The sequence below is a fragment of the Tetrao urogallus genome (genome assembly GCF_951394365.1).
Source record: "Tetrao urogallus genome assembly, chromosome: 2".
Lineage (NCBI taxonomy): Eukaryota > Metazoa > Chordata > Aves > Galliformes > Phasianidae > Tetrao > Tetrao urogallus.
Genome location: NC_136814.1, coordinates 67,035,607 through 67,179,785, shown reverse-complemented (window position 1 = coordinate 67,179,785; position 144,179 = coordinate 67,035,607). Strand labels below are relative to the sequence as shown.

At 39.5% G+C, this 144,179-nt stretch overlaps 3 protein-coding genes across 3 annotated transcripts; 2 read left to right on the top strand and 1 right to left on the bottom strand.

Moving 5' to 3' along the window:
* Nucleotides 1-22,755: 22,755 nt before the first annotated feature.
* On the top strand, nucleotides 22,756-85,385 carry CRYBG1 (crystallin beta-gamma domain containing 1; the record flags this gene model as incomplete). Its single annotated transcript, XM_079550194.1, has 23 exons — nucleotides 22,756-22,791; nucleotides 44,242-45,731; nucleotides 50,461-50,511; nucleotides 50,921-52,379; nucleotides 52,466-52,642; nucleotides 55,087-55,134; nucleotides 55,228-55,340; nucleotides 56,670-56,826; nucleotides 57,823-57,962; nucleotides 60,844-60,970; nucleotides 61,256-61,291; nucleotides 62,148-62,290; nucleotides 62,979-63,105; nucleotides 63,201-63,346; nucleotides 70,225-70,351; nucleotides 70,542-70,574; nucleotides 72,304-72,413; nucleotides 72,703-72,832; nucleotides 76,521-76,660; nucleotides 77,938-78,061; nucleotides 79,215-79,373; nucleotides 82,165-82,327; nucleotides 85,297-85,385. The coding sequence occupies 23 exons, from the start codon at nucleotides 22,756-22,758 to the stop codon at nucleotides 85,383-85,385; spliced, it is 5,325 nt and encodes a 1,774-aa protein (XP_079406320.1).
* Nucleotides 85,386-87,662: 2,277 nt separating this feature from the next.
* On the bottom strand, nucleotides 87,663-107,445 carry RTN4IP1 (reticulon 4 interacting protein 1; the record flags this gene model as incomplete). The annotated part of the gene is made up of 8 exons (XM_079532849.1): nucleotides 107,305-107,445; nucleotides 106,855-106,923; nucleotides 106,488-106,612; nucleotides 101,785-101,833; nucleotides 100,006-100,142; nucleotides 97,767-97,950; nucleotides 96,341-96,433; nucleotides 87,663-87,779 (listed from the first exon to the last, which is right to left on the bottom strand). The coding sequence occupies exons 1-8, from the start codon at nucleotides 107,428-107,430 to the stop codon at nucleotides 87,663-87,665; spliced, it is 900 nt and encodes a 299-aa protein (XP_079388975.1). The 5' UTR covers nucleotides 107,431-107,445.
* Nucleotides 107,446-108,443: 998 nt separating this feature from the next.
* QRSL1 (glutaminyl-tRNA amidotransferase subunit QRSL1) lies at nucleotides 108,444-119,772 on the top strand (the record flags this gene model as incomplete). Its single annotated transcript, XM_079550121.1, has 11 exons — nucleotides 108,444-108,467; nucleotides 108,654-108,813; nucleotides 109,244-109,342; nucleotides 110,725-110,821; nucleotides 112,746-112,922; nucleotides 114,630-114,805; nucleotides 114,921-115,033; nucleotides 116,551-116,743; nucleotides 117,130-117,247; nucleotides 119,060-119,265; nucleotides 119,561-119,772. 11 exons carry the CDS (start codon nucleotides 108,444-108,446, stop codon nucleotides 119,770-119,772), a joined length of 1,575 nt encoding a protein of 524 aa, XP_079406247.1.
* Nucleotides 119,773-144,179: the final 24,407 nt, after the last annotated feature.

Genomic DNA, 144,179 nt, shown 5'->3' with positions numbered 1-144,179 from the left:
AGTTTAGATAATAAGAATTTTTTTCTCACAGCTTTTGTCTGTGTTGTTAGTTCAGTGACTGATCTCTCCCAGGCTTGTGCTGTGTGTTTATCAAATGCCTGGAATAATGGAGTCTCATTTTGACCGGCTTCTGTATGCAAATAGTGAGTAACAGCAGGAAAGACCAAAAAACAGTTGGCACCTTTCAAAAGCTCTGAAGGAATACATATCATCTGAAATTTCAGAATGGAATGTGTTGGGCTTTATAGTCCTTGTGTAATTTGAAGGGTGTGTTTGAGGTGAAGAGATAATAAAGAGGCTGAGAGGCAGCCCGTGAAAGTTCCACGGGGTGTATGGATGACAGTCGTGCAAATGGTAAGGCTGTAGGTGTGAGGTTGTCTGCCTGGTTTCCAGTGAATAGCTCAATACCTGTTTCAGTCACATGCACTGGAAACAGAACGGTCAGAAGTTCAGGGAAGCTCTCACCACCTGCCTTTGGGATCCAACTTGCTGGTGTTTTCAGGAAAATGCTTGTCTCTAGTAGGTGCTAACAAACACATAGAGGTTGCTTGCCACTCTGTTCCTCTGTTGGTAGTACTGTTAGTCACAGAGTCTGCCTGGCTGTTGGCACTGTCTCACACTGTGTATCTGTGTCTTGGAGCAACTGCTAATTGAACTAACCAGTTGTTTAATATGATCTAGATGATATCTTCTTTATTTGGGACAAATAGAAATCTTTGTAAAACTCTTGAGTGAGTTCTATATATATATATAAAAATGGTATTTTTATATGAGATGAAAGTATGAGTAAGCCAAATGCTGTGGGAGATATTTGATGTTTTCACTATAATACACTAAGGGATGAAAAAAGTGGATAGGGATAAAACAGAATTCTCTGTTAATAAAAAACAAAGAAAAAAAAGATCTGAAGTGTAAATGCATTCTTTCTACCAGGATAGCTGATATCTCATCTTGACTCTCGAAAAGCATTTGTTGGTGCAAGCATACTGTGTTTGAATCATAGAATCAGAATTATTCAGCTTGAAAAAGACCTTAAAGATCATCGAGTCCAACCACAATCAAAGCATAGTTTAGAAAATGACTAACTTTTATAAAGCAAAGTTGAAAACAGGAGTATTATGCTAAGCAACCTCTACGTGTGTGCCAGTATACTAAGACTGTCCAGTAAATCAGAAAAAAAAAAATTGAAAATGAGCATGCAGTTCCCAAAGTAACTTTTTGGTGGTAATACATTTATTCAGATGACTATCTTTATTGTTATGCAAGAAGTCCCATTTTTTTTTTCTGTAAATACTTCATACAATGTGATAGTAAGACATCCAGCTTAAAAACATGAACGACTAGTGACCTCGATTGGAAGAGTTTATTAGTTTGTGAAACGGTGCAATAATTCAGCCCGGTGTATTTTTAGAAGTCGCCTGCATCCTGAAGGTATCTTGTTAAAAACTGGATGTCTGTTTTTTCTTCCCACTTCATCACACCGTGCGTGAGCCTGCCTGGAGCCGGCACTGAGGAATGTCCCGCTGGCTGCTAAACCTGTGGGGCAGCATAGAGGGAGCAGGAATAGCTCCACGCAGGTACCCACGCGCTGGTGGCACATTGCTTGGTGTGACTGCTGGGGAGGAACTGAGCAGGAAGCGTCTGGCAAAACTTGGCAGCTTTAGATTCTTAAATTCCTTCTCTCAGTGAGCTTGAGCAAGTTCAGGTGTTTAACATAACAGTATTTTTATGACGCTGACGTCAGTGTTTTGTGATGGCTATTGGTGTTCGAGTATTCCGGAGACTTTCTTTCAGAAATACGAAATACAGTGAGTTCACGAGAGGTTCTTTTTACTGATGGAGAGGATCCTCAGTTGCCTCACTGCCAGTTCCCTCTTTTCTTTCACTGACTTGCTATCCTCTACAGTGTTGTGTTGTTGATTTTTTTGTAAAGAAAAATGAACCTCTGTATACCAGTTTGGACATGTCTCATCTCTTTTCTCAGTTGGATCAGAGTTACCTGCCAGCTCCTGGCAGATTTCCATGCTGCACTTATGTTAAACAGTGTTCCCCCTCATGTTGTTGTCTACAGAAGCAGTGCCTTCCTGGCACCCATCTTCAAGCAAGTCCTTTATGCTCTTGAGAATTCCACATTTCGATAATCCATGGGTTCGTGGTTCATAAGAATCATCCAGGTCCTGAAATTCTTTGCTCCCATTGCTCCTTATTACAGTCCATGGAATTCCTTTTCTTCCAGTGATGGACTGAATGTGCTTTTCCAGTTGAACCTGAACCCCCCCAGTCTTTACCCTGGGATCTCTGCCAAAGCAACAATGTGTTAACATGTGTTTGTTCCTTCCCACACTTAGAAGTATCAGCTCTGGCTTTGCTCCATAAAAATTGCAGAGTTGTTTGTGTCTTCGGTTTTTTTCAGTTGTACCTGTCTGTAAGTAAGACAGACAGATCTCTTTCATTAGCAGTGCTGCATGATTTTTACCAACACGCAACTCCTTTGTTTCTTTTTCTGGACAGAATATTTCCCAGGCTGTCACCGGATGATTTGTTTCTCAGAATTTTTGAAGATATTTTTGTCTACTTTCAGGGTGCTCCAATTTGCACTCTATATTGCAGCACAGATGTGTAGATAGACATTAGTTTTTTTATACATTATACCAATTCAATTGTTAACTTTGTATTTTGTCTAATGTGTAATACTTGCATTCATTCTAATGTATACATTTTGCTTTAATGACTGCGTTTTCTTACTGGCAGGATGTCCATTACACTTGAAGATGGTTATAAATAAATTTAGCTTCTGATTACAAATGAGATGTCCTTGTCATCTAATGAGGCAGGTGTCACCAGCCACGTGTTGGCAATAGCAGGCTGTGGTGCCTGCTTTTTGACTTTGAAAAGCAGTCAGGGTGTGATTCTCCAAGGGTAGATGGTGTTGTTTGCTGCTTTTATGGGGCAGGGGAATATTGCATCTAGTGGCTGAGTCAGTTCTACCTTTCAAAAGAGTTTTGAACCCAAGTGGCTTATAGGAAGATCACATTTTCTTAAAAATAAGAAATATAATAAAATATAAAAAAGCCTGCACATCTTCAGTGTAGTGGTTACATCCCAAGGCCAGACTGGACCAGGTTCTGAGCACCCTGATCTAGCTGTGCATGTCCCCATTCACTGCAGCGGAGCTTGACTAGATGGAAGCTCTCCTCCAACTCTGAGGATTCTATGACTCTATGAATCACATTTTCCATATTTCCAAGGCAGTACAATATTCAGCTGTATACTGAGCTCTCTGTGGATATACTCCTGTCTCTCATTAATCTGTGGCACTGTTGGCAGCTTTAGTATATTCCTTTGCTTTAAAAATCCATTCACTTTATATGATGGTCTGAATGACAATTAAAGAAAACAAAAATCCCACACCGAATGATTTCTTAACACAAAATTATTTTATAATATAAAGAGTGTTGAGGGAAAAGAGCTATGAAATGAAGGATATCAGCTGATATGAATTTTAATACTGCATAGATACTGTAGTGTAGGCAGGTTTATTTAATTTAGCAGTTATTCTGTCTTCTCTGGGTTGCCCTTTGTTGCCATTCTTCTCCTCTGAATTTTAGTCATGAACGTGGAAACTTTTGTTTTCTGTGTTTTAGGGTCTAGTTGTTGAAGGAGATGTCAGAAATTGACCTAAAAGAGAGAAATCAGGGCCACGAATGGTTCCTTCGGAAAAAGGCTTGGCAGAACTTCTTACTTCTCAGCATGTATATTCTAAATTGACCAGTTTGCCTTTGAGTAATAGTTGTTTGCTTTCAGGGGTAGATGTATGTGTTGGACTGAATGTGCTTTTCCCACTGAAGCTGAAACCCCCCTGTCATTACCCTGGACTTAAACAAAGGGACATCCTAGTCTGATGGTATCTGCAGATATCCATAGATTTGCTGCTACCACTCATGCTTCACATGAGAGGAATAAAGGTTTCCATGTGTTTCAGTTACTTCTCAGCCTCGGCGCAAGCTTCTTGTTTGTCGGAGAGCTTTTAACTTGAGTTTTCAATAACTTTTATCATCCTGGGTCCATTGGTTTAGGTTCCTTGCAAGGGATTTCACATAGCTGAAGAAGGACACACAAACAATGTAGGTAGTGATCAGGGCATCTAACATAGTGAGCACCTCCCAGAACTATAACTGAATATTTTCCAATGGTGCTCATGCAGCTTCTGGTGTTGGTGACCTGCTTCCAAAGTACCTGGTGAGGAAGAGGTGCTGTGGTGCTGTGAGTGCCCTCTGCTTGTCTGAATCACCAACAAATGACAATAAGGAAACAGTTCAGACACTGGCCCTGACTGCGGCATCTTGTTATGTGATCCTTGTTACCAGTACCAGTGCTGGCACAACCTGGTGTGCTTGGTGTGTTTGACCAAGAACCCAAGTTTCTTCAAGGCATCTGAGCAGTGGGGAGCACTGACTAATGATCCAAGAATTTGAAATTGCTTTGCTGAGAACATTCAGTTTCCATGATGTCCCTGCTGCCTTTAACACTGAGGCCATCACTGTGGCAGAAGGGTGTTCCCCATTTCTATGACTCCTCACCATTTGTGAGAATCTGGAAGCAAGCTTCTCATCCTGTTTCCCTAAGCTTTTATAATTAGCCATGATACCTTGTCTCTGACGTAGTTCAACTGGATCTTGTAAATCAAATCAGATCATTCCTGTTAATAATGGAAAACAAGCTCAGAAGAGCCTCCTGGATGGGAATCTACCTTCTGAGTTCCTTCAGGAACGTTGCAGGGTTCGAGCACCTCTCCTATGAAGAGAGCTGAGAGTGCTGCAGTTTTTTTTAGCCTGGAGAAGGCTCTGGAGAGACCTCATTGCAGCCTCTCAGTACATTGAGGTATCCCATGGGAAAGATGGGGAGAAACTCTTTATCAAGGAGTATAGTAACTAAAAAAGGATAGGTTTAGATTAGGTATAAGGAAGAAATTCTTTACTCACAGGGTGGTGAGGCACTAGAACAAGTTACCCAGAAAAGCTATGGATGATCCATGCTTGAAGTGTTCAAGGCCAGGTTGGATGGGACCCTGGGCATCCTGATCTGGCAGAAGATGTCCCTTGTCTGTGGCAGGAGGTTGGAACGGTTGGAACCAGATTGTCTTCCAACCCAACCCATTCTATGATTTTATGGAGATTAGAGTTTCATTTCTGGACAAGTGCTGTAGTCTGCTTTGTGACTTTTGTGACTTTGGTTTTCAAATCTAGCCGTAAATATTCTCTGTCTTTACCAAGTGAGTGGTTCCTGGAAGGAAAACATCATTTCTGGTATAGCGTAGGGATGCAGGACATCTGTGGTATTTAGAATGGCCCAGTGAAGTTCGCTTCAGGCCTGTATCTCCCAGGAGCAGTCCCCAGGACAAGAAGGTGTAATTCAGTGATAGACAGGTGTTAGAGATGTTGTTCCCACTTTATCCTCTCAAGATGAAGTGGTTCTCTGGATGAGTGCCCTGCAAATGAGAAGATTTCAGGGAGCTGATGTTTAAGACAGCTGCAACATGCCACCACATCAAAGAGCCAGCCAGTGTTGGGTGGAAGTTCAGCAAACAGCCATGGGAACAAATGACCTCTGAATAATAGATGTGTCAAATTCACCGAGGCTTCCAGAGCCCCAGAAGTAGTGCCTCCAGCATGTTCAAGATCTGTATGTATCTTCTTTAAGAGTTCCAAAGGACAGTTTTGCAGTTTTGCATTCATGAAACACTATATGGTTTCTCAGGGCATCCAGATTTGATAATTCAGCAAAACAATCATTTAAGTCTCTCTGCTGCTTTCCACCTCTGAGTTGACTGTTTATTCCCTGGTAATTACACATGTGCATACCTATGGACTATCACAAATAGAGGAAAGGAATTTTTTTAGCGTTTGTTACTTAGATCTCCTGAAGACATGTTGTCCGTGGACACCTTCTACAGCCACTCTTTGTACAGGTGAAGCAAGCCGAGCTTGCGTACTTGTGATGAAACTGAGATCTGAGGCACGCTCTGCCCTTTATGATATTGGTGCAAAGAACACTAAGCTACACATGGAAAACATCAAATACACAGGTACAAAAATACACTGCTACAAAAAGCTCATCAGAGCTGAACAGTTATGGTGCACGCACTTAAACTGGACCACGTTTATGGCCAGTACTGATTTAAATCAGGTAATTTCTTTTTTTTTTCCATGTAGAAAAGTCACTGAGAATTGAATGAAAAGAACATTATTTCATTAAGTGAAAGAAACAGTAAACAAGATGGGACAGTGAATTCCAACTGGATCAATGCAAGTATGTGCACAGTAGCAAAAAAAAAATAGTACACATTTCACTAATATGTCTGTGAACACATTAACTCACCTAAGGACAAATCATTGTGAAGGGATCCTAATCGTACTTCCATTAGAGAGATTTCAGTCTGTGGCAGGTTGCCCCTCGCCAGTAATGAAGCATCCATCAGCTGATCAATCACTTAGTCCTACAGCAGGTTATAGGAGAGAATAGGAAGAGCAATAGAGAGAAAAAAACCTAATTCAAGATAACATGGTTTAATCAGCAAAGGCAAAGGGAAAAAGAACATCAGCAACAATGGAACAGGCTGCCCAGAGAGGTTGTGGATGCTCCATCCCTGCAGGTGTTCAAGGGCAGATTGGATGGGGCCCTGGGCAGCCTGGTCTAGCATTAAATGGGGAGGTTAGTGGCCCTGCATGTGGCAGGGGGGTTGGAGATTCATCATCCTTGAGGTCCCTCCCAACTCTGGCCATTCTATGATTCTGTGATCATCAAGTAATGCACAATCAATTACCCATCAATGTCCACCAGCAGACCAGGTGCCCAACCAATTTCTGAGCAAGAGTTACTTTGGAACAATTTCTCACCATCACACACACACACAGTTTTTATTGCTGAGCATGACATTCCATGGCACAGATTGTCCCTTTGGTGAGCTTCCATCCTCTTGCCCACCCCATCCTGCTCACTGACTCAGTCAGAGCAAGGACATTCTTAGGTACTTATCCGTAGTTAGTGATGTTTGTCCTCTTACAAAAGATCCTTCTCTATTTATTATATTAGTTTGTAGATTATCTTAACTAAAGGTATGAAAGCATGGTGGGAATACCAGTAATTAGATGCACGGTAAGATTTATGCACATGTGTAGCTCAGAAGACTGAGAAAAATAGAATAGATGTTACCTGAAGATCAGAAAGGTCTCTGTCAAATAACTCCAGTTACCAAAGGAACACAGGATCTTTAATGAAGGAAGTGCACAATTATTTCTGGATTTGCTTTGTTTTTTTTTTTAAGGAAGAAGGTATGACATTGTCTTTTGAGAGCTCTGGAAATGAACCATCTGGGGTGCACATAATGTCAAATGCTGCATAGTTTTAGAAAAGTCCTGAATAATTTTTACAAACACATTTCTAGTTAGTAAACTTACCATAAGTAAAAATAAATCCTAGACTTCAGAGCTTATTAAGATTGCCTAGTAAAGACAGGAAAGACTATTTTTTGCCTGGTATTTCCTCTGCTGCATAATTATCTAGTGGAGATGTTTCCTCTCTTTATTTACAAAATAAATTAAATATACACTTTGTAATGCTTTAATGTAATGCAGTTTTACTCACTTAGTAGTATTTTACTTCCATTATATTTTTGTCTTATTTTCCTTTGTTCCTTATAATGCTTGAGCTTTGAGCCTGTAATGCTTGCTTTTTTTTGTTGTTGTTTTATTTTTTAAGATTTAATGTGACATGTTTTTGAATTGTTAATGTATGTAAACATGAATACAAATCCAGGTCCAAACAAAGTATTGTACCTATCTCACCATAATGTGACATTCCCTGCCATCCTGCATCATTACGTAGCTAGTAATGGAGCCGTACAATCAACACATCTGTTACTATGGAGGTTACTAGAAATGAATGACTGTCAACATTTTGCCTTGTTGATCTTGATTCGAAAGACTGGAGAGGTGCACATGTTCTGTGTAACTTGGATTAATCCCAGCAGCTTGCTCACATCCTGTCAGTTGGCTTTGATGTTCACACCTGCAGTTACCCGGTGTTAATGCCACAGTCTTCCCTGTCAAATGCTGGGTCGTGGTGGTGATAAATCTGATAAAGCAGCTGCTATTCTGAAAGCATTAAGATAATTGCAGGTGTTTCAGGATCATTATGTCACCTCCCTTCCCAATTACTGGATATACCTACTTTTTGGGACGGGACCTCCCGCAGTGAGATTCTCAGCATAGCTGCAGTGCAAATGATGATAGATTTTACTTCTTCTACCCTCTATTTTTTTTTTTATTTTATTTTTGTCTTAAATACAAGATTACAGTGTATTGATTAATATTTGGGTTGGAATTTTTATATGGTGCCTACGCAGCACATATGCAATAGAGTAACAAATTGCAAAAGATTGAACAACTACAGGAAATATCCTCCAAGAGTAAGAAATACATTGTTTGAAGAGACCTTCTAGTTTCTGTTGAAAAAGTCCTCAGCCTCTTTTATTATTCCTCTCTTAGAGTATGTTTTTCAGCTCTCATACATTCCAAAGTGTTTTACTTCTTCTTCTCTGATTTCTGTATGTCTCATATGCCTGGAACGGTGTCTTTATTTTCGTCTGCTCAGTAATCTTCTTGTCTCCCTAAGTCCCTTTACCAATGTGCTTATTTTGGTCAGCTTTCCACCCTTTCTTTTGTGCCGTTCCACTGTCCTTTAATCTTGACCAAATTACAATTTAATAATGCAGGTGAGGGTTGGGGAGGAGGGATGGTTCCAGTTTCAAAAGTTAGCTGGAAAGCAAAACCATTTGGTCATCTCGCATCTTCTGTTGTTGTGGTCTATGGTTCAGTCTGGTCAGGCTTTGCAGGGCACTTTGTGCCCATGTACTTGTGTACAGAGTGAGGCACAGATCTACCGCTGTGCACCCTTTGTGAAAGAGAGGTGGACTGAACCTTCTCCTTAATGAGATCTGTGTGGCTTCCATGAGGTACAAGCAGAGGCTTTTAAGAGAAGTGGTTTTTCTAAGTGTCTGCCAAGGTTTCTATAGTAAAAATATTCTTTGAGCCAGCTCTTAAATATTTGCGTAGTAAAGCCTTAAAAAAGAATGACTGAGGACATAGAATTAAGCTAAAAACAACACAAGTAACATAATCAGTTTGTTTTGCCCCTTTTCTTCCTGCATTTATCTGTCAGTTGAGGGCTGCCACCTTTTCTTCTCTATCACTGACACTAACTGCTTTTATTGATTTGAATTATGCCAGTTAACACATACAAGTTGTTTGACTACATCTTGGCCATACCTTTTATTTTAGGATTCTGACATTGCACTTTGACACAGTATGTGACTGCTGATGAAACATCAGCACTGGGAGGATAAGAGTGATTTGGGATAATACTTTGATTGCATGGTCCTACGTGAAAAGTAAATCAATTTTTCAATGAAAGAGTTAGTTTTGTAGTGAGGTAAGCATGTCAAATGAACACTGCTAGTTCTTGATTTTTGTGCTGAAATTTTGTAACATTTGATTAGTGTTCTTTGCCCCCGTTTTCATTAGCTCATGACACATCTTTAAGGGAGAAGATATTAGACTTGCTTGTGCAAATGACTTTGTACAGCTGGACCTTACCCCAGGGATCATTCCTTGGGAAATGGTAGGATCTTCCACGTGCATCCACTGCTGTTCTGAAGGCCCTAAAATGTCATTGCTATGTGTTTATTAGTGAGACTGCATTACAAAAATGATGTTGAACTAGCTTTAATTAGTGAAACCAACATCTCAGTGTCCTCTTCTTTCTGTAGCTGCTGTTTTATTCCCATTAATTAATGGAAGCATTAATAGAAAATGATATGTTTTGTTTGTTTCTTTTATGAGAAAGATTTGTAATTAACAGATTTACAGTGCTGGCTTTTAATGGAAGTAGAGTACAGATCAAGTCTTTTAGTAAAGGCATTTGTTTAAGATACTCCAACAAAATCATGTAATTTTATATTTACATCTATAATTTAGCAATAAACAGCATTTGAATTAGTAAAGCGAACTCTTTATCTGGAGAATAAACTTCAATATTTAGCAATTGTTTCTCACCCTCAGCTGCCTCCTCTTGCTGATCCTTGTTTTCTTTGAAGTGAGTGTAATCTCATATGAAGATAGAAATAAATACAGTTCTGTGTAATTGACAATGAATATCTCTTGGCAGAGATTTCGATGTCTGTATCTTTGCAGGGAGAAGATTTGCAGCTTGAAAGGTCTGCTGTCAGGTTAAGTGTGTTTTCATATATGCAGTTAATGTACGCAGAAGCCTGGAGCAGGCTTTCAGAGCACTTGAAGGTCTGAGTTTGGAGGCTGAGTCCAAAGACTGTAAAACTGTCATTTGTTTCACTGTGTATTTAATATGACACAAACTTGAGTGCTTGCTTTCTTTTCTCTCATATATCTCTCATATAGTAACCACACTGATTACTTTACTTGTTTACCATTCTCTTTTGGGCATGGATTACTTAGGGTTTTACAAAGAAATCTCACCTTCAGTTGTGAGTACGCCTTTTGTAAAAGGAGTTTTTTTACCTTACGCTTTGAAAGATCATCAGGACACAGTGTAAAAGCCAGTACTAAAAATGTTTTTCCCCAAATCCCGAGGATTCATGTGTGGGAGTTTTTAATTCCTTTATCCCTCATGAAGAAGTTGACCCAGCTGTGTCACAAATGACAAGATAAATGCCTTGTGAAACTGGTTCTAGACCTCAGAGGGTTGAAAGTAGGCAAATATAGAAATTAAAATAGAAGGTTTTAGCAGGTAACTACAGAGCTGATGGCAGATGACTCTTTAGTAAGCTGTTGTAAATAGGACATCCTAAGTGACTTAATCAGTCTTTGAACTGGCTCCAGGATGACTTGTAATTCATGTATAAAGTCCAAGACTCATAATACATTTGTTCCAAGTGATGCTTTAGGATAAAGTTTAATGTGTGAACTATTTTAAAATTCAAATGTGACTGAAATGGTCGTACAATTATTTGATGTGATTTGAGATGTTTACTTTATTACTCTTTGTACCCCACTCTCCATTAGTCATCTTGTGCAGTGTAAGACCTAGATCCAAACTGGGCCACTGAGGCCTGATGGTATAAAACCCTTTTCTTCCAAAGGAACATCCCAAACACTGTCGTGTGATGCTCTTGTTTGTTTTTAAATGGATACTCGATCTTGTCCAAACATGAGGAGCTCATACACTGAAAGTATATGAAGCATTAGAATCACTGAGATAGTATGCAGGCTTGAACAGTGCAGTTTGTCACTCAGCGCCATGCCAAATAATTTATTTAATGGTGACAGACATCTGAAGCGTGACACTGAGACACAAAAATTACTTCCTTCAGCAAATACCATGGAAGTTACTGCTGCTGGTGCAGACCATGCTGGGTAGACATGTTAAGATTATGTGACAATATAGCCACAGGCTAGTAAGAGCAAGTTCACTCCCTTAAGATTTTGTTATAATTTTATAGATGGTATCTTTAGTTAAAGATAAGCAGGGCTATATCTAAGTTTGCTTGTCACATGGAGAGAGAGCTTTCATTACTAAAAGACTTGACTGAATTAGAAGAGTAGGTGTGGCTGACAGTTATTGCTAATGGTGGCCAAATCAAACTGGTTTTCACTCAGTAGTGCATGTGTGTTCAGATGGCCATCTCTGTTCTCACTCTCTGTTTGGTAAATTTAAGAGGTAAGATACAGGTGGTTTTTTTATAAGGTATAGCTACAGATCAGTGCAAGAAATAGAAATAAAACCTTTCCTTGACTTCCTCAAAGTTTGGTTCTTTTGTAGGATTTTTCTCATGATATAGTGGTCTCATTATAAGACCATGCTATTGCCATTCGTTACAAGGAGTCTCTGCAAGCTTTGCTTTGTTCAGGACCACTTGGCAGGATCCATCCCAGCCATTTAACATAATTAACTTGGAGGTGTTTCCTGCTCAGGAAGTATTTAAGCACCCTGATATGAATGAGCACTGGGGATGGAGGATAACCTGTCCATAACCAAAAGTTGAAGATGCTGTAGTTTAGTTACCTTGGAGAGAACTGGTGAAGAGCAAAGTAGAAGCAGCAGTAAGTGCACTGAATTGTACGAAATGCTCATCATTTTAAATAACAATATTTTACACAGTGTTAACAGGCAGACAGTGTCCTTGTTAAAAAAAAAAATATATATATTCTCTACAGTGTGTCTGCACCTCCTTTCCCAGAATCTGCTTGTCCTCATTTCTTATTTTCCCCTCTCTTCCGTTCTTGACATCCATTCTTTTACCTTTCCTCCTTGCCTGCGAAATGACTTTGGATAGTTGTGGAAAAGAGGAGGTGAAAAAGGGGAATGGTAAATGGATTTGAAGGAAGGAAAAACACATACAGAACTTGTCATTCCTCAGAAGATGAAGGAAAATAGGTTGTGAAGCCAAAGCCTGTGATCCCTGACTGTGTAGTGATGCCGGCAGGCTGCCTTGCAGTGAGCTCAAATAATGAAGTCTTGCTTCTCCATGCTGTGTAAGTTAGTCCTTTCTAAAAAGGCAATAAGACTTCAAAGAAGCATTTCATATTGTAGATCTGTATGATGTTTAAGCTGGCAGAATGCCTGTTTTGTGTGGAGGTATGAAGAGAGCACATCCACATCTGTGTATTTATTTTGATGTGCAACTTTAAGAATTTAAAATCTGTATTCACTGCTCTTAAAAAATACAGGAATGAAGGAGTGTGGTGATAATCTGTAGGACTACAGGATGTACTGTGCAATAGATAGCATCTCATTTTGGTGCTGTGCTAGAGTTTGTGACAAAACTGCTTTTCGTGCTGCATCTGTGAGCATGTGTACATTGCTTGCAGATGGCTTTTTCACCTTCTTCAATGTTCTCTTGTTTATAGGCTTAGCAATTTCTAAGATTTTCCCAAACTATTTTCTCTGCTGGATTCGTGATTTATAAAGCCACAGGAAGTATGAAAATAGATTTTAAAAAGCTGGATCTTAAACTGTGTCTGTGTTAAAGCATTTTTAAATTGTTGTCATACATATAATTAAGCACACACGCAACTAGAAGACTGCTCAAAGACGTGAGAGTCATAGACCTGGCCTGTTGAGCATGTCTGTAAATTGATTGAGTATTGTCATTCTATTACCTTAAATCACAATTCAGATTTCACTTAGTTGTTAACATAGAAATATGCAGAGAATTTGAATGAGTGTAATCAGTGGTTTCTGAAACCAAAATTGTAAAATGTTAAAATTTATATTAAAGTCTCTGCAGGTGCATGTTTTTAGGCAAATGAGAAAATGCAGACTAGCATCGTATGCAATGAAGTTATCATTACTTGAAACCTGAAATTATGGTCCATTATCTAGCTTGGAAACAGCAAACAAAACATCTCATCTTACATAAGATGACTTATCTAAGCATAACTTAATACTTGCATATTACTTCTTACTGAATATATCACTTCAACTCAACTTTCCACTCCTGATATCAAAGAACAGTTGGTCAACCACTGTAATAAATTGTTCTTCCTTTCTACTTAAAGATCAGTAAAATTTTAATGAGCACTTTTCAGAACAAAATTTCCAAATCTATGTGCTTGGCTGGTGCCTCTGTTACAGTGCCTCTGTATACAGAAATATATATATTTCTGTAGTATGTCAGGAAATGTTTTCTAGGTTTCCTAGATGTTTAGACTGTTAATTTTCAGAAATGACATAATAAATTTCTATAAGAAGGCAATTTGTAATCACAGATCTCAATTCAACGTACACTGCTCTGTTATTTTCTCAGCAAAAGGTGGCTCAGTGCTTTGCTGCCAAAAGCCTGAATTTCAATTAGGCTTAGCATAATTGATGAGAGTATACAAGAGCTGGTACCACACTAGTTGGTTGCCTTTGTTCTAGGCAGTGGGCTAATTTAGCTCATGAAATCAGTTCATTTTGGGAGAGTTCCTTTGCTGTAACTGCAGGGTGTGGTTTATGAAGAATGTGATGAACAGATAGATTGGTGAGTTTGTACAGGACCAGTCAAACCTCCTGCATGCACCTTGTTCATCTGTCCTGCTCCTCGCTCTCCTGTAAGGGGCAGCTCAGGGGATCAGTGGAGCAGGAGAGATTGGAGCACTGAGCTGAAGCACAGGACTGCTCTATGGAGGGTCATCCTCTGGGATCTCATGCTGAAAGGGACCTTGCTGGAAGTTGCAGTCCTCAGCCACAGCCCGGCACTGTGGTCACTCCTGTGTGACAGGATACAGCTCTGCCACAAGGCCAAGTCTTAAGGCGTATTTACCTGGGTTGTCCCTCCCTGCTTCCCCTGTACCCATCCTGTGCAGGCTTTCCTGTATCTGGCCCATGGGAACTTGAGAGGCCCTGCTCTGGTGTCTCATCCTTGCTTCATCCCTTCTCAAGGTCTGAAATTCTTCTAAGAGTCCAAGTCTTTCCTATTTGCTGCTGGAGTGGCACTGTCTTTAGAAATAAGTCAGACTTTTTCGAAGTAGAGATTTAGTCTAAGGCACATCACTTGAGCACACAACAAACTTTAAAGAGGAAAGAGCACAAGCTTTGCTATTTGTTTTCCAACTCTCACTTTGAACCAAGTGCTAATACATAAAAGAGCAGGTTGAAAGCTCAAGTCTGTGTTCAGAAGTATTTTTATGTCCCTGAAATCGTGCAAACCTTTCAGTTGATGTAGTTACAAAAGACAGCAAACTTATGTGGGAATGTGATATTTCTGCTCATCAAGTCAGGGTGAGTCAACATGAACAAAGAAAAGCATCGTGTGTTTAAAGAAATGAATGATGCTGGCTTTCCATCTCCTCAGTCTAACAGCTTCATCTGGTTCTTTGAACTTCTTACTATACAAAATGAAATACCACCTTTGTTAGGCAAGTGTGTGTGATGATTATTGTTTATACAATGCTCTAAAGCTAGACCAGAATATAAATATCAAGATTAGTTTTACACTCAGTAAGATATTGTAGGGCAGCATGGCTCCAAATTGTCTCTGGAGCTGAGGATTTTAAAGATCATCTTTAAGAACCCTTCCAACCCAAGCGGTCCTGCGATTCTATATCTGACATTGTAGTAGCATCCAAAGCCAAATTGGTGGGCAAGGAATAAATATGCGCTACTAACATCCTCAGCTCCAGAGACAGTTGACTAGTTCCAGCCCCCAGTCATAGACATGATTTATATTTTATCGTTACACAGCAAGAAAAGATTGTTAAATATTTTCTGTGTCATATCTGTCAATTAAATGTCAGACATTCTCAAAAGCTCCCAATAGTTACGCCTACTCAAGCGATCAGACTGATAAAATAACCAAGGGATTATTTTGTAGTTTCTTATTCCCAGAAATGACAAGTAAAAAGTTAAAATGGAAAATATTGCTAATATTTTGTAATGTCAATTTTTAGTAATAAACTGTAGGTATCTTGCAAACATGGCTGCATATGCAGAGCTGCAGTCGTGTCAGAACTTGGCTGTGGAATGAATGGATTGGTCGTCACAGGTCGTGGGTTTGTTGGGGCACATCTAGCATCTATGCAGAGGTGCCACCCAGTGGCCAGATGGCAGTGATAAGTTTTTCTGACTTGAAAGTGAAAGGAGGGCATCTTACAATAATATTTCAAATAGTATTTCAAATAATTTGTTTGGTCTCTTTTTTTTACACTTTGTGGACAGCACATAAACAAAAGAGGTTCCAATTTCTTTAAAAGAAGTAGCTGACAGTTTGCTAAATTGTCACCAAATTTTAGAATAAAGAATTAAAATAATCTCAATAATCAAATGAAAAAATGTTCTGTCCTTGAAACTTCATTTTAGAAATTGTGTCACTATGCTCAAGTGATTTTGTAGCAAACGAAGCTTGTTTTTTTTTTTTTTTAGTGATTTTGTAGCATTTTTTGTTAGATTGTGTTTTTTTCCCATGCAAACAAGAGCTAGAACTACAACCTGAAAATGGTGATTGTCCGTAGTAGGTGTAAACTGAAATTTATGATACTCATAGCAATATTCATACAGAATGACAATTTGATAGTAGATGTAAAAAAAGGAAGAAGTAGAATTGTTGTAAGAGATTTATGATACCAGCACAGTGCAAAATGAAACCTATTGCAGTGATCAAATTCCTTCACTGAGATTATCAGAAGACAAAGGAGTGAAACAGTGATGAGCATCTGGTACAGCTCTATACTGCTATTCATGAAGATTTTAACTAGCTGTGTAATGACTGGTGTGGCTAAAAACAATCTTCACTATGTTTTCAGATTACCTGAAAGACAACCTTGAAGCTCTTCTCAATCTGAAGTGTCTGCACTGAGTTTCCAGTCAATAGAGATGGCGAAGAAGATAGATAACTTTAAACATAGTGAATTGCTGCAATAATTTCGGGGACAGTTGCATTTTTTTTATCCTGTAAAACAGAAAAAGATCATTTAGAATAAGAAATGAGCAGCTACTTGGATTCACTATATTAGAGATTTGGCTACAGAGCAACATTGTTTTAGTATTCAGGAAAACATGTTTTGAAGGACTAATGACTTTAGTATTTCCAATTGAATGCTGTTTGAAGCACAAGAAAGCCAGAAGCTTGAAACCATTTCATCTCATGAGGAGTTGCTCAGAGCTTCAGCAAACTGCCAAATGCAAACAAATATATTTAATAACCTGAAATTAATATATTGTACTGGGAAAGCAGTAGGGTTGAAAAAACAAATACACATAGGTCTGGCAGTGGACAACAAGTATGACAAGTTTGTGGTGTTGCAGTGGCTCAGAAAAGGTTCTGTGTGGTCTTTGTGTGTGCAAATGTATCGTGGAACAAAGCAAAGAGGCAGCAGACCTACTCTTTGGGATTTTGTTATGGCTGGAAGCAGGAGATTGTGTCCAACTCCAGACACGTCTTTGTCGGAGAGGTGTTGTCAGAAGGAAACAGAGGAGAACACAGGAATTCCTTTACAAAAGGGAAGATTATGCTAAATAATGACTGAGTGAGAGATGTAGCTGAAGCCTGCAAATATTTAAATTGTGTGAATTCGCCAAACAAAGCAATAAATTATTTAGGCTGACATTAAGGCCGAAAGGAGTAACTAAAACAAAGGGAATTTTTAGGTGAGGTACTAACCCTGTTATTATTAAGATCTATGACAAGACAATTCTAAGTAGCCCAGTAGGAATACATCTGCTGTGACAAGATGTGACCTAAGATGACTGAAAGAGACAATCTCTACGATCAAGGAAGGTGGAGGCAGAAATGTTAAACTTGATTCAACTGTGTATGTGAGATCTGGCCATTAGATGGCAGGGTTCAGGTACCGGAGCGTGCGTGCCTGCTCTTCTCCAGTCAGTGTCACACGTCAGGAGGATCTCATGGCCACTAATCCATCCTAGTGGCTAAAAGAGGTTGGAGATACTCAGTTTTCCCCCCCAAACCACGCCCATGCAGCCCGTAGCTGACACAGCAAAAAGTCACACAACTGCTGTCTACTACTTGTGTCCTCTCAGGATATGTGTATGCGCTCCAGCTTTTTTCCACGTGCAGCTCTGTGTGGATGGAAGAGGTGCTAAGTCACCCAAGTGTAGCAAACCAGTTTATATAAGACCTGAAGTCAGCTGGAGTCTGAACAAATGTAAAATGATGGGAAGAGAAAAACTGTAACCGGGAATACAATAATGGGAATGTTGAGGCAGTGGAAAGAGCTTGCTACACTGTTGAAGAAGTCCAGGTACTGGTTTCGTGGAAAAGATGACATGAGGAATAAGAAGCAGTAGCTTTGTATGAAAACCTCTTCAGTCCAGAGCATGCTGTTTGAAATGCTCAAAATATATTAAAACTGTAGCTAGAACACCTCAAATAACGTGCAATAAAAACAAAGCAAAACAAAACAAAAACTTGTTTAAAACAGTCTGCGCTGCTAAAGGATCTGCCTCAGGGAGCAATCCTTATGTATGCATCCACACCTCTCCAGATTACACGCCTCTGGAGTGAACTGGCTGTGTTGTGCTGCATAACACTTGACCTGGGTCTGATGTCCCTGTGGCTCTACGACCATAATTATGTTTTTGTGGCTTCAGTTCAAAGCATCTGAGGTAATGCGAGGGCTGCTTTGCTGCCTGCGAGACTGGTGTTCTTATAGCATTATGCCAAAGGTATGATGCCTGCTGTGGGGTGTGGTGTGGGCACACAAGGGGTGTATGAGGGCAGGAGGATAGCAAGGGTGGTGTAGGGCAGGAGGAGACAAAGCTGCCATAGCCCCATCCCTGCTCTGCCACCCCTTCGGCAATCCATCTTCAGAGCTGCTCCTGAGGTCCTCCTTGGAAGGAAGGCTTTGGTTTGCTCCAGAGAGCTCAGGCACAGAGTGATTCATGTGAACTACGTTTGACTAGAGGACCAGAACCAGGGAGTGATCCAGGGTGATCAATTACTTAGCAGCATAGGTGGACCCATTGTAGTTAAAAGCACCTTGGCAGTGGGCAAGCAGAGGGAAAGACCATTACTGCTTTTAGTACCTTTCCGTGTTGTGGAGTAACTCTTCAGTGTGCTGATCATCACTTTGCTGATTGAATGGGTACATGCTTGTTGCAGAGAAAAATTCAATATGATATGGCTGATATGGCATGGGAGTGGGCACTCTGGGCAGAGGACCTGAATAAACAAACAATGTATCTGTTTTAATCAAGTTGTTCTTGCTCGCACACGCTCTTTTAAAGCATGTTCTCATCCTATGTAAAAGTGTTGATTGAAAATGGGAATTAGTATTCAAGAATCATCTACAGGATACAGTCTGAAGACTTATAGAAAATAGCAGACTGGAGATGAATATCGGGGCTGAATATGATGGATGATGAGGGAAGCCGTGGCCGTAAAATTATAAGGTTGCCATTACAGTAAGCATTATTATTTTAAAACGTTTGGCAATCTCCTTTTTCCTTTTGTTTGAAAGTTTTGTTTATTGTTCCTACCATGATGTATTTGTGTGGTTTTGTCTTCAGGTTAATTCCCTTCAAAAAGCTTTTTAATAATTATCTTAATGTTTTAAGATGATATTTTAAGACAATTAATAGAAATCATTGTGTCACTACCAGAAACTTTGGCGTGGACAAGGCAGAGCAATGGGTCTATGGTGTGTGTCTGTAGCATAAAAAGAGCTCTTCCTGGTGTAATTTCTATTTTGTAGTTTATGTTGACTCTTCCAATCTGTAGCTCCACTGCAATCCAGTGTCTCTGTGAAGAGAAGATTTTTCTACCTAAAAAGCTTCTCCTTCTTCACTCTCTTTTCAAAAGCTTTGTAATTTCTAAGGCCTTCTGCCTGTTCTTCCTTTTGCTTCACTGCAGAATTAGTTATTATTTTCATTAGCTACATGAAAACATGCCAGACACTCATCGCTGTGGACAAGGTAAACATATTCTGAATGTTTTTGACATAATTAGTCACACTATTTAGTAACCATGCACAAAACAAACAATAAACAACTCGGTCTATCATAAATAGGCAACCCACCATTTCTCCTGATGTTAAAATTCTTACCTCTGCAGACAACCTCCTCTCTGAGTGCCTCAGACAATTGATGGGCCTTGCAAAATGTCTGGAAGGGTTTCATAACATTCCTAGCATGTTGCAAACACTCTTTCCCCCTCAGGCCTGCGGGGCTTTGAACGAGTGAGTATGGTTACACAAACAAGTCAGGGTGAGGAAAGCCAGGGTGTGGATTCGCAGTGCGTCAGCTGCCCCACAGTAACTGTCCATCCGCCTGCCCTCGCCCTGCCATGTGCAGCAGTGAGTTGGAGCGAGCTCCTTCGTATTTAGGCTGGAACATGAGAATTTACACAGGCAGTTACCACAGAGTTCACACCCCAGCTTGCCCCATGGCAGCTTGCTTGCATGCCCATACCTTGAGGCAGGAAGTGTACTGCTGCTCTGTGCAAGAAAACTGCTTGCTGCCTAAAATTAAAGCTTCTGGGAGAGAATGGGGAACTCAGCCATCAGTAGTTTGTTGAGAGAATAAACCTGAAACTGTGCACACTTTTAAACACCTGCTATTTCATTTTAAAATCTGAAGTGCCACGGTTGGCTATGTTTTCAGGTTTAAGCTTCTCCTGCTGCTTTTGTCAGCTCCAGTTTTGGGCCTGAAATGATATTCTTTAAAAGAAAGGTGTCTGAATGAAACAATATCATTGCACTGTGCTCTAAAAAGGGCAGTTCCCTGGCTACCAAGTGGTGGACTTGTCAGCACCCTGAGGTCTAATGGTGTACTGGGACTAGATAGCCCCTACTCTGGCCTTGAGCTCCCCACTGGCCCCACAGGGGCGAGGCCTGAGGAGAGCTCTGGAGTGGCCCTGCCCCCTGTTTCCTATCTAAAAAGTGTTTGCTCCCACAGCTTGTCTTCCTCCTTTTGGCATTCTGAAATGCATGACTGGTGGCATGCTTTTTTTGGACATACATTATGTGCATTATGTAGCACTGGGAGCACAGAGGCCTGGCACTGGCCAAGCAGCACCATTACAAAAAGTGGCCTCTCACAGGGTGTATCACCTCTGTGCTTGACAGTGCTTCCATCTGCTTCCTGCATTGTTCTGCATTTTCCTTCTTATACAGACTTCAACCAAACACCTTCCCACCCGCCTGCCCATAGTGTGTCACTTGCTCCCCTGCTCTGATAAAACCACTTGGTCACTGAGTCCTCGGTGTACTGTTGTTCCTTGAACACAGGCCTCCAGATATACTAGATCGGATAGGATATAACAGTCTTTCGATGTTGGATGAGCAGGTGGTGAATATGACTTCTGAATTCTCATGTATACAGTTTGTGTGGAACCACTCCAAAGCAGCTCCCATTGTCAAAGGCCCTAGAGACAGCAGGCAGAAAATGCAAATCCAGGCAGACAGCTTAAAGTCAGCGGTGGCTTGGAAAAGGCAACCAGCCATTGAGAGCAGCATAGTTTCTTCCTTAAATATAGGTAAATAAACAAAATAATTGCATGCATTTATTGGAATATGTATTAAAACGTCAAAGCATTTTCACCACAATTATGCAATAAACTGAATCCCTCTATAAATAAGCCTGAGGCTTCTCTGCTCCCTTATTTACTCTTTGAAAAGTTTATGACAGTCAGGCATAAAACTGAATTTGCAACTAGAGTTGTACAGACAGAGCTGGATTTGGAACTTTGTGATGAGTCTGGAGGAAAAGTTTACAGGAAAAGGAGTTTTGAGCTAACTGAAATGGAAAATGCACGCATGTGAAGAACAAAACAAACAGAACATTTGAGACATTTTTTTTGCTGACTGCAAAGTATTTGTTAAGGGTATTTGATACCTAAAAATCTGTCAGTGTTTCAAACTAGAGTGAGTTGAATGGAAGGCCTCCAGTACAGCTGGGGGGAGGGAGTGGGTTGGTGCCTGTGAGGCTAATGGAGGATGGAGGCTTGTTCAGCCTAGGGGAAGAAGCAGCTCTGGGGTGTGAGGAGGAATCAGGAGGCCTCCAACTAGAATCAGAGAAGTCACCAAGACAGAGACAGATTCTCTGTAGTGGTACAATGCAGGATGGCAAGAGACTTGGACTGGACGAGTATTTTAACTGTTTCCCCAGAGAGGTGATTGATGTCTCTGTGCTTTTATTTTCAGAGTTGACTGGTTAAAGGACTAAGCAACTTGGTCTTATCCCATAGCTGATTTTGTTTCTGCAGCAGGTTGGCGCAGAAATCTCCTGGGATCACTTCTAGTGAACCTAAGAAAAATGCAGTCCAAATTAGAAATGAAGATACCAAAATATATTGATTAAAAAAAGCTGAATTTTAACTAATTGTTAATTCAACTAATTGTCAAATCATCTGAAGGATTAAATATACAAAATGTCATTTTTAGTCAAGCTTTTAAATTGTATCTTCATAGAATTCTTTGTTTTTTGCTACTTTGCTGCTTTGGTTCTTCAGGCAGCAAAATAAAAGGGATGATACAAGTTGTCAATTGTTTTCTACTATGAGAAATAACTGAGTTATTTCTCACTTATGAATAAACTTTGTGAACTTTTCCACATTCTTTGGATTCCAAAATTCAAAATTGACACTGCAAAAAAACAGAAGCAAAATTTATGTGTTATTGTAAAGATTATATACACTGTCATTGTGACAGTATCTTTCCAATAAATGACCTTCTATTTTGTTAATTCAACTGATACTTTATTGAGGCAGCTTCAGGAAGGAAGGTGAGCAGCATGTGATGTAATGTGAAACAGTAAGCCCCAAATGTTGTAATCTGCTGTTCTGTAGAGATGGAGTGTCATAAGATAATAAGAGTACTTTTCTTCGCTTGTGGCTCTGATGTGGTTATCTTGCTGAATATTGTAATCATTTTCATTTGTTTTGGTATCAGGAAAGAGCTGACAAGTCAGGGTTACAGATAGCTGAAGCAGCTGGGATGAATTAATATGTAAGTAAGAGTAGTGAGTAGTTTGGCTTTAAAAAAGCTATGTGATTTATAAGTGTTTGAAGCCTGGAACCAGTGCAACAGGAGAAAAGAGTTTAGCATATTTTTCAAGAAATACAGAGGATATTCGCTCAGACTTTATTTCACTAGGATGTATTAATTAGACAATATTTATTCTCCTTTTAGGTACTACGATATATCAGGCACACGCTATACTGTTCAAGAGAGCCAACTACCATCAGTAATCTGTCCACACTCTTACGTTCTTCCATCAATATCAATGTCTACCGCCTCGTTACCAGCAGCACTTAGAAAGGTAAGAGAAAACTGAGCATCTATGTTTACAAAGAACATCTATGTACATATAGATAAGTGTATATATATATATCACAATGAGGATGACTAATCTGAAAGCAGAATTTAATACAAGATACAGTTGTACATAATCTTCCTTTAAAAGAAGTGTATTTGAAGTACTGGAAATTTTTCAAACAAATGTCATATGCGGAAATAAGGAAGGTAGGAAGGTGCTTAATTGCTATAAGCTGGCATGAACAGCCAACAAAGGAAATGGCTCGAGGAGATCTTCCACATGTTCTCAAAAACCATATGGCTTTTTCATTTTCATTATAAAATATACATAAGCCAAAATAATAAATGAACGGCAGTTACAGTTCCATGGTTTCTCACTTAACCTCCATTGTTTTCTGTGAAAGTTTTATTTCAGAGAAGGAAAAAGGGCTACGCATTAATTTGCTAAAGTTCATTTAGTTCATGTAGTGTTACTCATTTGTTTGGCAGCAGTATTGTTTCATGGAAGCAAGCTAGAGAAAATGCTAATTGTTTCTGCTTTAATGTGAGAACTTCATTTCAGATTGCAGACAATGTTGTGCAATATCATTCTTGTCTTTATTTTAATCTTTCTGTGGAGAGAGAAATACTTTTTTTTCATGTTAACAAAAGTGCTGTAATTACAAAAGCTGATTTTTTTTGTTGCTGATTTGTTTTGTGGAACTAATATTCATCTGAATATATTTGATGAGGACCTAAAGTGTTCTGTCTTTAAAACAAATACATGTCTCGTCTAGTCTGGTCAAACCCGGAAATCTTATCTACTAATTTCTATTTGAAGCCTTTGGAAAAGACTCATTGGTCTTAATTGAATAGACAATATAAACCCCAAACATCACCTGTGGTCTCGTTCAGCATCTTGGTTCCATTGGTAGTGTAAAAACACACCTACAAACAGAGTTCAGTTCTTTGCAGTTATGAAACTGCAAAATAATGAAGTATGGACCATGGAAGCCAGTTTAGGCTTCTAACAGTGCAAACAGGTGTTCTGGTGGCTTTGTATATTAATTCCTTGCAAAGAATTCTTACAAAGGTCTGATCATCTGATAGATACATTTAAGGAAAAAAAAAAGCAAGGAAATTTATTTTTCATAGGAATTGGGGAGAGAGGGAAAGGAAAAGAGTCAAAGGAGAGGAGAGAGAATTCAGCAGTTTCTTTTGTTTTAGGATAATCTGGTATAGTATATAATAATGTAGTCATCTGATGATGACAGATGGATTATGGGGATTGGGCTTCAATGAAGCACAGTCTTCCCTCAGCACTTCTTGGGAGAGCAGTACAAAACTGCATGACACAGAACATAAACTGTTTGCACCAGATTCCTCTCTGTTGCTCTTCTCTCTACAGAAATCTGTTCATAAGCCCATTAAAGGTGAATGTACTGAATAGAGTCTAGTAGACTAATTTATAAAGCCTAGTTTGTATTATTCTCTCTCTTTTTTTTTTTTTTTTTTTTTTTTTGGTCTAATTTAGGTTTTTCCCTTTGCATCAGATAATTAAGAGCTGACTCTAGCAATGACTAAAACAGACAAGCTCACCTGCATTCTTTTATTAATTGAATAGTCTTCTTGAGAAACCTTGCTTATCAGTCTCTGGAACTCGTTCACACTTAGTTTTGTTTTCTGAAAAAAAATTGTATATGTATATACATTGCTATTTTTTCTTTCAGTAATACTCATCACTATATAACACAGTTCACTTTCACCTAAAACCCCTTCCACTCTCAGCCAGTTCGTGCCTACTAAGAGGATCTAAAATAGCCACTCCCTTAATAGTTTTCTTCACCTTCTGAAGAAAAAGCTGTCCCCAGCATATTCCAAGAACTTGTTGGACTGTCTCTGTCTTGTATTTCTTTTCCAACAGGAAAAAAGAAATAATTCCAAGAAGTAATTAAAGCCGTCAGGTTCTGTCCTTTTGGATGCTTCCCTTGCTTGATCAAAAACAGTCTTCCCTCCACCCAATTAACTAGTGTATAATAAACTTCTATTATAGTATAACCTGGTTTTCTCCTTTCATCTTCTTCCAGAGTTGTTTAACAAATCTTCATCTTACCCATTCTAGTGCTTCAGAGCAGCTCTTCTTGATATACAATGCAACTTGTTTCTCCTTTTCACTTGACTTTCATAAATAGTGCTAGTAAAGCAGAAGGAAATAAAAAAAATGTTGAAGTTCATTTGTTTAGTAGTGTTATCCAGTGAATAAATGTTGTGTTGCCCGAATTACAAAGTTAAAATATTTTCTTTCATTACACTGTTTTTGAAAAAAATCTATATCATTCCATATCAATGTTATTCTCTCATCAAAAGCCCTTTGTGCTGATTCAGATGTATTCCTAGTTCTGTTCAAAGATTTCCACTTTTCTCTTTGCAAATCTGTCTGGCATTTATCACTCTGTTTTATTATAGTTTTCTGTTTTTGGACAGCTATATAAAAATCATTAAAGAGTTTTTTCTAAATGTACTTAGCAAATATGTAAATTGTGTATGTTCACCAGGGCAAATAGATCTATGAGAAATTAATAAATGATTAAAAAATTAAAATATATTTAATTTTCTTCATTTTTCTAGCCCATTTAATGTGCAAAACATTCATTTTTTTTTTAAATATAAAATACTTTCTGGTATTTTTGCAAATAGAATTTTGGTAACACTACTAAACACTGAAAAAAAAATTCTAGATGTCAATTCTGCAAAGTGTTCTATCACTGGATTTATAAAACTCAATTCCTTTTCATGTCTTTACATGATACATTCTGTCCTTGGCTACACTTGCACAATCCAGTTATTCTCAGAGTAGCTATATAAGAGGAATTTGTGTTTATGAATTTGTTTGTAAATGAAGGAAAACAGCTTGATTAGTTTCCTGTTTGTATTTAAAATGTCTGTGCAGATCTACCTTGAAGATGATTTGTCATATAGCCTGTACCCCCTTCAAGCAGACAGCATGGCCATAATTTTATGATCACTTTTAATATTAAGACTGTTTAAATTAGTACAGCAATGTGACCAGTGTTCTTACTATAGATGAAGAAACAACTACTTGACTGCTTGCTGCATTCAGCTCTCTTAAAAAAAATAATTTCAGCATCAAATAACAGATAAACCTGCATTTTGCAGTCGTACAGTTTCAATAGGAATAAAATGGAGTTTAATACAAGTTGAGGAGTCTTACCTGCAACCTGGAAAACTTAAATGCCTTAAATTACATAGTTACACACAAATAGACTTTAATCTGACAGGTTTCAGTATAGTTAGGCTGAAAGATATTTTCTCCTGTGAAGACCAATTTTAAATTGAGATCGGCTTTTACTGGTAGTAAAATGAGTGAATGAGTAGAACGTTCTTAATCCTTCCTTACTTATACATTTCCTCTTCACTAGGACAATGATTACAAAACATCTGGACTTTTTAAAATTCCATTTTTTTCTAACAGTCAGATATCGGTGCTCTAACGCTGTCTCTCCTCTTACATCAAGGTGTTGATTAGTCAGTTTTTGAGACATATAACCAGATATCTGTCTAAAGGTTTCTCAGGATTCTCCATCTAGATAAGAGTTCTCACACCTACTTGCAACCTGAATACAGTCACTACCCTTCACACAAAGATTCAGTCCTATGACATGAATATTTAACTAAGGAAACTGGGTGGAGTACCTCTAACACCCAGGTGTGGCTATGGAAGCCCATTTTGATTCTGTGTCAAATTGCTGGATTAAATAAATTTATTCTATCACTGCTGTTGCTGTGCTCCTAAGACAGAGGATACACAAGTCAAAAAGTTCCTTTGCTCTGTAACTCATCTTCCAGGATGATAGCTGGTCAATATCCAGAGTGTTTTCAACTTATCATTTCTCATCTGCTTCTTCAATTTCATTTCTGCTTTGCTCAGATTAATGCTAGCAAAACATCAAGCCTAGATCCTTAAAGTGTTTCTCCTTACAGTGCTTTATGTTCTCAAGAAATATCAAAACCCTCAGTCTATTTGGGATCTTAGAGAATTGCAGAATCACTGCCAGGGTAATGTTTTAAACTGCAGATGCAAAGCATTTTGTACTGACACTTCATAATCTTCCAGTACTGAGGGTGAAAGCAGGCAAACCACTAAACAAAATTATTGGTTTGTGGATGGGTGAGAGGAGCCTGCCCTGAGGAAAACAAGTCTTTACCTTAAGGTTCACCACAGTTTTCGATAGATATGGCCTTCCAGTGGTTAACAATTCTTCTCCCAAATCTTCAGACAGAAAGAAGAAAAGGCATCCTTCCTCAGCCTAGAATCAAAAAACAAAACAAATCCCTATAAGCAAAGTCCTAGAAAGTGAGTCATGCAGGCGCTAGGAGTGTTTGCTGTTGTATGTTTTGTCAGGTGAAAGAAAATAAAAAGTGCAGGAAAGCACTAACCTGCTTTGTGCAAAGACTCAGGAAAAGGGAAGAGGAAATTATATGGCATTTTAGGATTTTTTCCCTTGGAGCAGAGGGGTAAACACAACAAAGCATTTATTTAAGTGGACATTGAGGAGTGGTGATGGGCATATTTTTGATTTTGTTTTGTTCTCTTTTAAGTCCTCAGCTGTTTGGATTAAACTATACCTTTCTAGTTGAGTAAATGTTGCAGGACAAAATTATATTACCAGAAAACAACAAACAAAGGTGAACAACAAGATAAAACAGGGAAAAAAAGTCTTTTCAGTGTTTTACTGGACATCAGAATTCTTGTTGGAGTTTCTATCAGCTTAATTATATTTATGCTTAACTGTTGAGTAAAGGAATTTTTTTTCCCCACCTTCTTCAAAGTAACTGTTGTGTTCTCTGCCTGTTAAAACTCCTATTATTTCTAGTGTGGTCAGTAGAGAAGGGCCTCTAAATTTGGGTTGTAGGACTTGTTCAGTGCAGATTATTCACTACTGCCACATAATGCTTCGAGCCACCCTCCTCCCACATGTGACTTGTTTCCCTGAAGTAATGGCACTTTGTACCTCCCAGCCTTAACAAATTGAATCATTTTCCTCTTTTTGTCTTTTTGTTCCACTAGGAACTACCCCTGTTACTTGGCAGATAGGTGCAAAATCCTTTGATAATCTCCACGTGACATTCTTCAACAAGAAGTTGGAATTTACTTGCTCTCTTTTCAATTAGTCATGCTTGTGGTCACTCCAGTAGGGCTACTTTTTGATGACATAGCTCTCCAGTGTCATTCCTGCAGAGAAAAGCGTAGCCTCCCATATTTTAAATTTTGAAGTATAACTTTTATCCTCTGTTAACCTCTGTAGACAAATCTTGCCTCTAATCCACTCATTTGTGGGAAACCTGGAGAAATGAATTGCTATGCTTAAAGTGAACCAAAAATACAGAAATAGATTTTTATAGACTAGGATAGATAGAAGATTTTATTTACATATATTTATATGCATATATAAATGCAGGTTTAAATATATATATGACTTACTTACAGTTTGGAGGATGTTGTCCATGAGCCATAGATTCGGGATCACTCTCCTAATGTATTTGTGTGATCAGTATACAGAAAGAATGAAAAATAGATCAAATATTGTAAAGCATGGATCACGTGAGAGTTCTTTAACAAAACTCAGAGTAGCTACGTTATTGTCTGTGTGGCTTTCAATATGGATTTTAATAGGATGTTACTGTGCTGGCTGCTAAGCACGGTAATTCTTTATTGTGGTCAAAAATGTCTAGGAAAACATGAGAAAGTTATAATAGTTTATCTAAGTTGTTTTTTTCTTTTATCCTATCTATGCAATTTGTAACTATTCTTAGGTTCCAACTGTGGTGTGGTTTGGGCAAGAAGATGATGTTAATAGGTAAAGAGCACTGAAGTCTTTGCTTTGAAATTCATGGTTTAAAAAAAAAAAAAAAAAAATGGGAATTGAGTTTCCAAACCGAACCAGTTGAGTAGGGTGGAGAGATGTGGGAAGGGAAAACGAGTGCCTCATTTTGTCCTGGCCCTGCCAGCATTTCTTATATGGTTGACAAAGGATTTATGCTACACTTAGCAAATATTTAATTTACTCTGTCTGTACTTTAAACTTTTAAAGTTTTTATAGGATGCTGAGCTCTGAATCATGCCATATTTTGCAATAGTTTTAGATGATTAATACTGAAATATTCTTTCAGAATGACTTAGTTGATAAATATGCAATTTGTAATTAAAAACCAACAACACACCAACCAATTGTAAGCAAAGTGTAAATAGTACTGAAGTCATCATGAGAGCCAGAAAGTACATAACTGGGATTGAATTTAAAAGCTGACCACTAAAGTCACAGTGTTGTCTCCCACAGACATTTGTGTTCTGAGAAGCCATTATATCTTAAATTACTTGTCCTGACTATTTGGTGAGTAGTGTCATAAAGCAGTAACCTTAAATGATCCGGTAACATGTGAAAACCCACAAAGGATTGCAGGGATTATAACTTGGAGATAGCTTCTGTCAGTAGGCTTTCCATTAAGAGGATGTCTAAGAGTGAAGTCTACAGAGATGTATTAGCAGTGTTGACTGCAGCTGAGTATATCTGATGGAAAGTGATGCTCAGTACTGCACAGACAAGGCAAAACTGGCTCCAGCATGCCTCAGCAGCCATTATGTAATACCACCTGCTGGCATGGGCCCACATGTTGGCCAGCTCTCCCTAAGGAACAGGACTCAGTATCAGTGGAGGACTGAACTACAATTTGGTTAACTCTTTCAGCTTAAATAACTCCTAGTACTGTCTTTTGCTGTAAATATTTCTTAGCTTTTGATACTGAAACCTACAGAGACAGCAAAGCCCCTATACAAGCAATTTACTTTTCATAGCACGTGTGTACCAGTGTACCTGTAGGAATGCGGAAACAGGAGTGCACAGCCACCTGTAGTTGTAAATGAGCACTGGTGATGATTTGCTGGCTGACAGAACTCAGGTATCGTGTCTACCTTAAAGAGAAGAAAAAGGTAAACACAGCGTGAATCTGTACATCAGAAACTTCTGCTTTTGAGCTGCGATGGCTGCATTTCCATTCCTTTATCTGTACCTGTGCTTTGTCAAGACCTAGATAAGAGAGGGAAAGGGGACGAGAGGGATACCGGTGGGGAGACATGGAAAAGATGAAACTAAAGAAGACCAATAACAAAGCAAAAACAAACATCTGTTTATAGATGAAATCCATAGCAGATAGGAAAGATATCGAAACAAAATATGTACACAGGAGTGTGCAGAAAACATTTTACTGTCTTCTGAACACTCCTGTTTATGTATTTTGTCACACTTCTCTAGGAATCTAAGCGGAATCTTAATGTAACTGATTTATTTTACGTTTCCAGTTAGAACTGTTGTGATAATTGCATCAACACAAAATTAAGCCATGCATGCTAGAATTTTCTGTCTAATATGATTGATGTGAGATATACAAGGAAGTCAAGAATTACTGATTTAAGAGTATCCATAATATTATGTGCTTTTGTTTAAGAATCATTCTGCCTAGATTTATCATGACACAGCAAGCCTAGATGACACTGCAGCAGAAATGCTCTGGATGCTCCACTGTGGTTTCTTTCATAGAAAAAAAAATTGCAAGGTGCCCTCAATTCAGCTGCATTTGTTGATAATGAAGGCAGAAGAATTGAGCAGCCAGTTACCTGTGCACAGGCATGTGTACTGTGTAGGCAGAGATCAAAATTATGAGAAGTCCCAAAATAAAAAAGCTTGGATACCGGATGCATTATAAAACTATCTGATTATTATTATTTGGCTTTGTCACGGAGCTCACTGAAGACATGCTCCTCCTTTTATCTTTCAAAAACTCTTGAAATTTAGGGGTAATTAAAGCACAAGAGAGGTTCTCAGCTATCCACGGCAGGAGTTCTTTGAGCATTGCTCAACAATTACTTCTCTGCCTAATAAAATACTGTTCTGCTGACTAGACTGATGGCATCATTGCAATTTCCTTGTCATTCCACTTTTTCCCATATTCCCAGCTCATTATACCTCTTATCCCCATGTGAACTACAAATTCACTTCTGTGTTAACTTTAAAAGGATTTAATTTTGTTATTTGCAGTCTGGCTCAAGACACCAACTCTCTTATTTCCTAAAAATAATATCCAGTTCTTCTGGCTGATTGTGAGAAGCCTTGAAAACAACTTTGTCTCATATTTCTGTGACTTTCTGGTGAAGACTTTTCTTCTGAGCTGTAGCAGGAGAGTAAATAAGCTGTGATTGATTGCAGGTGTACAGAGCTACAGCTGACAGCTAACGTGGTCCTTAGAGAAGTATAAAAGGCAGGAGGGATGATGGTATAGAGTTACTCAGTATTTTCATAAAATTAACGTGACTTCTGAAGTATTGATGTGAAAAAAACCTGTCTTGTATTCTAGCACTGTCATTCAAGATAGCAGTGGATGTACTGAGTCAAATATGTTCCCCCCTCCCTTTTTGAATATGAATAAATTTGAAGGTGCTATAGAAATACCAGTTAATTTGTGTTCTGATAGACATCTTTCAAGTTCTCCAAGCTTTCTGAGGACATTGTTGTAGTTGTTTTTGTTGATTTGTTAGTTTTTTAAATACATTTTAAAAAACAAAAGGACAGTAACATGTATTAGACAATGTACTTTTCTTTTGTCTGGCAATTTGGTGCACTCTGCCTCCAAACACTGAAATATATCTTCTTTGAAGCAGGAGAATTATAGAAAAGTTGTGTCCAGTTTCACATTAGGCTTGTCTTTCTTTTGAGCTGTGTTTGAAATTGAATTTCATCTTAGCTGTTACATGCCCTGTGTAAACTGTGAAGAAGTTAAGAAGATACAAGGGGCGAAAATGAGTTTCTGTTGGGATGTTTAGTGACTGCTGAAAAGGCAGTGACACAAGCGTTTGTCTAGAATGTTTGATAGTGCTGGGTTCTTCAGAACTGAAGCACTGAATAATCTACAGTCTATCACCAGGCAGTGACAACATACAAGGTCTGTTAAACTGGCACACTGCTATGTTGTGCAGGAGTGAGATAATATGTGCCTTGAAAGCGGTAAGGAGGTCAATCGTCAGTGATCAAGTGTGGACAAGCAAAATAAGTCTGGTACTGGTGATGTGGGTGCATGTACCAGGCAGTCCACTGTTATCAGTGGCAGTCCTTTATCTACCCCACCTTGTGTATCATCCTCCAAAAATCTAGCTAGCGTTTTAACATCTCACTATTGTTGCTCATGCTCCTATGCAACTCTTAGGAAGGCACCAGGCACTTTTCCACCTTCTTCACAAAGAGCATACTCCTCCCTTCTCTTTTCCTTGGTAAGTACGATCCTGTTAAGTAGGTGTTTGAATCGCCAGGGCTCCGCTTCTGGCCCCCATGCTAGGCTATTTTATAGTGATCTGCAGACTGCTTTGCTTCATGCTCTCGTACCACTTCCACACTTGCACAATATGCTGGAATGGTTTTCAGGACCTTGGCAGCCAGCTGAGCACTCTCTTTGGGTGTAACTGTATTTCCATTTTGCTCTGCTATGTGACCAGGTGGCTCAGCATATCCGCAGAACACCTGTGCATCCTCAGATCTGAGGAGATTGCGACACAAAGCTTTTAGTATAGCTCACTCCTCCTGACCACGCTTTTGCCATTTGTACTCTACATAATGTATACGACAATTAGGAAAGTGTGTATATATACATATACATGTAATTTATTGCTCTGTAGTTCCATCTGCAGCATAATAATCGGTTTGCAAAGGGTAGTCATGAAAAACTTCTTTCTGGATTTATTCTGAGAGCTGAATTACAGTGAGCAAGCTGAGATGCTTTTTCGTTTATTCCTTTAAAACAGACACTCGGTCTGCCATAGCTTAAAGTCTGCAAGTGCAAAGAGCAATCCACTTTAATAAAGAATTGGCTAAACAACTGTTTGCAAAGATTTAAAGATTTTAAAATATATCTACCATTCCTACAAACTAGCTTGGCTGAAGTAATTTTCAAAGTTGCAGTGGGTTGCAAATTCAAAACTTATCTGTTTAAATGTAACAGTTGCAAACAGTATCTAAGGATTTAAATGGCATTTAGTGTTTTATTCTATGAATGTTGCTTTTCACTCCAGAACATGACAATATAATTCCCTCTAAACTGTACCTTCTGACATGCAAACAAAATTTGAAGCTCTTTTCCTTGTTTATCTTTACAAACTCCCCTCCCATTTTCAACTGTCTAGGAACTAGTATTTAGATAAAAAGAATAATGAGACCTGCTTACATTTTTGTATTTCTTTTCGAGAAATTTGTGATTTTTGGTACGCTCATTAGAGGTAATTTTTCATGTTCCCCTCCCCTGTCCTCCAGAGGAATTTAGATTGTTTTGCTTCTGGGAACGCTAAGGGTATGTTTTTCTTGGACAAGTAAAACTTATTTTTGTCAGATAAATTTCTGACTCTGGGAGCTGAAATTAAAAATAAATAAATAATATAACAAAAACAACAACAAACAACCTTCCAAACATGAGAAAGGTATATGTACTTCTGTGTCCTTGTTTTCCTAAGCTGCTGCTTTGTGAAGCTGAAGCTCACCCTGCGTGTTGCTGGCTGCTGTTCAGAGCAGCATGCACAGCTGAAGAACTGAAGAGACTTGTCAAGCTCATCGTGCAGCTGGCTGGGAAAGCCTGAGCTGCAGTAGAGACAAAAGATAGAGTCATTTGCAGACAGAAAGGTTGGGTAGCTAGAGGGAAACCATATGGCACAGCCAAGATTTCTCTTCCCACCCTCCCAACGTGCTGCCAAGAAGGCGTAGGAGGGAAGCGGTGGAGTGGCAACAGCAGAGAACACACAAGCTCCTTCCTTCTCTGTAGAGGAAGCATTTGCAGCCTGCCAGGTTTTCACCGGGCATTGCCAGGTGCCTCCCATGTCCTCAGGGGCTGGGGAATAGTGGACTAGGCTCATACAAAGTGCCCCCCGGAGTTGCTAAGGGAACAAGTCTTTACCAGATTGTGTTTAGAAAGGTTCTCAAACACTTCAAGCCCAACACAGTAACTGTGGTAGTTAAAACTGCATTTGATGAATCCTGCTGCTTTTAAGGATTAACACAAAAAAGTACCTCTTCATCATGTCTCTTTGTTCTACGCCACAGGCACCAGTGCCTGTCCTAGTGTGCTGGACAGGCCTGTGCCCAAACTAATGCCTTACTCCAAGATTCAAGTCTGGAATCAGTAACCCTGTGTATTTCTTGATGTTTCTTGGAAACTTTGGTATTTGTGAACTGTAGAGCTTAACCCATCTTGATCCACTTCCTTGTTCATCATTCTTTATCAACAAAATATATTGATTTTATGGGAAAACTTGCATTTTTTTTAAGAGCCAGTAGAAGTTTGAAGATTTATCCAATGATCCACTAGTAATACTAGCAAGATTTAAATGCTGCTGTAGTTATGTCACTTTAGCAGTTCATGGTTAGTAGCTGGTGTGCATAGTAGATTAATGCAGAATATCTGTAGTAATAGATCTCTCATTTTCTTCAGTAGTAATAACATATCTGTTTTCTGGATGAGCACATATTATTTATTTTAATGTTTTATATATTAATTACATCTGTTTGGAGCCTAAAATAAGCACACGTAAGAACGTATTAAGAACATAAGAACGTGTATTTCATCAAAAAATTCTCTTAGAAGTTTCTGTTGCTTAATGGTGAATGTTATGCAATATTGATGTAATCGTGATTAAAAGCAAAGAGTTTTGAGGAATATCCCACTCAATTTAATTTTTGCCCACTGCAGGGAACTAGTGGGTCCTGAGTCACTCCTATCTTCTCTATACTGGTTTTATAAAATTTACTGTAATCTATGGTAAGGCAATTCTCTTTAACAGTTATTACAATAATTAGTTAGAGAGAATTCTGGGAGCCTCAGATGAGCACTATTATTTAGAATAAACACCAAAGTATAAAATTGTAATTCAAATGTAAGATGAGATGTCCAGCCATTTTTATAAAGTTAGGATAAGGTGTTTTAGTAATAACAATTTCTTGTTTTTAATACTCTTCATGTGTACATGATGAAAACTCTGTACATCAAAGAAATTATCAAGGAGTGTAAATGCTTCTTCCATTTAAAAAAAAGGCTCTTTGAAGTACGTAGGCTATCAAGCCCAAATTTTCCAAAGCAGCTGCTTTATTGGGTGCCTTCATACTGGTGGGGTTTACTTGAGACGTGCTTCAGTTTAAAGGTTCTGTTTGTTCAAAGATACTAAATGGTACCCTGGGATAACCTATTATAGAAGCTACACTGCACAATTTTGATTTATTTAATGAGAATGTGAAGAAGAGAGATTCTTTAATTTCATATTTAAATATGCTGGATTAAATATCATCATTTTTCATCCTATTGAAGTGCTTTTAGAGTCATAAACATACAGTAACTTTTTCCAATTTAAGGATCATCACATCTACTTCCCAAAGCAAGCATGTCAAACATGCACTTCTTTTTGTTGTCAGGTTTATGAAATTTGGGTTTTGTCAGATTAGCAGTCCACTTTGTTTTTATTCTTCAGCGGTTTTGCAGTCTTGCAGTAACAACACAGTGCTTAGAATGATGTGTGCCTATGCCTGCTTATTATCTACAATACCAGAGCTGGAGAAAATCCTTGTGTTGCTAGCAAGAGGACTTTCAGTGCTGCAAGTATTGTTTCAAATTATCTTACCCAGTGAAAGAAATCCCAGTTTTCCAAATTTCAAATGACATCATAAGTTATCTTTAGGTATCCAGAGCTAGAGCCAGTAGAGGACTAAAAGACTTAGGTGGCTTAGTTAATTAACTCAGAGGCATGTTTTTTCCTAGACTGAATTAAAACTGCAGGTAAGGACCTAGGTATCCTATAAAATGCCTGCAGAGTGTGAGACAACCTAAATCCTTCATCTGTTGAGTACGTAGGGCTAGCTAACGAGAAAGATTCAGTTTGAGCACAGGAGTGCATTTAGGAAGGCAGCTACGTGCAAAATCATGTAGAGATGCCCAAGTTAGCCCAGGAGGAGCCAACTCAGTTAGCCAGCACAAGGTAGCCACATCAGTGCAGTGTTTGGCAATATGTGTTTGGCTAATAATGTGTGTGGCTCCTTAGGGTTATTTCCTCTTTGTCCAATAATCACCTAATGTAAAAATGTATAAACATCCTGAGTGTGCATAATTTCCCTTTTGGGAATATACATTTGTTTTACTCTATATGCTTAGCAAAGAAGTCCAGATTGCTACTTAAAATGTTTTTCCTTAGATTAGCAAGGTGCAGAATGGAAATCATAATGAATTGTCACTTGTGCACTTGTTAGGTCAAACCTAACTAGCAGGTTTATCTTACTGTAAGCTCAGTAGTACCAGTGAAAATTCTGCAGATTTTTGTCTTTTTTGAAGAAGCCAGTTTGGGATTGCCCATGGAAGTTACAGATATTTTATGAGATACTTGTATCTGCTCTGAAACAATGTGTATGTTTGGTGGCCCTGCTAGGCAGAGGGGTTGGAACTACATGATCCTTGAGGTCCCTTCCAACCCGGGTGATTCTGTGATTCTGTGATTCTGTGAAACACAGCAGAATTTGTTCAAATGCCATATGCTTTTCAGTACTGTGGAGCTCCTATTGGCGTAAATGATTCTACATGAAAAGAAGGAAAAGAGATCAAGAGGAGCATTTCACAGTGCTTGAGAAAGACACTTCCTGTTTAATCTGTCACCCAGACACATAGATGTGGAGCAAAGAAACCTATTTCCTATCTTCAGTAATTATATACTAAAAGAAATTGGAAAGTGTTATGGTGTGGTGAGCCGTATGTCTAAATTAGAAATCTCATGTTAAACCCACACATACAGATAAACTATTAGAGTTTGTGACAGGATACTGTACCTTCTCAAAAAAAAACAGAAAAAAGAGACCTACAGACAGGTAAATGCAAAAATGTTTCTGTGTCAGATTCTTTATCATTGTGAACCACATTCAGAATTGAAAGTAAAAAAGGAAATGGGTTTTATTTATTAGACCTAAGAAAATTCCAAGGCCACTTCTTCCCCTACAGAATGTTTTTGCTTTTTAACCTTATTGCTTAAAAGAGCAAGTGCTTTCAAGTCCCTGTCTCTTAGAATAAAGAAGAGAATGTATATTTATTTTTCCAATTTTTACCTCAAGAGAGGTGGTGTCTTACTGAGTAGATTATCTAATAATTCTGCTCAATGATACTGTCTGAGTAACAAAGCTAGAAATGCTGAGAGCAAAGGTATGAACTTACCTCATATGAAGCTTTTTCTTTTCTTACACTGAAGCACAACTATTACTATTATTTATGCTAACGCTATTTTTTTTGCATATAGTTTTATTTCCGTAAGTCTTCCAAGTTCAAGAGAGTTTAAATATTCTCTCAGTTCTTTAATGTTGAATGATCCCTGCTTGTACTTTTAGTGCCGCCTGTTTTCTGCTTTTTCAAATTCCATCTTAGTATCGTTTTTCCTTGAGACTCTAGAAAAGTGCAGATTTACTATACCTGCTTAGGAAAGTGAAGAACCAAGCATACCTGTATAAGTCAGTCACTTGCAGAATAAAGGCGCAATTGATGTCTTCTTCTTTAGCCATCTTAAACGTGGATCAAAAAACTTTAATCAAGTTTGTGAGAGCCAACGTGTGTGGTATATTTTTCCTACTGTTGCATATCTACGTCCCAGTATTGCATGTTAATGAATGCATGTAAGCTTTTTGCCCAACACCAACTTCATCGCTCCTCGCAGCAGGTTCTCCACTTCTGTTGTGGTGCTTACTGAAGGATTTGCTGCCACCCTTTGCAGCTCTTCTCTTGTTCTCTGACTGAGTCCCTTTCATAGCTATAATTTGTCTGCCTAATGACTTTATCAGTTGGAAAGGCTCATTTCAGATACTACTTCCTTTTTTGCTTTTTTTTCACTGAGTGCTGCCAGAAGAAAGAAGGGGTTAAAGTGTGGGAGGATTGCTGAGAAAAAGGGTTTGGTTAATGACAGCAGGACTGCACCTCACACACACCGTAGTTTGTTTATTCTTCTGTAAACAGCAAAAAGAATTATCATCATCATGGTAAGGCAAACGGTACTCTTCTTTTTTTCTTTAAACCCCAGCAGAAATCTTTGGGTTCCTGCACAATTGATTTTTTAATTGTGAAATCAATGTGATTACCATTGGTTTTATAGAGTGTCTCTTTAAATAGCAGATGCTGACAGAAGGGGAGGGGGTAAAGATTTTAGTGTATGGAAATAACTAGCTCTGGGGAAGAGGAGATGGGAGCAGGCATGTCTTTTCTGACATGCCTGTTCTTTCTTATCAACCTTGTTTCCTAAATACTGATTTAATTATCTGTTCAAATTGTACTTGTGCTTTTTTGCTTTTGCTGAGTTTTCTGTAAGTAATTCTATTTGTTTGATTGAGCACAATTTGCTGCTTCCAGGATTGCTCATATATATGTATATATATATATTCAATATATAAATATCTTATTTTGGCATCTAAGAAATAATGCAGAATTTATACTTACGTCTCTGCTTCATGAGCTGAATATTTCCTTTATTAAAAAAAAAGTCAGTGAAACATGTAGACTCAATATTAGCGTTATTCTAGATGCTGTTGCAAAATGGTCAATTTTCAGTATACATTTGAACTACAGATTTAGTTTAACAGTGAACAAATAAATTGGAAACAGGTCCTGTCCTCTCGAACATCTGTAGTGGAAAATAGGACACCTAAGTAGTTTATGGAAAAAGATGACTGTCAGTAAAAACTTCATTTCACTGCATTCTGCTCAGTAGTCTTGTATTTATAGCTCCCTGGTTACTCAAATAAGTTCCCCAGTCTCTGGAACTGCATTCCCTGTATAAAGAGCTCAGGTAAAAGTGAAATTGTTAGAAACAGCAGTAGATGGATGTTACTCTTATGTAAGTGTACCGGTCAAAGAGTTGCAAAAGGAGGGAGTGAATTCCATGCTTGGATGAACATGTTACATTTGCAGCGGATTTCTTTCTCTGCGTCTGAAGAGGAAACTGTCAACCTGGAATCTGATGGATTTAAAAGAAATGCTAAAAATGTGTAGCGTGTGGGTGCCAAAGCTTCGTTACTTGGAGGAAGGCAGCACGTGGGATAGAGTATTTATAATAGTAAGCCTGCTTCTGTGACTTTGTGAAGGGTCATAAACAAGGAAAGGTTATTTTAGTGAATTGAAATGATTCAAATCCGGTTTACTGATGATGAACTATCAGGTAAAATTAGAAATCATTTAGGTTAACTTGAAATACAATTGCTTTTTTTCTCCCTCATGATCACAAAATTCTCCAAACTGTTTTGGGTTAAATGGTTTGTTGTTTTTTTTTTTTTTTTTTCCCAAGCTTTTTAAATAAGAGCACAAGCAAAACCAGCAAGCTTTCGTTTCTGTTTACAACTCCCTTTTTCCACTCTACCAGTAGTTAGGGCACTCACCTGAGAAGTGGGAGAGTGGGGTGGTCTTCCCTCAGTTGCACTGGAAGCAGGATATTGAGTGGCTCTTACGCTGCTCAAGCTTTTCTCTTAGTTTTTATTTTTACAGTTTTCCTTCTAGTCCTTGTACTACTTTTACAGCACATTTTGACAACAATACTCCAGCAAAGTTTTCAGCCTGACAAAGCCTAGCGCTGCAAATGTTGAACATTTGAGTCAATCACTGTGAAGAACAGTATAGCCTGAAGAGTAGTAGTTCATTTAAATTTTCTTGGCTAATGCACTTCTTGGGATACCGTATGACTGATAGAACTCTGAGACTTTCTGATTCTTGTGGTTGTAAGAATTATGATACTATGGATTTAAAGAGATCCCAAATTCCTGGCATTCCAGTATTAACTTAGAAGGCTGGTACCTATAGTATCAGAAACGTTCAAAGTAGAGGGGTATCAAAAGTTTGCATGTTACTTGAAATCCATGCTCTTCTAGTGAATGACAAAGCCAAATTTACACATCACTAAATATTTGTTTGGGTTTTTTTCCCGCTCTGAATGCTAACATGTGCTATCACATAACACATTTAAATTGCAAGAGAACTATCCACATTAGATATTTCCCCCTATTAGTTACTACAGGCTTGCTAATGACTAGTAAAAATACTACTTTTTTCTATAATGTATGCCCTAAGAAGTGTTCTTGGTCATGTTCAACTGACTCAGATGAAGTAATCTAGCAAAATAACACCCCATTGATCCCTCAAGACTGAGCCTGAAGCTCTGATTCAACAAATCACAGTTGCTTATGCATAGTCTCCGCTGGAGACCAGCAAAGCACATGTTTAATTACTTGGTTAAATTAGGGGTTTGGCTGTGGCATCTTACATTAGTTAATGAGAAAGGGAGAAAAAAAAAAAAAAAAAAAAGGGAAAAAAAAACCCAGCCAAAAACAGAGGAAATATTTTGATGCTAACATAAAGAGGTATGAATATAAACACAAACAAGATTTACATTTCTTGATTAAGAAGAAAGCATCTTGCTTTCAGATTAGAACACAACTTGAAAGACTGCTGCAGTATACTTGAAACAGTTTCCTGCATTCTGTCCAAGGACACAGGCTCACCTTTTTTTTTTTCTTGAAAGTTGACACTGCTGTAGCCTTTGATCGGGAATGTCTGAAATGGCTAATTTCTCCATGTTGAGAATGCTTAAGCTGAAACACATTGAAAAAGCCTGTTCAGCAGAGAAAGGACACTTCTTGCTCTCTGAAAATCAAATATTTATTTGTTGTGCTGTGCCAAGTTAGCCCCACGTATTCGTATCCTGAGAACCTTGGTCTCTGTGCCCTCTTGCACTGGCAATACTGGCTCATCTACATTTATCTGAGTTAAAATACAAGCTCTTCAGGGCAAGTGCCTGGCCTTTTATGTGTTTTGAAAGAGCTGTATGTAATTAAAGTACTTTGTATGAAGAAATTACTTCAAAACAGTTTACATAGGGCAGCTATTTCAAGATCAAGCAAAAATATCCAGCCTTGTTCCCTGAGGAAACAAGGCTTATGTGACTGGACTGGCTGGCTATCCCTACTCCTTTCCTTCCAACACCTTTTGAACTCGTTGGACAGTTTAAACTACATTTGAAAGGGGGAGACGTCTCAAAGATAATTAAGTTCCCATGGACTTTATGAAAATCAACCGCTGGGAAGTGAGAAATCCAGATCCACAGTTCAAATAACTAATTTTTTCCGAATGTAATCTTGCAAACCCAAAGCTTGACTGCAAGTGTAATAATGGCTGTCAGGTTGATAATGTAATCCCAAGTTATTTAGAGGACCCACAATTATTTTTTAGCTGAATAGTAATATGCAGATTGAAACCATAATCAGGTTAAATTTCCCCTGTTTTGGTCTTCTGGCAGTTTTTAACATGACTAATATAGTGCATCCTCCTCACACTTGCAATTACTATGGATTTTCAGAGACATTATTACTCATTGCTTATTGGCTTGCTTTAATTGGTTGTGCAAATTTCTCATTTTTACTTTTTTTTTAGATAACAAACGATGTTCACTCCTTATACCTTCCTTACAATTAATTAGTACTGGCAATGCATTTGCAGAATAGGAATAATAATAATAAACAGATACTAATTGGGCTACGCTACACAAGATTATTTTATGTGATAGGGAAATTTACAGCTGGTTTTGTTATCACAAAAGCACCTAAACCGTCTGAGGTGCAGCCTTCAATGTTCCTCTTCATTTAATTGAATGTTTTGGTTTGGCTGGTTGAAAGCAGTCACTGAAGGGAGGGAAACAACAAACATCAAGTTTTCTCATTTGCAGATTATGTCACTCTCTCTACAAATACATAAAAGAAAATGTAGAAAACAAACCACCAAAACTTGAAGGATCATGATGACTAATTTACCCATTTGAGAGCTGCCAGTGAGGTCACTATGTGCACAGAGACAGGACTTCAGTAGGGGTACAATTGCTTACCAGTTGTATAGGCAACATACTGAAGAAAAGCAGGCAAGGACAGGGGGTCTCATGGATTTTTGTTTTGTTGGGGTATGATGTGCCAACTGTGAATTTCCGCATTTTAGGTCTTTCTAAAGTTTTCGGGTGCTTGGGAAAACTTACTTTCTGCATACAGTTTCACCAGTAGCAGATAGGCTCGGTGGAGCCATCCAGGAGCATTTTATAACTCCTCACACTTGGAGGAGTTTGAGAACAGAGGACAGCAGCTGTTCTGCTGATTATGCAAAAATAAGTCACCTACTGCGCAAAAAAAATGCCCGATCTTTTAAATTGCCCCGGAGGGTGACTCGCTGTGGGCCGGGCTGCAGGGGTTGACCTGGTGTCTCTCCGCCTCCGCGCTGAGCCCGAGCAGGACTTTGCGTGGTGGTCCTTCCTGACGAAGCTGTTCCACTTCATTTAAGTCATTAAACGTTAATTAGAAGAGGACTAGTTTAGCATTCATTAAACATTAAATACTAATTGAGCGCCCGGGGAGAGCGCCGGCTCCATTAGGCAGCGGAGTCATTCTCACGCCGGCCCTGCCGGGGACGGGGCAGGCAGGGGGGAGCCGCCCGGGCGTGGGGCGAACCACCACCCCAGGCCCCACAGCGCTGCCCCAGGCGGCCCCGGCCCGCGGGCGGCGCGCCAGGGGCGGGCCGAGGCGGCGGCACAGGCGGCGTGGAGCCGCGCCCGCCGGCCCGTGGCTGTGAGGCGGAAAATGCGATTCATCGCCCCGCGGGGCTTTGAACTCGGATCTGCCGGGAGGGCCCGGCCCCGGCCGCCACTCCGGGCGTGCATCGCCGGGTCTCGGCACCTCCGCGCCGCCGGGCCCGGGGAAGGCCGGGCCCAGCTCATGGCAGCGGGTGTAGGGACGGCAGCGCCGCCGCGCCGCCTCGCCTCCCTTCTCCGCAGGTGGGGCTGCGCAGAGCCCGGCCCGCCTTCCCTGGCGCTCGTCCTTCGGTATCAGCACCGCGTCGGTTTTGCCCGCGGCGGCGTTTTGCCCTCAATAACGTCGCAGCCGCCACCGCGCCGCCCGAGCTCCTGCGGGAAGGCCGCCCGCTCGCCCTCCGCCGCCTCTAACAGTTCTCGCCTGGCACGCCGTCCCCTCCTCGCCGTCCGGCGGAGGCGGCCCGGCCAGGTAGAGCCGCTGCCCGCGGCTAAGGCGGTGGCTCGGGGCGGGCCGGGGCGCGCTGCGGGGGCGGGCGGAGGCGGAGCGCCCAGACGGCCGGCGCCGGGGTAGCGGCGTGCGGGGCAGCTCCGAGCCGGGCCGCGCTGGGCGGTGAGTGTGGGGGGCCTCACTCGGCGGGGCGAGGCGGGGAGACGCTGCGCTGCGGAGCTGGGCGGGATGGGGTCGGCCGGGACGGGGATGGGTGAAGTCCGGCTGCTTTCCGTCGTTCGCCCCGTCCCGGGCAGGGGTTCCCCTGCGGCGGCGGACTCGAGGGCGCGGGTGCCCGTGGGCGTCCTCGAGGGCGGGGAGGAGCGGGAGCGCTGCCCCGTCTGTGCCGGGAGCGGGAGCGCGGCCCGCAGCCAACCGACGGCCAACCCGCAGCTAACCAGCAGCCAACCTGCAGCCGTCCCGTGCCCGGGTGTGAGGGAAAGGCGCGGCGCTAGGAGGGAAGCGCGGCGTCTATGGGCGAAAGGAAGCCCTGAAAACGCGTGGCGGCCATCGGCGTGGAGAGCATCGGGAAGGGCAAAGGGACGGAGTAGGAAACGTCCGCGGCGTTTGGAAATACAACAGCTCAAAACACGTATTCATCGTGCCGGCATGTAAAAAGTGCTAATATATTAAAATGCAAATAGGCTTCTGTGCTCGGTAATGCTATTGCGTGTTTCCTGTTTACCATGTTAATTAGAAGTTGTAAGGGAAAACTTCACGGGGAGTGATGCAGGGCAGCGTTTGACCCGGTAATGCTCATTGAATGATGCAGTGGCTCCTGTTGTTTTGAGCTTTCGTTAAGGAAAAATGTAAAAAATGAAACCTAAGAAAAGTAACTTACGCTCATTTCTACCACCAGCAGCCACCGAACTGTCAACCAATATGGACAGTTCAAGTCCATGCCGTTTTTTTTGGCAAACTCCATGCTGTGATTTTGACCAAGCAATGTGTTTCCCCAGCCCTACCAACGCCAGAATACTATATTACTTCAGGTGATGTTAACTAATTGTGCAATAGTTTGAGATCTAGGACATACAACGCTGCTATTGTAGGGCAAGGTAAGAGTGTTGTAAACAAACACAGGCAAAGGCATAAGGAGAATCTTGGGATTTTAATTGTGTTTTGAGGGTTTTTTGTTTGTTTCGTTAGAGCTAGTATCATTTAGTATGTGTTTTTTGTCTTGGTTTTGCTTTGTTTTCCTATTCATCGTATCCTTTTAAATTCAAGATGAAATTAAGACAAATGTGCTTATTAAACAAACACTTTTGACCTTAACCAATTTTTTTTTTTTTTTTTTTTTTTTTTTTTAATAGTCCTCCTCACAATTTCCAGATTGTTCCAAAGAAGAGCATAAAAAGAAACCAGTTTTGGAAAGACTTGGAAATTTGTTTGGTACAGGGAAAAGGAAAAATGTCAAAAGTTCATTAGAACACACTTCTCATTGGAAAGGAGAGAGGTCAGTTTCGCCTCACACAGCGCAGCCCATTTACTGTAAACATATACAGCAAGGTCCTGAATCTCCTCCGGTACAGAAGCAAGTGAGAAACACGAGTGTCGTTCCTGAGACACAAGAATATAGTTTCAGTGGGGAAGTAGGACCTCTATACCACGATACCATTTCAGAATGGAGTGGTCGAGGAGTATCCTCTGACAGTGAGTGGTCACCAGACTGGAGCAGCAGCAGCGAAACCATTAAAAACTCTTTCTTTGAGAGTAGTTTGAATGTGGACACCCGGGAACCAGAGAAGGGGTCAGTCACAGATATAAATAATTCCACAACTCCAGATTTTATAAAAAGTTTGAGGAATTTGTCTAGTGAAGACTTAGAAAAGAGTATCTTAAGCCACAAGCATCTGGTGAACACGTGGGTGCCTGAAGAGCCTGGGCATGCAAAGCCAAAGGATTTGCTATGCAAGCCGGAAACTCTAGCGAGTGAACACCCACAGCCTGCGAGAGTGTTAACAGTTGATATCTATCTTAGAAAAACAGACGAACTCCTTAATGAACCCGTGACTGTTATATCGGAAGAAAATTGTGGTGACTCGGACACAATGGATAAGAAATCTTCTAGTAAAAGATCTGGGAAAAGGAGAAAATCTCAGTCATCTAGTGACATCACAAATGGAGAGAGAAACCAGACGGAGAATACTGCGAGAGAAGATTCTGTTTTTGAGGATGATGCATCTTCTGAGGGGTTTCCAGACAAGGTAGTAACCTCAGAAAGAAAACTGAAGTCTCCTCAACAGACTTCTGAACGGAATTCCTTTTCTTCAGGCAATAATCCAGACCTAAAAGCTGGATCTGCTCACAAAGGCACGTCCAAGACTGAAGCTGACAAAGGTAAACAACATGCTTCAACCACAACCCCTGCAAGGAGAAGATCTTACAAAAAGAATCAGTTGGATGCTGTTCCTACTTCCCCCACTGGTTTGAAGAGTCAGATGAAAGATTACTCCTCAAAAAGGCAACCTTTAGCATCAACGGAGAGTAACCCAATGACAAAAAGAACTTTGCAGGAAAAAGGAACTCTACCTGGGGCTTTTGGGGAAGACAGCTTGGAATCTCCCAAAGTCTCCTCGTCCAATAAGGCAGAGGACAACACCATGGTATTTGCTGAAGGCAGAAATGAAACCAAGACAGAAAAGCATGGTAATGATTCTGATGGAAGAGCTTTCTTGCGTACTGATAAGATTAAAAATGGAGACCTATGTATACCAGCTGAGAGACAGACAAGTTCTGATTTAGACAGCTTCAAGCTGAAGAGTTTGGATGCTTCCAGAATAGTCACAACAAAAATTAGCCTGTAAGTAAGATAACTACAGTTTACCTTACCCTTGTAGCTGTAATTTTGCCAGCATCTGTATTTAGGATTATATAGGAGCACTGGCTATGTATCTGCTATCTAGATTATTTTCAATTAAGAACTGCTTCTTTTAATCATATTTACACCTAACTAACACTGTAATATACATGTGTTAGAAAAATAATTTGTGTCTAGGTCACTTCTTTGTATGTCTGTTTTGTTATATAGAATAATTTAACATGAGTAAAAGCTGCTCTGTTGTCATCGTTACCCCTTTTGTTGCTCAGGTTAGTTTGGCTCTCACTGACCTTCATGTGATTTTGCTGTTTGTAGCCAATGGAGGATCTCCTTAAAGATTTTGTACTTTAAAATCCACGGCCAAGGGAGGTGTTCAGGTTATTCTTTGAAAAAGGAGCAATTCTGCTCAGCAGTTATTTTATGAAGAGATGAAGGATGCAGTGTAGAGCTTACTTGGTACTTCAAATTGTATGATAAATCTGACTCCAGAAATTTGAATACATTTAGCTGTCTTTATAAGTACCTGTAGGACAAAGGATGTAAATTCTTATGCATGGGATTTAGATCAGGCATTTGCAGAATTATGCATAGTTAGATTGCGTGATTTATTTCTGAAGCAGTTGTTCTCTGTCAAGCAGATGTGATCTTTGCTTTCCTTAGGAAGATGTGCATGTATTTGTTACTTGCAGTGTGATCATTAGTAGGATTCCAGCTATTGATTTCCTGGACTACCAATGGTTTTGTTCTGTGAATCATTTTATTGTTCTTGTCATTTCTATTGTTTGGTTTTCATGGGTATGTAATAGGCAGCATTGCTTTCCTCTTTGTGGTGCATTCACTTACAGGTCGTGTCAGAGTCCATATGAGTTGCCTTTCATTTGTGCTAGAGGTTCAAGAAAGTTCAGCATTAAAGCTTAACAACCACATATACTTCCAGTTATGCTTCCCACATCTGCAAAGTATAGAGATGATAGGAATATTTTCTTTGCACAGTTTGTGAAATGCTACCTCTGATTTGTACCTTTCTATCTGGATCGAAAACACCTCATTCTGATAGTTAAATTGTGGTGATTTTTGTACACGATGCCATTGTGTCATCTGGCGACAGAGCTCACAGATGTTCAACACTGCAGTTTTGTATCTTTACAAATTTGAATGCAAGTAGCCTGCATGTTTTTCTCCTTGTGTCACTACCATTAATGATGATGAAGTTACAAGCACTTGCATGGCTGGATTTTGTTTGTCTGGGTATCTGTTTAGCTTGTTGCACAGAGAATTATCTTCTGCTATACTCTAGACAAGTACCCCTTCTGACAGACTTCGTTTTAATGGATAAAAGCCTGTTCTTTCTCACCTGGCAGTGTGGACTGTGCGCTGCTTTGCGTCTTGACCTTATCTGCTGCTCCAAGAACTTTAGCCCAGGGTGGGGACTGCTGTGTTCTGCAGGTTCTCATGCTCCTGATAGATACTGTTGCACAGAATCACACAATTTCTTTAGCCTGATAAATTGATACAGTCGGATTATCTGATGTAATTTCTGGTCATCCTTGAAAGCATGTTGAGCTATAAACCTGGATGTGAGTTAAGTTGTAAAACAGGAAATCACTCATTTGAATGAAGATGGACAATGAGAGACTCATTTCCCTCCTATATAATGAATTTGAAATAATCGAACTAATTTTCAGTTAAAGAATGTGTGACATGTGTTACAGATGGCGTGATGCCAGTTCTGAGAATCGAAGTTATTGAGAAGTACTCCTTAAGAAGTTGTTTTTGCCAGTTCTCAGCAAATGATAGCAGTTCCTGTCTTTGCTCCTTTTATGTCTTTGTGTTCATTGAAACTTGGGAGTCACAGGATTCTTTTGCCTTTAGCTTTTGAAAGAGGAACTTACTAGGCCTGAGACTAAACTTAGGCTAATGGCACCTCTCACTCAGCACATAAAAGCTCAGGCAGCTGTTAGGGTTTTGCTAAACACATCAGCCTTGACTTTAGTTGTCATTTTTGATTTTCAGATTTGGTTTTATAGCTGCCTTTGTGCCTATGCCCACTCATTGAATTCTTCTGCTCTGTTAGCATGTTATTTTACTTTGCTTGCCTCAGTCTGATGTTTTGGCATCAGTTACATGTTTGATGAGGTTGTTTGAACAGTATGCTTCAAGTATATGAGTCACCTTCAATTTATGACTATATTAGAGGAGATTTAACTGCTTGCTCACTCAGGTTAGCTGCAAGGTATAGCCTAAGAGAAGGACATTGGTATTTCACTTGTGCTTGCTTGTTTCTGGCCAGCAGTGGGTGGAAATGATGAACTGTATTGGGCTGTTTGTAAGAAAGTGTCTGAACCATTATTCGAATCCGTGTTTCAGTGTTTTTTCTCCCATGCTGCAGGGGAAATTAAAGGACACTCGGACAGCTTCTCTCCTCCTTTTAAACAAGCTTAGAAATTCAGTACTTGCAAAGAGACGCGTCCTTCAGCTATATTTAAAATCAGCCTTCCTCAGTGTGGAACATCAGCGTTCCTCAGTGGCAAAATGAAAGGCTTAGCTACACGTGACTGGCTGTGGTGGACGGACCTGCAAGGCTGAGCTTTTCATTGCTCTTCAGCATCAGTTGTTTGTCTGCTGCTCTGCAAAAATACTGCAGAGTAAAATACAGGTTGCTGAAGCAGTTGTTTGTGTGTAAATTTGCAAAGCTTGAAACTATACCTTTGAGGTGTTCGTTGCTCATTGACATAAGTTTTAGGTGTGGCTGATAACTATCAGTGTTAACCATTGCGCTTGCTTGTGTCAAGACTTACAAGGAAAGAAGGATCTTATTAGGGAGATGTGTTGTTTGTTGTGTTGAAATGCATGTAGTAGTGCAAGTGACAGACTGACAGGAGGAGGGTATGGAAATGAATCTGTTAAGATTACCAGGTGCTAGTGATACCTCTTGAAAATACAAGTAGAAGGAAAATACACTTCTTCCTCTAGTGCATCCTTCTAGCAGAAGTCCTTCTAGCCTGCTACCCTCGGTACAAGTGAGATTTTCACAAGATGGAACGAGTCTTTCAGTGTACCATTAAGATAGTGTCACTGGGGTACATTACGTACAGGTAGAAGCTGAAGCACTTTGCTTTGTTTAGCAGAGGAGGATGTGAGTAGATCTCACCATCATCTCCACAGAGGCATTAGAGAAGGCAGAGCAGTTTCTTCTCTGATCTTCCAGTGGAAGGACAGCAGCCTAGTTGCAAGTTGCAACAAGTAAGTTCCAATGGAACATAAGGTAAAAATAATTCATAGGGCAAGTGGATGACTTGCTTCAGTGCTTCCATAGCAAGTAAGGGTGCAGATTTTCCATCCTTGGAGATACTCAGCCCTTGGTCAGACAAAACCTTCAGCAACTTTGATCTTACATTGAAGCTGCATCTGCTGAGTGGCAAGCTGGACTAGATGATCATCAGAGATCCCTTTCAACTTATTTACATTTCCAGAAAAAAAAAAAAAAGAAAAAAAAAAGTAAAGTAACATCTTTCAAAAGTTACTGCAAAAGAAAATAGGGTGTAGATATCTTGAAATTTGTTGTCTGATAGTTTCACACCTTATTTGTCTCGAGAATGTTGTTGGTTTTTTTTTCCTGCCTCTAGACGTCAGTTTTCCAATTGCTTTTTATTTAGCTTCTGTTTGAGGTACAGTCAGTCAGGTGTTTCTAAGTTCATTATATCTTTTTTTGTTGTTGTTGTCTTGTGTTCTTTGTAAGAACATTCCAGTTAAGAGCAATTGAGCAAGCAGTGTGCACTGTCAGGAAGTCTCCTGAAATATGCAGTGATTTCAGCAGTTACTTTCTGCATAGTTTCTTAGGCAGCTGATTTGGGGTTCCTTCTGTTCTCACAGTAAGTTTGTTCCCTGTGCTTCTCTCAAGAAGAAAAGTTGCTACAGTGAAGATGTTTTGGTAGGGTTTACTTTCTTACCTGAGAGGGATTCTTGAGGGAGAGAAGGAAGGAGTGGATTCTGTTTTTATGTTTGTGATAACTCAATTGTACCTCACCCTTCTTCACTGGACTGAAGAGCTCTGTCACAGCTCAGCAAACAGCTGTGTAGGTGAAGAACAAAACCAATGAGTACAAGAATAATTGGTAGAGCATATGAGGCCCCTGCAAGCGAGTTTCTTTAATCTCCCGTCGTTTTTAGGTTTTGTTTCTGTGCATTCTGTCACTGCTGAGTGTCTCTGGATTCCTCTGTGGAGAGTGGGTCTGACTTTGAGATGCTGGTGGGCTGCTTGGCACTCCTTACTTCTGGCTGATAAATTTTGAAGACATGCCTTGTTCTTCTCAGTTGTTCACACACCTGCAGTAGCAGGTGACACGGACAAAGGCTTTTCTTTGAATGTAGACATTCTGATGAAGGAGATGTGCGTCACCAGCTTTCTGCAATAGTAGGCAAGTCATATGTGCTGTGGCCTCCTAGTATGCGCTTTTCTATCCACTCTGTTCAATAAGATTTTACAAGTATTTCCCAATTCAGTTCTTGTAAAATCAGCAAGGTTAGTTTACACTATTTAAAATGTTAGCTGACTTTACCTGAGGGAAATGGGAGAGTCCGCCCATGCGGTGTTGGCTAATGGTTAAAACAGTGATGAGCAGTTGCAGTGGATCGGGGGATTGTGATATTTTCTACCAGCAGTAATGAATCCAGAAGAGGTTTCTCACTTGATTTATGGTTGCTTCTGCAGTGCAAGGACTGAAAAGAATCTGGGCAGATGTCTTCAAAACTTGTTGGAGAGGTATATTCTAATGTTAACCAACTCATTATCACCTTAATGAATTGGGATTTGTTTCCTAAACTCTGCAGGGAATTGCATGCGTGTAATTTATTCTGCCTGTTCACTATTAAATTTTAATTTCTGTCAGTCATAAGTAGTTCTCTGCCTCATTTGCAGATGCTGTAGGCTGCTGTGTTTCTGCATCTTTGTTTTGCTGAGCATTAAATAATTACTTACATTTGAAATATATTTTCCTTATTTAGTGTTTAATTATTCTGACTTTTTGAATTCCTTTTGAGATACTGAAATTTAAACTGATTATGACTATAGGAAAATCATCTTAATGCTACATTTTGTAGTTTTACAAACTGTTACAAGTCTCTTTAAGATTACTGAAAGATGTAACTGTGTATCACTTTGCCTCCCATAGCCCGGCCAAACCGAAGAACGTAGAGCTGAATTTTAAAGCGCCTACAAATCAAGACAGTTTAGAAAGTGAGCAGGATACTCTTGAAAAACCAGTTAATAAAAATAACAACAGCATTGCCAACAAAATTTCCTTGTTTGAAAATAAATGTGCCAATCAGAGCCAGAGGCCTGCTGATAGCTCTGCTTCAAAAAATAATGCTGTACCAAGCACGTTTGTTGGTAGAGCAAAGCTGATATTTGGAAAACAACCTAAGGAAAGCGAACAGCCTGATAAAACGTTAAATAAGCAAAACAGTCGCCAGAAGTTATGTGAGAATGGCACAGCCGAGAAAGATGGAACTGCAGAATTAAAAGGCAAAAATGAAGAAGGCTCTGCAGCTTATGAGGACATTGGGAAAGGAACAGAGCTTAAAGTAAAAGCTGCAATATCCCTTTTTAACCAAAGCAGCAAAATTGAAGCTAGTGGTGCCTCTCTGAAGCAACCTGATCCTGAATTAAGCGCAGCTAAAAAGGAAAGTTCTCCTTTTAAACCGTCTTTGCACTCACCTGTTAAAAATGAAAGCGTTCATGATATTTACTACCAGCAAAATAACACAAGCTCAGAACTCCCCAGAAACGAAGAGAAGGTACTGCCAGGCACGGAGGTCTTATCGCCCTGCAATGGTGATAAATATCCTCTACAATCTCATCAGCTTTGTAGACCAGAATCTCAGCAGGTGGAAAATGGAGATAAAAATGCAAAGTTGGGAGATTTGACCTATGCAGCACAGCAGTATGATGGCAGCAGTCTCAATGGTGTAGTGATGTCGGAGCACAGCAGTAATACCCCAGAGAGCCCTAGCAAAACTTGTAATGGCTCTGCTGAAGATGATGCTGTTTTTGATTCTCCGACCGACATGAAGAAGTTTGCTGAAACAATAAAAAACTTGGACAGCTCAGTTTGTTTACCACAGAAAAAGAAAAGGTCAAAGCTTCCTAAATCCCCAGCACCCCACTTCGCAATGCCTCCGATTCATGAAGACAATTTAGAGAAAGTGTTTGATCCTAGTGTATTTACCTTCGGTTTGGGACTGAGAAGGGAAAAAGTGCAGGATCTGTTACCAACCCAACAAATGAAAATGCAAAGTCTGGAAACGATAGCCAGAGTCAGGCCCAAACGCGCATCAACAGAGCAAAGTATAATATTCAAAGCCCTTCAGTCATGTAGTAGAGAAGAACCTGCTTTTACTCAGGAAATAAATGGGAAAGAGAACACGGATGGTACAGATGGTGAAGTCAAGAGATCCCGGCTGGAAAAAAGCTCACTCTTCTCAAGCTTGCTGTCATCTACTTCTAAAGAAAAGCTGCTTAATCCGTCTGTGACCTCAGTAAATAACACAACTTTTATATCAGACTCCTCAGGGATACCTTTTTTACAACAGGATGCTTCTGGGCCATTCAGCCTGCCTCAAAAACCTGAGGTAATAAAAGATGAACAACATTTTGCATGGTTGTGTTTCATGAATTAACTGCTGAGTGACTGTTAATTTTTATTTTTGTGATCCAGTCTCTTTCAGATATGAAGTTTTCAAGTTACATGGAGAAGTACATACAAGCAGATAGTGCAAAAAAAGAGCTAAGTTTACCAATGCCTAACTATGGGAATCCAGAAAAAAATTTTTCCAGCTGGTTAGGGGCAAGCAGATACGAATCAAATGTCCCCACTGGTTTATTAGATGTAGATGTAAGTATTATGTCATTAGAAATCTGTCTTGAAAGTTACCGTGCATAGCTTTTGTTTCGTTTCTTTCATAGTGGGATGTGCATCGATTACATGCACAGAATGAGCATAGGTATAGTAGCAGTTTCATCTGATGTTTGCTACGCATGAAAATAAGATGCATGTCTGTAAAATGTATGGCATCTCTTAAAATGATTGTTTCTTTGTGATGCCCTTATTCTAAGACTCTTCACTAGTAGGAAAGGATATGTTTGAATATGTCTCCATGCTTCTTTTTCTAAAATAGGTCTCGCACTGCATCTGTTTTTTTTATTCTCAATCAGTAAAATGCTTTCTGCAAATTTCAGAGAACTTTTGCCTGTTCTTCTTTTAAGAATAATCTCTCTGTTCTTCCACTCAGACATTCAGTCGTTACGCTATTATAAGGATAATAAGGCAAACTTTCTTAGTCCATCATTTCTGCTCTCAGTATTGTCACGCATTTGGTAGAAAATACGTCATTCTTAAAGTATTCCTTAAGAATGCATAGTAGCGTTTATTGAAAGTGCTGCTGCAGTGGAGGGATGCCCCTTCACTTGATTATGAGCTTCTGTTCGCCACGAGTGGAGGTAGACCTTTTTTTTTTCTTTCAAAACCAATTTCACCCCAACATGAGAACTGTGATTTCTGCTTTCAGTATTTCGAACCAACAGTAGTTGCTGTTTCTACAGATGTTGTCCTTATTGTTACCCAGGAAGAAAAATGTTTTCCAAAGTTTAATAGCCGTATTAATGTGATCTGTGGAATTGAAGTAGCATATAAGAAACTTGAGCAGTTCTTTGCTAAAGCAGCAGATTATCTGCTGTTACAGTTCTACTAAAATGGCTGGGGAAGCAGAAATGACTTCTTCCTTCTACACCTTGTGGCAGGAAATAATGCATTCTACCTTAAAGTTTTGAGGATGTCGATTTTCTCTTATGGGAAGTTTTTAATTAGTGTACGGTTGAAAATTAGGTCGTTTATTTGCAGTGATGCAGACTCCTACCACCAGTTCTAAAGGAATCCTGACTTTAGGTAGTCCTATTTGGATTTCAAAACCTGAATTTGAAGCAAATGACTAATGTAGGTGCTAATTTTTGCCACTTAAATTGTTGTCCCAGAGTGGATTTCACTATTTCATTAGAGTGTGGAGGCACAGTGTGGCAAGGAGGTACATCCACACGTAAGATTGCTCTTGGGAGGAGTTCATTAGTCTCCATTGGGTTCCAGGTCTTCTGCAGCACCATTGCTGACTCTGAAGTGTCTTGCTCAAGGTAGGCAGGTATCAAGAAAGTTTGTATGACATGTACATACTGTGCGTCTTCATCTGACTAAAAAGGTGGTGATGAAGAGACTAATGGACAGCACGAAGGGAAAGAGTAAGGGCAGCCTAAAATGATGACTCCCAATGACGCTCGCACTGAGCAAGTTCTAACTGGAATTGAAGCGCAGGCTGAAAAACCAGTCATGCTTCAACTTGTCTTGATGATGCCTACAAAAATCCAATGGTGGTTAGGAGCTCTATCCTGAGACCACTGCCAGCCCTGCATGGTGACTAATCTGTTCTCATTAGTTCCTTGCACGTGTTGCTGCTTATCTTCTGCTGTGAGCTGTTTGAGGGCAGGGTCTGACTTTTGGTTTATACGAATAGTACCTAGCAGAGTGGGACCCTGTCCAAGAATTAATGCTCCAGTCCTTGCTAGAAAGCCACACATAATTACAACCCTTTCCTTATTTGTTTTGAGATCACATGATACAACCACAAATTTTTTCATATAGCCTGTATCATATAGTTCCCTGTAGACTTAGAGGTACTGTTACAGATTTTGTATACCTGAGTATATTTTATTTCTTCTCAGCATTTTTAGTCTATTGCTTATTACAGAGCCTCATACTTCTTGGAGAATACTTACCTTGTTAGAAGACGTTCAGCAAAAAATTGATTATAATATCTAGTTTGTGAAAGTATATGCCACCATGCTTCCTCAGTCTTATCACCTATTCCTTAAAAATTATTTATTTCTTTGTGGTTAGCAGACACTAACGTATTCATTAATATCTTGAAAGTTGTAGAGCATGTACTTTCATAATGCCAGTTTTATGAGTACTCTCTCAGTGTCTGAAACTCCTGGAATAAGTAGAAAGCTGATCAAAAGAAATTTTAAAATGTTTCAAATTTGAGAATACTTGTCTTCAGTGAGATGATAATTAAAAGAAATAATAATTAGAAAGTGTGTTACTCATGGCAAACTATTGTTCTTCAGGAAGAAGGAGGAATTGAGGCAGGAGCTAGGAGTAGGTGAAGTTTTTTTTACTGTTCAGCGTAATTTTCATTTTGTTTCGGTAACTTTTTATAGTTTAGCATCTTTATTGAATGGATTTTTGGTTTGTTTTGTATAAGTGACTTTTATCTCCCCACTGTTTATTAGACACTTTCAAGAAATGGACAAAGTAAAATCAATCCCAGGCCTGGGAAGGTAAGACCAATTTTATGTTCTTTGCTGTTCCTCTCCATATTTAAAAGCACAGCAAGACAAAAATAGTTGATGTTGGTTTTGTTTTAAACACAGCTGGTGATATACTGTGACAATCAAGAGAATGTTATTGAAGTTTTCCATGATGTTCTGGATTGCAGTTCTTGGGTTCTGTCACCGACAATCTTAGTTAAAGTTATCAGAGGATGGTAAGATGAATTTTAACTCTTTATCGTTGATGAATCTACCCAGAGATCTTTATCTATCTGGAAATCCTTTGGAACTGAACCAGTGTTCAGCTGCCAATGTAATGTAGACACCTTTTCAAAGAAAACATGGTATTTTACCTCCTGCTATAGGAAGCTCTGTATTAGCTAACTTCTCTGACAAATTGGAGTGAGTGCTCCATTTGGAAGAGTTCAACATTTCACCTCAGTGAGATAAAAAGACAAATTCTGTCCATGCTGCCCTTTGATTCTTCTCTCCTTTATGGATTCTTAAGTAGTATTTGAATTATGTTAACAGGATAGCTAGGGGTTTTGAAGACAGGTTTGATATGGGTTAGGGCTACATTAATCTTGCCGAGGAAGATAAATTCCTTAGCCAAATATATGAAGTGATTGTGCAGATATTTCTCTGGTGAGTCTAGAGGGAATTTTTCTCTAAAGGCTGGATTGTCTGTCTATTTAAAAACCAGTTCATCTGTCACCTTCTTTAGAGTGTTAAAAGTACAGCCATTACTGGTCTGGATAGTATGGTAATTTAAGCTGTGACCAGGCTATAATATGGTCAAACAGCATTTTCTCAAAAGTAATGATCTGATAGCAAGCTGGATAAACAAGGACTAGCTGCTGTAGGAGATCCTAGTTCTAATGGCTGCTTAGTTCAGAAAACAGGAATGAAAATCTGGCCTGTGTAAACCAAGGCTCTTTTCCAACATGGTTTTCAGTTGTACTAAGGGAATATTTTTTTATTCCCTTTAAGTGAGAGCTCTAGGGTAGAGTTTTAAATCTGTGAATGGATATAGTTTTTATCTACTTATTTATTCAAACCTACAGTTAAAAATAAAAGTTGTCTTCTGAGCATTCTTCAGCACGTCTATACCAGCCCCTGTAGAACTGTACGATGCTGTTCATAGTATCCAAGTAGCCTGTCTGTTTATACATGACACTGCAGTCTGTAGTGTCAACATTTTCTGACCTACAAATTGGTTCTGATTAGTATCTCGTGCAGAAGTCTGCTATACATAGACAACACTCCTGCAGTCCCAGATCATCAGTTTGAAAAGGGTGGAGAAGTTTTTGATGAAATTACAAAGTCAGCAGTAGGCATCCTTGTTTTCATAATTGCTTTTAAAAATATCACAATGACCAGAAATGACTTGCATCAGCATTGTTGGGTGAATAAGCTGTGTTGGAGTGGCATGGAAGGTCTGGAAATGGTGCTTCTTGTGAAAAAAGAAATTGTTAAATGGGAAAATGATTTTTGAAACTCACGCTTGATAAAACATTTTAAACTGATGATTTTTTTAATTTAAGCTGGATACTCTATGAAAAACCAAATTTTGAAGGTCCTTCTATTCCTCTGGAAGAAGGTGAACTGGAATTCCCAGATATTTGGGGTGCAGGTGAAGAGCAAAATGAATGCGAATCGCTAAAGCCTGCAGTGATTGGTTCGATAAGACATGTTGTTAAGGCAAGTGATATAAGTAAAGAATCTCTTGTAGAAGTCCTAATGTTTGATGAAGTTTTATACTGTTAAGAAAAATCAATCTTGCAGGTTGGATTTCTCATATGGTCACAGTGTGAGTGGGTGGGTGGGGTTTCTGTTGTTTTTGTTTGATTGTTAATTTTGTTTAATTTCGTTAAATTTTGTTTTGAAGTAGGGATTTGGCTAAAAAACAGTGAAAGGATACGTCGGGAAGAAAATTATTTTGCATTGAAATGGCCCAGAAAATGCTATAGAAACTTATGTAGAGTTATGCTTTTCAGCTTGATAAATCTCTTAGGGAAAATCTTTCGAGAACACTGATCAGTAAATCCACAGACTTGTATTTTGAAAACACATGGATTGTTGAGCATTTTTTTGTTATTTTTTATTAATGTATAGAACAGACTTATACCCAACAAATCTTTAGCATTAAACACCTTCAAATCTTTTTTTTACTCAGAAAATAACTTGTGTGTACAAACCTATTGAGAAATTTCATATGTGCTGGAAACAGCCTTCCTACATGCATTTTAACCTACCATTAAGCATGTATGTTTGCAGATTGCCAAAGTAACCATGAGCTATAAAGGTATTTGACCAGTAAAGAAAAAGGGAGGAATATATATTGCTTGTAACTACAGTTCTTGTTTAAATTAGTTCTTCTCAAGAATGGTTTGCTTGTTGTTGTGTTAGGATTTAATTTGCTGGAGGAGATATTAACTGATGAAAGAAGATGCATTCCTGCCTAGATGGCAGAAGATAAACAGTGTACATGCTGATTAAAGATTGACTGATGAGGTCTTGGTCCAAACAGAGACAGGCAACTGGCCTAGTTTTACTTTTATGGCAGGAATCTGATAATAGTAGTAATTGACAAGAAGGGGAAGCAATTTAAAACAAACAGGAGTTACAAAGCTGTTTTAGTTAGCCACATTAATTACAGCACAGATGGGGTAATTATTGCGATCTTCATTTTTTCAGGATTACAGGGTCAGTCAAATTGATTTGTATACAGAACCTGAAGGGCTAGGAATCGTGACTTCCTTTTTTGACGACACAGAGGAAACAGGGGTGTTTGGCAGCACTCAGAAGACTTGTTCTATCAAAGTACACTGGGGCATGTAAGTGCATAGTTTTGTGTGAACGTGTACTGCTATGAAAGGAATTTCTTTTAAACCATTGATTACATCTATCAGCCATGTAAGCAGGCTGTGTTTATTCCAGTCAGACATTTTGGTAGTTCTTGTTGACTGTAACATTGTTACACCATTGTAATGCTTCATACCTGGTTAGGGTGACACCTTATAATGTTTTATTTTTCTTTTAATTGCATGGGGTAAAAGAATTTGCAGTAAAAGTATGAATTTTCCTCTGCTGCTTTTTCACATTCAGGCAAACTTATAAGAAATGAGAGACATCTCACCATAGCATTTTACCACCACATTTCCTACCTGCTTTTATCTCTAAACTTGAAATGATTGTACTGAACATTTTTAAGCTGTCATGTAATGAAGTAAGGCCTAGCATGAAATGTGGTCTCATGAAAGCATCCTTTTATTTCACAGTGCATTTTAATTGATCAGTATTTATACTGACAATTAAGAATGTATACTATGTCACCTGAAAACACACAGCCATGTATATTAGGATTATAATGCATGCCATGAACTGAACAAAGTTTTGTGATAGAGGAGGCCAAGGAACAATTCAGTTACTGTAGAAATGATAACTTTGATAATGTAATAAATATATCATTACTTAAAGTATGCCTTAAATTGGCACCAGCAAAATTGGTGCGAAAAGAATGGAAACTGCATTTAGAAACAGGGAGTATTAACTGCTTTTAGTGGTCCTGGGTCCTGCAGAATGTTTTGCAGGGTGTACAGACCTGGTGGCTGTGCCATGTTTGGGTTGTGGTAGCATTTGCCTTTTTGCTAATGGTATGTTTAACCATTGATAATTGCCCAACTAAGGATTAGTATTACATAACACTGCAAAGAGATATTCAAATACATCTCATGATGGATGAGGCACTTCCATTATCAGATAAAGGTATTTTATCTGATGAATTTTTCACACTGATTTTGGAGGAACACTATGAAGCACTCGAGTATGTAGGAAAATTTTAAGATGTTCACATAGTTGGTTCTCTGACAGAAGCTTATTTATGTTGAACTGCAAACTCATTCCAAATTACATGTCTGCCAAGAGTAATAAAATCAGATACGTTCTTTGGAGGTTGATTATTAATTTGCTTCATTTACCTTCCAACTTTGTTTCTGTTCTCACTTGGAAGCATTCTGTGAATAGTGAAATAACAATTTTTTAGTAAAGGAAGCAAGGCCTGTGCAGTTTGTGTAAACTCTTTAAAGTCTTAATTTCTCTCAGCTGTATTTCGATCTCTTGAAGAAAAGTGGACTAGTATTTTCACTGTGAATCAAATTAGGTCTCTCAGTTACCAATTCTTTATCCAGGGAAGATGGAAAGGTGGAAAGATGTTACTTCTGCCAATTGGTTGCATAAGAAATACAGTAAATTGCTGCTACTTTTTTTTGTGTGTGTGTTGCAGGGTTCTTTCTTTCCCTTAGTTTGCAGGCATGACAGTTCACTGTCCTGGCAGCTGAGGAAGGTTTGATTCTGAGTCACTTCACCGTGTAGGTGTGGTTGGATCTGAAAGTTTCCCACTGTGTGTGCTTAAATGTGTTTATTAAAAGCTGCCAACAAAAATGAGGCAATGCACCATTATCTTCTGATTGTATTCTCTTCTTGGTTTCTCATGTACTTAAAATTCTTCTGTGAAGCTGAGAGCTCACTGAGTTGGGTGGCTATGGGACACACAATACATTCAGTATTTGGCTGTGCATGTCAGTAAAAGAAAAGTTCTTTGTTTCTTGGAACCATGTGTCTGCAGTGAAGCTAGACCAATGTGTGCCAGTTTACATTAGCTTAAAGTGTGAGATTAATTTAATTATTTATCTGCCTCATGTCACCAGACTTATACATTATGATCCTTAAGCGGGCAACCTTTTGGTTGTATAAGGTGTTTCTGCTTAGTACTTTATGACCTGCCTCATGCTGCATGTCTGAGAGACTGGTAGATCTTATTGGGAGAGACACATTGTGACCCTCAGTGCAGAGGTCAGCAGTAGATTTCTGTTTCCAGTAAGTGATTACTGGTCAAGATTTTCTTGAAAATGCTTTGAAAAACTACTGTTGCTGTCCAAGTCAGGAATGTTGAAAATGATGTCTTTCAAAGTAGACTCATTAGCAGATACAAACCATGAAGAAGTAGATTTCAATGGAATCAGTGTTTTGTGGAGTTTTTTGTTTGATTTGGTTTGGGTTGGTTGGTTGGTTTGTTTTTAACATACTAGTAATACAAGTTTTGAATTCCCTATCGAGTAGATTTTTCAACAAATGCAAGTCTAGGTTCATAGAGATCTTTCAACTTCTGGAAAGTCTGATGTGAATATTTTAAGGCTATTCTAAAATAATACACAATAGCCTTAAGTCTTGAAAATTCAGTTCAAAACTTGTGTTGCTCCCAAATAAGACAGTCAAATTCTTGATTGTCTGTTCACAGCATTTTATCTATCTATATATATATATATATATAATATATATATATATATATATAATTAATATATATATATATTATTTTTTTTTTTAACTTGTTCAAACATGCCACATGCATTGGTAAGCTGCTTCCCTTCACAAATACAGAAGTTTGCAAGTGCACCAGTTTATAGTTGGGAATTTTGATGGTATAGACAAAGAAACAAAGTTTTAGGGGTACACTATTTCTTTTTTTTTCTTTTTTCGCCTGAGTCGAGTTTGTTTTGTTCTTTTCTGTTCACAAATTATTACTTCTCTGATTTAGGATTTGTTTTTTATGGTTTGTTTTTTTGTTGTTGTTATTGTTGGGGGGTTTTTTTGTTTTGTTTTTGTTTTTTTTTGTTTTATTTTTTTTACTTTTTGCTTTCTACTCCCCCTTTGCTTTAGATGGCTAATTTATGAAGAACCCGGTTTCCAGGGAGTCCCTTTAATGTTGGAGCCTGGTGAATATCCCAATTTAGCTTTCTGGGAGAAGAAGGAAGCCTACATTAGGTCTATGAGGCCCTTGAAAATGGTAAAATGTCGTTATTACTTGCCAGCTATGTGACCTTCACTTATATATTAGAAGCAGTGTCTTAAGGTGGCTACATTTTTTTCAGGACTCATAGAAATGTAAGTCTAAAAACCACAACATTTTAATCTATAAAGTTCTTGATTTGCATCCATTTCTGCTTTTGATCTTCCTAGTTTTCACATGTATTCTACAAAATAGCTTTCATTCTAATTCCAGATTTTTATGAAGAATTTAAGATGATTTAGACTACTCATTTCTCTCTGTCTCTTTTTTCTTCTCCAATAGGGTGGCCGCAAAGTAGAATGTCCTGGAGACCCAAAGGTAAAAATCAGTGTTTATTTGGTTGTCCTGTTATCACACATCAACTACGTGTGGATAGATAAGTATATCTTGGTCACATACTGCCTGCTTAGTGGCTGGTCATGCTGCATGTGACCGCACTATGAAACTGCAATTTGTCTAATTTATGCATCTATTATATATGCAAATATCAGTATTAACAGCTACCTGCATGATGCAGACAGGTAATGAACATTTAAATCCTAATGTTGCATGTCTAAGGGAAGACATCCTGAAAAGAGAGATCATGAATTGCTTTCATAATCACAGAATAGCCTGGGTTGGAAGGGACCTCAAGGATCATGAAGCTCCAATGCCCCCACATAGCTGGGGCCACCAATCTCCCCATTGAGTACTAGACCAGGCTGCTCAGGGCCCCATCCAGTCTGGCCTTGAACACATCAAGGGATGGGGCAGCAGTAGCCTCTCTGAGCAGCCTGTTCCAGCACCTCACTACTCTCATAGTAAAGAACTTCCCCCCTGACATCTAACCTGAATCTTCCCTCCTTCAACTTGAAACCATTTCTCCTTGTCCTGCCATTATCAACCCTTTCAAAGGGTTGATTCCCCTCCTGTTTGTAGGCTCCCTTTAGGTACTGAAAGGCTGCAATGAGGTCACCCCGCAGCCTTCTTTTCTCCACGCTGAACAAGCCCAGCTCCCTCAGTATGTCTTTGTAGGGGAGGTGCTCCAGTCCCCTGATCATCTTTGTGGCCCTCCTCTGGACCCTCTCCGACAGAGATAATCTTCTCCCTTTATGCAGCCATGCAAAAGAAACTGACTGCTATCAGAATTTATCATGCTCTTTGCAGCTTTTCTTTTATTTTGTTTCTGTGACAGGTAGTCATTTATGAGAAGCCTTTCTTTGAAGGGAGACATGTGGAAGTAGAATCAGAAATCTTCATGCTCAGTGCCAAGGAATCAGAAGAAAAGACACAACTTTCACTTACTTCAATGGGATCCATCAAAGTACTGGGAGGAGTGTAAGTATGGGGAAAAAACACTAGCAGTATTTCCTCATCAGCATTAAGTGTTAACTCTGTAGATTTGAAACTGCAGTGGATAAATTCAGAAACTATTTGGTTTTGATTTTAGATTTACATCTGGGTTAAATTTGGAAATAATCACAACAGTGGCTGCATTCTAGTCAATACTTTTATAACTGCAGTTTCACAGAGGTTAGAGAAGTGGTAGAAGGGCTGTCAAGCAGTCAGAGCAGCCTACATCTGCTAACTTCTCTCTCTCCTCTTGTGATGTTGTTTCTATGTTTTTAACTCCATGCATTGAAGAGTTGCAGAATTTCATCTAGCTTTGGTTAGAGAAGGATACAAAGCTTCTCAAACTACCTTGGAAGTCCTGTATCATTACAAGCCAGGGGGAGTTATTTTTTTTTTTAGGTCTTGTCTTTCTTCCTGGCTACACTGTTTCAAAACAGAGTGGTCATCATAATGTAAATCTTCACTTTTTTCTTCCACCTCTGGCATGTTTTGCAAGTATTTTTATTAGACTTTTTTTTTTTTTTCCATTTGAAATTGTAATGTAATTAATGTCAGTGGGAAAAACATTTAGGAGACGGCTATATCTTCAACAGAAGATGGGGGAGAGAGCAAATTTCACACAACACGTAGTGGCCGTAGTCCATTTTCACACACAGTCTCTGTTGTTGTTTAGTTGGGTCGCATATGAAAAGCCTGGGTTTGAAGGCCATCAGTATTTACTGGAAGAAGGAGAATATCGGGACTGGACAGACTGGGGTGGCTATGATGAAGAGCTGCAGTCACTGAGACCTGTTGTTGGTGTAAGTTCCAAGAACATAGAGTTGTTATCTCCTGAGCACATTGAGGCATCACGTAGCTTTCTTCTTATGGCACTTCTTTTTTTTTTTTTTAACAGGACTTCACAAGCTCACATATGATAATGTACAGTGAAAAAGACTTCGGATCAAAAGGTTCTAACATTAATGTGTTAGGAATTGTTTCCAATTTGAAAGACACTGGATATGGGCTGAGAACGCAATCTATAAATGTGCTGAGTGGCGTGTAAGTGCTGTTTTAACTGCTGTTTAATAGTGCATCTGCACTTTCTAGAATTTTTGAATTTGATCATGCTTTTTCCGTACTTGGTCTTGTAGTGTCTCTGTTATGTCCTCAGATAAAAATTTCTGCTTTTGACTGGAGCGTGTTGGCTACAACATTGAGATGTTGGTTTGCTGACTTGCAAAGTATGAAAGTGAATGAGATAAAATCGGAGAGATAAAAATAGTTGTTCTCATGGCTATATTTTTAGAAGCATTTCAGCAGCAAAATTGTCATGGAATTAATTTCTGATTTTTGCTTGGGCTTCTTGTGCTTGACCAGAGGCAAATTACTTACTCTTTCTCTGAGTTGTGTATAAAATGGTGTTTCTTTTTGAAAAGTAGCATTACTTTTGCAGTGAATACCACAATTAAAATTTTTTATCCTTCTTTTTTTCGGAGGGGTGGGGAGGAGTGTTGTTTATTAAGGTTCTTCAAACTATTGGTTGGTGTGGCCATATCCTCTTCTTGGTGTCATTTGTGCTGTCACATGCAGTTAATAAGTTGGCGTATCTTTCTGTTTGATTTATTGGTTACATTAATTGCAGATTGAATTCCACAGCCTTGGAGACAGCATCAAAGTATTTTGGAAATATAAACAAATATTAGCAGTCATGTCTCCAAGTACCAAAATCTGAGATATAGTTTCTTTCTCTGGAATGCAGGTGACTTGCTGAGAGCTCTGCCTTACCCAGCCACACCTTAAGTCTTTCTGCATGTTATCTGTGTGATATCTCTGCAAATTTTGTCTGGGTAAAGACTGTAGAATTGAGCTCAGTGCATTTCAAAGGAATGCTTTTGATTTCTGTATGAAAGTTATGCAACAGCAGTTTTTTCTGCATATTGACCTTTGAAGCCGCTGTGCCCTTACGTCTTCTGTAATATGCAAGGAAGATTCATGGGAAAGAATCTCCTCTGAAGGTTGGGAAACAAATTGTGGGTGCCTATCACGCCCTTTGTGTAGTTGTTCTAGTAAATGTGACTGTTGCAGCTGAGATAGGAATCATACTTCAGTATGAGTATTCTAGTAATTAAGAGTGACTCCGATACTTTGATGGTAAAATTGGCTAGAAGTTATTACAAACAAAACCCTTGTCCCACAGACTGCTCCTGTTCCTGTAATCTTACTCGCTAGTCTCTTAAAGGTGTAATTTGTAGCAATAAGCATGTTTTTTTATTTAGGTGTATTGTTTGTAACAAGTTACTATCAGTCCACTTTTACAGTCTGGTATGAGCATTTTGTATCCAAAGATATTGTGAGTGTTGCAGCGTTTTGGGGTGGTGGTCTTAGTAAATGCCAGTGTGACAGGAAGTTGAATCACATAAAGTCATGATTGGCAATAAAACTGTTTTATTTTAAGCATTAAGTAACCTCAAGTAGAATTTTTTTTATATCTTTCCTACCAAGAAATCAGTCATACAGTGATGAATAATCCATTGAGCAATTCCTAGATCTATTTAGACTAGCATATAAGTGATGTCATATTGAACTGTTTCAGGTTCAGTAAAAGCTTGTAGTAGTATTTCTAAGTAACCTTCCTGGTGTCGTACTGAAAATACTTCATTTGAAAAAGAAAAAGTGAACTGTAAGAAGCCCTGAACTTTTCCCTAACTTTTTTCTTTCTTAACTACAGGTATCTGTAGTAAGCAGATATAGCAGTAATAGATAACATGTAATCTGTATTTCCCACATAATGAGTTTGATTGCTCTGTAATTTAAAGGGTATATCAAAGAAAAGAAAGGCTGAGACAGCAGAACATAGATACTACTGAACAACTTCTGAGCTAAACTGCGTCTCTAAACTGTATGCTGAAGACAGCACAGCTCTGCATTTGGGGAATGAATATTTTGTTTTGGGGGCAGTGGAGAGCTAGCTGCATTAAAATTTTCAGCTGTTGTGTCTGAGGGATGTTTCTAAGCAGTATTTTAATGTCTTGGATAAATCCATTCTAAAGACACCTTGAAAAATATATACAGAAGTGATGAGTGAGTATTGACTTCTTTTAAGTTGATTTATGTTTTGCTCTCAAGCATTCTTCAGAGATTGGCCAAGCACAGAATCCAGGGCATTCTATTGTACCGTTTGGTTTAGGAGAAAATAAATTCAGATTGCTTGAAAATAGGAGAGGCTTTTTTTTTTTTTTTTTTTTTTTTTTTTTTAAAGTAGGATTTGATCTTTACTCCCAAGTTGGCAGAACTGAAAGTGGTGGAAAATGAAAGTATTTAATAGCAACAGGTAACACCCTTTACAAGTTTAAGCAAGTACTTAAAGCAACTGCGTTGTATAATTTTGACTTTCCTCTTTGCTTAATAGTCCTTCAAGCTTATGTTTAATGGTTATTAAAATCACAAGAATTGCGTGTTTCCGAATGTGCCTTTTCTTTATCCATAAACATGGGAAGCTTTTGCCAAAGTTAGTGAAAAAGCCCCTGTATTTTAGTTGACCCTTTCTTAAGTAGGTGGAAGAATGTTTTCAGGGGTGTGTTCTGCACAGGTATTTGTTTTACTGTGGTCTTGTAATTCATACTGGTTTCCTTCTGATTTTCAAGTGATTAGTCCACAGCACAGATTTGTCTGCTTCTAGTGCATGTCTGTTCAGTGAGGAAATCGTTAAGTGATGGGTAGTTTGCAGATAGTAGTCAAAATATAATATATTGAATCTAAATGCATTCAGGATGGTAATGTGAGTGGAACTAAGGAGGCACTGTACAGGAACAACCCCCCATTGGGTTCTTTAATAGGTAAGAGGCCTTAGGTTGCCTGCAGGAACATTTCAAACAGAGTTTTCTCTTTCCCTCCCTCTCTGAACTGAGCTAAAGTGATGTTGAAGAGAATAAAAAGTTCACACGTCTGTGGGACACTAAAAATCACAAGCATAAATGAGAATGGTAAATAACACATTTCCTTTCTTTCCTGCAAATGGAATTTAATTACCTCTTCTTTCCTGTTAGTCATTCAAGTGCCTTTTTTTCTCCCTGGCTCTACATGGTCTATGAGATTAACATATAGACCAATTTAAACCTGTTGTGTACACGTAGTATTTAAGGTTTAAATGTTATGGATTCTATTTCAGACCTAAAGGACATCTTCTGTGCCTGAAAGCTTAACTTTTTACAGCTGTGTCATTTAGTTTAATACTAAGGTGTTTGATTCTATGATTTCTTCTGTAGCTGAGAGAGAAGGAAGCAGGTGCTCACAGCAGGTGATTTGTCCTACTATATATGAGTCTGAGCAAAACTGAGAGCAGGATTCCAGCATGACAGGCAATGCAAAGGAATGAGGACTTTGGCACACTTTTGGCTGTGACTTGGGATGAGGCTGTTGCTTGGCCTACTTAAGGCAGTTTGTTGGAATGAAGGTTACCAAACTATTATGTTAAGGAAAGTTGCTCCCTGTAGGGTAGGCTGCAGTCTAAAACTTCAGTTCTTGTGGTGCTGAGGTGTGACTCTTCTGCTTAGATATGGAGGCTAGGTCTTGTGTAGGCCTTCCTGTTGGTCAGAAGTTGGATTAAAACAGTGCTCTGTCCTAGGGATAGTCTTGAAGTTTGAAAGGTTCAGCAGGTGCTGCATTCAGTTTTCCCCTTCCTGCTGCTGTTATCGTGCTGCTGGAAGGCTGTGTGGGCTTCTGAACAAGTGAAAGAGCACAGGGATTTCACCTGTAAGCCTTGACTCCAGAAATTCTCCAGTATGGGCTGACTTGCATAGAAGAGCAAGACTTATTAATTTAAATCCCACTGTTTTTGACATAAACACACATAAAGTTTCATTGCTTCTGTACTCAGGCTTCTTTTTAGAAAGGAGGAAAAGAAATGCCTGCTATTGAGAGGCCCCTGGAAGGGATCTGGCATGTTTTATGTTTCACTTAATATCAGAAACACTTGTTTTCATAAATATCAATTAAGTTCAACTGTCACACATTGCAGTTGTACCTTGGTATTAGTGCATTGAAAAATTAAACATGAATCCACTCAAGAAATTGATTAATGAAACCTAATTTTCTTTTGGTATATGTGGCATACAGGTCTAAACACACCTGAGACATTTGAACTTTCAGCTTAATTTATTCTACATACCAGTGTCTCTTTGATGAATTATGATGAGGCAATTTTGAAATGTGCCTTGAAAAGTGCCTTAAGTAATTAGTGCATAACAATTTGGAATAATTGATTATATCTGAGGCAAACCAAGAGATGTAAATAGTGATAAACATGAATCACTCTATGAGTGCTTGCCATGGACAAATAACAGGAAGTCCGTACTCGCAGCATGTACGTGTTGCTGTAGCTATATTCGGTTTGAAGTCACCTCACTTCTTGTCTGTGCAGAGAATCTGGCATTTGTTCTTGGACTAAACCTGCAGCTTAGTGGAATATAATACATGTAATGATGTCAGGGTTTTTTTTGTTGCTGTTGTTGGTGTTGACCTTCTGTATAAAGAACCTACTGAAAGTGTGTTTTGGAATAAGCTAACGTGCACTCCTTATGTAATGCATAGGAAAAAATGAAAAGCTATGGGTAGATTGTCTTGTATAACCAAGAAGATGTCCCAGTCCATGCATAAATATAACAAATGAAAGAATGAAACTCAATTGTTATCACAGAATCATAGAATGGCCTGGGTTGAAAAGGACCACAATGATCATCTAGTTTCAACCCCCTGCTATGTGCAGGGTCACCAACCACCAGACCAGGCTGCCCAGAGCCACATCCAGCCTGGCCTTGAATGCCTCCAGGGATGGGGCATCCACAACCTCCTTGGACAACCTGTTCCAGTGAGTCACCACCCTCTGTGTCAGAACTTCCTCCTAATATCTAACCTGAACTTCCTCTGTGTCAGCTTAAGACCATTCCCCCTTGTTACTGTGACCAATTCTAATGTCAGTACTTTAAAAAAAAAAAAAGTCAGTTAGTGAAAGGCAGCAGAATTTGTGTAGCTTGTGATAAAAACAAAGGAGTGCTGATGCAGGAGCACTGACCCTGGATTGGAAGAATGCCGTAAAAGTTTACTTGAGTGTAGTAGACTACACGTAGCAAGACCAGCTGATAGCAGGTACTTCAGAGCAGAAATAAAGCACTGTAGTGATAATTGAGTGTTGGAGAGACTGTGCAATGATTTGGTTGCTTTTTTAGTAGTTCACGTGTTTGTCTTAAAAGTTAACTGTCTCTGACTGAGACTGAAGTTGTGAGTTTGAAGCAGAAATCTGAGTTTGTGGCCTGTATCAGGAATGAGGTCTGATTAAATAGTCATACTAATTGCTTTGAGCTTATATACACTAATCCAATTAAATTTTTGATGACTTTAATGCTAAACGATCAAGGAAATTCTTCCTGCTGATGTCTGTGAACCCCAGCAGGTTCATAGACGTCACACTCTACCACCATTAGTATTTATGCCTTTTGTTGTACCTTAACTTTCTGCAGATTTGAGTGTTTGCTTAAAAACATCTGAAGTTTTGTAATATTGACTTTTAATGTTGCCTGTATATGTCTTATTGCCCAAATTACTCTGAAAGTTAGTTTTAACGAAACAATACTATTCTGATATTTGCCTGATATTCTGGAGAAAAACTTGATAAAACAACAGAATTTTGAAACATCTCAATGATTTTACTGGAGACAGCTTTTAAGGTATCTAACAGATCATAGAATTATAGAATGACCAAGGTTGGAAAAGACCTCCAAGATCATCCAATTCAACCATCCATTTACCACCAGTATATCTCCACTAAACTATGTCCTTCAGTACAACATCTAAATGTTCCGTGAATGCCTCCTATGATAGTGACTGAACGACATCCCTGGGCAGCCAGTTCCAGTGCCTGATCACTATTTTGGAGAAGAATTTTTCCCTAGCCTCCTGAACCTTCCCTGATGTAACTTAAGTCCATTCCCTCTTGTCTTGTTGCTAGCTATGCAGGAGAAGAGTCTGACCCCCACCTTGTCCCAACCTCCTTTCAGGGAGTTGTAGAGAGCGATGAGGTCTCTCCTCCCCTGAGCCTCCTCACCTCCAGACTGAACAATCTCAGTTCCCTCAGCTGCTCCTCATAGACTTCTGCTCCAGACCTCTCACCAGCTTCATTGCCCTTCCCTGGTCATACTCCAGAGCCTCAATGTCTTTCCTGTATTGAGAGTCCAGAACTGAAAACAGTACCCTCTGAGTGCAGGAGAGAGATGATCACTTCCCTGCTCCTGCTGGCAGCCCTATTTGTGATACGAGCCAGGATACCTTTGGCATTCTTGGTCACCTGGGCACACTGCTGTCTCATGTCCAGCTGAGGATCAGCCAATGTCCCCAGGTCCATTTTCTCCACACAGTCTTCCAGCGCTCTGCCCCAAGCCTGTAGCACTGCTTGGGGTTGTTGTGGCCGAAGTGCAGGACCCAGCATCTGGTCTTGTTGCACTTCAATCCCACTGGCCTGAGCCCAGCTATCCAGACTGTCTAGATGCCTCGTAGGGTCTTCCTACTCCCATGTAGATCAGTACTTCCTCCCAACTTGCTGTCATCTCCAGACTTACTGAGAATGCACTCCATCTCCTTATCCAGGTCATCAATGAATATATGGAACAGGTCAGATGATGTATTTGAACTTGTGGTCTGATTTAGTTTATTTACTCTGGATCATGTTGAAATAGTGGGGCAAATTGAAATAGAATTTGCAAGAGTTTTGGAGAACCAGATCCATAATTTTGTTGATTTAGAGATTTAATAGCATTGCAATTTAGCATTTGAGGGGATAAACAATCGATTTGTTCTTATGTGAAGGTATAATGAATATACAGTCTTGCATTTTGGAAAAAGTAACATGACACTTACCCACTGGCTTTTTTTTCTCTTTCTCTTAGGTGGGTGGCTTATGAGAATCCTGAATTTACAGGAGAGCAATACATACTGGATAAGGGGCTATATCCCAGCATTGAGGCATGGGGGGGGAAGAATTGCAAAATATCTTCAGTTCAACCCATTGTTATGGTAAGGGGTTAATTTTATGCTTCTTTCGCAACTTTCTTTGAAGTATTTCTAGGTAGTCTTTTTCTATTGAATCCAACTTACATGCTGTTATATACATTCTTTAAGCAGGGATTAATAATAAACTTTTCAATGTCTGTTAATTTAGCACTTCTTAAATTTTTTTTCTTTTTTGTTCTCCAAATTTTTATAGGATATTGTTGGAAGTGAAAGGGGTAAAGTCAAGGTAAGATATTTCTTTAAATGCATGAAACATACTCTGTAGTGGTCTGTGTAACATCAGTAAATGGGATCAAGCTTTTTGTATACTGTAACACCCAGGTTTTTGCACAGATAGTCCATTAGTCAAAGAGTGAGAATGCTAAGTGAAGAAGGAGGGCTGCTTTCTGAACCTCCTAACTAAGGCCATGAAAGTCCTTGGAAGCTGTAATGTAATATATAGCTGTCCTTATAAGTTTTCTGAGGCCAAGTCGATGTTTTGGGTCAGTAGGTGTGCTATTTGAGAGTATCAGAATTGTTCTGAAGGTCTGGAGCCTATGCCCATCTATGCAGAGCTTCAGTGACCAGCTGAAGTTATCTGGAGTCTGTTGCAGAAGTTGAGTTAATTGTACTTAATAGTTGTGACTTTGTTTTCAACGTAGTTTCTTTGTTAACTGTTCTGCTAGTGGTGGTTGCACTTGAAGTGAAACTCATTCAGTCACAAATGCTGCTTTCTGAGTTGGGCTTAAAAGTTAACATCGTATTTGTCAATAAAAAAGAGAAGGAAATGGCAAAGTGAATTTGTCTATTCAGTGGGTCAACAAAATTTTTGGTAGGCTTTCTCCTGTGTGCAAATACTAGAACATTCTTTGACAGTGGGACTAAAGAGGAGCCTTTTTTTCATAATTCTTTCATAATTCTGAACCTTTTTGTCTTTTTGTCTGTAGGGAGTTGTTACTTTCATTTCAGTCAAAATGGTGAATGTGTCATGGAACTGAAAACCAGGGAGAAAAGTCTTGGCTTTCCCAATTTGCATTCATAATTAGTAACACGCCTTACTGGAGTATCCAGTATAGGAATATGTATGAACTCTGGGGAATAGAAATCTCCAGGCTGCTTATTTTCTTCTATATGCATGAGAAAATATTTACGACTATAGACTTTATCCTAAGGAAACTAAGAAATAATGGCTTGTAGTCAACAGACTGTATCCTTTGTCAGCATGTTCCTCTTTGGAAAATGCTGTGCATGCCTGCACTCGTATCTCTGCTAAGAGCGAATAAAGCTGGTAGGCATGTGATAATGTGAATGACTTCTGTGTGATCAGAGTTAATTGTCTTCTAACCAAATTAGCAGGTTTGCTATTTAGAATTTTTTTCCTTTTAACAAGGACAAAAGACTGGGTGACTTATCCTTTCATACCCTCTCATCCTCAGAGCACAGAAAGAAAGAACTGACGTGACTTCAGCTATAGTTGCAACAGGCACATAAAGCCCATCTGCCCCAAGAATATTTACCACACCTGTTGGCATGCTGTCTGAGTACTTTGCCAGGACTGTGCACCACTTATGCTCTGAGAGACAGATAAATACTGCTCATAAGAGGAGTATGCATTTTTGAGATTAAATGGATTAAGAAATTAAAACAGAACAGTGTATTACCCTTTTGTAATCATGTGCCTATTCTATCTGTTGTGTGGGGATTTATGTCTTCTCCAACAGATAGTTAAAGTAGCTACCTTTGTTAGTGTTCTTTGAATTATTTTCTATGCTGCTTAATTATTTACAACCAGAGGTGTTTTTTGGCTTTGCAGTCCTTGTTCGAGTAATGACACTGAAAATGTAACAAAAGTCTATGAAACTGAATTAATCTGGATATTGAATATATAGTAATGCAGCTGTAGAAGTAATGGTAGAGATGTGTTGATGAAGGTTAAAGCATTAATTGTTTTTAAATATGTTTATGACTCTTTCAAGGTCCAGTTATTTTCAGAGCCTGAATTCAAGGGTAACTGTCAAATACTTGAAAAAAACACAAGATGTATTGATTCATTTACTGTGAAGTCTTCAAAAGTTTTAGGTGGCAGGTAAGTTACATCAAACGAGTATTGAAAAATCACTGAAATGGGTAAAAATTAAAAAAAAGAAAAAAAAAATCAAACGGCTTTCTAACATCTGAAATGGTTTTACCTGTGGGAACTTACAAAGAACAATGCTTTGTGGTATACACACATATGCATTGATATTTAGCTTATCAGGACAAAACATTGTGCGTGATGTTTCTGCAAGTACCTCTTACTAAAGACTCAGAAATACTACCATCATTTTATTTCCACAGTTTTCCTAAAAGACAGTTTCTTCTGCTTCTTCCTGCAGCTGTATAGTTTTTGACCAGGAAGAATTCTCTGGTAACCAGTATGTGTTAGAAGAGGGAATCTATCCGGATCTGATGGCAATGGGGTGTTTGTCCCAAGCAGCTCTAAAATCTTTACGGATTATAAATATAGTAAGTAAAGCAGATAAGTACACTGATGTTTCCCCTCCTTTTTCTTTTTTTCTTTTCTTTTTTTTTTTTTTTTTTTTTTTTTTTTTTCTCCTTTTGTGACAATAAAAATGTTAGGGATATGTAAACAGTAGAATAACACTCTTCTTTTTCCTGTACAATAGCAGTGAAACATCCTATCTGCAGTCAGTTTTTGTACCTCTGTGCCATTTTTTGCAGAAGAGAGGACTTCACAGGAACAGGTGTCTGGCATTGCTGTTCTCCATAGCAGCTTAAAAAGGACTTCCATAAAGATAGTTAAGGATGTGTCAGATTCTTATTTCCCAGTAGAAGAGATCACTTAAAATAAGTTGACAAATGGCAGTAGGACAGCGTGAAGTAATATTTGTATTCAGATCATTGTTTTTTACTCATGTTAAAAGAGCAAACTTCAGCTAAAGAACTTTGCATGAGATACATATAATTATAAAACGTTATTTGTATCATCAGGGAAATGCAATTTGTTTTCATTGTGAAATGATGTACCCTTCTAGATAAAATAAAGCAACACCCCATGCCATTTGGCAAAATCAGACACTGTTGTTTTGTGTGTTGGATACAAACCTAAACAACATTTACATATTTTGTAACTCCTCAGTGGTCAGGAACAAGTTTGTTCAAGCCTGTAACCAATCATTATGATGGATCACTTATGGAAACTGCAAGTATCTCTTAAGATCAAAGTAATTACTAGCAAAATGTAGTCAAGAATCCAGGAACTTAATGCAACTTTACAAAAGAGGTGGTACTCATTCTAAAAATGGAGGAGTACCTTATTGACTCTCCTCTTTGAATCTGGCAACCGTATTGCAGTCCACTGTAATTTTGGTAACTTGTTAGTGATGTAGCAGTTGACAAAGGAGAACTAAAATGTGTCATCCTCTTTCATGTCTCTGGAGCATTGTCTCTGGTACAGCGTAAACAAACATTTGCAGTAAGTATGTCTGCCTTGTGAACTCTTTGACTATCCTGTAGACAAATGGCATTAAGAACAACAGAAGTTGTTCTAGCCAAACTTGGTGGGTGGTCACCATGGATTAAAATGGGCTCTTCTGTACGTATCAGTATCAAGCTCTTGGGTCTTAAATGCTTATTTCACACTAGTAGGATTTTTCTCCTGAAAAATTTGTTCTTTGTCACAGAGATTCTTGTGTTAAAATGGCCAAATGACAGTTCTTAGGTTCTTAAAGCTTCTGAAAATTGTTCTTGCCCTACAATTTATCACACTTCAAACAGTGGTAATGAGCTGTGTCTATCTACAGGTTATGTAGTGGTGCTTTCTTCTTCAGAGTCTTCTTACCTGAGAAGAGAAAAATGGCTTGCTTTACTCATTTGTTTATTAACGATAATACAGAGAGTAAGAAGTTAGATGAAAATGATTGTATTATACTGTTCATTTTTCATAATTTTATGCAATCTTGAATTTATTCTTGGTACCGGTTTTATCTGTCACATTTATTTTGTGGCTGGTTTTTGGCAGTGACATTCTCTATTCCTCCCCACCATTTGCTGGGCCTACAACTTTCTCTGTGATTCTTCTGTCTGTTTCTATCCAAGAAGCACCTTTTTTTGCTTTAATATGCAAAGCTGTTGTAACTACCCAGCTTAGCTCCATTTTGCAGAGATCCATTTCTAAGGGACCATTAAAAGAACAACATAAGGGATATTTTATAAACTTGGAAGTGCAACTTAAAAGGGCTTTTATTCATAATCTCAGTATCTTTTCTTGATTGTCCTTACTTTGCATGTTCCAAGTAGTTGTTACAGATGGAAAAGAGTGTTTTTCCTTTTTGAATTTGCTATGTGCACCTTTCCCTGAACATAATATAAATTCAACCATGGATGTGGTTTATACTTGAATAGCCATGCTGAAAATACTTGTTTTTAATGAGCAACTCTGTGAAATAGCTATATGTAGATATACTGAAGTCTGCAATGTACAGAGTAACGCATGGGAGGAACTGCAAGATAGATAACTCTAAGATGACCTTGCACTTCTTGCTGTGGGGAATATTTTGTATAACAATGTTGCTGCTGAATGTTAAAAAAGTAAGAATAAAAATGCCCAGAGTGGAAGGTGTGGTTGAAAATTGGAGGATTTCCTTTTTTCTCTGTGCTTTCTTTGTAATTAGATTATTTCTGAACTATTGCATGTGGCTCTAGGGTTGCTGTCTGACCTGTTTTATATCACAGCAGGCAGGTGCAGGTCTGTAAAAGGGCTGAAGATTCAGAGATGCTGGGAAATAATCATGGTCCATGTTGGGCTCTTTACCCATGTTTATGCTTTAAAGTCTAAGTTATGTTAACCTTTAATAGTGGGATTAGTCTACTCTGAATTTGCATTAAGCTGAAAGACCTCTCTGGTGTTTTCTGCAGACTAATATCATGCATGCAAACAGGAGTATAAACATAGCTCAGCTGCTTTGTGATAATCTGGACTACTGCTGAGATGATGGTGATGTTAACATAACATTATCATCTGGGCCTTTGAACATCAAAAGGAAGGTTAAAGAAGAATTTTAGCACTGTCAAGAAATTGGTTGACATTAGATTTTTCCTCACAGAAACACAGGGAAGCATAGATATTCACTGCTGTGTGCATGTGGAGCCATCTCAGTCTTGGCATGGCCTGTTTTCACGACTGAGATCATTGTGAGTCTCTTCAGACTTTGCTCTGTGTTGATATGTTTCGAGTATACAAACACATCTCAGCAGTAAGGAACTCTTCTGTATGTGGCATTAGGTTTACTCAGTTGTGACTGGAAGACTGGTGAGGAAAAAAAATGACCCTGCCTCTCCCTATCTGTGACTATAAGTTGTGACACCAGGATACTCAGATTTAATTAACTTTACCCTGAGGGATTTCAAATCCTTACCTCCCAGTTTCCAGGGAGAGGCCATAATTATGAGAGGCTGTTTCCAATCCAATAAAGGTATCTGATGCACAGAAAATAATCCAAGGTTCGTTATCCAGAAAGCATTTAAAATAGATTCAGTGGTGCAGGAAATTCTGTGTGGGTAGGAACCCTTTAAACCAAAAACATTTTGACAGAGGGAATGAAGAATCATCTCCCCAGAGCCATTTGGAAAATTCAGATGTTAGTTTTTGTCTGAGTCATGAATTTTACCTCAGAAGTATGAATCTTGACACTTTTGCCTGGTGATACTATCATAGTCTACTACAGAAGCTAAAAAAAATGGAAGCTGTGATGAATAAGCAATGCTGACAAGACTATCGTCGTTTGAAGCTATAGAAACCAGTATTATCTGCGTGTTGAGATCTGAAAATGAAAATTCCTACAATGATTGGGGTTTACTGCAGTGGAAGAGAGATATAGCATTAATTAGAATGTGTTTTAAAACATAATTAAGATATGCAAGAATTGTCCACAGATTTTTGTGTGCCTTTATGATGAGCAAGTGTGATGTTGCATGCAAGAAGATCCCCTGTGTGTTTTCCATAAGGGCTTTTAATGACATTTTCATTTGTTTCTTTTAAGCATCCTATTGCAAAGCAAAAACCTTTTTCAGGGTCTTTGAGTTGTAACAATCTGAAAACGGTGATATCAAAGGGGTTGCATGAAGTAATGATGTTCACAGTCAGCGTTTTGGCTTTTAAATTCCTGTAAAAATGTTCATCTTCTTTGTGCAGGAGCTGTCTGAGCCATGCATAGCTCTTTTTGAAAAAGTGGGTTTCCAAGGGAAAAAAATAGAATTCACTACAGAAATCTTAAATCTCCGGTTCCTGGGATATAATCCTCGAATAGCTTCAGTTCAAGTCCTTGGTGGCACGTGAGTGTAAATTCACTTCTTGCATCTTTAGAATTATGTATTTATTCAACAGTGGGGAAAAAAAAAAACCACAGAAAACCACAGGTGGTAGAAACTAAGGAGAATAAAATTGGAATATTGTAATGTGCATAGTGTATTAATGCACACTGTACTTACAGAAACTTACTTTCATCCTGATTCCACAACACTGTCACGAACTCACAAGAGGTGCCCTGTGATGTTCTAAGAAGCTGAAATGAATTTGAACAAAGCTCACTAGGAATCGGGTCCCAACTCTCCTGCTAATATTATAAAAGCTAGCTTGCATATCAATGTTAAATCTAACTTCTGTGCTTTTGCTTTAGGTCCTGATCATAACAAATCATACAGTTTGTGATCTGTGTCTTGTATCCTAAGTTCAAAATATTTTAATAAGCTTTGTATTTGTTCTTTTACTTTGGTTTATGGACACTGATATAATGAGACTGTGATACAGCCCTTTTTGGTAGCATAGTGCTTGTAATAATCTCTCTTCAGGACTTCAGGTCTTCAGGAATTGAGTCAGGCTCGTCACAAATCAATCAGTTAAATTCATTTAACTATTTCTCAGCAGTTGTATTCCCTATTCTCAAGAAGATTATGTTTAAAAAAAAAAAAAATAAAAAAAAAAAAGTCCATGATGTTTAAAATCTTTCAATATCTCAACATATCTGTTAAATTTCTCTTCTTGTGTTTTTCTGGAGCTAATTTTTACCACCAAGATGTTTGCCTCAAGGTTTTCTACCTTGAAGAATCACATTTCTTTTTTTACTGTTCCTTTGCATATAAATGTGTTCTTTTGAAGAGGTAAATTCCCAAGCATGTGCAAAAGATGCTGTTGGATAGCTCAATATTGCCCTCAAGTGGATAGTTAATACCTGGTCTGAAGTACGAACCATTTTCTCCATCTGGAGGAACAGGTTGAGGGATTTCCTTAGCTCACTGAACTGAAGTTTATTCAACTTGTAGTTTTTAAATGACTCCAAAATGTGAAATCCAATGCACTCCTATTTTGTTGACCAAATAATAACATGATTTTGTTATTTTTAAGACCCATTAGGAAGAATCCTTGTGCTATTAGTTAGTGTTAAATATTTAACGCTACTATTCTCTGGGATGTATTTCTGTTAATTCTGTTTTGGTTTTTTTTTTTTATTGTTATTATTATTGCTGTTGTTATTATTATTCTAAAGCAGATTTTGGCAGCAAAAGCATTATTTGTTTTTGGTTTTTTTTTTTTTCATTTTCTCCCCCCGTAGATGGATAATTTATGAGCATAGTAATTACAGGGGACGTCAGATGTTGCTGTCACCAAATGAAATTCCAGATTGGTACAAACTGAGTGGCTGCTCTCAGATAGGTTCTCTGAGACCTTTACTGCAGGTGAGTGGCTGATGTGAGGTTGTGAAGTACTGATTTATTTAGCTGTGGGATGAGGCAGTATTATACAACTGAAAGCAATGTTAAAATCTTGCTGCACGTCAAAAGCTTCAGTGATGACAATTGTGTGAAGAAATTGCTCTGTGGTTTCACTGTAATAAATGCTATTTGATTATGCTAGGTGGTTTTGTGTTACTGCTGCTTAAACTGTTCATTAGGATACTTTAAATGACAATATTGAAGACCATACATAAGGATTAGTGAGCAGTATTAACAACTAATGGTTATAAATACCATATATAGGTAAGTCTTATCACTAGCTCCTCACTAGTATAGTCAGTAATATTTACATTATTTTTGGAGCAGCAACAAAAAAAATTGGTCAACAAGATTGGATCATTTCAAATAGGAGTGATACTGTGCTGACTGAAAAATCCTTTCTTGCTTACTGCATACATTAGATTTCCAAATTATTTTTCTATATAAAACCTTAAGTATTGTCATCTTTGTTTTGTTCAAATAGGGACCTTGTAGTTTGGTCCAAATGCTGCAGCAATCCCCTGAGCCTGGGAAGTTCTTGCTGAGCTGTATTTTATTGAGGAAGCAACTGTAACTTACAAATTACTTGTACTGGTAACAAATGCTTACTGTCATGGAGCAGTCTTTGTATAGCCTTAAGCACAGCTAGGAATAATGCATTTTGACTGCCCTGGCCAAGACCTTGTCTAAACAGAAGTGAATGTGAAACAAGCCACAGCATGAATGTGAAGTGTAACACTTGATGCCAGTGAAATAAGTAGCACTGCACAAGTGCACCTTTTGTGAAGACTAGGAGCATCTACACAGAAATTTGCTGCTGTTCTGAATTCAACATTCTTAGCATCCCACTGTGCCGATCCCAGTGCACAGGGAAGCCTAATACTAGGTCTCCCCGCAGAATGGCAGCTTGAATCATCTTACGCAGGTAGGGACTTTGTAATTCAATCCTAAAACAGAAAAGCAAGATTTCTGAAAGAAAGAGACATACCAGGTTGAGCACTCAGTAGAGAACTGCTCTGAAGTTTGCTTGAGAAGGGTATGCTGTACATGAGAGAGACTGTGGTTAGAGTTCTGTTGCTGTTGGCATTTTTTATTTTATTGTATTTTTTTTCTACAGAAACGTGTGTACTTCAGGCTTCGGAACAAGGAAACAGGAAAGTTCATGTCAACTGATGGAAACTTGGACAATTTGAATCTTCTCAGAATACAGGCTGCAGAAGATGTAGACTCAGATGATCAAATCTGGGTTTATCAGGATGGATTCATAAGATGCCGGGTAGGATTCAAGTTCAGTGTGAATTATTTCTTTCCCTCTTCAATCATAGGGTTCACTGATTGAGTAGAAACTGAAATCGTCTTAGTTCATTGTCTAGGTTTATTCAATTTCAGCTGTATTACAGTGTCTGTGGAGCTTTTGGTTAGTGTGTGTTTGGTGGCAGTTTGCTGCACTGAACTCTGGATTTTGTTTTAGGTGTCGTAGTTATATGACCCTTTCTTCCTGTTGTCATTGAAAATCTGAGATTCAGTTATTATATACTTACCCTAAAGAATAGTAATCTTATAAATGATAGAATCATAGAACTGCCTGGGTTGGAAGGGACCATAAACACCACCCATTTCCAACCCTGGGCCATTGTCAGAGCTGCCATCCCCCAGCTTAGCTGCCCAGGGCCCCATCCGACCTGGCCTTCAGCGCCTCCAGGGATGGGATGAACAAAACACGAACAGCATTGGAAGACCATCATCATGCTTTTACTGAGCTTCTTTTACTTTCTTGTCCTCTTTTTCCACAGCAAAAACATTGCAGAAGTATCAGGTTATATCCTATTCTGCGTTCAGACAAGCTTAAGAATGAAATTCTACTTTCCTCCCCCTCCTCTCCCCCCCCCTGCTGGTTATTCCATGTTTGTCAAGTTCCATCCTTTTTCCATGCCTCCGTACAATTTCCCAAATGAGGTCCTACTTTTCTCACAGTTCATAAAACTAATTGTGTAAATTGTCATTGAGGTGAGCAGAAGTATTTGCAGTTCATAATGTTTAAGCATGAACAGTCTTAGGTAGGGATGCAGGCCAAAGAAAATTAAGTTACTTTAATACTGTTAAACACCTTGACTGTGAAGAATCATGTGAACTTTTTCTATAGGATTGTATAACTTCAAAAGCAGATGTTTATAACCACGTCATCTATGCTGGAGGGAAGAATCTTGCTGTTAATAAGCTAAGGCATTGTTTGGACGTGTTTACAGGACAGATGCAGTGGTAAAAGGGATTTATGCAGGCAGTGAAATTATATCCAGTAAGCTAAAAGCTTGAATATCGTATACAAAAGACTTCCCTCAAACATTTAATTGCAAATTTTTATATCACGACAGCATGGTATTGCATGATTCTGGATAAAAGCTCTTTCGTTTTTCTTCTCCATGTATTTGATAGTGCAGTTTTGTTGTACATGGAAAATACACAGCTTGTTCTGTGTAGCAGTCAGGTAACTCAGCATGGAGTGCAGGAAGGCAGCACTGATCTTCAGTAATGGAACTTTGCCATCTTTCTATTGAATGGCAGCAAAATCTTTGTATTTTGCTCAAATTGTTTTTGCCACACTTAAGAAAATGAAACTCGGGTGGGTAGGTGCATGCACATAGGCAGACAGTTCACTGGAAGAATTTCTGCTTTTGTGGCTCTAAGTTTAGGGCACCTTAGTGCCTCTGGATCACTGCATGCTGAGGTCTTCCTGAGGTTCCTGGGTAGGTGGGATAACTTAGGGAGCAGGATATTAGTATCATTCCTCTCATTTGTCAGCAGAAATTGATAAGAATTTAGATTTCCTCAATGAAGATAAGTTTCTTAGAGATGCACAATGCAACAGGCTCATGAATGCATGTGGAAGCTTTGAGTCCTCCACATCCCAGTGGAGACAGCTTTTAGATACAAATGAGAATTAAATTGACCTACTTTGGGGCGTATTTCGATTCTAGGTTATGATAGTAAAAAGTATTCCTCTCCCAAAATGGCATATTTTAATAATTTAGGGCCGTATCAATAAAGGCAGATGAATGTTTAAACTCCCACTGAAGTAAATTCAGAATTACAGGGAGGCTTGTGGTGATCGCTGTTCCCACAGAACAATTCACTATAATTCACCCCTAAGACAGCCTTAGCATTCTTTTCAAATCAGCTTGATTTTAGCCAATGTTCTTAGCCATAAAGATATTTGCAGAGTTGTGACATCACGTAATCTGATAGATGACTACAAAAGAATTATAGAACAAAGAGGAAAATACCTTTGTGACATACTGTGACACTTAATACGCTGTGAGGTTGTGTCCTTTCTCAAGCTCAAAAGATTACTGCAGAACTGGAAAAGGCTAACGAATAGCAACAGCAAAAAGACAGCAGAGGTGATGCATGGAAGAGACTAACTAGCCAGGACTACATGTAATGTGGACAAACCACCTTTACAATAAGGCAGGGTGCAGGAAGGAGAGCATCAAATAAAGCCAATTGTTGCATATCAAATAAATATTTTCTTTTGTTGTTGTAGTAGTAGTGGTAAAGATGTGGACCTGCTTGCTACAGAAGGGTTATGATATGGAAAGGTATGTGTTTGAAAGGGTTGCATCGATATGAGTGAGTAGTAACAAACTTGCACACAGGACAGGAAGCATGTAGGTGTTAGAGATACCAGCTCTGCATGGAGAAGTTTCTGGTCTAGAAAGTGCTATGAACTGAGAGAATGTACTAGGAACATTCAGCATGCGGAGCAGAGTGAATGTAATCTTCCATAGCATCTGTTATCCACCATGGATAGAGACAGGTGCTAATTGCACCTTTTGATGTGATACAACAATGCCTGTTTTAATGTCTTACCTAGTGGAGAGTGTCAGCAGAAACAAGAATGGATATAGAAATAAACAGCCTTGAGTTTAGGAGAAAAATGCATTCCTTAAGGGGAATGGAGTTCTTAGATTCTGTTTTCACCTGCTTTCATCCCTTCTGTCTGATTAAAAAAAATAATGGATATTAGAAGTAAGGCTTGAATAATTGCTGTTGCCTTTCTGATTACACAGATGGCAGAGGATTGCTGCTTGACAATTGTTGGAAATCTTATCACTCCTGGCTCTAAACTTGGTCTGTCTTTTGAGCGGAATGAAGACAAACAGTATTGGCATATTAGTCCCGATGGCAGGATTTACAGCAAGATGAAACCTAAGCTGGTTTTAGATATCAAAGGTAAGCAAATGTGTTTATCTAATTATATTGTGTCTTAATTACATGGTATTTCCAATGGGACAGGCATTAAACGTGCCTATAAATTAAAGATGGTGTTACAGTTACTTTAATCTAGAATCAGAAAAGACCCGATGAGCTAGTCTGACCTCCTGAGTTATACAGGCCATAGGACTTTGTTGCAGTTTTCCTGCACAGAGTTTAGGAACCCACAGTACTGGCTTATCTTGTATTCCCAGTGTCCACTCAGTGTTGTAGATACCCTCAGTTAATTTTACTCAGCATTGGGTAATGTGAATATAATTATTTAAAAACGCTGAAGCAAAGTTTTTCTTACCTAGCTTCTCATTAACTTTAATTTGTATAGAGCAATTTTTCTTATACATTAGTTGTAGATGCAATAGGCAAAGGATATTAGGAAAGCAAAGGCAGCACTGTAAACTGACATGAATAGATGAAAAAAGTTTTTTCATTTGTTCATTAATGGCCATACCTATGTTGTGAACATGATATTAGGCTGCTGTGACAGAATTTCTACCTGCATTCAAGGCACATCTTACTGTAGTTGTCACAACCAATTTTGCTTCATGGAGGTACTGTTTCTGAACAGGGTTTGCTTTCACAGTTTCATAGGTCTGATAAAGCAGCACAGTGATGATGGTCAGATGTTCTTACATAACTGCATTTTTTTGGAGGGAATAATCATTTTTATTGCTGTTGACTTCTTTTTAGCAGTTTTGAAATCAATTCTGGATTGATGTTGTGGCTTTAACTACAACAATCACCAAAAAAAAAAATATCAGTCACCAGTCAGCACTTTGGGACAGGCAGAACTGTAAGACAAGGGCTATGTAATGTCTGACTGTGATACAGTGTTGACACAAATACTCATAAATTCTCTTTACAGCCCTACAAAGTTGGCAGTGATTAATGCAAAGCTTATCAAAAAGACTTCAGTTCAAAGGACAGTCCTAATTCAAGTCGGGTCTGCTAACATTTTTTTTCTGTAGTCAGTTCTAAGTTGCACCAAAATGCAGAGTACTACCACGCAGTGTGCACTTAATCACATTAAAAGCACACCACATGTTTTGCACTTGAAATTGATGAACTTCATAATGGATAGGTCTGATGACAAAAGTACAGACCCGTTCTGTAAGTACATTTATTTGAGAAAGCATAGTAGGATCATCATCTCTTTCTGCCAATTCTGCTGATCCAGTCTTGCCCACAAATGGAGCTGTAATGAACTCTTTAGTAAACGGCTGTGGCTGTTTGGCTGCACAATGCCACCCAGTGGATACTCGGCATGGTGCAGCGGCTTGCCTAGAGCACGGCTCTCATCATAGCAAATAACCCCAGGTTCTACCGAAAGAAATCTGATCTTTTCCCATTATTACATTTATATTTTACCGAACACTGCTTACAAAGTACTTCCTGCCTTGCAGTGATAACTGAGTGATGTAGCCAACGTTATTTTTTTGTGCCTGCAGGTTAAAGCTTTTTCCTGTGGATGTATTTGATCTGGTGTTCTTCTCCCAGTTTTTTGTTTTTTTTTTCTGAAGAAATTTGCCAATATTTATGTTGTGTCTCTACTGCTTCTTAGTCATTCATTGGTGATGGGAAAGATGCGAATCATGTTGGCACAGGCTGCCCAGAGAGGTGCTGCAGTCACTGTCCCATGTGGATGTGGCACTGAGGGACACAGTTAGTGGGCACAGTGGGGATGAGCTGACAGTTGGACCAGCTGATCTTAGTGGTCTTTTGCAACTTTAATGATTCCATGATTCTCAGAGATCCTTTCTGATCTAGGACAGTGGCACCAGCAAGCCTCCCCCAGATCTCTGAAGCAGAGATCAGCTAAGGTGCCTGAAATGGCATTTCCTTAGTACAAAAGAGCTGCTATTAAATGTGCACAACCACGTAGGACTCCAATTACACACACCTGGCCTGTTATTTCTAGGATCTGTTAGAGTCTGTATTTGTATAATCACAGGAGGCTTCCAGCTGCTAGGCATTTCTTTTCCTGTAAGGAGGTTGTAGGGAGGCATGGGAGGGGGTGCAGAATGACAGATGGGTGTCTGTAGGAATGTCCCAATGTTTTGTACAGATGGCTGCTTACAGTGGAAGTACAGCAGTGGTACCAGCTATAGCCGGGGTGGTACCACGTGAAAGGCACGTGGCTCATGCTTCTGCAGTACATACAAGATCAAAAGCAGTCAGCTCTGACTTTCAGTTCTAGTTGAACTTTCCTCTGCTTCTGAGTCCAAGTGAGAATAGTAGTAGCGCTCCTCTTCTATGGGAGCACATTTGGCACTGTGTACCACAAGTAGTAAATTAAGCCTATCTGAGAAATGGATATATTTTACATTCAGGTATGCTCAACTCCCACTGGGAACAGCTCAACATTGCTTGTGTTCTGTGTATGGCAACCTGTGTTGCAGCTGGTCAAAACATAAGGTGACAGTGTGAAGAATAAAGGAGACTCAACCTCATCCCCAGGCTTGTTCTAATATATACATATATTTATATATATATATATATACATTGTTTTTTTTGGTACGGTCTTGCTTCTGTTAACAGCAGGACTTTTTTCATAGTGTAAATGTCATCTTTAGAAGAAAGTGACAACCACTGAAGGGAAACTAAACAGTTAACTTTGATTTTTGGGAAATGGCAGTCTTTAAGGAGTCAGATGTGACTGTATTACAGCGTTTTCTTCCTTGTCCATTCAGGCTGAAAAAGCTAAAGTGGTGAATTAGTGACGGAGGTGGAGAGGAGCAGGCAGATCTCCCTGCTTCAAAGGAAATTCCAAAAACTGGTGGTGATGAAAATGAATATAATTTGTATTTTCAGTGCCTTGGGAGAAGGAAAAGCCATCTACATCAGTAGTTATTAGAGTAGCCCTGAAACCCAGAACACAGTGTGCCTCTTAGGTCAGTGCTAATCTGTGCACTTTGAATTCTTCTTTACAGGGGGCACGCAATACGATCGTGATCATGTTGTTGTCAACACAGTCAACGAAGAAAAGTTAACGCAGTGCTGGGAACCACTGGTTGTGTAATTCCGTATGAGAAAGGTGATGTCTGAATTGGGCACTGTTCTGGACACTAGAATTGGCACTGCCAGCTTTGAAGGATGCATGATCAAGAGTTCTGTCTTTTCAGCTTTACAAAGAACAAGCAACAGAATGATTTCATATCTCTCTACCGAACATAATTATCCCTATAAAAGCTTGGGTATCTCTCAACCTTTTTTTAAATCATTGCAACTCTGTGAGATAGAGAACAGTAGCATGCTTCAGAGCAGTGGGAAGAACCAGAGGTGGGAGAGGCCCCAGAGTTACAATCACATCAGTGAGTACATAATCCAGAACAGTTAAGAAGTGTAATTTTAAATTATTTTTAAAGGTGTGTTTTTTTTTTTTTTTTTTTTTTAAACTAAGGGCTAAAATAATTAAAGCTTATTTTATAAAGGACAGGAGTGCAATGTGTATACGGTATAGCAATTTAGGCCTATTGGCTGATAGTATAGAAGAATATTCACTACTGAAAATTTAATATATTTGTCTCACTGTAACAAATGGATGTTTACTGAAACCTTAAGACCACTAGCAAACAGCAGATCCAAAGAATTTTTAACATGTGGTTTCAAATATAGTTAGTATGCTAAAGTAGTAAGTCCTAAATTAAGAAGAAAAATAATCTAGATTTTCTCAGGTAGAGGGAGGATATAAATGAGTGGATGGTTGGTAGAAAGGAAGGATATAAATGAGTGGATGATTGTTAGAAAAAGAGAGGGTTGACAAAAGAACTTATCAGAATGTGAAGAACTTGCCTGCCCATTTCCTAAGCTGCCTAATTTTTAGTTACATATATTTGACTTCTTTGCCAAGACAGTTTATCTTTTAAAATAGCTCCAGTAAGTACAGTCTTCCTGAACTCTAGAATCATTTCCTATATAGAAAAAAAGAATTCTTAAGGGAAACCATCAATAACCATGACTCGAAAGCACCTAAGCACCTAGGCACCTAAGCCTTTTAGCCACCAACTTTTGGCCTATGCTCTGGCTTCTGTGTTAATTTTCCATAATAATATTGGCAGAAAAGTAAAATATGTAAAAAAAAAAAAACTTTTGTACTATGCTGCTGTGTTTTGTTCTGGCTTAGCTCAGTGTTACTACATGCTGCTCCTAGGAGCACCCAGGCCTTTGTCTTGCACAGTAAGTCTGTTCAAAAGAAACATTTTCATTACTATTGTGTTGCCTCAAAGGACACATATGCTTGCATTGTCACCACCCCAGAGGGAAGTGCCTTACTAATTTTCCTCCTCCTGTACAGAAGTACTGAAGTTTTGTTGCTCTGGAATGTGCTGCTTTTAGTTCTTCATAGATTTGTTACTGGCTCCAAATAGTGGTACTTTGTCATACCAGTGTGCTCTTGCTATATGTAATATAGCATTTCACAAATAAATTTAAATTAGATAACAACTTACTGAAATCATTTTTAAGTTAGAAGGGTGACATTTGACAGTTCTGCTTCTATCTTGTGATCTGCTCTGGCACTAATTCCTCTGCTACAGCTGCAAGCTCTGAGGAAGAGGTGCATCTCCTGTTTAAACAGGTGCTCACTGCACAGGGGTCTGCATTAGCACTTGGCTGCTGCTTCTATCCCCGGTAATGCACTGCGTGGCATGGTTTTTCCATGGCCATAGCTGCACCCCAGGAACTGTGCGGGTGTCAATTAGGAGATTACTACTCTCCTTTCATCTACCTGTGCAGCTGCAGGTAAGTAACTCACGTGTGTCTCTGACACAATGGTAGTGTTAAAAACAGACCAACAGCTTCAAACACTTCAACAACAGCACCAGCTGTGATAGGGGGCATGGAAGGACCAATGGTCCTTGGCCAGCCTTGGTCACTGGCCAAATCATGTCTGGCTGTCCTGCATGAACACTACAGTCAGCTGAATTGCTATCAAGAGTCAGGCAATTGGAGTAATTATTACTTACAGTGATTTTGTTCTGTGCTTCTACTCAGTTATGCCATGAGAGATTTGGTCATCAAAGTTGAAGTACAATCTTGAGCCAGCAATGCAAACAGAAGTTTACAAGTTCTGAGAATGAACCAGACTGAGTTGTTATACATGTTATGTATATTAAAGGCAAACAAAACTGAGGAAAGGAGAAAAGGATGCCATGGGTTCTGCATGGACAGTCAGGTGACAGTGTCTCACCCTTGCAGTATTTAGCTGGAACTGCTCAGAGAACAAGAGCTCCAAGCTCAAAAGTGTCATCTACCAGTTAAGCATGTGACTGAAGGCACAACAACAATTAGAGTTGCTTTATTTTTTATTAATGACATCAATCACTGTTTTTCCACGTGCGTGTCCTTCTTCTAGTTTCAGAAAGGCCTTTGGAACTTCAGAAAAAGGGAAGACTTCTTGAATAACTGGCTGAACCTGCAGAACAAAGCATCACTGCGTTAGGAATAAAATGGCATTGTTTTAGCACCTTCACACTGTTTAAGGGAAGGAGAAGGATTTTTAATATTACTTAGGGCAGAAGTTGCTCAGTGCAGTCACCACCTTTTAGCTTCTTTTCAGGGACTCTTCTGCATGCAGGAGAAGAGTTTTTGTTTTCTCCCCAAGTTTTGAAATATCTTTAATAGCTCTAGAGCCCTAGCACAGGACGAAAAGTAAAGTGTGGTGCAAAGCTTTAACCTCCCAGGTAGGTAGGGTTTTCTTGTTAAACTAAGAATCTTTCAACAGTTTCAATGTTTTAAGATACTTTTGAATCTAGTATCTTCAAGGGACCTGGGTACAAATGAAGTACAAAGAGAAAGTACACTGTTGCTGAATCATGTGGATACACTTGAAAACTCAGCCACTGTGTCTTCATGCTGGCATAGATCATGAAGCCTGGCTGGCATCCACTGCTGTTTTGGCATTAATTTTGTAGAGTAGCCTTCTGGATTGTTTTAGAGCAGTCACTAATAATGAAGGTGAAACTACCACTTCACTGTGCCCACCATCGACTAAGAGGCCAGAAAACCCCACCAGCACTTTCTTTAGGTATTGCAGTATGCCAGTGGAGGGAGAAGAAATCCCAACTGTTTCTGAAAATTATTTTCACCATGTTCTGAGTCACCCTTCCAGAGGCAACAGTAAGCTCTGTTTACACAACTGCTGCCAGAGCACCTACCCTGAGGCAGGGCTCTTACCTTGTATCCCCCCCTATCAGCCCAGTACATGCTCTTCCTTTCCTGAACTGATCCCACTCATCTTAGCAGAGGACATTAGCAATAGATGAGTTTGCAGCCAGCTCTTTCAGTAATAGAAACTTCTTTAAGAATCAAAGATCCAAACACTCTAACACTCTTCTTATTGTGCTAGAAAGTGTCCTTGTTACTTTTATCACTGAAAAATATTTTCAGGCCTTTTCCTTGCAGATACCACCAGGCACACTTATCTTGCTTAACGCTCCTAGAACCGGTAATGGCCCTCTTAGCAGGACATGTGCTTTGCCAGGAAGGGAAATCAGACAACTAGTGTGTCAGCATCAGAGCAGCACTTTCTTTCAGAAGCTTTCTTTTACCAGAAGGTGGAGTACCTACACAGACTGCTGCTCAGAACACAGCACTACCAAGGAAAGGTCTCTCATAATACACACTTCACAAGCTGGGTTCTAGGTATCCAGCACCCTCCCCAACAGCACAATTGCAACCCAGAAGTTGTCTAAGCACACATAAACATGCTCTTCTCACTTATCTTTATTACCTTCAAGTCCAATTATTGCACTAGAGTAACTACTACTTTTTGTTTTGACAGTATTCTAAGACAACAATAATCAAACTATTATACTGCTATCTTAATTTTGTTTCTAAGGTTCTCCCTTTTGTTATGTCGATGCATGCCTAGCAGAAATGTCACATGGCAGAAAGTAGGAAGGAATGAGTCCCTTCAAAGATAAAGAACTTGCAACCAGTTCCTAAAGAAAGCAATTGTGCCAATAAATTCACTAAGTGCCTTCAATCTGCCAGGCTGCAGGGCAGGAGTTTGGTTAATGCCTTCCCCTTGTTTAATCACAGCAATCTCTGCAGCCAGACCTCCTAGCAAAGAGAGGAGTAAAAAGCAACAAAAGGGACAGAAAGATGCTGTTTAACACTGCTGCTCAACCAGGAAATAGCTGTGGGTCATAACTAAGTTCAAGTGAAAACCACGTTTAATACAGAATGAAAACATTATCTTGAGCATCAGGAGTTGGGGACAAGGCCTCAAAACCACTTGCATGGGATGCCTGTGGGTTAAGCAAGCATCAGAGTAAACTGCAGCTGCTGTGACAATCAGCAGGAGGAACATGCTGCTCCTCAGTCACTGTTCTGAAGAAGACCAACCCTTGCTTTCATAGCCAAAGCCTTCAAAAAAAAAAACAAAAAAGACACCAAAAAACCAACAATCCAGTAACCCTGGTGAGCCAAGCACACGTGCAACACTTTCACAAGCAGTTACCATTAATGGCGGCAGAGATGTGCTTCTGTTCAGAAAAATAAGAGCATGGAAACACATGGACACAGCTGACCCTCACAGGGCAAGGGGCTGGGAGGAGGGAAAGAGATCACAGGAAGAATGCAGTTCAGCCAGGCAGCATTGCGAGGCACAGGGTGCCAGGATTTTGCTTCAGACACATGCAGTAGTTGAGCAAAAAGAACCCTTTCAACCATTCTGCTACCTGCAGTCCTGTACTATGGATTGCAGCTTACAGCCCTGACAGAACTCCCCCTTAAGTGAAGTTCAAAGCATCACGTGTGAAAAAGCATCACACAGGGATTCAGAGGAACCCCAAGTTTAGCCCACAGTTCAAAACACTGTAAGTACTGCAACCACCAAGCACTGAAAGCCCATCTGCTGCGTTGATGTAACCTCTAGTTCCATTTAAACTCCAGCTTTAGGCAATGCTATAGAGAGACATGAATACTGAATTGATGATCCCGACAATCTAGAGCATTAAACATTTTATCTGGCTGGCTGCTCAGCCCCATTGTTTGTATAACCCCAAAAGGGCTGACCATGTCACAGCACAGTGATTCACTCAGCCTTTACCATAATCCACTGACTAAGATAAAATTTCTTCCTGTGAGCAGACAAACAAGCAGGGAAGCGTCTGCTATTTGTTGAATGTGTGATAAAAATAAAAAAAAAAAAAAAATGGAGATTAACTGGATAATACAAACACTGCCTATTTACAGCCACACATCAGTTCTTTGCCAGAGGACACCTATTTGTTCAGGGAAAAGGGATTAAACTAAAGTCTGAGAGAGAAAGGATTACACACACCTGCACTGAAATGTTTTTCTGAAAACAGACTGGGGCTGAGAGGTGTTTTCCTCCTCTCCATTCTCTCTGATGTTGAACATACTAGAAATGAATCTAGGTTTCTCGAAATGAACTTCGTGTTTCAAAAAAATAAGAGTCACAGTTGATGCTGATTAGGCATGCTGATCTGTCCTATACAGAGCACGGGAGCAGCATTGCATCCCATCCCACTCCAATCTCACTCCAGACACAGCAGAGCCTGTCAGGAACCAATTCCTGTAAGTTTGTAGCTGCTTCCTGCCGCTGGAGGGACAGCTAGAGCCTACCAAACCTGAGATCCACAGAGCAACCTTAGCTCAAAAACAAAAGTTTTCTCACGCCAAGGGCAATGACAGTGCATTGGCTGTTCCCCAGGCTCATGAAGGGTGGCTGTGCACACATCACAGGGCAGTCCAGCTTTGCAGAGACTCCCTCTCAGCTGCCATCTCCTCATACACGAGAATTATGTCTTGGCTGTGAGTCTGGGCATAGTTCATGTGCATGCTCTGCACTGGGCGCTCCCATGTGTGCAGAGAGAGTTGTGATGCGTTCCAACAGTCCTCAGAACACTCAAATGCTTTCTTTAATGGAAAAGACCAGTGCACCATTTAGACTTAGCAGAGCAGGAAGGTAAAGACATGACCACAATGCCTAGATGCAGTGTAGGAGCCAACACACAAATGCAGCGCTTGATGCTCTGCTTTGGCCTTCAGCGAATATCCCTTCAGTGTCAATGAGAGACTTGAACAGAACTCATTACATAGCACAGCCTGCATCCTGTAATTAAACATGCAGTTATCTGCTCAATACTTCATTGTCATCTCATGGAAAAAAAAATGCCTACTCCCATGGTCCTCTTACAAACAATTGTGTTACCAGACACTCTTTGTTAATATGTCAAGCCAAGAAGCATTCTTTAATATCAAGCATGTAACAGCAGCTCACAGTAACCCATAAGTATCAACTACAATTATTAAAATGCTAGAAGATAAATCCCAATTAAGCATGCTATGGTTCAGAGTGTAGAAGAGGTTTAAAAATCTCACGTTCCTTAATTGGCCTTGGCAGCAGCTTCTATAGAACACAATAAGGAGCAATAAGAAACTGGAACAAGCCCAGAGGGGCAGCGTGTGCCAGGCTAGCCCAAGTTTAAATCAGCAGAAGTGAGGAAGGAGATCCTGGGTTTGGTTACTATTGAACTGTGCTGAAAAAATTGTTAAGTAAAGCAAAATGCAGCTCTGTCTTCAAGAATTCCCTAGCAGTTATGTTCATGGCAGCTGTTCTGCTGTTTTTGCTGGTGATCCAGGGCAACATAACCATATCAACAAGACAGAACAGACTTTTCTACAGTTGTACAAAACCTCTGAAAGCACATTACATATTCTACAAATAGTATGAAAATATCTTTGTCTGACCTGCATCATCTTCTGTCTCAGCAAACTCAACTCACAACAGGCAAGAGCTGTCTTCTTGATCCCACAGTTCACTGTTGAGCTGGATGTGGTTCCTGGCTATGCTAGGAGACCAGTAGTAACTCGCTACAGAATGTGCAATCATATCAGGCTCAGACAGCAGCACACTTGATTAAATACCAGATATCTGCTGAAAGTTTTCCAGACCTCATTATGGTTGACGTGAGCTGTCATGCTCAAATGCTATTTCTCCATTTCCCAAGATTTCCTTCAGTCTTCTTCAGACACTTTAATGACACAACCCCAGAGCTTTCATAAAAAGCCTTATCGCTTGTAGGAAGAGGTGCAGATGCCTTTTAATAAAAATCACTACATTTTTGTTGGCCATAATTAAATGCAGATAGAGGTTCCTTCTTGAAGAGATGGAAGGACTGATTAGTCTTTGGCATCCCCTCCTTGATTAATAGTTCTGGGCTCTAGCCGACCAACCTGGCAAGCAAAAGCACTGCAACAACAAAAAAAATAGTCTAAATTAATGGAAAACGTACAAGCTTTGCAGTTTAGCACACAGGGAAGGATGGTCATTGGAACGAGCTTGTACAGCTCTGCACAGGAAGAAGGGCAGGAAGGCCAAAGAACAGTGAGCATCCCATCCTTCCATCTGGTAAAGCAGACCACTAAATCCAACACAGCTTCTCTCAGCAGCAACACATACACATGATGCTGCACAGAAGTTACGCAAGTTACAGACATGCAATTGCTTTGCTTATGTGTATCTGTGCTGTAACATTTATCTAGAAAGGCAACAATACAAAGAATGCCCTACTCAGTTCTCTTTCTGAGACTCTACTGTTTCCTTTAGCCTTACTTCTCTGTAATCAATCTTTGCCCATCTCAGAGCAACTTTGCTCTGAGAATAGTAGTAAGCCACACATAAACCTACACTGTATTTAGAAGACACTTTAACTAAAATGAGATTTTCAAATCTCATTTGTAGGGTTGTACACTAACCCTCACCCTGTTATGGTCCAGCAAGAGCATACAACATTCTTAGCACTTCCCCTTACTCTCTAATGAGTCTCTTGAGCCAGCCTTCCTCCACCAGGCTTTATAAAAGGCAAAGTAAGTGCTCAATTGTAACTACAGAAATTTGTAGAAAAACAACACAAGGTCGGTAAATTAACAAGTTATGTAAAAAAAAATTACAGATTATCAGTGTGAAAGCCTCAACACTAACAACAGATACATCAAACTAATTCCTAGAAAGCTGTTCCATGACAAAGCTGCCATCAGAGACCAGTGATGATGTTTCAGCAACCAGTATGCCAGAAAATCTATGTTCTGAACCAAGGACTTTATTGATTTCAGTTGTCTTTAACTGAGAACCTTGTAATTCAAAATGAATGCTCTGCCATGGAAGAGATCCCTTGCTTCTGACACACACTTTGTCTATTGATTTGGCAGAGCCTACATTAAGCCAACCCTCACTGGCTTGTAATTAACTGCCTAAGTTGAACCCACAACAGGGACATCCCAGCAGTTTATAAAGTAGCAAGTATTTCTCAAATCTGACAAGGAAATGCTCAACTTTCTCTGTGCCCATCACAGCCACAGCAGCTTCCCAGCTCACCAGTCTCACAGCAGGCTCTTGGCAAGATGTTCTGCTGCAAGGCAGAGAAAACAGCTCATAAGCTGAAAATGATTTTATGATCCCCAGAACGGAGCTGATGCACAAATGAATTACAGAGAGAACATTATTCTCCTTCTTTGCCCAACCAATTTATCAAATTCTTCCCCTCTTCTCCCTGTTAAAAAAGGCTGCTAAAAGAACTCATCCTGACATTTTGTAAATCTCTATTCCTTGTTGCAAAGGTCATCTGTGTAAAAACCAAGCATCTTTAAATAAAATACCCTGCTTTGTGCCTGTTATTCCACTAAAAGATGGGGACTCCTTTTGCTTTCACAGAGGAAGATGATGGAACACAACGGAACTAAAGAACTGTGTTGGTGCAGAAGAACTACAAAAAAACCAATTTGACATGGATCTGATCTGTATGTTCTCCAAAGCTTCATTTACTATAGCATCACCTCTTCTAAATTTCCTTCATTTAAATCCACCTTCAAGACTTATGCTATCCTAAAAAATGCCCCTTTTTCAGTAGCTCTCCTATTCATGTCACCCAATCCCAAGGTGTTTCTAACAGAAAAAAGGCCAATTCACTGAAGTCTCAGAATAACCAAAATCTGCAATGCTCCAACATGTGTTCTCTCAAAACTAAGTTCAACCACACAAGCTCACTTTGCTGCCATCCTCTAGCCTTCTCCCTGCACTTCAATAACCCTTTTTGTCCCTAAAATTCTCATTTATTACACTCCAACTAAAACACAAACATTGTTGGAGGTAGTATACCATAATTTACCATAATACATCTCTCTCTCTCTCTCCCTTTTTCCAAATACCTACTCTTCTGAATGGATGATCTGTCCATTTAAGGAAACTCTCATGTCTTGACAACAAAACTCAGTCTTACTAACAGCTGCATATATGGACCACATCTGGGACATGCAAGACAGTTGACAACAGCAGTGTTGGCAATATTTCAGAAAGTAGAGCACAATACTGATAGGATGACGACAATGCAGATTTACAGTGTGTCATTTTGACCTGCTCTTGTCAATACAGAATTTAAAAAAAAACCACAACAGGCAAACATCTTTATCCTCACTATTGTCTTACAACAAAAACTACATTGGGATATTCATGTATGTATGACGTACATTTTAAAAGACATTACAACTCAGCTGTCCATATTATTAGTCAGATGAATACTGATTAAGCCCCATCCCTATTGCATAAACAGGCATTTTTTTAAAGGCTTTCATGAGCATATTCTGCATTTCTGTTTTGCAGAACAGAAGCAGGAGCAGAACACAAAACAAGTTGTGACTGGCTAAGGATCAGGACAAACAGTAAGAACAAAGGCAAGCACGTATCTGTTTCTTAGTCAATTGTAAGTCAGTTGTATGATTGGATGAACTCACACGATGAGAAGCATCTTCCAGGGCTTTTTACCTAGACTGTAAAATAAGGCATAAAGCACAGCACACAGTGCAATGTGGAGTGGTGTAAAACCAACAAGGATCGCCATTCACCATGGCTTATTTGCTTCTATAACCTTTGTTCATGAGTAGACAACTTTTTAGGAAACAGACTGTATCAGCAGCACCCCATTCACAACACAGGAGTGGCTGAATTTAGGAAGATTCTTATTCTGAGCAGCAGCACTGGAAAATCTAATATAAGCAAGCAGATACTGTGATATGAGTTTTTAGAACTTAATGCATAAAAAATAAAGGCAATCCAAACTCAACAGTCCTTGCGAGCATTAGATTGTTCTAAGTATGCCCAAATTTTGAGTGCAAGAGGGTCTGGCAATTGGCTTACCAGAACGATGAGCTGCCAGGGCATACTCCTCTACTTAGGCACCATGCAAAAAGATGAACAGCAACTGTTTGTATTCTGTGCTCTGAAAACGTTAACGATGCAAAGTTCCCCAGAAGAGAACATGCCAGGACCTACAGCACCACATATCCAATACACAAACTGCTGGTTGACCTCTCAGTCTCACATGCATTTTGTAACTAGTTCATAAGCCTGAAAAGATCTGGTACTGCGAGATTCCCCAAAAGCTTATGAACACTCACAGGATTTCAGGTCATCGTGCTGAATCACCACAATTATACTCCGAAGCACTGAAATAATTAGACACCGGTCTGCCAGCACAGATCACTCATGGTCTGTGATAAGCTGAATATTCTGCACATGACATGTAGGAATCCTGTTCATCTGTGCCAGGGGATTTGCATATGCAGACATACATGCAGCCATGTTCATCCTGACCAAATGAACCAACCAAGGCCTCTAAAAGTTTATCATTTTCAACAGCAGAGCTTACACTAAATAATTCCCACTAGCAAAGAACCAAATCACTGGGCACTCTTTCCTCACAACTTATTACATTTGAGATTTTTAAAAGGAGTAGGATGAAGAGGGAGAAAGAAAGACAGCCTCAAGCATTATAAATACCTAAACTCAATGCCAAAGGCAGAAGTTAGAAATCGGAGCAAATCAGTTGTTAACTTGTCTTCTCTGCTGTGACTTGTAACAATGTATTACTTAATTGCCAATTAAGCCGTTTTTGAGTCAGAGCAGCATCTCTTTCAGCACAAAAACCTAAGTAACCACTGCTGACATACCTTTCCTGAGTCAACTAGTTGTGCAATTTCATCCAAGCTTGGTCCACTTGGCATAAAGAAGGCCCACCGATAATGGACTCCTTTCAAGAGATGCTGCAAGAAAGATCACAAATATACATTTTTAAATAATGAGAGGAAACTGAAATGGGAACTGAAAGAAAGGACAGAAGCATCAGGGAAACAATGTAATGGAAAAATATGGACATTATTTGCTAGTGTCTAAAAAAGAAAAGTTATCTAAGCACGTGCATTAAATGCACAGACAGATGCTGTGTTACCACAATAGGATCAGGGTGAATTTTGTGTCCAGTTGCAAAAGTCAGCTACTTGAGAAAAACAACCACCTTGCCTCTGCAGCTGGAAATAGCATTATTTCTTATGTAAGAGAGAAATGGCACTATATGTTTATACACATTTACAAAAAGGGTGAAATAAATCTACCAATATGACATTTAGAACTTTCCACCTCAGTGTCAGTGATTAAATTTTCCACAATCACATCTGCCAAAGTCGTCACCATCTGATGACAGATGGCAGCTCACACAAAAAGCATTCCAGGAAGATCACACAAACACAAGTCAAGAGCACTTTCCTTGAGAAAGCTGTTAGAGGCATGAGTCTTCATCTGCCAAAACCAGACAACTTCTAATGTGTGCCATACAACGCTCTTCACCATGAAAACATGCAAACTGAGAAATCATCATCATATTATGTGGCTTCTTTCCAGGCTTTTGTTTTTGAAATTTCCTTTGAAAACATTGTTACTGGACCTAGAATCTCACTCAGCCTCATCACAGAAATACCATGGAAACAACTTGAAAAGCAGTCACTTGGATAGCAAATACACATGTTGAGAGAAGAACGAATTCTAAAAAGCCTCACTGGGAGAATGCTTTAAAGTAGAAAAATCAGTATCACCATCCAGGCACACGAACATGGAAGAGATGAAAGACTCTTTAGCTGCTCTCAGTCACTTTTATTACTCCGTGGTGCTGGTATAGGATGAAGAGAATCAGTAAATGTTTTGAGAGAAACCCTGGCCAGCCTAAGGCAAGTAGTAAAACTACCCATACTTCAACAAGGCAGGGATTTCCTCTGCTCACTATAAAGTGCTAGCTGTCAGCAGGACTCACTAGGAGGCCACATGGAAAAGGCAACACACAATAAGACATCAAGACTACAAAGCACCCTAGACTACAATATATACACACATATATATGTATGTATATATATGAGGACAATGCTGGTTTTTTTTTGATGCAAGACAGAAGGAGACAGAATCAAAATGCATCTGAAGTATACTTAACAATGCATGAGGAAAATGAGAAAGATGTGTCCAGATGAACTGCTTGACTAGTGCCTAAGCCACAAAGGAAGCCATGAGGACATAGCACAACCTTCAAGAATATGGGATTTTGTCACATACCTTCACGGTTTTGGAGCCTATCGTGACTCCCGTTTGCAACATGCCATCAGCAACTCCAAGTTTGTCCATGTTGATCAAGAAAGGTGTCACTAAAGTAACGTATGTTGCTCCTGACCATTTCTTCAGGAGATCTAGTGCCCACTTCTCAGTGGATCCACCGACATTATCGAGGATGAAATCAAATCTGGAGACATGCAAAGAACAGACTCAAAGTCACGATACAGGGAAGATAATCATAAATTAAATAATATATGAAACTGGTTGTAGATCACATTTCTACCTGTCACTGCAGTATATTAAAATAATCTGCCTGCAAGACAGCAGCAAGCAAACCCTATGAGTTCAACTAAATCCCAGCTTTATTTATAGTTAAAGTTACAGGTTATTGTCCATTCACTGCATAGCAGATAGAGGCTGTTTCAATAATTAAATGGCCCCTAACTCAAAAAGCAGACTCTCAGATGCACAATAACATTCTCTATTTGCTTGAAGCCTTCTAGAGCATTCTCTCTTCATCCCTCTGACTGAAATTACTGAAACATTCTTGAGGTCTGGTCCTAGCATTCAACAGAATGCTATGTATTTCTGAAGTCTGGTCTGGACTCCTGCCCTGACTAGGAACATCTTCTGTCCATGCTGTATTCACATGGAAGCCAGTTCCAGTGGCCAAAGTTCCATAAACAAATCACTGACATTTTATCTCTACTGACAGCATCTTCTCTCTGCATCTCCCTACTTGAACTTCAAAGCAAGGAGTCTAAAATCATTTCTTCACATTATGGTTATATGCAATCACTGGCAACAAGCCACGCTTTTAGCATTCGTTCTTATTATCCCAGCACATGAATCTGTAAGGGCTGAACGTGGCAACTGGGAGCTACTGTACCTATTCTGTTAGATACACAGCTCATTCTCATTCTCTGCTGCAAATTTTCAGCAATCTCCAGATAGAAACAGATGCACTATAGATTATCTAAATAGATAACAGATTATATAAATGCATATACCTCATCTAACAAATCCACAAATAAAAGGAAAAATACGTAAAAAAATGGAAAATTTTTTTATCTCTAGAAAGAGTTTTCCTGACTGTCTTCCAAGGGTGTGATTTCATGTTATAGTTGAGTTAATCTAAAAGCTGTCAAAACAGGAATTAACACAGTGAAAATTAACGGTCCAGAAAAGAACAGCTCATCATGGAGTCTGAAGAGTCAGTACAATTGAAAAGAGGAGGGCTATAGGATCCTTCCTCTCAGTATGCACAACTGATGGGCTTAGCTACATCACAAAACTGTACTCATACAAAGGTTCACAGCTCCTAAAAATGGCTGCTTGCTAGAACGGATGTTTAGCATTTAAAATCTTCAAGAGCAGAATTTAGCATACACAGCACTGCTTGCAAGCTGTCAATTTTTGTATATTCTGCTCAAACAGACAGCACCAACACCCTCACAACTGATCTCAGACCTATTAGCAATCACACCCCAGTAAAAGGGTACACACCTCTGTAGAGCAGTTAATAGTAAAATTATTTTATCAATTGAGTGGTTTCTATTTTTCCACCCAGATTAATTCAATCTAGCTAAAAACAGCAGTGTAATTACCATCTTCAAATAAAAGTCACAGAAGACCAAGTTTAAACAAAAGGAAAGACTGCAAAAGTCAAAAAAAAAAAGTTTCAGAGAAACCCCTCAGGCTACTTAAAACATATCAGCTGTGACCACATAAATGTGATTATTCAGCACAGGCAGCTGTACCCAATGTTACAGGAATTCACTCCCAGCTATGTTGCACAGTGGCTACAGGACTGGAGGCAAGTCACTAAACTGCTTCCTGACATAATTCTTCCCTGTAGAAGATCGGTTTTTCTATTTAGGAACCTCACAGAGGATTCCTGAGTCTTGTTTTGATTTATTCACGGCTTTTTAAGCACTCCCAGATCCTACAATGGAAGCTGACAAAGCTGATCAAATCATGGTCATTAGAAGCACGTGAAAGCGAGCTTGTCTCCATAAACCCAATTAACTGGCTTAATCTTACAATGAAATCTGTGCTTGCAATACTTGGCAAATTACATTCAAAAAAAGGACAGAGAAGAATTTGCTTTAGGAAATAAGGCTTTAGAAGTGGGAAGAAAAAGGAAAAGAGGGAGTCCTGACAGACTGCAGCCCGGAATCAAAAGGCAGAAGGACTGATGGCCAACTCCTTCATCTGAGTATTAAGCAACACAAACACGTACGAGGGTAAGGTTTTAAGCTGTTGCTCCAAATTTCCAGATTTGTAATCAATCACATCATCTGCTCCAAGCTTTTTCATCAGTGCGCTAGCATCGTGGGAACAAACTGCTGTCACATGAGCACCCCAGGCCTTCACTAGCTAGAAACAGAAAGAAAAAAAGAAGAAAAAGGAGGCAAAGGTTTAAAATTTAGTGAGAAATACTTAAAAAGAAAAAAAAAAAATACCATTATTATATTACACAAGGTAACGTATCACATATCCAACGATGGTTAGAACTTACTGATATTTAAGGCAAATGGTAGAGGACTGAGTTGGGGTGGCTGAGGAGGGATTTTTCATGCAATTTGCAAATACCAGCTCTCAGGATAAATAAGGCTTCAAATAAAATACTCAGTTCATCTTCTGAATCTGGTAATTCAGAATATGCATTAAATCTAACAATCTGTTAAACTGCCTGCAGATCAACCACTGCAGGGATTTAATTTTATCTGCCTACCTGCTCATTAAGTATTCCATACCTCTATCTCATTGTAAATAAAGTACTACTAATGAGAAAAAGTAATCTCTGATTTATCTCAAGGAGCATGTCAGGTTAGCTCTTCTGCTTCAGAACTTAAAGCAAAGAAAGCTTTTTTGCTAGTTATTCATCTCTTCTGTAAATCTCATTCAAAAGATCCACACTAATTTTTTTTTTTTTATTTGACTCCGGATTAATTAATAACTAATCACAGGATAAATTAGGTAAAAATCACAACTAGTCAATGGTTGGATAGCCTTTCCCACTGATCTAACTTATCCACCTGTTTTATCATGGATCAGGCAAATACTGCACCACTAAAACTCTCCTGAGAGCTTCTTAAAACCATTATGTTTATGGTGCTGTAACACAGAACATAATGATGCAATCTCTCAAGACATATTTTTTATATTATCAAGAAAAAGATATTTCTACACAAGGTGACACCAATTTGAATAAAAAACCCTGAATTAAATGAGAGCATACAAGGAGGATCTTCCACAGTTAAAGATATTCAGTAGAAGACTGGCTACCAAAAGACTGTCAACTCTCCTAAGGTTAGGGCAACTGGAAAGAAGGAATGCAAGAAGGCAACAAGGCAAAGACAATGATGGAATGTTAATGTAAGTCACTATGCTTTCCCTAGATTGCTCATGAAAGCCTCATGCCTCCAGTATCACTGTCCACCCACAACAGCTATAATTGCTACCATTTTACAGACAATCCCAACTGCAATCATCTACATACTCCATCATTTTTCTACTCATATGCCAAGTTCTTTTCATATTTATAGAGCAGAGATGACTGAAAGAGAACGAAGACAAGTGACAAATTTCAAGTTTTGCAAATTAAGAGATTTCTTCAAATTTAGAGGTTTTGAATGCCCCCTCCTTGGAAGCACTCAAGGCCAGGCAGGATGGGGCTTTGAGTAACCTGGTCTACAGGGAGGTGTCCCTGCCTATACCAGGGGGTAGAACTAGATGATCTTAAAGGTCCCTTCCAACCCAAACCATTCTATGATTTTATGATTCCTGCACTTAAATTGTGAAATGTGTTCTTTTAGTAACTACACTCCCTGTCCCATCATTTTAAAGCCCCCTTCTTCCTACTAATACAATGTAACAAACAGAACGGAGCCAGTCCCAAAACTTCTGGAGCTCTGACAGCTCAATGGGTGGCTTCCTATTTCAGTCCTTCAACTCCCTTCCATTCTTTGTACTGAACAGTCTGAAGATGCATCCTGGACATGCTGTGTTATATTACCTGTACAGCAAATGTGCCAACTCCTCCAGAAGCTCCTAATATTAACACTCTGTAAGAGAAAATGAACATTTATTGAATAGTTCTTCAAACAAACAGTATAGCAACTATTTATTCTTATACATCTCCGACATCAAATCACTATAAGCAAAACACTTATTTGTCATTCAGTATTACTTTATGGTTAACTCTTCAGATACCTAATAATGTGATTTAACACAGCTCTCATCCTGCTTCCCGTGCCAAGAGCATTATCTATTGCAGCCATACTGACTTCCTCCTATGTGCTTTTCACTAATTCCAGGCAGTGGAGCTGTCAACATTTATCATGAGAAAAAGATAATCCTGTCTCTGTCCACACTTTCCCAAATTTAATTGCTTAGTTTGGAACAAAGTCAGTAAGAATCTTTCTGTCTCCCAGACTCTGTTGTCACTTTCCCTAAAGCAAAAATTAGATTTTGCTAACATTTTACACAAATTGCTGCTATCTAGCAGAAGTAGTTCAGTGTCACATTACTTAGAGAGACCAAGGATTTCAGAACATATGGAACATAATTTTCCAGTATCACTGAACATTTATCTAAAAGACAAATGACAGTGTTGCAGCCTCACTACACAAGTACTATTAAACTATCTGAAAAAATGGCAGCAGAACTGTACTGGTTCAGTGCATCTTAGCAACACCCTGTAAAATGCCCACTTCTTGAAATTAGTGAACAAGTAAGAAAACAAAGATGCATATCACCAAATTATTATGAGAGAGTTCATTTTAACTGAACACACAGTTCTAAATTTCATAAAATGAATGCAATCTCAAAGGTGTGAAAACCTTAAAGCTACAGCAGCCTAATCACTGTTCAAAAATTACACCTAAGTATTTTTATTAATTAGCTGAACTTCAGATAGGGAATCAGTAAGAAAGCCTTGCAAGCAAAGCTACAAATGTAGTTTCAACTTTGGACTCATTTACTAATTCCAGAACAAAAGGTACATCCAAGATGAAGCCTTGGCATGTGGAGAATCATGTTTCTCAGAACTTCTGCTTGCCAGAAAAATTTCAGTATTTTCAAAAGCTGGTGATGTTCCTGTTCTATATCTTACCATGCTGGATGCTGAGGGAAATGGCTATTACAATGCAAAATTGCTCTAGACAATCTAGAGTATCAGTTGACAAAAATTCTTTGGAGTAACCTAAGAGACCTGGCTTTGGTCACAGGATCCATTCTAAAATGGATACTCCTTTGAAACTCATCAGATTCTATTCCTTATTTCACTCATCTAAACTTGCAGAGTTCAGATGAAGAATTTGAAACCACAATGCCTGCTGCTTTGAAACCTGCCAAAATGTACTTATGCTCAGAAACATGCTTCTAACAACAGATGTCTGAAGCAACTTTTATATTCAGATCTGATTATCCTTGAAATGTCTCAGGGATACCCTGCTCAAGACACTGGGTTAAGCTCGTCTTTATCGTTACAAGAGCTGCCAGTAACTGCTTTCAAGACCCCTCCCCCCCCCCCAAAAAAAAAAACAAATACAGAAAACACCCTGTCAAACTGTCTCTCCAATTTTACTCCTTGCCTGAAGGGCATTTCCTCCACTGCAGAATTTGAAGAAAGCTCTAACTTCAAAATGTACATTTTGCTTGAGGACTGATACAACATGATCCGCTGTGGGAAGCTGCTTGGCTAAGGCTTCAATAAACATGCTCACTATTCCCAAAGTGGAAGTAAGGTCCAGATTTATTTTGTTTGTTATGTTACCTGGGCTATTTCCTACCAAAACTTTTCATTATTAGAACTTTGTACACACTGACCTTAAGAAAGCTCTTTCACAAAATCACACAATGGCCAGGGTTGGAAGGGACCTCAAGGATCGTGAATCCCCAACCCCCCTGCTACAGGCAGGGCCACCAATCTCCCCATTTAATACTAAACCAGGCTGCCCAGGGCCCCATCCAACCTGGCCTTGAACACCTCTTTGCTTTACAAACTATGCCTATGCTCTAAAGGCATCTCAGCTTAACTGAGTAATGTGCCACCCTCCAGGCCAAGTGACACCACAAAGTAAGTCACACCACAAAGCAGGTCACCGCCCTCACACACACACTGCACAGCACTTGCCCTGGGCTGTGTGCATGCTGCCGTGGCTGTCACACACCTGCATGCATGCTTTCAACACAGAAGCCCTTGTATAATCAGGAGGTATGTGTGCCACAGCTCAGCAGCTCAGTGTTTTGTACAGTGCTGGAGACAGGGCACACTGCTTGGTGTAACTCAAGGGTGTGGGAAAGCGTTTGACAGTGTAAGAGCTGTTAAAAAATAAAATCAAATTTCATTTGATTATGCCAACAAAATGCCCCTAAACATTTATTCTCGCATCAAGAAGAGTGTACCCTATCAAGAATTATTGCAACCTATCCTCACTTTGAAATTCTCATCAGACAAAATGATGAAATAACACACTCTCTGAAAAAAAATCCTGGGTCATTGTATCATTTCAATTTTCATTGCAAACATGTAAACCAGAAGTGTAATTTCAACAATCCCCTGTACCATAATCCTAGTGTAACTCTTCCCAGTAAACTCTAACACACAAAATGTTTACTCTGCATTTATATGAAGGCCCTTATTCCTTATCAACATAAAAGCTTTCAAGGTCTTCTCAAATGGCCATATTTTAACACGCTTTTTGAGAATACAGCAAGGAAGGGTTAACAGCTTTTGTTGAACAACCATATTCCCTTTCTACTGAAGCAGGATCCTCACCCACAAGGAGTTCTTGGCTTATTATCCAGAGAGAACTTGAAAACCACAGAGTCATTCTCGACATTCTGGACAATGAGCACATTCACTTTTACCCTGTACAAGAACACTGATGTAAATTACAATGATTTAGGATAAAAGCTGTGGCAAAACAACCAGAGCTGCAGTGAAACAGTAGACACCACAAACAACACGTGCACACTTCAGGTAACTCGTAAAAATAAAGTTGGGGAAAGTGCAGCAGATTGTCCTGTCAGATCAGAGTACAGGGTACACACTGTGGGACTGACAGCAAGTACTTGTGGTTAGTCCACCCTTCCCCCTTAGAGAGGCAAAGAAAACAGAACACACCAGTAGAAACACTTGTTGTTTTCAAGATATCTTAATCCTGCAATAAAGTACCAATGAAGGAGTTTTCCTCAAGGAATACAGGTACTCTTTCAAAATAAGACACACTTTCACACACCATCCTACATAGCTATTTACACACACCTACAGGAGACAAAAAGGCCAATGTAAAATTACTCATGCAGGCAGCTTCTTGCTAACACGTTCAATTATTATAAGAAATTAAGAAACATGGGGTAAATTGTTGCCTCACAAGATTACTGCTTTGAATTTTTATTTTTTCAGTGACAGAACAATTACATACTTGTTAGGAACCTTAAAGTAAATGTTATATGTGAAGACGTGATGTAACTGCAGTTTGCATTTCACTTTTAACAATCTGAACACTTACCTGAAGGTTGGCAAGATACTTTAAATAAGGTTAGCCTGTCAACAGATTTCTAGGTTAATTCTATTTACATATGAAAGATAAGATAACAAACAATAATCTAAATACTTAAGAAAGAAAAAAAGAAGATGATACATTCAGTATGTTATCACTAGCTGGAAGTTAATTTCAAAGATGTCTCTGAAATTATTTCAGATTTTGCAATTTGTTTTCCCAGAACATTACATTTACAGCAAACAGCTAATTTGTATTTTTGTGATGAAATTTACCATGACGTATGAAAACATGATCTCTCAATTACTTTCTAAAGAGGCGGGTGAAGAATTACAGTAAATCTGGTACCCTTTGCTATGTGTTGCATTACAACAGTTCACACCCCAGGCAGGAAGAGGTCAGGTACCCAGATTCCTATTGTCCAATTATTCTTTTATGACAAACTTTTGAGACAGCATGGTAGTTTTAGTGATTATTTTGCTACCTATTTACACATCTCCATTACGAGGCAAAAAATCTGCTCCAGCCTTTCAAAGTATTTATCCTCTCCTGAGCTTCACTTGCCATTGTCAGACTAACAAGCTGACAAAGCCAATTTTTTTCTTTTTGGCTGCTAGTCTTGCCTGTTTTCCCCTCCTCTTCTACCTTCCTGGCCTTATTAAATGAGTTCTGTCCTACTGGTCAAATGAGACCCAGACACTTTTTTTTCCAAAAAGCTGGGAAACCAGCCTGTCCCAAATTGTTCCTGCATACAGGAGTGAATCTCAGTGAAACACACCTCTGTGGCTGAGAAGACCTTTTGTGAGCTGATGAGGTTTTTAAGAGAGAGAATATTATATTTGGGCAGCTGCCTTGCAAGCAGAAAGGCAGTCCCAATAAATTCCCAAAGATACCAGCCTTAAATTATCTATACAGTCACACAGAATACATGTACATTAGACTGTTTCTATATAGTCGCTATTTAAAGGAAGAGAGGCAGTGCCAGCAAGCAGCCTTAAAACATCAGTTAGGCTGAATCTCACTCTGAAATAGCCTCTTCCTTAGCAGCTGCACAGACTGAACCTGGCTACTTCAGGCCAGCTGATCTTTGTGAATGCCATGGCATAACAGCCTTCAGCACTGCTAGACATGTCTTACAAGCTGCTGATCAGCATAAAAAAGGAACACTACATTTTAGCACCAGCACTAGATAAGTAACTAAGTTACTTACCTTTTCCCGCTGCAATTACTTTGGTTCAGTCCTCCAACTTTGTTAATTGCAGACCACGCTGTAAGACCTACATACGGTAAGGAGGCAGCTTCTACGTGACTGAGACATTTTGGCTTAAAAGATACCTGAAACAAAATCAGTCTTATCTAAATCACACAGCGGATCCTACGTGATACTGAAATATTTAAATCAGCTTTACTGAATTGCAAATTGTCTACTGCACATTTTCCGTTATGTCTAGTAGGAGTGTACATGAAGTCAAATATCAAGAAACAGACAGCTATTCAGGCATCAAAGGAAAAAAAAGGAAAACATCAGTATTTACAAATTTGTTTGTCATCTGTTAACCACATTTTTGCAGGTTTACCTCATTTGCACTAGCTACCACAAACTCTGACAGAGTGCCTTGTTTCCACGGAGGAATTGCTCCCCATACCTAAAAACAAACAGAAAACAACTACCAATTTCTCTGCACAAAATCACACCCATGTGGAAAAGTGACATTCAGTAAAGGAATCCTATTTCAATTTGCCAAAAATTAAAAATCAAAAGAGAAATTAGGGTTTCAAAGTTCAGACGCAAGTTAGGGAAAGGTGTTTGTCAGAGAAAAAATGTAGTGAAGACAGTGTTCTAAGAAGGTACTGCAAGACAGTCCAGATTCAGAGTGCAACAACATAAGAATTTTCTTACTAGGAAAGGCAGCTGAATAGCTCATGGTTTAACTATGTTTAACTATGGTTTAACATAGTTAACACAGTTTAACATAGTTCAACTATGTGTTTTTAGGGGAAAAAAAAAATCATATTAGTGGTATCACCTCATCTCCAGGTTTGAAATAAGACACACTTAGTCCGCATTCCATGATAACACCTGAGACATCTCGACCAAGCGTTAGTGGGAATTCAGTGTCCAAGCTCTTGATTTTCAGGGGATCCCGCTTCATATTTAATGCAGTTGCACCATAACCACCTAGAAAATATGAAATTAGCCATTACGTACCTTGGTGGGATTTAATCCATTAACTGAACAATTCCATTTAGAAAGAATTGGCTGAATATAATGCCCCATTTTCAGCACGTTCTGCATTTCTGTTACAGTTTAAATATGCACAAAGCCTACAGTACTTAGAGATTTTACAAGTAATAAGGAAATCTTAACTACGGTTTTCTCACCCACCCCCAACAAAGAGCATGCAGTAGATGTAAGAATATAAATCACCATGGAACAATTTAACAGATTGCTGTTGTGATTTACTTAAAACACATAAAACGGCTCTTTATTACAAAAAGTTAATTAAGCAGCAACACTGTCAGACATCCTGAGAGTTCTGCTGCACCTGCTCCATTTCCAGCATCACACCAGTAGGAATCCAAAGGAACAAGTGTGTGTGTGTGATTATGGGATATGGCACACCTAATCACAGCCCGCCATCTCACACCCCCGCCTCTCAGAAGCGCGGTTGGGGCCGCTCGTGCCCCGCCACTTACTTCTCATGCTAAGGTCTATGGGGTTCAAGCTGGCGGCGTGCACCTTAACAATGACCTCGTTGGGGTACTGAATGACGGGGAACACCATGTCCCGGGTGAAGCGCAGCACCTCGTTGGGGCCGTACCGGTCGATGACCCACGAGGGCATGGCGGACCGCGCCCGCGGAGAGACGCGGAGGCCGCGCACCGGAGGCCGCTGCCCGCCCCGCCGCGCCGCCCAGCGCAGCGCTCTCCGTGCCAGCATGGCCGGCAGCGGGCACCGCCGCAACCGCGTCCCGGTCTCTGACCCCGCCGGGAGTCTCTCACAACCTCAGCGCCCCTTCGGTGCCCCGGCCCAATGGGCGGCCGCCGTCTTGGCCGCTCCACCAATGGCGTCGCTCGGTGTTGCGGCAAGATGGCGGCGCCCAGGCGCTCGGCGCAGCGCCGGGACGGGCCGGAATAGGTGTGAGGCCGCGGGGAGCGAGCCGCCATGCTGCGTGCTTCTCTGCGTCAGGTGAGCGGCCCCGGGCCGAGCAGTACGGTGCGGGTGCTGCGCTCGGCCGGAGGGGCGGACTCAAGGTGACCGTGGCTCGCCGGGGCCCGACCGCGTCCCCGCAGGGACGCGTTTTATTGCCGAGATGCGCTGGGTTGGGGTCTGGTAGCAGCTTCGTGCCGCTGACCGCTGTCGCTGCCCTTTCAGATCTCAGCAGCGCTAAAGGAAGGACAGGTCACCCCCACAGAGCTCTGCCAGAGGTGCCTCGCTCTCATCAGAAGCACCCAGTTTCTCAACGCCTACATTACGGTAGCGGAAGAAACTGCATTAAAGCAGGCTGAGGAGTCGGAGAAAAGATACCGAAGAGGTACGGCAGCCTGTTTATAAGGGTGGCGCTCCTGGTGAAAGAGTGCTTTTATTGTATGCTGTGTGTGTCAGGTGGGCAGATGTGCTGGCTCCTGGGATGGAGTGGGTGCACACAGCACCCAGGGCTGAGATAAGCAGGATGTCGTCTCATTGGAAGCAACAAGGACTCTGCTGGGGCAGCTGACTTGACTGAAAGCAGCTGCCTGCTGCCTTAGGAGCCACTGTGCCTTGCAGGGACTGCTCTGGGCATAGGGCTTATAGGAGTTCAAGGCAATGGGTCTTGAGAGTGTAACAGACAACCATCAAATGCTAAATGGTTAGTTCTTGTACTTGCAAAAAGCACCCGAAGTGACACATAAGGTAAATTGTAATTGACTGTACGTAGCACACTGATGCAGTCTGTGTGGTCTTTGCAATAATTCCTAATGCAGGTCAGCCACTGAGTGAGCTGGACGGAGTTCCCATTGCAGTGAAGGACAACTTTAATACAGCTGGCATTGAGACAACATGTGCATCAAACATGCTAAAAGGTACAGTATGAGAGGTGCAGTAGAGCTTCTAAGGTGAAATTGGAGCTCTGTCTTTTCTCCTCAGAGGCTTAGTGGAGTGAAGTCTTCCAGAGATCCAAACGTTTTCAAAAATGAGCTGAGCTGATTTGAGGAAATGTGTTTATCTGATTTCCTCTGTCAAGATCATCTAGTATTACAGGTGTATCTTTTTCTTATGCAAGTGCATTTTCTCCTTTATTCATGTATCTACGCTGCCATTAACAATGCAGTGGTTATTCTGGCCTATCTAAATGGAGTCATTCTGTAGTTCACGTGTTACACTTAGATTTACAGAGGAGAGCAGTCAGTAGTGTTTGCTGTTGCGTCCAGCAAAATGCAAACAGTCCTTTTGTGTTCTGTTTATAACCGTTGCATTATGTAGCGCTTTCATATTGCTGTAGGAAGAGTAGATATTAACAATTCTCTGCATTCCTGCTTTACAGAACAGGTTTGTATTACTTTTTAATTCTTTAAAATTTCCCAAGCTTATTGTTTCTATTAACACTCCAGGAAAATTTTCAAGACACTCTAATGTTTCCATAGTGAAAGTGAAAGTAGTAAACATTTCTTATTTTCTTCTTCATTCTGCATAAAGTGAAACTTTGAAGTCTTGAGAAAGATAAACTTCTGCTGATTTACCTGAGGTAATCCTATTACCTTAACAGAAGAAACAAAATACGGTATTGCAATTTAAAGAATGTGTTCCATTACCTGAGATGTTTTTCCTTAAGCACGTTCTCAGACCCATTGTGCTTTATTGTAGATTAATGGTAGAGAGTTTTAGGAGTGATGCTGTCCTTGTTCCAGCTGAGAGTGGGGCTGGAGAAATCACTGTCATTATTCACAGAGGAAGTTAGTTACAACCCAGGATCTCATGGAAGTGGCACAGAACTCACTGTTTATATGAGGTCAAAGTGGCTGAAGGTGCACACAGTTGGTCACAGGAGAGCCAGTTTATATTTCAGCTTGTGATTAACAATATGCTCCCCCATCTCATCGTAAGGGGAATAATTTGAGATAGCTTAGCACTCGTCTGCAGATTGCCCAAATGCCATAATTTGCTACTGCTGTGGTAACTTGTTTGTCTGAAGGCTTAGTTCTGGAAATGTATAATCCAGAATTACTGTATTGTAAATTGTGGAGGGGAAAAAAAAAAAAGCATTACAGACAAAACAGTATTTAGTTTGCTTTTGCTAAATCTTGAGAATTACCCATATTGTCTGTTGAAGCAAAATTTGGGCACTGTGCAGTGGTAACTTTTATGCACAAATAGTGACAAATTTTAAGTGTTCAGAAGAGTAACTACTTTTAGAAATCAACCATATCTCATCAACCACTCCTTTAACTGTTTTGATTGCTTTCAGGTTATATTTCTCCTTACAGTGCTACAGTGGTTCAGAAGTTACTGGATCAGGGAGCTGTGCTTTTAGGAAAAACAAACCTAGATGAATTTGCAATGGGGTGAGTGATGTTTATTATTTTTAACATGTGATTCTACATTAAACAGATTACACACCATCTGTTCTATGCATAATCCTTAAACTCTTCTTTCTGTCATGTTAGAAAATAACGAATGCTAATCTGCAAAGAGAATTTAGAGTTGCCTTAATTTCTCAAATACTGCATGAACATTTTTACTGTTGTGTAAGTTATCTACATGTCAATTTTTTTATGAACGTAGAGTTCAACTATGGCTGTGTTTCAGGGGGAAGAGTTGCCTTTGCAGAAAGCAGAAGGCAAACAGACTTGCATATCCAGTAGCAAATAGATCTGGTTACCACACCGCCTATTTGCTGACTTTTTTTTCTCCTTTCTTACTGGTGGTTTCTGCCCTTAACTAATTATCGTTATGGCCTTGAGACAGTTACCATCTGTCCCAACCACTGGATTAACATGTATGAGTACTCTGATTTGTTGTGAACGGGCTAATTTAGAGCAGCACTTTGAATTGCTTGTGCAACTGTTGCCTAATATTGGTGAATTCTGCTAGGAAAAAGAAATTGGAAAATACTGTCACAAATTTGTTCTCTGACAAATCAGTGAAGGCAGCAGCATGCAGTAGTCTGGGGCAGCCCTGAGCAGAGACAGGAGCCTCTGTCACCAGATCTGCTGGATACTGAAGCTACCAATGAGAAAAATTAAGTGTTGTGTTTTGGCTTTGTTTTTATTTTTCCTAAGCCAAAGGCGTAGGTTTGGTTGGGTTAAAATACTTCGATTGGATCATTTTGGATAAAGTCATTTCCATGTCAGAGACATGCCTCAGGGGGAAAGCAGGGAAAAAGCAGAGGAGAAGAAAAAGCAACCAAACCCTTTCATTAGGGAGGGCTAGAAGTAGTCTAAGCTCACTAACACACAGGATTCTGCTAATAAGGGTTATCTCACCCTCAGCCTCTCTTTTCTGTACTGTGTATTTGCATGGTCTCATGCCATCACCAACATGGCTGCACCATCAGCTTGATGAGGAAGCTGATCCAGCTGAAAAGCAATGTCTCAATTAGGTTCATTTTCAACTGTGTAAACTGCCAGCTCAGCTGATCTGGCTAATAACACCAACATTATGGAGTTGGGGAACCTGAGGTGGCAGTTGCAAGGAAGGTGGAAAGCTCCCCCCTGCTTCTGGTGGCAGCCTGCATCTAGATTATCACAGGCTGAAACCAGATTCCAACAAGGCAGTCTAACATTCTGAAACAGCAGACTGTGACCTCAGGGGAGAGCTATAGAGTAAGTAATCGTGGGTTATTTACAGAGGAGCACCTGTTGCTGGTATTGCGGGGCTTTTCCCCCCTTCTCCAGAGCAATGTCCCACAAGGCAGTGCTCATCTTTTTCCAAATGCAGGCTTGGGAAGCCAGAGTACTTTTGTTTTATAGCAGATAGATAGTTTTACCTTTAGGTACATTAAATTTGTTTCATATTTTTCTGTTTGCATCCTTTCCAGTGGCTTTAGAATCACAGAATGACTCATGTTGGAAGGAATGTTAAAGCCCACCTACTTCCCACCCCTTACAGAATCACAGAATTGTAGGGGTTGAAGGGACCTCCAGAGGTCATCGAGTCCAACCCCCCTGCACAGAGCAGGTTCCCTACACCAGGTCACACAAGTAGGCATCCAGGCAGGTCTTGAACATCTCCAGAGAAGGAGATGTTCAACATCCCTGGGCAGCCACCCTTGCCACCTACTAACAGAAGCTGAGGTTCTGTGGCAGAGGATGGTCCCTTTGAATATTTCGACTTGTGCACGTTATCTGTCTGCACTAAACTGTACATATGCCAGTCTTTTTGTGTTGAAATTGAATTTATTAGAGTAAGGGATGAGGAACCAGATAAAGAAAAACTTGGAAAGCAATGTGTTGTCTGTCACTTCTGTCCCTATTTCTTCTGTCTTAGATCTGGGAGTACAGATGGGGCATTTGGACCAGTCAGAAATCCCTGGAGTTATTCAAGACAGTACAAGGAAAAATCTGTACCCAGATCTGATTCTGAGCCTGAAAACTCTAACTGGGTAATAACAGGAGGGAGCTCTGGAGGCAGTGCAGCTGCTGTATCAGCTTTCACATGTTTTGCGTAAGAAGCTTTTTGGAATTGTTTTTAATGAAATGTCTTGAAATACATTGCAAGGTTTTCACTCAATAATTTTCTAATAATGCAGTTTATGGATTAAATTGTAGAAAAGATGTTGATCTTGTCTGAGATGGGAGCATTATTTGCGCTGGCTTGTGAGAATTTATTTCAACATCTTCAGTTTTTCATGGCATAGCATGAAGCCAGCATGATTTCCTGTAGGCAGAGTAAGGCTTATTCATTTAGAATGTTATTCAGTGTACTGATGTGAGCACTTTGCACTGCACGAGGCAAAGTGATAATGGCAGTAAAGGAATGACAGTATTATTGTTATTCCCACATACTCTTAAAAATAACAGAGACATATCCTCTACCTCTTTAAGTATGTTAAACGTGTAAACACTGAAAACTTAATTCAGCAAATGATGAGGTGTCTGTTGACATATAACAGTTTAGAAATCCTTCCTCCTGGCCTCTGTTTTTATAGCTGGGTATGTGATAATATGGATACGTGAGATTTGACATCTAAAAGCTTTCAAATACCCAGTTTGAAAACAGGAAGCCAGTTTATAAAGATACTTGGAATTTTATCTGTTTTTAAAAAGTTAAAGAGTTTTAGTTTATTAAAAAAAAAAATTTTACAACAATTATCTGCATGGAATAGCAACACACTATTTAACAAATTGATTGTTTATACTCTCTTCCTCATCCATCTGTTAAAGGAAATCTGTTCCTTAAAAATTTACACTGAAATCTACGCTTTATGCAGTTTTGAGAGTTACATTTGAGAATGCGTGCTCAGTTGTGTTCTTAACTGGAAGATGTTTTAAATGATCTTTAGTTATTATGTCTTTGTTTACCCATGTATTATATTTGTCTACTTGTTAAAATATTTTTGCTCCCAGAGATTACTACTTTTAAAAACCCCATCGTTTTATGAATAAAACTTAAGGTTTTATTTTTTATTCTGATTAAAGTACTTCTATTTTTTAAGTGGATTTTGAGTTTAAAGTCACTAAAACCAAGAGAACCTTGATTTCAATGTGATGTTGCTATTCAATTGAAATTTTTACAGTGAAAATTTCAGTTTGGAACAAGATTTCACATGTGAAATAGCAGTAAAGGAATTCAGCTTAAAGAGAAGAAAAAGAATTGCATTGAAACTACTCTAAATTGGGTGTTCTACTATACTTTGTAGGCTTGGAAACAGGAAGAACCTCTTAGCTAGACTTTGAAAAGCCTGCCTTGTTATTGAGGGCAAAAAGCATACTGTGTTATTACTGCTTTGTATGCTGGATTGTGATACTTCATGTCATCATTCATTAATGAATAAATAGTCACAAATATCTGAAAATCATAAACTAAAACACAAGACATCTTTCACAGACCACAGAATTGGAACGGACCAACAGAGAAGTAGGAACTAGGTCTTTAGAGCCCTATTCTGAATGCCTGATTTCTATTTATCTACCTCTGATTTGTAGAGAGAACCGATCTCTCCCAGTGGCTAATTCAGAGGTCCTATGAAAAATGCTGAGAACAGCTGAAAAATAGCAGACGTAGGGAGTTGGCTAATGTTTAGAGTGCGTGGTTATGACTTTTAGTTGGGAAGAACTGAGACATTTTTAAATCCATGCATCTTAAAGCCATAAGTATTGTTTGGAGATGTTCTGAATCATTTTACTAACGGTAACCCTTTTGAAACCGTAGAGCTTTAGGGTCAGACACAGGAGGATCTACCAGAAATCCTGCTGCTCACTGTGGTGTAGTAGGTTTAAAGCCAACATATGGACTGATCTCTCGCCATGGTCTCATTCCTCTAGTGAACTCCATGGATGTGCCAGGAATCCTAACCAGATGTGTGGATGATGCAGCTGTTGTGCTAGGTACTACTACTACATATATCTTTGTATGCTCTATGTCTTTGTTCAAAAAGCAGGCTGAATTCCATCTACCCAGTGTGCATTTTCCTGCTCTTCAATGTGTCATGTCATGTTTCAGGTTCACTTGCTGGACATGATCCTAAAGACTCTACCACAGTTCAGGACATCTTTCAGCCATTTGCACTGCCAAGTTTGACTGATGTCAGCAAGCTCTCGATAGGAATTCCTAAGGTAACGTTTAAATCCCATCAACAGTTGTGAACAAGGATGGCAAATGTAACTCCCTCCAAAAGAAATTATTTGTGTATTGCCTGTCACCACCCAATCTCTCATAATTTGAAAAGTGAAAACAGTATGAGCAGCTCCCAGAAAAGAGCAGTATGTGCTCTATTGCCCACATAGGTGATTCAGAGCGAGCATCTGCTAACACTTTGTCTTAAATGCTTTGTCATCACTGTGGGAAACACTGCCAGGAAGTTCCAGGGAAAATGAGGGGCTTCAGATCTTGCTTCTCTGTGGCTTTTTCATCAGATACCTCCACAACTTCATACTAGTTATTTTTAGTGACTTCTTACAGTGAGGTTAGTTGTACTAGTACTACTTGTGCAGTTTTTTGAAATCCTTGTTTAAATGGCACTGTGATACAGCATAATTTTAAAGGCAATTGAATGGCACAAGGAGCTGTGACTCACAGAGCTCAAACAGGGATGCAAAGAAAACTTCACGATAGCCGCTAATGTTTTCATCGAGTAATTTGGTTTGTAATGCACGTAATTCAGTCGTTCTTGTAAGTATGCTTGTAATTTAAGCATGACATTTGGAGCTGCAGCCTATTTTTTAATTACCTTTTATGGTTTTGTAAAGGTTCTGTCTTCAAAAAACAATGTGTGTCACATTTGTTGGTTTGATTCCCAGTACTTGAACCTGTGACAGAACAGGTAAACCAGAAGATTCAGTTTTGTAAGAAGAGATGCCCACTGACAGTTAATTATTCAGAATCTGTGAAATGCAAAAAAAAAAAAAAAAAGAAAAATACATCTAGAAAATTAATTTTCTGCATACTGTTTAGATTTTAATAAATCTAACATAGTAGTATTGATAAATTATTCATATCCCTTGGACAATTGTTTTCTGCTGCTACAGATTAACCCAAACAGGTTAATGCATATATTATGATAATATGTGTGAGTCGTTGCTGTTCAGAGATCACATGGTATTTTGACCCAGATATTTTGAGCTTGAACTGAAGCAAATATCTTAAAACAAGAGTGTTGCTTGTCTAAGTCAGTCCTATCCCAACCTTGTGATTGTAGTTCTCTGGTGGGTTGCTTGTTTGGCTGAGGTGTGCTAGTAGCTGCTGATGTGCTGTGAGCATACCTTATTCCCTGCTGAAAATGCCCCTAGTATTAGGGCTTACATCTGCACAGCTTCTACCCATGAGCTGTAGAGCCATGCGGTGTGCTCTATATGACTAGATGAACAAGTGGACACTTCTCCAGAAGAAAACTGCTGAAATTCCATTATGGATTGTGTTATGGGTTACAATTTGCTAAGGTGAACATAATATTCTTCAGATGACAGAGTTTATTTAGTACTGCTTGCTTTTATAATATTTAGTAGATGTGATAGGCTGCAGTAAGTATTTAAAAGCACACAGTGTTAATAGTTTCAAAGTATTTTTAGCAAATAGTATTTATGTGTTGGTGGCCAGTAAAAGTAAACATCATTTATTCTTGTTTTTCTCTAAGGAGTACCACGTACCAGGGCTTTCTAGTGAAATTCTGGCTGTTTGGTCAAAGGCTGCTGACCTCTTTAAGAATGCAGGTGCTAAAGTAGTTGAAGTGAGTTTACCACACACCCGTTACTCAATTGTCTGCTATCATGTGCTCTGCACTGCAGAAGTGGCATCAAATATGGCCAGGTTTGACGGACTGGAATATGGTAAGGCCTTTTAAATTATTATTTTGTTGTTGTTCTCAGGCAACAGAAACCTTGCTAAGTGGCATTAAGAAATATCAGTTTTGATAGTATGTGTTTCATAGTTGAATGTTTGATGTTCTTTTGGATTGGAATAGAATAAAAACCTTGTGCACATAAGAGCTGAATAAATAAATATTTTATTGTGTTTCACTTATGCACACGTGAGTGTCTGGGCTTAAAATCTTCTCTGTAATGGAACATGGAAGGAATATGGTTTGTGGATTTTTCCAGAATAGCAGAACATCAGTCTGCTGCAAACTGCAGCCTGTTGTACTATGATGTGTACCATTATGTTATTGAATCTTAAGAATCACAAAAACTATTTCTAAATTGCCTTTTCTTTCCAGGACATCGTTCTGACATGAACAAGTCCACAGAAAGCATGTATGCTGCAACACGACGAGAAGGATTTAATGATGTTGTAAGAGGAAGAATTCTATCAGGAAACTACTTCTTGTTGAAACAGTAAGTGGAACACATCTTCAAACTCAACTTTATTAAGTTCATAATTTGATAAGCAAATAGAAAAGAATTGTTCCTCAAGACATGAAAAAGAATTGTCCTCAAGCTAGTAGCTACTTCTACTGTTATTACTGCTTTAGCTATGTAGTAACCAGTGAACTGTTAGCAGTGAATGAAAATGTTTTTCCTTACCCAGGGAGCCTTCTGAATTAAGTAAAACATCCTTGTGATTATTTTTTTTTTCCCCATCAGAGCATTGTTGTCACCTAATAGTTAAAATAAGGAAAAATATATCCTGTAGGAAGACATTGAAATCACAGTGAAGCCATCTCTCTTGTAACATTGTAAGTTCTGTAGGTATTAATCTCAGTAAAGCTGCATAGAAAAACTGCTGGTGCATTCTGCTGAGGTCTTCTGGAGCAAGACAGATGATACACAGTTCAATTAACTATAGCTCTCTGCCTTAGTATGCAGTGAAGACAGAGGTGCCTGAACTAATGAATTTAACTTTTTCATCTCCATTTTTTGCTCCTCATTTACTATCCTAGTATGATAGAGTAAGCAGGAGTCATACTTAACTTGTTTAGATACTAACAGAGAAACTGGTCCTGTAATTTGTCTCAAAACAAGCGCATGACAAAGCTCCTTCTCTCAGCAACAGCATTCATCAGAAGTGACTTCTTGTTACTCTCATAGACAGGAATGTTGTCAGTAGATAAGAAGCAGCTTTTATGGAATGCCAATAGTCCTGCCAAGTATGCTCGTTCTGGTCACAACTGTCCAGGTCAGCTTTCCAAAGACTGCTTTAAATTTCATGCAGCTCACTTTTTTGTGAAGGAGCATAAGACTGTGTTCCATTAGGACTGAACAAGAGAGTCCTGTCTCAACAGTACTTTTGAAGAACAAAATCCAGGGTTCTACAAGCGTTCTTGAGACAAAGTACAAACATCTCTGTTTCCTGCAAACAGTGCATTTCACAGAATATTTTGTTCTTGCTTTTTATAAAATAACTATGTGATCATTCATGCGTTGATAGTTATTTATAGTCATTGCATCAGAATTAACAGAGTAGGTTTGATTTATCAGTATTTTAATTTTTTTTTAAAGAGTAACTGTTGGTGATTGCTTTTGAAACTAAACTCTGAAGTTATGAATTCCGTTACATGTTTGCCAGTTCTACTTGTGAAATTAAAAAGAACAATAAATATAAAGCTAACTGATTTGTTTCTGCTTCAGGATAGCATAAAGACAGTTTAGAAAGCCATAAACCCAACACTAATATAGGGAAAAAAAATAGGGGAAAGAGCATAGTTTAGTAAGAAGCGTACTAGAAACACATTCTTGGTTTCAAGTCCATTTGGATGTCTGCAGAGATTATAGGAGTTTTTCACATTCATTAAGTGTCTAGCTGGATTGAATCCTAGAGCTTAATGCCTATTTTGCAAACCTGCTTTGCTTCTATAGTATTTCTAGACTTTACTGTGCCTTTATGCAGTGAAATCCAATATACAGTTTAGTTCCAGAAAGGCCATATAGCATTATTCTGATCCTTAGCTATTTTAAACTGGGGTTTTGTTTTCCCTTCACCTTTCTTCAACAGAATTTTCTTGCGTCTTCTTTCTCTGACGTCTTCGTGGCTATGAGAGCGTAAGCACTGTGTTTGGTGACTAAGCTTGTGGTATATGAGAAACTCAAATACATGTTAGCCTCTTAATCAGGAGGAATATAGAGCTTATCTTTTCTATGGTAACTAAGCAATTGTTGTGTATTTTCAGAATCGTAGCATTCCACCCTCACACCCATATTTCTTTCTAGGAATTATGAGGATTACTTTGTCAAGGCACAGAAAGTCAGACGTCTCATTGCCAATGACTTTGTGAAGGTTTTTGGAAGTGGTATTGATATTTTACTCACTCCTACCACTCTGAGCGATGCACTCCCGTATATGGAATTCATCAAAGAAGACAACAGAACCCGCAGCACGGAAGATGACATCCTAACACAGGCTGCAAACATGGCTGGTGAGCAGGGGCAGGAGTTCAACTGTGTTTTCTCCTGCCTATAACATCCATTCCCTTCAACCTTTTAACCTCTTACACAGAATTGAGATACCTCCCCTCCTCTTGTTAACTTACAAGGGAAAGTTAACAACTCTATACATAAGTACAGTGGGCATTTGTAAAATGCTTCATAATGGTGGGGTAGATTTTAAAATGCTACTGAACTGCTCTGGTTCTCTCAGAATTGTTACAAAAATGACTCTAACTGGATTTGTTTAATAGCAAGCCTTTGTGTGAATAACTTCTTTTGTTTCAGGACTGCCAGCCGTAAATGTTCCTACAGCTCTTTCAGGAAGAGGCTTGCCAATTGGGCTTCAGTTCATTGGGCGTTCATTCCAAGAGAAGCAGCTGCTCACAGTAGCCAAATGGTTTGAAAAACAAGTACAATTCCCAATGATTCAGCTAGAAGAAGTGAAGAAACATGACAACGGTGTCCTTCAGCATCAGAAATCTGCTTCTTTTTCATAGTATCAGATTTGCTGGTCAGCAAAAGCAGGAAGGCTGTTGGGATAGTTTAAAAATGTACTTGTGCAAAAAAAAAAAAAAAAAACAAAAAAAAACACCAACAGTTTAAGACAATGATATGCTGTTATGCAGGATGGAATAATAATTTTCCATTATTAATTAAGGCAAAGCAAATCATTAAGTAAACATGTATATCTTACTAAGAGCCACTTCTTACTGATATTAAAAACACCAGATTGAAGTTATTTATCTTACATCTGTGAAGCTGCTTTTTTCCATCCCCAGAGGGCATGTAAGGTATCTGGCTCATTAAAGAACTAACCTGAATTTTCATGTGAAAATTGCATGGTTGCCAGGGAGCTTGATTTCTCTCTGGAACATAGACTTTGGTAATGGAAACAACCAGACAAGCTGTAATGGAACAAAGTTATTGAGAGTCCATTTGCCAACAAGTAAATACAAATGAAATCAAGAAAACAGCATAGACATAGTTGATTTTAAAAGCAAACAAACAACAACTCCCTCCATCCTCACTCTAACAAACTCTCAGCAGGAGATGAAGTATCTTCTATGTATACAAATCTTGCAGATCTCTGGTTACATCCATCATCAGAAGGATGAATTCCAGACTTCTTCAGGGAAAAGATGCTGATTAATCCTTTTCTGCCTTCATTGTAATTCTCTATAATCAGTGGTTAATTTTTTACTGTTCGTTTTATTTTCTATAGTGTAACCCTCCATACAAGTAATGCCATCTATTCCTTCATGGAAGCTCATTCAGAACAAAAATAGTTTGAAATAAGTTTCCCAGCTATAATGTTACTACATCAGGAGACAAATTAAACAACTGAGAAGCAGTTGTTATTGCTGTAGTTTCTGTTTTTCTAAAGCTGGAAAAAGTATGGAGTTTTAAGTTTGTAGATTTGATTTTACATCGTTTGTTTTCAGTCACAGTTTACAGCTTGCACACATAAGGAGTGGAGGGTGAGGGAAAACTATTGTGACACAGTAACATGTGGAATCTTCCTGAATGTTTAATGTCTTAGACCATACTGTCACCTGTAAAAAAAAAAAATTACCATTCCTAAAAAAATCACAAATGAAGAATCTCCCACAGCCCGATGCCAGCTATGCCAATACCTTTCCCACACAATTAAGTCCCCCACAATTAATTTTATTTTGTTTTTGTAAGGATTATAAAACAAGGTATGCCTTGTTTTAGTCTGATGCTATGCTACGATGTATGTATAAAACAGTCTTCAGGGTGCTTGGTTTTACTGTTAGTGAATGGTGATAAATAGTGGCCCCAAAAGACTACTTTACTTTAACTACTGTCTTGTTTAATAATTTAGTTATGCTCTAATCATACTGTCACCATGTGTGCCTTGTGCTCTAGCTGCCTACAAGCCAGAGCTGTCAGTATGATTATTCACTATCCACCTTGAAATCCCTACTTTTTTGATTTGCAGTCAGGTCCTGCTTAGCAGTTCTTAAAGTAAGGATCAAGGTGTTTTGATGAGAGATAGAGATAAAATCCTGACTGGGGAGAGCATTTCTTGAGCATAAAGAGCTTTAGAGTATTATGGAAGAGAACAAGCAAATAGAAAATTGCTCTCTACATCAGAAGTTAGTTCTGGACTGACTGCTGGCCCAGAGGAAAGCGTCTACTTATGCTAGACAATTTGTCTCGTCAGACTTCCTCTGCTGTTAAAACAAATATGATGGAAAACCTGGATAAAGGCACATTTGCCAAGCAGGGGTAGGTGAAGGGAAACTGGTCTCATACCTGCTCTACTTCTTTGTAAAGCAGAGCACTGAATCCAGTTTCCAGTATCCTTCAAATGAGCATTCAGATGATACAGGCAAATGATTGTTCTGACACAAATTCTTCAGAATTTCTTCTGTTAATAGATTTCAAGGTGTAGAATAACTATGCAATGAAATATGCAGTAAAATACACACTAGACAGACATCTATCCTACAGCCCTGAATAGCATGGCATTTATAACTTCGTTAGTGATTGAGACCCACCTTTGTATTAGACAATAACAAGACTTGGAAACAAAACATCAGGTTAGATTGATAAGTTTCTGGGTCAGTAGGTTGAAAGCAGCCCTGACAAGTCTTCTATCCTCCTCCTACTCCCCTGCTGTTTTGTGGTTTTGGGGACCACGTGTACCAGATGCCTTTCCTGCACTTTCCTAATACTGGAATCTCACCAAGCCTGAGGATAGAGCTTAAGAATCAGTGTGGCTGAGCAACTTCAGGATGTAAGCAAGAGTGTCTAAGGGAATTGTAATATCATCATGCTAGAAAATTCTCTCTTACAGTTGATTCTGAACCCTTCAGGAGTTCCTGAAGTAGTGTGACAGCCCAGCCTAACTCAGATGGCAGAAGGATTGTGAGTGATATCTCCAACCAGATCTTTGTGCAGCTGCTCCTAGTGCCAAGTCATGGCTCCAGAATTTTAAACAGCAAAAGTTTCTATGATGGATTATTAAGAGCTCAAAAACCTTTCTCAGAGAAGCAGAGCAATTTCAGAACACAAGACAGTAAGTCTAGGGGGAAAAAAGACCAAAAAAAAGTTCATATGAACATTTTGTACAGTTGCCTTGAAAAACAATTTACAGAAATAATAGAGTTGAAACTTTTATGGTATTGTAACACAGCCACAGCAGGTGGCTAGGTGTAACCCTATCACACAGGCAGCCCTGGTTTGTAGCTAGAGGATAATTCCAGTGCTTCCAGAAGGAAACAATAGCTAGAACATTAACAAACAAGCAATCTGCTCAAATGGTTGAGGGTGTGAAATCTTTCTCCAGGCACTGGGAAATGGTAAGGGTATTATGTAAAGGAGAAGTTAATTTGAACAGAAAAGTAAGACCTTTTGCTATAAGGTGTTTTTAAATACAACTTTATTCTGGGTTGCAGTTCATATACTTTCTGTGCACGTGTTCTCCTCATCTTCCTTAATGGGCTTACACTGAGAGCAAATTCAAAGCAAACTTCTGAGTGCAGCTACTTCACAATTACCACATTTCTCAGTTTCTAGGTCACTTAATAGTTACTGTGACCTCACATTACATAGTGTTTGTTAGCCATTTTTTCACTTCTTTTAAGATGTAGCTAGGACTTAGTCTGTCCAGAAGGCAATAGGAAATGGGCTAGCAGCACTGCTGCCTGGGGCATCCCAGGGTTTTCCTTCAGCGCCCTGAGTATATTTCCTGTGTGAGCTGTAATGTTGCGTTACCACTGGACACAGGCAACTGAAGAGAATAAAGAAGTACAGGGAGTGTGTCTGAAAATCTGAGACTAGTAAGGTTAAAAGGAAGTTTGACTGCCATATAAACCAGTGACCAGAACACTACCAGAGAATCACAGGATGGCTTATGTTTAATGATCATCTAGTTCCAACCCTCCCTGCCCCAGGCAGGGTTGCCAACCACTAGATCAGCCTGCCCAGCACTCCAAGTAGTTAGGAAAAAAGAAGCAAAATGGAGCAACCTACATTTTTTTTTTTTTTTTTTTTTAATTATGTCTCTCAACTGAAGAGAAAGGTGTCTGATTACACCAACGTAGAAAGAGGCATGAAAAGAAAAACATTATTATCTCAGTTTACCACTCCTTTGACTGATTAATTTTTAGATGCAATTAAGGAATTCCAAGCTAACTTTTTCTTTTTTTGTAAACAAGACTCTTTTTCCCCACCTAGCATGGGCATCCTCCCATGGTTGCTGTTGAACAGTAGTAAAAGGATTCTTCAGCTCAGCAGCGTAGGGCACCTGGAGAAACGAATGGGAAGCCAGGGGGCTGCCATACACAACCAGGGACAAGGAAGCAAAACTATGGTGAAGGAGGTTCCCCAATTTCATGTTCCTAAGCTGAAATCTTTCAAGGTGGATGCATTTTTGAATTATACCTCTCTGGACTAGAGTCTATGTGATTTTAGTCCAAGATCAGACTTGCATTTGCAAGTATTTAGTTCAAAAAGGAGTTCCACTATCTTTACAGTGAGGGTGACGGAGCACTGGAACAGGCTGCCCAGGGAGGTGGTGGAGTCTCCTTCTCTGGAGATATTCAAGACCTGCCTGGATGCCTACCTGTGCGACCTGGTGTAGGGAACCTGCTTTGGCAGGGGGGTTGGACTCGATGATCTCTGGAGGTCCCTTCCAACCCCTACAATTCTGTGATTCTGTGACTATCTGAGACTGGTACACAATATCTACCTAACCAAAATCAAAATGAAAACATTATTAACAACAGAAAGCTTTGGAACACACAGCAGGGACCTTGTGAGCCAGATCTCTCTTTACAGGTAAGAATTTCATGCAGTCATCTCTATAAATGTATTAAAATCTGTCTCTTCTCTATAGAGAACTCTGGATTCTTTCTCCAATTCAGAATGTTTTGTTAAAAACTGACTGCAGCTGAGCCACACACCTATTTGCTCAAGGCAATATTGTTCTGCTTAAATATGCCTTTTCACTCCTTGTGTTTAATTCGCTATCGTGTTTATAAATCACAGTTGCATTCTTCCTTAGCCTTTATTCTACTAGGACAAACAAGGCAAACTCTTCCAGTTTACTCCTCTATGTTTTACTACTCACTGCTAATCCCCACAGCCGCTCACTGCACCTGCCCCAGCTGAATTCATGTTTCTGGCATGGCTGACCAGCATTGTAAAGACAATTCCAGGTGCAGTTTTACAAGCATAACTGCTTTAATATTTCCCCATCTCCCTTGAAGAATTCATCTGCACAACATTCTGGAACTGCACTTACCTTTTACTCAGACACTTCATACCAGACCAGCAGCCCAAAGCTAATTTATGATTAACCAATACTCTAAGGTTTTCTCTGTCTCCATAGCTTTAAAGGGATAAGAATTTCAGGTATGAGCTGAAAGCTCATTATTAAACCTCTAGGTTCATGACTCTGCATTCATTTTCCTTAATGCTGTTCATATTACCAGCATTTTCCTGTTTTTCCTGGAAAGTCCAACCCTCCACCATTTTGACAGTAACGCCCAGCTTCATGTCATCAAAAACAAGGAACACATCCTCCAAATAACGTACTCATTACCATAAATTTAATCTCATTGCAATAAGCCATTGTTGCATAAAGACTTAGGGGACAACATGCTTCAGGTTTTCCTTTGTGGTCTCTGTAATTGTCACCTATCAATTGGGCTAATGTGCTGCCTACTGACAACAGCTAGCTACAGCCTGAGGAGCTTCAACTACTCTTAATAAAATCCAAGGTTTTGGTCCCCACTCTGTTTCATACTGCCTTATTTTGAAGGCTACAAGCAAATACAGCCTTCTGTGACAAACACAGTTGAAGAATATCGAGAACCTGTCCCTTGAAAGAGCATCTGTTGTCCATCTATCCAAAGCTCACCCCAGCAATAACAAAACACCCAGGATAAGCAGCTCTTTTGAACAAGAGCTGCCTTTTTTGCTTTGTATTCACAGCACTGGAAATGTAAGAGCTTGAATGATCTGCTCTCAGTTGCAGACAATGGAAAAATGCTGAAACATGAAAACAAAGCCTTCAATAGATAGAATGAAGCCTTGTCACTAAGATGAACTGCTAACAGCAAGTTCAGCTGAGCCTGCACTGAGCTAGCATCCCAGCTGAAAATAATGTAGGTACTAAGGTTTTTTATTATTATTATTGTTTTTGAAGTGAGACCCTTTGACAAGTTATAACAGGAAATTTATGGAACAATTGCTCTGCTCTGGGTGATACCTACGCTTTAAAAGCAACCCATCTATGACTACCACTCTTCCACTTCAATACCAAATGCCTCCTATTTAAAAATAAGACATACTAATGAATTCAGCCAATCAACATGGAATTAATTGACAGAATGGAGATGATGGAGAAAAAGTGAGAAGAAAACTGGTTCTACTTGCTGTCAATAGACTGGATGCGTTGTTGTCAAAATTAAACATCTGACAGTCAGTAACCATAGTAATGTACATGCTTCCTAACACAGGCATCTAAAATCCTGCCACTCTTTCTAAACCATCACCAGAGGCTTTCATGACCACACTCACTAAGTGGATACTATATTCCCATGCCCTCCAGTCTTAATAGAGTAAGTGTGCTAACGAATTAACACCACTTTAAGCCATTTTAGAATGTACTTATTTCATTATTTAAGATGTAAAAATGTAACTAGTCTCAAACTCCATTTATCACTGTCAGAAACTGCTGTCATTGCCTTAAGTAACAGCACAGTGGATGGATAGAGAATAGGAAAACCAAGCAGCACTTGATTACTTTGTTGATCTATTTCTTTCAAGTCTCTTTCTAGGACCTGCTGCAAGCTGTAACCTTTACCTGTTATTACCATTAAGGAACATTAGTGTTAAATAACACTGAAAAATTGTAAACTCTTGGAAAACAAAGCAGAAATGCAGCAGTGGTCATGTATAGCCTTTGGGGCTGTTTCAGTAAGGTTAAGCATTGTGGTTTAACCTGGCAGGTAGCAAAGCACCACACAGTCATCTACTTGCTCCCCACCTTCCAATGAGATGGGGGTGTGAGGAGAGAATTGAAAGAAAAAAAAATAATGAAGAACTTGTGGGTTGAGATTGTTACTATTATTACTAAGATAGAAAGGGAAGATAATGATAATTACACATATATATATATATAATATACAAACATATACACATGCACAAAACAAGCAATGCACAAGCAATTGCTCACCACCTGCCATCCAAAGTCCAGTTCTGACCTCTTCCATGTACTTCATACATTGTTCATTCATTGCCATACATGCCTTACAAGCTGCAAGAGCAGCCAAGCAAGGGCATTAATATTTTGTATTAATTGCCTTTTTTCCTTATTGACTGGGTTTCAGAAGGCCAGAACTGCTGTGTTGGTACAGTACTACCTCACAACACTGTGGGATTACTCAGTAGGACTTCTGTGCCCAACTGGCATGGCTACTGGAGTGGCATTTGTTTTACCTCTTTTTAGATACTTTGAAACAAGTTGCCAAAGTCAAAGCTAGGACTACTAGGACTTCCTTTTACAGTAAAAGCAATCCATACATTTTCTTGCTTTGAGGTGTGATAAAGGTGTGAAAGAAGTGCTTTTTGCTCTCTCTCCACTATGAAAGCAGCTTTATGTGACCAACCAGTCTCTCGTAACCCCTTATCCTGTAAAAACGTAGTTTCCTCACAATGAATTTTGTATCTACATCCATTTGGGTTAAAAAAACAAAAAACAAAAACAAAAAAAAAAAAACAAAAAAACCTGCTTGTTTGCAACTTTTCCCAAGTCATCCTCTTTGCATCCTCTTTTGTTTCAGAAAGCTTGATCAGCTGTCAAATTTGATGTTGCCTTGCAGAAGCCAGATTAAAACATCAGAAGGGCAAGGCCAACGCTCAGAAGCCTCACTAGTATTGCTCTGTGATGAATAGTTTTCTTACTATTCTGCTGAAGCAGGCCAGCTGGCCATGCTTACTTTAACATGCTATACTGATTTTGTATCTCTCCTACCTCCTGAAAAAGTATCACATGACATCCAAGAAGAACATCCCTCTACGAGTCCAAATATAATATGGGAACTTTTTTTTTTTATTAGACACCTTCCATAACAAGATCACAAAGGCCTCAGGTTAGATTGACAGAAAGCTGTATTTGATTGTCTGTTGACACATTATTTTTCAAGTGCTAACCCTCCAGTCCTCATATCACGCCTTCCACTATTTTTCCAGGAACAAAGATCCAATAGGCTTATGGTAGGCTGTTCCCACTTTAACACTAACACGTTAGCTTCCTTCCTTGCAGCTTCCTCAGTGACCATACTGATGCTTATGAAAGCCTCTCAGCCATTCGCAGTTCACTAGAAACTGCACATTTTCATAAAAATCATAGAATTGCTCAGGTTGGAAGAGACCCCGAAGATCATCAAGTTCAACCTCAACCTAATCACACTACCCTAACTCCAACAACCCTCTGCTAAATCACATCCCTGAGCACCACAACTAAATGGTATTTAAACACATCCAGGAATGGCGACTCAGCCACCTCTCTGGGGAGCCTATTCCAATGCTTAACACCCCTTTCTGTAAAGAAGATATTCCTGATATCATAGAATCACCAAGGTTGGAAAAGACCTAAAAGATCATCCAGTCCAACCGTTCACCTATTCCCAATAGCTCCCACTAAACCATGTCCCTCAACACAACATCCAGCCTTTCCTTGAACACCCCCAGGCTCGGTGACTCCACCACCTCCCTGGGCAGTCCATTCCAGTGCCTGACCACCCTTTCTGAAAAGTAATACTTCCTCATGTCCAGCCTGAATCTCCCCCGCCGTAGCTTGAAGCCATTCCCTCTGGTCCTATCACTAATGACACGAGAGAAGAGGCCGACCCCCAGCTCACTACAACCTCCCTTCAGGAAGTTATAGAGAGCAATGAGGTCTCCCCTGAGCCTCCTCTTCTCCAGGCTGAACATTCCCAGCTCCTTCAGCCTCTCCTCATATGGCCTGTGTTCCAGACCCCTCACCAGCTTTGTTGCCCTTCTTTGAACACGTTCCAGGGCCTCAATATCTTTCTTGCAGTGAGGGGCCCAAAACTGGACACAGTACTCGAGGTGCGGCCTCACTAGTGCTGAATATAGGGGAAAGAATATAGGGGAAACTATATCCATACTAAACCTATATCCAAACTATATCCAAACTAAACCTCCCCTGGCTCAACTTGAGGTCATTTCCCCTCATCATCTCACCTGTCACCAGTGAGAAGAGGCCAACCCTGCTTTTGCTGTAAGCACTTTTCAAGTAACTGAAGCCTCCTCTTCCTCAGACTAAACAGCCCCAGTTTCTTCAGTCACTCTTCACAAAGCATGTTCAGCTGCTATTAAGCACTTTCTCAAATTACTATGGGAAGATATTATACACTGGTATAACAGACCTATAACATCCTTGCTTTGAATTTGACAATTTCTTAAGTCCTTCCTCTGCTCTTACTGACAAAGCTCCCATTTTGTGCATGGCACCAGTAGGCAAACAGTAGCTCAAGCTGAGAACATTTATTTTTGTTCTTAAAAAAAAAACAAAAAAACTTGGAGCTCAAGCGTCTAATATTCATACCTGATCTCAAGTGTTTATTACCTTGTCTTACAGAAAGACCTGTATCAACTTTTTCAGTTACAAGTGGCTGTTTCACTGTTTTCAATATCAGTTTTCCCATTCTTCTATTTATTGTACTTTCAAAAATAGGAGAAGCATTGTTTTAACAGCTGCTCCTCAGTCAAGATGCTGTTTGTTGAAAGCAGTGTACCTCACCATCCCTCCACACCCCCCCAATTACAGCTTTATTACCTGTAGAATACCCTTAGACACTTCCCAATTATCATTTACATTTTTCTTCTCTTGCAGCTGACTTCTTAGCCCAGAATCATTTTTCTCTTTATATCAGATAAAGTTACTGATTTGCATTATATTTGCCTTCAACAAATGTAACAATGCTACAAACATTTTTCCTTGTTATATCAGTATTTTTTACCCTGATGCTTTTCCTCTACTAAATCAAAAGTCTTCCTTAGAGCTTCTCTGGTCTACAGGGCAATATTTTTTAAGCAAGAAAATTAAGAGCATTATTTAATAATACTGAAGATACTTCAGTCCTAGTCACTGCTGTCAGCATACGTCACTCAAGGTCTCCCGTGAAGATGCAGGTTTCTTTTTCTTCCTGAGCTACATTAGGAATAGTTGCTCAAGGAGCCAGTCATCTGTTCCTCCATAAGTACTGCTGCTATCTCACAGACAGCAATCAACACTGCATTTGGTGCTTTTCATGATGAGAAATTAATCCAGGAGATAAATTTCTTTTTGTCATTTGTTACTGGTAAATAAATCATCCTTTTTTGTTGTTGTTGCTATTTCAGTGTGCCCACTAGACCTTTCCCAAGAGGTCAAAATAACCAGTGATTTAAAGATTTCAGTCACAAGAAGTCTCCCATCAAGTTTCAGCAATGCCATCACTACTGAATTTATGGTCATAAATGAGCAATTTCACTTTGCCTGTTTATTATCTAGGACCCTCACGTTGGTTTAAACAGCTAAATAATTTCTTCTTCTGCCCTTGCGAACATGGTTGACTTTACTCACTGGAACATGGTTAAAGGACCAGGGGATGCTCATTCTCTCCTTCCCCCTGCCCCTTTCTACAAAGCTGCAGAGCTCCCACGCTTGCATCTTCCCTTTTCCAAGAAGGGAAGAAGCAGCAGTTTCCCCCAAGCTGCTTAGTGACTGCCCACTCACCCAGAAACCTCCTTCCTCTCAAACAAATCCAGGAGACTACTGCAATACTACATTTCTTTGGGGGTCATGCAGGCACTCTGCTAGAAAACTTTCTTCTTTAGAAGCATTTCATAGGTGCTCTCCCTGCCCAGGCTTCCTGAGTAACAAGCGGCTCCTGTTGTTACTCTGCTTAATAGTTGACAATGCGATGCTTTGTCTCTCCCTCTCCCCTTAAAATAAATAAATAAATAAAAATTAAATAATTCTCTGTACCTATCCATATCCTAGCTGTTGCTCTCAACTTTCATTGTTCTGTAGGAAAAGTAATGTTAAACACACTGGAATCCAGTTAAAGGTTAACATTGGTATGCGCCGCATAAATTCAGGCATTAATGAGCACAGTTCTGCCCTTTGATTTTTAGCATTCTACAAAATTGCACCAGGGTGGTTACACCACACAAACAGAGCTCATACTTCTTGGAATTCATGCCTGGTCTTGTCTGAGAGGTACTGGACATTGAAATAGAACAGCTTTTGCAGTCTTCTGTCAATGCCTTCTAAAATGGTTCTTTCACAGGGTATGCTTTAAACCAGAACCAATTATTCTTTCAGACTGTAATGTAAATCATACTGTAATTAGAACTTAACAGCAATAATGAAAGAAAGTGAGAAAAATGGTGAAAGAAAGGAGAGAAGAAGCAATTTATTCAAAGTAATTGCGCTTCTACCTATTCATTTTAGGTGTTTGCCACTTTCAGATCTTGTCACCCTGCCAATACAATAGCAGTGTTCTACTTCTAGCCCTTTATGTCTTCATAGAATAAAAATCTCAGCTGCAGTATTCCCCTAATCCCAGAAGAGAAATGATTCCATCCTAATTCAAACCATCTATTTAATGTCTCAGCATTTTGAGCTGGGAGATCTTACATCATCTGAGATCAGATACACAACTTTTCTGTAGGGTGTTCTGGAGGAACTGCTCTCTGTATAGCCTTTAAAAGCTGGGACTTTTTTCCCCTCCCACATCTGAAGCATTTTCTTACTTAGGAAATGTTTGTTGCATTCTCTGTAACCACTCCTTTGCTTGCTTAGTCCACTACAAACTCAAATTTAACAGCCTCCTTATTGCTTCAAATGCCTCAAGAAACTGGATTCAATTAAAGGCCAATCCTGCCACTAGGATATTGCAGGTCTCAAGGATTTCCTTGCAATTCTGCCTAAAGAAAGAAAAATAATAAACAAAAACTAGAAAATAGCCAGCAAGAATAAAGGTACTGGCTGCACTAAACAAGAAGGTCTGCATGATATTCAGGACTTTTTATTTACACTCTTTCATCAGCAGTCCACAGGGCTCAAGATCCTCAATTCTTCTGAAACTCAAGGGCCTACTTTTGCTTTTGTACCTAGGTTTCCAGATCTATGGGTATGGAAACATGAAACAAGTGCAAATCACTACAACGTTAATTCCTAAAGTTGGCAGCTAGACTAAAATCAATGGTGCTCAGAACACATGCACTGTCTCATGCACTCCAATGGACTCCGGGCAACCATTTGAATGAGTTTTTCAGCTATTTTATCACTGATTATGCTGCTAAAACCATGGACATAATGTATCCTCTCCATGTGCCAATTGCATTCCAGGCAATGGTCAAAACCTTCCAAGGGTCATCCTTCACAGTTCCTATGGCATATGAATGAACGAGCACTGTGATTATTTTAGATAGCGCAAAACCTAGACACAACAAAAAAGACACAAGAAGTATCTGGAAAGCCATCAGTAGCAAGTGTACAAATACTTTTTTTTTTTTTTTCCTCCCAACTATGCAGAAATTCATCAGTTTTCAGCAAAGCTGCATGGAGTTCTCAGCCCACCCCAACCTGGTGTAAAATGGCGGCCAGGAGCCTTTGAAAAACCATTCAGATCCCACTTGCCACCAAGCACCCAAGTGTACTTGCAACGAGTAACTCGGTCTGTCAGCAAAAATAAATAAATAAAATAAAGTGGGGACACCATTTCAAACTCAAAGAGGGTAGATTTAGGTTGGGTATAAGGAAAGAGACTTTTCCAGTGAGGGTGGCGAGGCACTGGAACAGGTTACCAAGAGATGTGGTTGATGCCCTGTCCTTGGAGACATTCAAGATAAGGCCGGATCAGGCCATGGACAACTTCATCTAGCTGTGTATGGCCCTGTTCACTGCAAGGGAGTTGGACTAGATGATCTTTAAAGGTCCCTTTCAACACTAAGGATTCTACGATAAGAATCATAACTTTTCTTTGCTAACTCTGCTTTTTTTTTTTTTTTTTTTTTTTTTTTTAATTTATTTTATACCCACATTGACCTTGTAGCATTTTATCTACCATGGCAGTCATGGCAACATAAGCTGTACTCTGTAGCCATGTCATAAGGAGCAGGTAAAACTAGAGCTGGCTCCTGCACTTCAGGGCTACATTTTAATCAAAATTTACTCCCTGCTTTTTCTTTGGGCAGCCCACAAACAGCATCATTTATTTCATAAAGCTCTTCATGATTTGGAGAAGAGCTACTAATACGCAGGTCCCTCCTGAGACTGTTGGATGCCAGCACACCAGCCCATGTGTCCTTGTGCCCAGACAGCTCTCACTGCTTTCTCCCACACATGACAACAGGTTGTGCAAGCTTCATGCCCTTCCAGATCAAATAACCTGACCTAAGGTGTCTCACATGATGGGACAAGGGAAAGTAAAAAAGTCAGAATTGCTGTAGTTTCACCTTTCTGAAGTGAAGCACCTCAACCAACAACATTTTTTACTTTTCTAGAGCCTGGGGACCCTTTTTTTTTTTTTTTTTTTTTTTTCCCCTCTCCTTTCAATCATCCCACTGAAAAAAATGTAGAACTCTTTTTCCCAGGAACAAGCCAAGAACAAGACTGACACTACAACGGAATTATAAGCATTGAGAGCATGTGTATAATATGGCTGAAGGCACAAACGGAGAAGGTCTCACTACAAATGCCATGCAGTTATCTTCTGGTTATCTCCAAACTGAAGCACCACAGCACAGTGTCAAGCAGAACATTTCCTTCACACCAGCAAATACAGAAGGCATCCTGAAATGTCCACATCATGCTGCAAGCTAAGCAGAACTGAGCTGCTGGCTTTGTGAACACGTATTTGGTGTGATATAATGATCATTATTGTTTTGTAGTGTGACATCAAGAATTTGAGCAAGAGGAGCTTTATCTTCTCTGCTGCAAACTTAAAAGCCAACAAAACATAGTTCACTCTCTCCAAATAGCATTGCTAACAGCTACAATTATTCACATGGTGTTTTTATCCAGGGCAGCAGGCAGAGTGCCTTGCTCTTGTCACCCTGCTGTATTGCTGACATTCTTGATACCTGAACAGATGTGACACGTTGACAGTTTGAAAACAGCAACTGGCTTTTTTACAGCTCCAAAGCATCTGTAGTCTTCTCTCTGAAAGGACATCTTTTGAAAGTCCAGGATGGCAAGAAAAAAAAACTCATCCAGTAATAGTTTTCCAAGCAAATACCTGCATATCTTGGTACCACTGAAGGATAAAAGATGCAATGGGACCAGCTACTTTTGGAAACACCACATTCATAGAAATGAGAAAGCAGTAATTAAATACATTCATTTGGAGTTACTGACCATTAACACAGTCTTAAAAATCTGAATTCCACTGTATGTGTTAGACAGCATACTTCGGACCTTAGTTTTAAGGCCTGGATTTTGAAAGCTTTTATATTTATTTTAGACAAAAAGATGCAGCGTTGAGCTCCAGCACTGTAACGTAAGACTTTCCTCTCACGCTAAGAGTTGCCCAGATTTGGGTTTCCTGGCAAAACACAGCACAATCATGACAGATCTTCCCGTAAGCACTGAAGCAGCTTCCAGCCTACACAAAGTTGTTAACAGTGTCATCAAGCAACTGTGTCAAACTTATCATAATTTCATGTGAATTAGCACGCCACTGATAGCTATTGGCTGCCACAGCCAGTTCAGTACTCACCATTTTCTTCTTGCTTCCAGTCCCCTATCAACCCATTGCCACCCAATAGCAAAAAGAGGTTGCTTTTGTGTTAGTGGCTTCTGCTGCTGCCTTGCCTCTTCACTGCTGCTCCTGTCATTTCTGATGATGGCAAAAAACACCAACACTGAGCCCACCTTGGGTCAGAGCTCCTCTACAAGCCTGTACTGAGGACTGCTTCTGAAGAAGCATCTCACAGCAGCCTGGCAGTAGCTTAGGCCAAGCCCTGCCAATACACTGCATTGTGCCAGCACAGCTGTGTTTACACTGGGGATTTCACCAAAGGAGCATGGATGTTAAAACAAACCATGCTATAAGTGGCATTATGAGAGCAGCAAGATCTGATCCATAGATCTGATGCATAGAGCAGGCCTTCATTTAACTGCTCTGCTTAAAGAGCAGCATAGCTCCTGGCCTGCTCAGCATCCCACTGCCAGCACCCTGTGGCACCAACCCCATTCTCACTACAGGATGCCCCAAGTGGGGGTCCCTCAGGCCCAGGGAGCACCAGGACCTCCAGAGCAGCTCTAAACTCACAAAGACAGCCCGTCTGCCCCACAAACCGCAGCACTACCAATGTCACCTTACCTTTTGCTTCTCTTTCCAGATCATTAACTGTTAAAGAGGGAGAACCTCACCTCCCTCAGAATGTCAGAAGGGGTTTGCTATAATACATCATCAATCCTCTGCTAAAGAGAGCATAGTAGGATACACCTCTGCCAAAACACGAGCAAGCAGAGTGAGGGCACATATACAGCAAAAAGCTCTGCTCAGGCCTCTGTGGCTTCCTTCCGCTTGCAGGTACGCATGCATATCAGGCCACCATAGCCAGTTCTTACAGGGCCACGTGTTAAAGGGTGCCTAGACAGGAGAGGGGCTGCAAACAGAGGAGCCTGTGGCTGTGTTGAAGCCATGCCCTTGGTGACTGACTCAGACTCAGCATTTTCAGTGGATGGCTGTGAAGCCTTGAGATAGTTGTGCTGCTTCGCCTGAAACCTGACTTTCTGAAGCCCTCATGAGAACGTGAGAGTTGTACAGCTGTCTCCATACCACCCTGCTGCTTTGAGGGCAAAACATTTCTCAGCTTAATGTCTCAAGTGGGAATTTCCAGCTGTAAGCTAGCTGGCTGTACTTCTAGTACAAGCAGGCTGACTTGCAGTCACACGATTTGCTTTTGACATTGAACTATTTGTTCTTTTCGTGTCCTGGACACTTCTACTGTGCCTAAGCATCACTCAAAATACAAGGGCTTGAAAACATGACCTCCAAAAAGCTGCAGAGCTGTTTGGACTGTACTTTTCAATAATCAGATCATTTTCAACACTACTGGTCTTTGTTTCTGAGGGCTTGTGTACTGAAAACACACCATGCTGCTGTATTCTGGTCACACAGCTTGTTTAGTATTGTGAGCATGGCTTGGCACCACACCCAGCTTCCCACCTCCTGCAGCAGCAATCTCGGATGCAATCGTATTGATCTATAGAGATGAAAACAGGGAACACCCAGTTATCAGTCTTAGCAATGATGACCTGCGAGAACGGTGGATGAAGACTGTAGAAAATCCTAGGCAAAGTACCCTTCACTTTAAGAATGTCAGCAGAACCGGGTACACCTGCAGGAGGTGGTAGAGGAGAGGACAAGAGAAGCTGGGCTTTACCATCAGCTTTCCAGTACTTAAAAGGGAACTTCATAAATAGGAGGGAAACGGACTTTTTACACTATCTGATGGTGACAGGACAAGAGAAGCAGGCTCTGTACACAGCAGTGTTACATCTGCAGTTGCAAGAAATTACCTAGTCATTGCAAGTAACATTTTTGAGTCTTCCTTTTGCATTGAGCAAGAGTCAGATGTTGGCTCCTGAAATGACTGAGGTACAATTCTTCAGTCCCACTTCTGGCATCGTTCCAGACTTACATAAAGATGACTTACAGCATCAAGACTTGCAAAAAGCACCAGGGAAAAAACGCTGATCAGGAAATTTTGTGTAATTCCTTGGCAAAGTTCTTGGCAAAAGTCAAGAAAACAGGAGGATAGTTTAATTTTTATGGATTTATGGTTGCCTATAGGAAGGGGAAAGGCTTGATATGGCTGTGGTTCAAATAACTAATTTTCATTGAATTGTTCCTACATCCTATATTTAAACTGATTGATCCCTACTGTGTATTTTGAGTCCTTCAGAGTCTGTCCTCCCTGATAGAGTGCCAGATTCCAGTATGGATGCTCAGGAGGGAGAGAAAACACAATATAATTCCAAACAGAATTGGATTTCTGCTTCAGTAGAGTCTCTCATTAAGACTGCATTGGCAGTAGTTGCCAAGGTCCTTGCAGTACCCACACCACAGCTGCAGCCAGTCTGAAAGCAAAAGAATCTTCTCCCTTGATGTGTTTAAGCACTCTTTTGCAATCATCAAGAATCCTACAGCTGTGCCATTGTATAAAGTGTCTTTTCGTTATCTGTTTCAACTGAAAAAAAAAAATGTATTGGTTGACTACCAAATCTCCAAACATTTGTAATATACTTACTAACTTATATTAATACACATTTGCACTCATTAGAAAGTTACAGCCTACGTTCAGATAGAAATTAAGCAAGGAGCTACAACATAACTTTGAACTCCTCACTCATAAAGCAATTGATAAACTTATTCTGGTGTTTTCTAAGAGACTGTCCTTTTTCTGTCTTTGTAAGATTGCTAGCACTATGGCTAAGTAACTTACAGTGTAATGCAGCAAAGACAAGCTTTACTAGTTAAATAGCACATACATAGCAATGAGATGGCACCATGAATGAAAACAAAGTCTGAGGAATGCGAACATATCACTGTTTAGACAAGCACAAACCAATCTCAAAAGATTCAAAAAGTGAGTGAATTACTTGATTGCTAAAGAAGACTATCAGGTGTGACCTGAGAAAGCTACAGGTCAATCAGCATGATTTCAACACAAAAAAAACCAGCATGCATATGTAGGTCACTCCAAATGTAATGCTTCCTATTTATTTCCACAGGAACTACAGCAAAGAACAAAATAATGCTATTTGACAGAGGAAATTCTCAGCTACAAAAACAATGTTTTTCAACGTAGTCATTGCCATTAGCTATGCACCTTTGTGCCAGCAATGAACAAGAGACTGCATGTTGCTCTAATAAAAATCTACAAGACTCTCTGAAATGTGCCTTTTCTTTCATGCTGTTGTTACCACTGGTGAAACACACCATCATATAACTGTACTCACATCCACTGTTTCATTCCTATCAACATTCAGCAAGCATCAACATACATTAGTAGGTGCCATTTCTTCCACAATGTGGAATACTGAAACCCAAAAACAAAAAAAACATAGAACCATGACATGGGGGAATTGACACACCTTTTCTTCATCTGCACTTCCATATCAGACGCTATTTTGTCAGACTGCTCCTTTGCACACAGTGACAAAATGTGACAGAATATTGGTAGGAAAGTTCAGCCTCTACTGTTACACCACCAACACCTGATTCTGACACTGTGGGCCAACACAAAATAGGAGGCATAACTTTTGGAGCAGCCCTAATATTTAGTCATCTGTTCTGCTCTGGAGATGGAAGTCTAGAGACTCTGACAGACTTTTCACATGATCTGCGCCACAGAATCACAGAATTGTAGGGGTTGGAAGGGACCTCCAGAGATCATCGAGTCCAACCCCCCTGCCAAAGCAGGTTCCCTACAGCAGGTCGCACAGGTAGGCATCCAGGCAGGTCTTGAACATCTCCAGAGAAGGAGACTCCACCACCTCCCTGGGCAGCCTGTTCCAGTGCTCCGTCACCTCACTGTAAAGAAGTTCTTGCGCACATTTGTGCGGAACTTCCTATGCTGCAGTTTCCAGCCGTTTCCCCTTGTCCTGTCTCCACTCACCACTGAAAACAGTCTGGCCTCGCCATTCTGCCCCCCACACCTTAGATATTTATAGACCTGGATCAGGTCCCCTCTCAGTCTTCTTTTCTCAAGGCTGAACAGACCCAGCTCACTCAGCCTTTCTTCATAGGAGAGATGCTCCAGGCCCTTCACCATTTTTGTGGCTCTCTGCTGGACTCTTTCCAAGAGATCCCTGTATTTTTTGTACTGGGGAGCCCAGAACTGGACACAGTACTCCAGATGAGGCCTTACCAGGGCAGAGTAATATTTCATTAGTTTTACTTTGGGAAACCTTTCCCCATTGCCTTACTTCATGGCATGCAAGATATATTTCTTGTCATACCTCATCCAGACAGAATGAACTAATCACTCCCCTTTGCAAAAGAACTTTGAAATAGTCTTTATCACTTCTAGAGAGATTTCAGGAAAATGAGTCTCAGCAGGTCAGCTAGCTTTCTGACAACTGTACACATTGTACCCTGAAATGCAAACATATATTAAACTAACAGTTATCCACTTCAGATGCTTGGGGTTGTTTTTTTTTTTTTTTGTTTTTTTTTGTTTTTTTTTTTTTTTTTGTTTTTTTTTTTTTTTTAAGCCTGTACACAATAGATTTTTTTTCCAAGTTAGTCTCGGTACAGTCATTATTTATCATGTTTCCACAGTACATCCAAAATTAGTTTACCCAAGGGAAATATTCTTTGAGCTACCAGATCAGGAGCAGTATTTATAAACTCTATTAAATAAGAAAGAATATAAGGCTTTAAAGATTAAAAAATTATGCCATTTCCTAAGTCGATATTCCCACAGCACATTAACACAAACTCCTCAGTCTCTCAGCACATTATACTCCTCACACAAACACAGCATCCAACCTTCTGTCAAGTCTGTATGCATTAGAGTTGCCTGTATTCTGGATTGTTTTTGCAGAGAAAGCGGTAGAGTTCAGTTAAGACAATTGTCTTCTGAAACCAGAAGGAAGTCAGGAATTTCAAAGCTAGTACAGGCTATCTAATAAAGTGTATTTGTATCTTACTGGCCAGTTATGTCATTCGCAGGGTTACATTTATACCTAAAATATTTTTCAGCAGTTCTTTATTATCTAATGTATTTCTAGAAGTTCTTCAACGTATCATAATCAAGATGCAATTATTTTAATTGTAAAAAATTTGGTGTGCTGTTAAAAAGAAGCATTATACAATCACTGAAAGAGACTCTGTATCATCCTTAATAAACAGACATTAATCAATGTAGCCTTACCTAATGTGCAGAAATAACTTCTAGGAGCTGTAAAACATTTTAAGATACTGTTCATTGCAGGTTAGAGAGATAAACATCTTACTAGGATGTACTTCACTATTTCTGTGCATTGAGAGTTGACAGAATGATTCCTTATGTTTCTTCTCTAAGGACTCGTACAATAGCAATCAAAAAGTTTTTCTGTATCAACATCAGTAGCAAATTTGCCCTCTGATTTAGACAGCCTACAGTGTAGAAACGTTGCTAGAAGCAAGTATTGCTTCTTGTTTTCTACTAATTTGCTGGGAAAAGGATGTTTTCAAAATAAGACATTAGCTGTAGTAAATGCAAGCAATGGTACATCAATAAAGTCTAAATCATCTGCTTGTAGCACGTTTTTAAGTTTTCAGATACTCATAATGCTGTTTCATTGAGGTCTTGAAAACACTCAATTAGAGAACAAATTATTCTTTTCCACCTATCCAACAATAAACATTGGAAACATTTGGATATTTCCAGGGTTTTGAGGCATCAGTAGTCACAGACTAATTGTTTTCTAAATTGAAAGACCATGTTATTCACAGTAAATGAAGCTCTCACTCTGAAAAATGCTAGTCTGCTTCAGAAATGAGTAGAAAATGTTATTGGATTTGCTGTCATAACCAAGAGATTTATATGAATGACTGCAGAGTACTATTGCCATTTGCTGCTTTTACAGTGCTTATTTTTGTTGATCTCTCTAAAAATCTGTTGTTTTATCCATAGAAGCTATTAAAATTATTTTTTCTGATCCATCTAATCTTCCTGCTCTCTTACATCTAAAAAAACTTCAAAGGCCATGAAGAAACATTTTCTACAGGTGCTGATAAGCTTAATGTCCACACACATTAACTGCAAAATCATCTCTCCTCTCAGCAAGAGCATCTGTTAAGTAGTACAGAGCCACTCTTCCCACACAGGCATGAATGGACATGCTAGAGGAAATGCTGCTGTAGTAATCACAGACATAATCCACACAGACCAGTCAAACCAATGACTTATCATTGACTCTCCAAAATAGTCTTGTTTTATAGTCAGCCTGTACTCCGTCAATACTTAAGTCTCAAGAAATAGAATTAAAATAATCTCTAGAATCTTGTAGCTCAAGCATTTAAGCATAAAACTACTTTGGCATGGAATTAAGTCAGCGGACAAGGGAAGAGCCACTGATGTCATCTGTCTGGACTCCAACAGGGACTTCAACACAGTCCCCCACGATATCCTTACGTCGTTCTCCGCATTAGAAAGATATGAATTTGACGTGTAGACTGCTCAAAAGATGAGGAATTGCCTGTGAGAGCACACCCAGAGAAAGGTGATCAGTGGCTTAATGTCTGGATAGAGATTAGTGACAAGTTGTGTCTCTCAGGGGTCAGTGCTAGGACCAGTGCCATTTCACATCTTCAACAATGACATCAACAATGGGATCAAGCGTGTAACACTATAACATTATGGAAAGTACAGCAATAACAGTGGGATAGCAAAGTCTTTAGCTGCAGCAAATAAGGACAAGCCCAAATGCAGCAGCTATAGATACAGAAACAAAGCAAAAGAGCTGCTTACCTTTGGAAAAGCTCAGGTACGTAGGGATCTCCAGCAAGATACCCTCATCCCCATTGCCAACCCTTAAATGAGGCCTGGGAAGGGGTGGATCCTGGCTCCAATCCTTCCTGTCAGTCAGATGCATTGCATACACCTGAGCTCCCCTGGGTTGGCCCTGCCTTCCCACCAGGTGCTCAATCTCTGCTTCAGGCCGTGACTTAGCATTTCTACTACAGAGTGTATTATCAGCAAGTTTGCAGATAACAAACTTTTGCCAAGCTATATCATATGGTCAACAGGCCCTAGGGATGGAATGCCATCCAGAGAGACCATAACAGGCTTGAGCAGCAGGCCCAGCTGAGCCTCATGAGGTTCAACATATCCAGGTGCAGGGTCTTGCACCTGGGTTATGGCAACCCCCATTATCAGTACAAGCTAGGGGATGTAAGAACGGAGCACAGCTTTGCTGAAAAAGGCTTGGGGGTACTGGTACATGGCAAGCTGGGCATGAGCCAGAAATGTGATCTCACAGCCCTGAATGTCAGTAGTATCCTAGGCTACATCAAAAGATGCTTGACCAGCAGGTCAAAGGAGGTGATCCTGCTTCTTCACTCCACTGGTGAGAACTCACCTCCAGGTACTTTGTCTAGCCATGGTGTCCCCAGTACAGCGAAGATGCGGACCTGTTGGAGTGCATCTATAGGAGGACCGCAAAAAATGCTCCAATGAGTGGAACACTTCCCCTATGAGGACAGGCTGAAAGAGCTGAGGCTCTTCAGCCTGGAGGAGAGAAGGCTCATGGGAGACCTTAATGAGGCCTCTCAATATGTAAAAGAGGCTGTAAGAAGGAAGGGGACAGACTTTAGCAGGGTTTGTTGTGGTAAGGCAAGTGGAAAAGGCCTCAAACGAAAGGAGAGATTTAGGTTGGGTATAAGGAAGAAGTTTTCTTACAATAAAGGTGGTGAGGCACAAGAACAAGTTGCTTCAGGAGGTGATGGGTATGTTGACCTTGTTAAGGTCGAGCTGGAGGGGCTCTGAGCACTCTGATCTAGCTGTGCCTGTCTCTGTTTATTGTAGGGGAGTTGGACTAGATGACCTTTAAAGGTCTTTTCCAACTCAGAAGATTCTATGATGAATGAAGTTTCAGACCCTTTTGCAACATAAGCTGTTGTTTGACCAAAATCACAAGGACGGAGACCTGGCCTTCTGGCAGCATCTGACAGAAGGAGGATTTTTCCAAAGAAGTAAAAGCCTTCTGTATCTTTTCAGACCTTTATCTTTGTCATCCGGGGTCTTCAGCCTTCAAACACAAGCCTTCAGGCTATACCCAGGCAGCCTCCTTCTAGGTCTTCTGAAGATAACCCTCTCTCTCATATCTTTTCTGAACTCTTGCTCCCTAATGTTTTTCTCCTTCCAGTTCCATGACGAAGTTGTTAAAGCCTCATTTTACAACTTCCCTTAGTGCTCATAAAGTGCCAGCAACGTAGTACCTCTTTATGGGCTGGAGGTCTCTGCTATTTATAGGCTGTGAAACGAACATTTCCAGAGAGCCTTATTATGACTTCTGCACAGAAATTTCCATGCTATGCCAGAGTGAGTTGGCACAGTATCGCATTTAAATGCAACACCCTTCATGAAATACTGAATTGACTTTTGCAATAAAGCATATTGTGTTTGCCATTTACATAGGCACAAATGTAACTTTTCAGAAGTTTTCCTCCTCACAGGTTTCTGGGGCACAGGTACGACCTATGTTGTATAGAATAAAATAGTAATTTTACCATCAGTCATGGTTTAGTAGCTTTGTCCTGTAGACAACAAATTTTCCTTTTTTTTGTCCAAAACTTTGCTCCTCACACTGACTACAAGAATTTTTAGAGAAGGCAGTTCACATTGAAGATGGATCCTTTGCCTGTAACTATAACATGCCTTTGCCAGAATTTCACAGCCTAATTTCAGGTTGGTTATAAGGAAAAATTTCTTCTCAGCAAGAGTGGTGAGGCAGTGGCACAGGCTGCACAGGGAGATGGTGGAGTCACCATCCCTGGAGGTGTTCAAGACATGTGTAGGTGTGGCACTGAGGGACATGGTTAGTGGGCATGGTGGGGATGGGTAGTGGCTGAACTAGGTGATCTTAGGGGTCTTTTCCAACCTTAATGATCCTATGAAAAAGCCAAAAGAAGACAAAGCAGTCCATTGTTTAGAAGCTATGGGAAAATAAGACTCTTGTAAGAATTACTCCTGTCTTCCAAAAGATAACATTAATTTCCAAATTTTTAAATGAGATTTCTGTATTGCTTTCCTGAAAACAAAGTACCAAACTGTATAATGTAAGAGTCATGTAGATTTTAAAGCCTCTATTGGATTATTTTAATCCAATGAGGCCTTAATCTAAAACTTAATTTCTCAAGATTTTATGAGCATTTGAAAGTAGAACTTTCTGGATTTGTAAGACCTGTTATTAGGAATGTTTAGCCAATGTACATCAGGCCTCAGGAGTTGAGGTCAGTAACATTTACTGCAGGTAATTATTCACAAGTCTTTTTAATAGAGTTTAAGTCCCAAGACAACTTTTATTCAAATTCCAGCCCTTCCTAAACAGCAGGTATTTTACTAAATTAAAGACATTTTATAATTGAATAAACACTCATGCTTATGTAAGCATTTTCAATGATTTACATTATATTTCTGGTTTAATTCTTCTGGTTTCAATACTAGACTTGCCTATGACCACCTTCTAAGCTGAAGGACTCTGTAGGGCAATATTTCTCCATGAGGTCATGAGGTATTCCAGATGATACACTTGTTAAAATCAGTGTGCCAGGTGCAGTGCCACCAAATGTTGTCAAGAGTATTACTGAATTATTGCATTTTGATTAACTTCACTAACATTACCTCCCTAATTTGTTGAATTCTTGGTTTACCTCTCCACATTCTCTTAGGAGCACTGATCAATTGATGCACATCTTTGCTAAGGCCCTGAACGTACAAAAACAGAAGATCCACAGATGAGTAGAAAGATCTAACACTTGCAGAGCAACATTCAAAACGCTTGCTCATGATTTTCACCTATTGAACACCTATTCCCGTGCTAGAGACAGATAAGGTTAGAAGTACAACACACCAATACATCTTTGATGTATACAAAGATCCAACCTTTTGTGGAAGTCCTCAGTAACCAGGAGGGCATATAAAAAGTTAAGACAGATGTGGCATTACTTATTCATTCTCTTCACCGGGATTAAAATAAGATTTATAACTACTATACAAACGTCTTCCTAACATCTCGGCACATAAGACAAATTATGCCAAAAGAAAAATGTATTATAAATAAAGAAAACAAATATAGAAGTAATCAGTCATGCTCTACTCTAATTTAATGCTCTAAAAATGTATT